Source organism: Chlamydotis macqueenii, chromosome 13 (genome assembly GCF_036417535.1).
Source record: "Chlamydotis macqueenii isolate bChlMac1 chromosome 13, bChlMac1.mat, whole genome shotgun sequence".
NCBI lineage: Eukaryota > Metazoa > Chordata > Aves > Otidiformes > Otididae > Chlamydotis > Chlamydotis macqueenii.
In genome coordinates, this window is record NC_141568.1 from 9721489 (window position 1) to 9842107 (window position 120619).

The 120619-nt window shown below is 40.0% G+C and overlaps 5 protein-coding genes across 6 annotated transcripts; 4 read left to right on the top strand and 1 right to left on the bottom strand.

The window, feature by feature from the left end:
• The first annotated feature begins 2559 nt into the window (after positions 1 to 2559).
• On the top strand, positions 2560 to 66029 carry BEAN1 (brain expressed associated with NEDD4 1). 2 transcript variants are annotated; one of them, XM_086758449.1, is made up of 6 exons: positions 2560 to 2792; positions 3792 to 3866; positions 15912 to 16046; positions 45608 to 45817; positions 48600 to 48741; positions 62437 to 66029. In XM_086758449.1, exons 1-6 carry the CDS (start codon positions 2762 to 2764, stop codon positions 62783 to 62785), a joined length of 942 nt encoding a protein of 313 aa, XP_086614575.1. In that variant the 5' UTR covers positions 2560 to 2761; the 3' UTR covers positions 62786 to 66029. The 2 variants fall into 2 exon arrangements, with proteins under 2 accessions (XP_086614575.1, XP_086614576.1); XM_086758450.1 differs by lacking the exon at positions 3792 to 3866.
• Positions 66030 to 69779: 3750 nt separating this feature from the next.
• Positions 69780 to 79647, top strand: LOC104476320 (uncharacterized). Its single transcript, XM_086758043.1, has 3 exons — positions 69780 to 70144; positions 72291 to 78299; positions 78348 to 79647. The coding sequence occupies exons 1-2, from the start codon at positions 69833 to 69835 to the stop codon at positions 73794 to 73796; spliced, it is 1818 nt and encodes a 605-aa protein (XP_086614169.1). The 5' UTR covers positions 69780 to 69832; the 3' UTR covers positions 73797 to 78299; positions 78348 to 79647.
• Positions 79648 to 79914: 267 nt separating this feature from the next.
• TK2 (thymidine kinase 2) lies at positions 79915 to 94058 on the bottom strand. Its single transcript, XM_086758047.1, has 10 exons — positions 93865 to 94058; positions 93126 to 93163; positions 92167 to 92241; positions 90714 to 90767; positions 89021 to 89110; positions 87423 to 87496; positions 84231 to 84319; positions 83867 to 83946; positions 82547 to 82627; positions 79915 to 82149 (listed from the first exon to the last, which is right to left on the bottom strand). The coding sequence occupies exons 1-10, from the start codon at positions 94007 to 94009 to the stop codon at positions 82051 to 82053; spliced, it is 825 nt and encodes a 274-aa protein (XP_086614173.1). The 5' UTR covers positions 94010 to 94058; the 3' UTR covers positions 79915 to 82050.
• On the top strand, positions 94059 to 96973 carry LOC147599089 (chemokine-like factor). The gene is made up of 4 exons (XM_086758046.1): positions 94059 to 94245; positions 94349 to 94507; positions 95109 to 95204; positions 96837 to 96973. Exons 1-4 carry the CDS (start codon positions 94177 to 94179, stop codon positions 96939 to 96941), a joined length of 429 nt encoding a protein of 142 aa, XP_086614172.1. The 5' UTR covers positions 94059 to 94176; the 3' UTR covers positions 96942 to 96973.
• Positions 96974 to 98150: 1177 nt separating this feature from the next.
• On the top strand, positions 98151 to 113337 carry CMTM3 (CKLF like MARVEL transmembrane domain containing 3). Its single transcript, XM_086758044.1, has 5 exons — positions 98151 to 98335; positions 106325 to 106480; positions 108321 to 108416; positions 109706 to 109823; positions 111531 to 113337. The coding sequence occupies exons 1-5, from the start codon at positions 98222 to 98224 to the stop codon at positions 111557 to 111559; spliced, it is 513 nt and encodes a 170-aa protein (XP_086614170.1). The 5' UTR covers positions 98151 to 98221; the 3' UTR covers positions 111560 to 113337.
• Positions 113338 to 120619: the final 7282 nt, after the last annotated feature.

Here is a 120619-nt window from a genome sequence, read left to right on the forward strand (position 1 = left end):
ATAAGGAATGCCATTCTGAACCTTACCGAGATGTACCTGAGCTCCCTATTTCTAAAGGCTGGGAAAAAACTTTCTCAAGAAAGTGACAGAATTCAGACAGCACCCACAGGCCATAAACCACCAGAGACAGATCCTGCTTGGTCCTAGTTGTTTTGTGATATTATGAGAAAGACAAGCTAGTCCCATGTAAATAGACACAAGTAGTAGAAACTCTGAATATTTTTTATCTCTGTTCCAGCTCTCCAGTCCATACAGTCCATAAGCAATCTCCTATGTAATAAATCATTTATTTATGGATTTTTTAAAATACAAATTTATTTGTATACAAACAGAAAAGCAGATACAGCAAAAAGAAACAAATAACAATGCAAACTATCCATAATATTACCCTGACACAACAAATCACTGCTGCAGTACTGGACTAAGTATGCAAATGAGTCTGGCCTGAAATCCGCAACACATCCAGGTTTCACTCAGATGCACAACCAAACGAGAAAATAACCTCTAAAAACTAAAAAACACACAGGATAAAAGGGTAAAAGACTGCTTCATTTCCATACACACGGAAATCAGTGGGGTGAGCAAAAGCTACATCATTTTAAGTAGATTCAAAGTGAGCATGCTGAGTACCCATAAGCACTGAGGAAGTTACTGTTAATTATGACGATGTTTCTGCAGGTTTTGATGGATCATATGTTATACATCGTGTTGTCTGACCCAGAAACAAATGTCCTCTGTCTCAAAAGTAGCTGCAGTTCCTTCTGGAGATAAAGGACAAGATTGTCACAGAAAGGGGTCTAAAGCCAAGTTGAGATAGGGATTTTTTTCAGAATTACCAGACATTAAGCAATTCCCCTGAATTCAAAGTCCGTTACTAAGGCCTCCATATTTTCCACAGTTTGTCAGCTTATGTAATAATCTAAGTGCAGATTTTTCAGTCAAACATAAGACTCCAAGTCTGTTGGAATTAAAGTTAATACTGATACTATGGTTAAATGTAAGGCACCGTTTGGGAAAGATGCCATCACCAGAATTTGCAGAAGCACTAAACGTTAGAAATTGATGAAACTTAAAGTGGAGAAAATATTTTAATATCCATACGTACAGCATTACATGCGTACATGACTCTTCACATGAGGACAAGGGAGGACATATCCAGAAAAACAACACACAAAAAATTAGCTTTTCTGGTGCGTATATAGATTCATACCTTCACGCTGTAACTAAACAACAAAGAGCTCTAAAATGAAGCCACACAGTTTCCGTTTATTGAAACAATAGAAAAGGGGTCTTTCAAGGAGTCAAATATTCTGATAGGTTGAAGAAATTAATCACAAGATAACTTTTGCAGCAGCATTTTGAGGGATTTTAGGGAAGGGATGTGTTAATTATGAACCAAGGTACTATAGTTTTAGCAAAAGGTACAGGTATCCCTGAGTTGTAATGAAACATACTTGTAAATTTCCAGTAAACCTTCATTTCAACTGCCTTAAACTCGCTTAATGCTTGCCTGGATTGGAAAAGAAAAGGAAAAAAGAAAAAGGTGATCAATGAGAGTAGGAAACTTTTTACAGAAAGACTAAAGAGTTCACAAGCTTTACATCCACCCCAAACTTCATTACAACTCTGAATCCATCACTACTGAACCAAAGAGAAATTAAACGGCCTAGATACTGACGGTAAAGTCGTCCCAATGTGAGAGAACTTGCTCTCCGGAGTACAAAGCCACCTGGGGACAGGGCAGCGAGGAAGGCTGCCTACATACTCCTGAAACATCCATTCCCACTTCCCTCACCCACCAGCAGCACCAGTGGGACCACCCTGCAAGCGCCTGCAAGGCTAACACATGCAACAGAGAAAGTGCCAATATAACCTGGCTTCTAAAAAAATCCAAACTGTTGACAGGACATACTAAAAAAAACCCCTTATTTCTTGCATTCTTTACCTAAGCAGCTAACGACATGCTTTTCTCAGTGGTAAACAACCAATTACGAAAGCTCGTATGCTTCAGTACCCGCTGCTACCCTATTTTCTCTGTCCCTGCACCGGGACATTTATCATTCACAACGAGAATCGTTTCCAAGATCCCTGGTAACGAGCAGGTCTTACTGCTGTAGAGTGGTTTTAGCTCTTACTTGGACTACATTCTTCCCCTGGCCCCCATCCAGCCACAGCGAATTATTTCCTCTGCTCAGATAATCCCGTCCCTCCCCTGGGTTCACCCCCAGGCCATCCGCTCCCTTTTAGCCCAAGCGCTGGGCCAGACCCGGCTTTCGAGAGCCGTTATCCGCCTGCAGCTCCTTACCCGGGCAGCAAATCCCCGCAGCGGCCCTGACGCTTTCCCTTCCCGCTCCCCAGGGACCGCGGAGGTGGGGGGAGGACGCGGAGCCGGGGTTACCCCAGGCCCCGAGGGCTCAGACCCCCCCATACGTGCAGCCCCGAGCACCCCACGGACGTCCCGCCCCACCCACGGCCTGCGCCCACCCCGCGGGCCCCGCTCCCCCCAGGCCGAGCCGCCCCAGCTCCCTCCCTCCCCGCCGCGGCGGCTGCAGGCAGGGGAGGGGAGGGGGAGCTGCGGCCGGCCCCTGCGGGGCGGAGGTCACCCGCCTCCCCCCGCCCTCCGCCCGCGGGTGCCGGCTCCGTCCAGCAGCCGCCGCCGCCCCGGCCCCGCGCGCAGGAGGAGGCGGCGAGGCGCGTCCCCCGGCGGCGGCTGCGCCCGCCCCGCCGCCCGCCAGCCGCCGGAGAGCCGCGGCGGGGGCGCATGGAGACAACGGCCGCCGCGCGGTGCTGGGGTAAGGCGCGCGGCGGCGGCGGCGGCAGCCCGCCCCTGCCGCGGGGGGCCCGGCGGGGCGGGGGGCGGCCCGCAGCCGAGCGGGACCGTGCTTCAGGGGCGGCCCGGGCGGGCGGGCGGCGGCGTGGTCCGGCGGGGGAAGGGCTTCCGCGGAAACTTTGTGTCGCTCGGGAACACCCTCCCGAAAAAGCATCCCCCAGCACCGGGCCGTGCCCCCCCTCCCCGCGCGGTGCTGAGCGGGGTGCGGCGCTGGTGGCGAGGGGGGACACCCGCCGAGGTAGGGCGGCCACCGAGGGGCGGCTGGAAGCGACCGGGAACAGCGCGCTGCGCCGGGGCGTAAACACAGCCGGGGCCACGCCGTGTTCGCGCCGACGGGGGCCGGGCGCTCCCGAGCTGTGCCTCTGCTGCAGCAGCCGAGCCCGGCGCCTAAGCCATCCACACATTTTGTGATTTAGGACACGTCTTACTCGGGTGCATTTTGGTGCCTGCAACTATAAATCTTTGAAGTGCAAGTTATAAATATTAAAGCTTAAATGCATAGGGGGAGTGTGTGTATCAAATTTTAGAATAAATTTATTCCAGCCCCGTTTGACACACACACGCCTAATGTATTCAAGATGCACTTAAACAAATTAGGAAACAGTGATTTTGTTCGACAATGGCAGGTGCCTGTTTCAGTGACTGGTGAATGACTTAACAACAATAATTACCGTATTTATGTAACACGTTGTTGTTTATACATGGGGTTTTGAACCTGAGAGGCATTACAGTCACAGATAGTATCATTTCCTGAACTGGAGTGATCCCTGAAGTCTGAAGCAATGACTTGTTTGGCCCGTTCAAGCGACATCTGTGCGTACAGTCAGAGTCTGAAACATGTAATCCTGCCCCAGAAAGAGTGGGTGCACGTTAACAACACAGCGGGTCTTAGCTGACATCTGGTTGTAAAACAAAAACAAACTGCTATTAAGGACCTTTTTATCCATTTTTCCCTCCTTAGTTCTTTTCTTCCATCTTCCTCTCATCTCTGGAAGCTCTATCCGTATTGGAATAGGCAGCAATTATTCCAATCTCTGTAAGTAGTCTTTTTTTTTTTTTTAACCTGCATTAATGGCATGCCTTGCAGTCATGTAGGAATATTATATTTAAAGTCATCTAGCAGATAAACATCAATCCATTAAAAAGCAAATATCTTCCTGACTACGAAACCAACCAACAGAAATGGACTTAACCTTGTGATCTTTATACTGACAAAACTCAAAGAAATGAGTGAGAGAATTGTCTTGAAACAGAGAACCATAAAATTCAGTGTCAGGTACAAGTACTTCAATATTTCCATTTAAGAAAAATAAAATAAAATAAAATAAAATCCTCCTTTTCAGTGTTTTCCCCCACAACAACAAATTAGCACATAGCTGCTAAAACTGATTTACAAACTGATTGATTTACAAATTGATTTACAACTGATTTACTGACATCAGTTAAAATTTATATCATTTTGGCACTCACTAGTGAAACAAATGTGGCTTAAAATTACTTCCAATCATTGAAATAAAACAATTCCTGACATTGTACTTCCTTCTACTCTCCTTTTTATGACTGACTTTTGTAGTTATTAAATTAAGGCTTTTTGCAAAGGAAATATAAAATTGTAGGAGTCAGTTCTGCCCACGTCACTGGTCCTGTTCTGGCAGAAAACCACACCTATGCAGGGAGGCAGAGGAGCATTTCCAATCTCTTAGACGAAAGAATGCATACTGATAAAAATATGTGCGCAACAATTAAAACAACCACAATACCTCTTAGAGCAATTGCTGCAGCTCAAGAAAAGCCATGCTGAAATGTTGTAACTACATTATTCCTTTGGTAACAACGTTCAAGCTAAGATGCCCACCATGGGTGAGAAATCATGATTAAACCTGAAGTTTAAAGAAAGAACAGGCAAGAAGTTATGTTCTTTACTTTGGAACATACATAAAGGAACAACAAAGTCAGGCAGCTACTATCATTCACAGAGCAGAAATACTATCAAGCTTAATGTTTGCTGCCACAACCTACCAACTTGGAGAAATTATTCATAGTGACAAGACCAGTGTCTGTCAACATCAACACTTAGTTATTTGTAGATCTAACCCTAAGATAACTTTGGCAACTAGGAGCACGGTTTGGTTGGTAACGCTGCAGACAGTGCAAAAACAAGTAAATGCAAACTGCTGTCTTTCAGATTGCCTGGTAATCCCTTAAAATCCTAAAAAAAAAAAAAAAAAAAAAAAAACAACACGTTAAGGTTGGGATCAAGAGCAAGTGCAAAATTAGTAGCTGCTGATTAAAATTGTTCACCCTCTTGCTACCTAACAGAAGACCAATGGGCATCACCCAAGTCAGGAAATGCGTAATAACAATACAGAAATGACAGGAAAGCGTACACGCTTACATCAGTATAGCTACGTGTCGCCTTTACTCATTTATTAGTGAACTGCCCGTAGACTTGGCAAAAAAAGACTTGATGTGCTTATGTTGTTACAGGTTAATATTGCAAAAATATTGTTTATAGATTATTTTTGCACAGAACTGTTGGGTTTACATTATGCACAAATGACATTTCATAGCACTTCATTGTATGTATGTTTGTATGTAGCCAATATATGTCTAGTTTGGGGATTTGTATCAGAGTAACATAATTTCTTATCCATTCTCCGCTTTCATGTTCCTTGACCCTTAAGCTCAGATTTTTCCCTGCCGTTGCCCCTCCCAGAGAGACCACTTCTTCATGGCAAGACAACTTTGTATTGCATTAACTTTAGTGCAGTTTTATAATAGAACTGTTGCAGCAAACAGTTCAGAGTAGTCCAAGTATTGCCCCAATTTCCAAATGGGTGCCTACGTCTCCTCAAAATTAAGTGTTCTTAAGACAGTATTTTTGTTTCACTTTGGCCTTAACTGAGTACAGTTCAGCCAGGCCCGATGTTCTGGCCTTCTACACAAGGGCTATCGTGTTTAATTACTGTAATGCCTAGACTGTTAAATGTTTTACTGACAATAACAGATAATATTAACACAATACCAGATCAGCACAGCAAAAAAAAAAAAAAAAAAAAAAAAAAAGCTAAACCAACGAACTCAACTGTGGCTTGTATTACGCTTTTATATTGAACATGGAAAGAGACTGGTGTTATCCCAGGCTGTTACCGTGTACTACAGAAAGGAGACCACATAATGGATTCTTCAGCTACACAGAATTCATGTATGCCAGGTACTAGGACCTGTTTATTCTCCCATCCCAACACTGAATTTCCTAAGGAAGTGCAAAGGTCCAGGCCCAGGATTGCAGCTTTTCTCATACAGAGTCAGCTGCGCCTCAGAAATACTGCAGCTTGTACGGGACAAAGGGGTGAAGCCACACAAGCCAAGTCCAGGCAAGTTAATACTCAAGAATGGACCTGTGTGACTTCAACCACAGAGTACTAACACGGGTGACAGTTCCAGTATTTAATGGAACTTTCTGATCGGAAATAAAATTTGCTGGTAGTTTTGTTACTTTAGATGTTTATTTCCGAGAGAAACATTGCATTTTCTTTGGAAAGTGTTCTTAGCTTTTGTTCAGGTATGTCTGGTTGGTTGGTTTTTAAAGTAAAACGTCAAAATTATCTCTAGAAAATATTGATGACAGCGAGTAGAAATCACTGTTAGTCCGCAGTCATGAACCTCAGTCAGTGTTTGTAATACTTAAATGAAGGGGGCCCAAAACTGTCAGAGAAGTCAAAAGGCAGACAACCGGTTCTACCCAAACTGCCTTCCCTTCCTGCATGCCGCTGCCTCCTCCACCTCCTCCCCAGCAGTTCTGAATTTCATCTCTGAAGAAATGGATTTTAAGCACAGGTGAAAGCAAACAAATCAACTGATTTTTCAGTCAGTTATCCAAATTGCCAATATATACCAGTTATTATGAAATGATTGTTATTTTACAACTATCAAGTGATTATATAGTTATGTATTTAAACATTAATAAATCTTTATTATAACCATATCGAGCTATGTCTCTGCTGTTACATCTAAGAGCACAAGGAATGTCCAGATGTGCAAAACGGTCACTTGAATGCATGAGTCAGGAAAAACAAAACTATAAGATATGCAGACAGCATTTTAAAATCCAGCATTAAGACTCTGTTTTATAACCTTTATAGGTGTGACAAACTTGTTCTTACTAAACAGAATGCTCTCACAAAATCAGGAAGGAACAAAAGCATTCATACTGTGGCACGCTCCTCTTCTGCATGAAAACCCACCTAAGCCAGGCACAGGGACATACTTGCTACAAAGGAAAAGTGCAGGAAATAGCGATCCTAAAACCAGGAGGCCTTGGAGTGGGCACTTTGGAAGCTGTCCCTCAGCATTTGGCTCACACAGCTTAACAGCACAGCTGGCTGCCAGCTGTGTTGTCATTGACTACAGCACTGCTGCCTGTGCTTTGAGACCCCACAACAATGCTGGAAGGTTGAACAAACTTCTGCTCATAAGCAAGGAAACCTTGCTGTACACAGCAAGAATAAAATGCCCTCTCCACTGCTGCAGACTAGGGAGTCTGTAGCTCTTGTCCTTGATGGCAAATCCTGTCTTTTTCACAGAATGGCCAACAAACTCAGCCAGTTTAGCACAGTTGTCTAGAGACTCAATGAACATAACTTCACACTCATATGCACAGGTGGAGCCTGGTGCCTCAGTTCAAACAGGTGAAGAAACTGAGTGATTTTGGGTCTGTGCAAGTATCTTACGGTGGTTCTGTTGGCTGCACCAGTTTTGACACATACAGAAAGACAAAAGATTGCTCCAAGCCTCTGCGTGACAGCTTTGCTGTGAGCTGGTGTCCTGGAGTACATTATGCAGAAAGTTTAGGAGACAGATTGATAGATCTGCACCAAGATTTCTGCATCCCACAGCAGTTTATTCCCTTGCGCTTGCCGGATGCCTTGAGAAGTGTCAGTGATCAAAGCACCAAAATCTACCACCCATTACCAGTCTCTCTCTTCTCTAACAGGATGCCAGAAACCACGTATGTCTGTGATGCCAAGGCAGTGAGGGAAACACATGCTGTAGTTGCCCCCTCTTCTCTAAGTGCACAGCAAAGTTTAATCCCCAGAATAATCTGCTCTTTATTTTTCTTCACTGATTTTTTTTCCTTAAAGCACCCATCTGAAGGCACTCATCTCTCCCTACAGTTTTCCAGATTGCACTTCAGTCTTTAATGACTCCAACTGTGCAGAAGAGAAGGATATTAAAAAACTTCCAGAATCACACCTCAGAATTCTTTGTTCCTCTCCCCTAATAAGTCATATCCTGCTCAGTATCTTTCTGCCATCAATTTATTTTATGATGGCTTGAAATCATCTCAGTTACATCAAAAATGATTTTTTCACCTTTTCATTTATTAGACTGGAATCTGCACTAGGAAGGTATCAATTTCTCTCCAAGACTGGCAGTTTCTCATCCTCATTTATGAGGATGTAGGCTGACAACTCCAAATCCTTCATTTCCACTGTAACTACTGACTTAATGCTTTATTTTCAGCAGCTTCTCCCAACTCATACCTGCCATTCCTCTTTTTTTTTTTTTTTTTAGTGGAGAGAATAATAGATTAGAACTCATTCCTATGCAGCTACTATGCAAAACCATAAGTTAGAGTCCAATTCTAGTCCTTATAAAATAAATAAAAACAATGTTTTAGGTTTGGAGGGGATCTCATCAAACTGGTACAAGCAGCAGTACTGCGAAACCTCTCAAAGAGCAGGGGGGAGACATGTTTTAGAGGCGCTGCGCGCTATTAACTCTTGCAGTCTGACATTACATTATTATATAGTGATGGTGTTTGAGGTATATGTTCAAGCACCTAAAAATGCAGTAGAAGCCCAGATGCCTTTATGCAGAGCATCTTTCAAGGAGAGATGGACACCTAATTTATTACAAGCTTTTGTAAAGCCTACTTAAAGTTTCTGTCTTCAGATGCTTTGAAAATTTGGCCTCAAACTCCAAGCTGGTAGAAGCAAACAATTCTGTTGGCTTTGACAGCATTTATGCAAACAGTGATTTTAGCTCCAAGACTTAATACATATCTTGCTAGAACTTCCTGAAATCCTTCAGTCTGTTTTTTAAAAATAATGATCTTAAATTACATTGAGAGACCTACAGTCTTCAAGGACCTAAGTGAACATAATTCACTGAAGGACAATTCCAGCCAAAGCCACTTGATCACTGGCTGTTCTTAATGCAAACACAGTGCTTCTATGATACTTTGTTTCTTTGGCCTCTTTAATTCTAAGTTTCTTATCTTTTAATTGCTGTTTTTAGTTGCAAGCATGTTAATCCTTTTACTTCTGTCATTAAAATGAGGATTTTCCTTTCAGCAATTGTGAAATACACGCTGTTTTAATTTTCTCTTTTAACTTTCGAATCCCTTCTATTGACCATTAATCTTTTTTAGTTTCATGGTTTAAGAGAAGCAGCTCTGTAAGCACCTGATCTTTACAGGTTTTCAGCATCCTAGCTTTATTTCAAATTAACTGCAAAATTATTACAAGACTACTTCTACCAGTACCATGGACACTTGTAAGACCCAACTACGTCTGAAGCTTGATCACGCTAGGTCCTGCACAAAATAATTAGCCTTGTCCTTCCAGATTGCAGGTGTCTAGATAACACAAAAGGTGTGAAGAGAAAAAATAGTTGGCATAAAAATTAATTGCTTTAGATTACATAGCAATTTAACGAGAAATCAAGGCTCTCCTGGCTCCTGGATGAGCCATTACTCGGCACTGACTCTTGCTAAGAAAATACTGCAACTAGCTATTTTCTCTTGTAGCATCTTTTTTCCATCTTTATCCAATCCCATATATATCTTGGGGTTGAAGCAACAGACTTATTTGCAAGACAATTTCCAGAACATTTATTCTACTTTTACTTTTTCATATGATTATTTTATGTAGCTGAATTAATTGTCCACAGACAACTTGTCCATCAGGCTCAGATCTGATAGAGAGAAGTTACACTTAACCTCAACTTTCAGTTCCCACTGACAGAAAAGTAGGACAGAAAAGTAACTACAGCTGGCCGTAATGTTTTTCTAGTTAGATCACAAATACAGTTAGGTCTCCCTTCCACTGTGGAACCCAAAAGATACACAGAAATGACATATTTTGCATCAGAAATTTGAACACTTCAGTCAGTAGAACAGCTTTCTGAGTCACTCGAAATCATTTAATAGGCTGCTTCCAATTTTTAAACATTGAGAACAGGCCCCAGCTTACAGAATGGCTTCAGATCAGGGATTTCTACAGCAACAACTCAGGATCTTAAAAAGACGAGCTTTACAAAAGAGATCCCAGGCCCTCTGAGGGAGAGAGTAATACAGGACATGGCAGAGCACCCAGCAGATTGTGAGCTATTCAGTCCCATTTGGAAGACTAGTTCTGACTAGGACAACCTCATATTGAATTTTGCTTCTAATCCACACTTAACCATCTCCTCTTATTAGCAAAGTTCGACATTTTGGGCTAAATGCTCCCCAATTTATGACTATTTACAAGTTAGACTACTGTGGTACACAATGGCGATTTTCACTCTCCAGACACACACAGTATGCAAGTCATTGGCCCAAACAACTGGCAAGAAGTACAAGACTTTATTTAAAAGGTAGGTCATAGAAAGCCCAGTGCAGAACAGAAGAGACTAGGGTTTTCAGAAATTTGTAAACCATGTTTCCTTGTTGTCACCTTAATGTTTACCCTAAAACTTGCCTCTAAAGGTGCAGTGATTAGGCAGCCTATTGTGCGATCCTCAGTCCCTGTTCAGCAAACAAATGTAAAAACTCTGCAGACCCCAACACACAATAAAAGCTCTGAGTGACAAATTAGCACTCCTGGTTGATTGCAGATGCCATGTTGAGAAGTAGCCCAACAATATCTAGTCATTTGCTATTGTAATTATAACTCTGCCTTAAAGACACACTGGGAGAGGAACATGAATCCAAAGCGATTTCATTTCTGTTTTGGCCTAGAACTTGGTGCTAGAGAAAGAACACACACATGCAAGGAGAAGCAACAAAGAGCAGCTGTTTGGGATGACTTTTATGCATCCTTTGAAGCATATGTTAAACTATGCTAATAATCACGCTCCTCACACTAAACACATTTGTGGAATCAGATGTTCCTTTAGAAAGAATATGGGACATTCAATAACAGATTGAAAAAGCGGTTACAACGTATTCATGCTATTGTGCGCTGAGGTACACGCTGCATCGTATGTTTCTTGGCATCAGTCCCAATCAGAATCTGTCCTAATGTACAGGGAGGGCACAGAATCAGAATACCACCACCAAAGAGTTTATATATACACAGACACTTTTAGAAAATACTTGGCTTTCAGAACAGCACAGTCCTAAATGGAAACATGAGTGGAAACTGTACTTCTGCAGCTTGATACTATTGGCCAACCTGGAAGAAGTCTAAATACGTGATAGAAGTCTAAAATAAAATAATTAGAAAACCCCCCCTCTATGTTCAGAGCTACATTTCTGTGATTCTGAATAATAATAATAATAATTATTATTATTATTATTATTATTATTATTTCTACTGAATGAAGCAAGCCATAAATTGGAAATCTTCCCAAAGGTGCAGACATACTTCAGGAGTGCTGGAGCATCTACAGAGGTAGAAATAACTTTTTCCCAGATTTTCAAACATGTTAAACTAAGATTCCCAAATACAGCGAAGGACAGTATGGTAAAATGCAAGGCTAAAGATAGTACCGAGGTACCTTAATAGTATAGAAATGACATCTTGTGTCTGCCCTCTGATTTAAGGTTATTGTAAATTTCTTTAGGTGCCATCAATGCAAAAATACTAAGGAACTGAGGGGCACAAGTAGTCACCAGAGAGATAAATTATCTCTCTTATATTTTGTTTTGCAGCGGTTTCTCTGTCACGCTGATCTAATTCATATAAGCACAGCAGAGCATTAAGCATCAAACTAACATGTGCCATGCGTTGTTTATTCTCTCATCCTCTCGCCAAGCTCAAGAGCTCTTAAATCATTTCTCTGTCACTGGAGGATCCTTCTTCACCACAACTGCCTTCCTGCAGTTGGCTACAAAGATTTCAAAGCCAGGCTGCAGGCAAGAATGAGGACTATGATTTTTACAAAGTGCAAAGGGTTACCATTGCAGACAGTAGTTCCTGCTGGCGGATGATCGGGGCATTATCAGACTCTGGTTGATGCGAGAAGTGCGTACCCACTTTAACAGATATATAATTCAATGGTCACTTGAATAAAAAAAAAAAATACGGTATTACTAAGATAGGAAGATAAAAATTTGGATAATGTACAACAGCTGTACACTTTTATGTGTATTTTAATGGTGCAGGTTCATTTTCAACTTAGAATCAGAGAATCACAAAATAGTGGATTGATTTTATGCATCACAGTTATATAATATTGTACCTTAAATTTGATATGATCATTTTTATGCTCTTAAATTACTAATTTTCACTTCATAAATTCATTCAAATGCGTGCTGATTTAGAATACAAACCTTGAAATCCATCAGCACACCACTGCATGGCACACTCTGGTTGGGAACATGTGGGCTTAGAACTGAAAGTGTTTCTCTTGTTAGCTCCCTGTCATCTGTAGTAAAAATTGTTTTCAAATTAATTTTACCTCAGGGTAAAACATACTTTAAAGACAAAATACTTTGTGATAGCCTCTGCTGAGATAGAAACATCATCTTGGAAAGTAATGCATTTTCTCACAAATGAAACTATCTGTTTCAAAAGAATTTTCATTGCATATAACTTAAACATTGTTATTTGTTCAGTCACTGCCGCACTGAATGTGATGCCAACCTCTGTCTCTGCCTGCTGCAGGACTATAGACCTGTGCCTCAGTTTCTTCCTCAAAAAAAAGCATTTACATATTTTTAGTCTTCATGGTTTTTTTCAGGTATTTTGCAACTCCCCTTCAGAATAGATGGAAGATTTGTATCATCTAGATTCACAAAAGACATAAATTTATCTCACTATATCTGGGAAATACAGCTTTATGGGATAGGTTTGCACACCCAATTTTTTTTAACCATCATTATCCCCTGCTGCTTTTCAGTCAAAAAAAACCTGGATCTGCCGATAGAATTTTTTAGAGCTTACAATCTTAATGGTGCTCTCTGAAGATAATAAAACATCGCAGTGATTTTCTAGCATTTTTGTAAAGACCGCATCCCAAAGTGACTTTCAGAGTTCAACAACTAGCAGAAACAGAAAGCATATTATTACTTTCTGGATGAGAGAGAGAGAAGAAGCATTTATCTTTAAATGACTTGCAAAGTACAGCCAGTAAAGCGGTGAAAAGTTAATCAGGAACTTTATGTTGCAGGAACTGTAGAAAATTTTCTTACATCCAAAAAGTTGTGAAATCATAGCCAGTGATAGAAGAGAATTGTGTTAAACCACGGGAAGGGTGCAAGTTCAAATAGGTTTAAAATAATTAGGGCAATTCCAAGCTATATTATGAACTAAACAGACTTTATGGAAAATATAAATCTGTGAGATGCATACCAGGATCAATTACTCTAATGAATTTGCTAATACATTATTTGTCCCTTTTGCACCATTTTCGTGCAGGTAAATTCCTTTTTGATACTTGCAATGACTGTGTAACCAGCCTAAAGTTAACAAAAGTTGTTCCCATTTACACAATGACTATGTGGGGTACCACAAAGTAATTACTGTTTAGCTGCTGCTTCTATAATATTTTAAGTCTTAAAAAAAAAACCACAAAAAACACAAAAAACCCAAACCAAACAAAACAACAGGAATCCTCACAACTTTAGTTTCTGTGAATTCTATGCCATTTTACCCCCAAATTGTCTGAGCTGCCTACCAGAAATACAGTAGCCATTTGGGAAATGTACTGCAAGATGTTCTGAAAGTACAAAACAGTGCAATCTGATGACTGGCGTCTAGATTGCAGAACTGCCAGGTACAAGCGTACAATCTCAGATTTACTGTAACAGCATGTTGTCAACTCTGGTGATATTGATAAATGCATATGGGGGTACTGACATCTTCTGCTGGAGCAGCTGTGTGGAGAATTGGAAATCATGAACAATTACTCCAAAGTGCATGATTTTGCAGCTACAAAGGATGACAAAAAGGCTCTGAATTAAAATATTGGAGATCAAGCCAAAACATGACGTAGCAGAACTGCCTGTGTTCTGCTGGGTACCGACTTGCACACCAGCCCCTCGGTGCCTTTACTTCAGGAGCTGGAGTTTTTCAGGGTGGACTTTAACTTTTATTTGCCTGTATTTGTAATGTTTTAGATTGCTCACATAAAGCAACCTGAATACAGCTATAGTACTCTAATAAAATTTACAGCTGATTTCTGAAGAGTCTTTCTGCACAAAGGTCTTCCTTGCCAAACTGCAAAACTTTTTTATGCTGTCATTAATGAACAATTTTCTGTCTATTTTACTTCGCTTTCTCATTACTGGAAGGCTCTACAAAACTATGCAACTAAATAATGACAGTGTATCCACTTGCACACTCAGATGCACTTGTCAGAAAATAGTTTCCTTTTATCTACCATCAAAACAGGACCACTTTCAATAGCACTACTGGTGAAATGTAGAAAAAAAAAATAAAAGTAATACCTTCTTTGAATAATGTAGGAGGTCCCCCCCCCTCTTTTCCCAGATAATTTTCTGACTGCCTTATCTCCATGATTTTGTTTGTTCCTTATAGTATGTTAATAGATTTTTAACTTTACAGACTGAAATACATTTACATAACAAGTTATTTTTTCAATTATTTGCTCAGTGTGTTTTAGATGGTATGGCTGGTCACTAGTATTCCATGGGATATTTTGTATTGTGCAGTTAATTTGTCAAAAAAAAAAAAAAAAAAAAAAAAAAGACATACTCTTTCTTGCATAGAGATTCCCCAACTCCTTTTTAAATTTTCTATCAGGCAGCTGCTGTTTGACTGTTTATGGACATCAAACAAAATAGCTATTTGGAGTAGCTCGTGAAAGCTAAACCCTGGTAGCTTGCTGGCATTGCATTTGCAGTGGCCACTCTCTCCCCAGGCACACCCTCAGAACTTTTGCACTAGGAAGGGGTGATCCTGTTCAGAGATGACAGGTGATGAAACCCCCACCAGCACTCCCATTTCGTGTGCAAATAGATTTTGCACAGGTGAGTATTAGCATGGCCTGAAACTCTGCTTTTCTTAAGTTACAGGACTTTGGCTGGTATCACCTCTCCTTTGAGAGCAGGAAACGTGTGTTCATGTATGTGTGTATGCATAAAGATGAAAGGAACCATAGTACACTATCAAAGGACAGGATAAAGTCACTCTTTTCCCCCTCTCCAAGCAGAGATGAGTGATTCATTTTTCTACTCAGCCACCAAGAATCAACAGCAGTCCTGAGAAGTGGCTTCAGTCCTTCAGCTGAGGAGCCAGTCAAAGATTCAGCTTCATGCACAGAGCTGCAGACTCTACTATACAGGATTTAACAGCTCTGGAAACCAAACCTGAGTTTGTGTGACCATAAATTTATCCAAAGGTTTATTAAGATTATTCAAAACATCATTTTCCACTCTATTAGACTGAGTTCCTACCCTAACTGGCAAACTGGAAAGAGATTGTGAGAGAGTTATACTTAGAGCCTAGAAGCCCAGTCCTTCATCGGATCTCCTTTTTCCTCTCGTTCATCCATTTTGTGTGTTAAACTGGGGCAAAGATGGATTGTTTTCTTTTGGATGTTACAGCATTTAAGTCAGTCAGAAGGCTAGGGTGCCTCAGAGACATCACACTCTTGTGATTTCTTTGGTGTGCTTCACCTAGACCTCATCTGTCTCAAACGCTATTTAAATAATCAGCAACAACAGCATAGCCAATGTTTGTTTGAATCTGAGACCCTTTTCACATCTGACACAAATAGGAGAGAGTGTTTTCATCTGCCCAGAGCTTTCAAAAGCAGGAAGACAGACTGTCAGTAGACATGTGGCTTTGTTACAGGAAGGAGTTGCTTGTTACACGAAGTCATCTATTGTTTCTCCTCCCTTCAGATGAACAGAGCATTCTGCCATGTAAGAAAGAAGAACTACAGTGTGGTGACGGACTCTGCCTCTTAAACTGGCTGCGCTGTCACTATAAGAAGGACTGCGGCAGAGACTACATGTCCATCAAGCTAACGTGCTCCAGTGAGTTACCCTTCACTTTCCTAAATCATGACACCATGTCCTGTGAATGTGAATCCATTTTATCACCAAATCGCTGCTTGTAGCAATATACTGTTCTAAACGTTAGATGTGATCTGGTTTTGCTCTTGCAAGGATATGGATATTTAGAGGTTTATTTATTCATATGTCTAAATCATTTATACTGCATGCTGATTTCAAGTAGAATAGTAGACAAATATCAGCAGTAGTGGGAATGGAAGATTTGGTCAAGCTCAAAATGCATTAAGCTAATGTATTGTGAAGGCTGCTGCTCTGAAATCCAGTTGAGGAAGAAAAGAAAAAAATAAAAATCCTAAGAAAGGCAGTGGTCATTGCCAGAATCAATTAGACACTGGCAGCTGTACAGAGAGTGACTGCTGGCCAGGCATTCTGCATTTGGAAATATTAATGTGAATAAATAAACAAACTGCCAGCTGATTAAAATAATACTTGTGCAGGGGAGAGGTAAGAACTACTGCCAAGTGAGAGATACCCAGTGTATTTAAAGGAGTCATAGGGTAACATTTGTAAACAGCGCAGATAGTTTTAGCCATTTGTTTTAGAACCAGATTTGCTGCAAGTTGAAAGATGAGTTGGAGGATTTCTGATGAACTGAAGTGTGTTATAATATCAGCTTGCTGTTTACTAACAAACTTGGTGACTTAACCATCTCAGCCTTTTCTATTCCTACTTTTTGCTCGTTATGCTTACTTGTTTAATTTCAAGCTACAGTTTTAACTCTGAAACTTTCCTTTTAACGTACCCATTTTGTAACTAGCAACCTCTAAGAGGGGAAATTACTTTTAGACCTCTATTCTACACGGTACAGGTAGGACAGATCACATACTGCTGTCACTAATTACTTGCCAGAAATATGTGCAGTCTTAGGATCTTTAGTTAACACAGTGTTGTACACAGAAGAACATAGCCACAGTTTTCCAAACCACCAAGTTACAATAGGGAGAGCACACTGACAGCTTCTGGCAATACACTTCAGATGGAAGTAAACCAAAAATGGAGTTTCAGGAGGGAGCCTGGTACACTGCATCCCCTCATGGGCATTCATATGCATGGAGGCAAGATAGAGCTAATCCAAAGTAAAACTCAAACACGCATAGTGCAGACAGCAGGCCCTCGACACCAACTGGTTAGTCTACAGGTCCTGCTTGTCACAACCTGCTACCCTGGCTTTACGTTGGAGTTCAAGCACTCGTACAGCACAAGCACTCTGCAGAACTGAGAGCCAGGATTCAGCTCAGATCCATGGAGCACAAAAGATTATGGGTCTAAAACTGAGAATTCAGAAAGGCTACAGTTAACATGCATGGGATGACACAAGACCTGAATTTAGGCAAGACCTCAGGTTCTTAGGCTCTTAATTCCTAATGTAATCAGCAGAGATTAGAGCTAGACATGTGGTTTGTTTTCTTCTCGGAGAAAACATACTGATTGTGGTTGTGGAAGATTTAAAGGAAACACATCATTTTGATGATCTTGCATGCTGCCTGGATCACATGAAAACCTTTCAGCAATTTAGATTGCGCATCAGTGTGCATTATTTTCTACTCTTCTATAAAGGTGTGCATAAAGTAAGTAGTGAGTGGCAACAAACTCTTTTAAATATATGTAAATATGTATTTTTTTCCTAAATGCAAAGCTGTCAATTCAGTGCTAATAAGAAAAAACTACGACAGCTGACAAAATAGAGTCAAACAGTCCCAGGGTTCTGCCGAACACATTACTGTAGTGAAGAGCTCAAAACCACAAAACGAAAGATCATTTTCAATGGTTACAGAAGCGCACACAGATCAGAAAGTGCCTAGAGGAAAAATTCATTATTTTTCAATGGAAAGACTTATTTGCTGTTCACAGATGAACCTGAGAGCAGAGTGTCATCTAGCAAGGCACTAACATCTGTCACTGCATATATATTTCAGAGACAGAAATGTTTCAGATGAGACGGGTGCCAAAACACCTCTATCGTGTTGGATTTGCTGAATAACAGCAAGACCAGTTAGAAGATCAGCACCAACAGAAAATCTACACAGAACCACTACGCAGTTAGGTCTGGTGTACCATTTCCTTCAGTGCCATACTGTGGGGAACAGCACTGCTGCCTGGTAAGAAAGGACAAGGCAGTGTCAGAGCTGGATGGGATTCAAAAGCTGACAGATAGATTTCCATGTGCAGTTAGCATTCGCACTGGGAAGTCATGTCTGAACGTGTGGCTAAATGAACACACGGAAAAAGTACTTGTGCATGGAAAAAAAAAGATCCCTTTGTGACTAATCTATAGGTAACATTGTAGAATATGTATATAAGGAGCGTGTATATATATAAATATATATGTATCATCTTTATTCTTTTTCTCTCTATATATGTGCAAGATAGAGGCACTCCACTTGAATTATTCATTGTTCTTATTTCTAACTTTCTGCTTTTGTAATACTAACATCTTAGCATTTAGCACATAGGTTAGAAAAATACTTTTGTTTACTCGGTGTAAACATACATTTTAGATTCTCCTGACAGGATCCAAGAACCTGTGATGCCCACTGAAGGCAATAGTCATTTAAAGTACAATACCCTTGAGCCGTAATGCATGAATTAAAATATCAGGCTTTTACATATTACTTACCTTTATTCCTTCTCATCTTAAATTTGTTACATTTACTTCACAGTTAATGGCATCTCCATTCAGAAATTTAATTTTCTTTTTATTTTGGCCAAGAAAAACTTGATCTACTTCATATGAAACTCATACATAATAAAAACAAGAAGGATATGTTGTTCCCTATTGCGTATTTTTCTGTTAAAGCACTAATAATAGACAAACATCTTTAAAGCTTGTCTCAGTCATATAACCTATCCATTAGTTACTTTGTGTGTCCTTAGACAATTTGTCGTGGTGTTTAAGGAAACTGATTAAAAATGCAAATAGGTCTGTCACATAAGAATGTTGTTTTCTTATTTTGATGTTTTGAAAGACATGGGCATTGTCACCTTTTTTTTAATTGAAAAGGATTATACATACATATATATATGTATAAATAGTAGAAATTTACTTTCATATGATTATTTCAAACAACCTAAGAGCCTTTTGATAAGTGGCATTAAGTCATTTAAACTTGTTTTTTAACAACAGCCAAGTCTAGCATGTTATACAGCTACTGCTATCAAACTATCACTAGCAAATATATATGGCCATCATCTCTCCACATGTGTTTAGGGGCCACATCTGCATTCCCCCATATTCCTGCACACAAATGCCCAGTGCAAATTTTGACCTTCTACTAAATTTCTGTTTCTTCAAGAACAAAAGCTGACCTAACATTTTCTGAGTCAGAATTGCTCAAGAAGGGGTCCCCTGAAGCAATAAAATTTGAAGAGTAGAAATATAACCATTAATGGGACGTAGAGTTGAAATCTAGAAAACAGCAGCCCAAAGAGCATAAAGCTTTTCAGATCCCAATGTCAAGCTGCTGGTAGTCAGCAGTGTCATCAGTAGTCTGTGTATTTACAAATGCACATTACCAGCATGCAACAGAGCCTATTATTAACTGCAGTTATGATGAATTAACTGGAAAAGAGGAGGAAAAAGACAGCTGTTGTCTGGGCTTTTTTTAAACTCAAACAAAAGGTATCGTCCAAATTTCTGCCATGCAATATGGTATTCCTTGACTAAAAATACCTCCGTGGATGCTAAGCAGATGTTTTGCAATGAGTTTCCATTGGGGTGGAAGTTTATAATTCTCATCATAAATGATAATGTAAAACTAGTCTATAGACAGGTTAAAACTTCCATTTTTATCATATTACAAATGAATAATTTCAGCATAAAAAAAAAAGAACAGAATAAAGCCATATTCCACCTTGCACGTTGTCTGTGAAAACAGCCCTTGTCAAAGTTATTCTTAGTTACGGAAACTGAACATCAGTATATACTGGAATTTAAATCCCTTTCTATTGCTTAAATTAAGTTGTTGGAGTAGTGTTTTTATCATCGATGATCTTATGCTTACAGCCTGAAATTATGCAGAGGGCAGCGAAAAGCTTAAGCAGCACTTAGCATTAAATCTTATTAATATTTGAGAAGATCTTCCATGGTGTATATTTCTTCGTCTAGCACTTGTATCCCACAGCTGTAGACCAGCTCTTTTCTCCAGATCAAGCTCTGTCAGTTAAAGATGGTGCCACCACAGCTGCACACCCCCATCCACTAACTAGATGGAGTGCTTAAAAGGAGTGCCGAAGACAACATCAGTGAGGAAGGATAGCTTTATATTTAAATAGAGGGGTTGAACCAGCTCCTCAGATTTTGCCAGCAGATTATTAGGAAGTTTTCTGTGAGCCTCAAGAATTATGGGGAGAGTCAACCCTAGCAAAAGGAGAAAAACTGTCATAGAGAAGACGGTAGTATCTTCACAAGCATCTGTTCTGGTTGAAGTTTGTTGAAAGCTTGACCCTGAGAAAGCAGGCATAAAATCACTTCCTGAGCCTAAAAATTCCTGAGTAGAGGAGGTCCACATGTTATACTGTATATAGAGGGAAGTGTCCATAAATGCTGTTCAGATCACAATCCCTGCTTCTAAGGAAAGGATTGAACATACAAGCATATTGCAACAGGACAGCAAATGAACCCTCTGAGTACTGCTCACAAGACTGTTTTCCATATAATTAGCAAAGCACTTTTGTGATAGGATCAATTAATTACATTGCCAAGCAGCTGGTGGTACTGTCAGATAGGGTGCAGATATCTGTTTCTTAACTTCATTATATGGAAAGTTTATCAACGTCAAAAAAGACTTTCAATGGTGATAACGTGCTTTACTGTGTTATTCTGTTTTGTTCTTTCTATTTTAATTTTGTTCCACTTGCCCCACCTCTGGCTTGTTAGAAACCCAAGACACCTCTTAGTAAAGCTGAAACAGCAGTAACAGTACTGTTTCTATATGACAACTAGTGGTTACGCAGCATGTCTTTTGGAACCATGTTGAAAAATCTATACAATAATTTTATTTTCAAACATACATCAACATGCATCAACCTGGAAAAAAAGAACCTTTTCAGGTGCTTATGAAAAGCAGTACAGTTCACTCCCCAGTAAATACCTACAGTCAGGACTTTGGTAGTTAGTTGTTTCTATTCACAGGGAAGTCTGTCATCACCTTTGAGACCACTGAATTTTTGGTGGACTACAGCTATACAGGGATTTCCAGAGAAGCTGATCACATACAACCTCATTTGGCAAAGCTAGAATAAAACAGCAATGCAGGCTCAGCTATCAACTAACACAACAGAACCGTCACCCAGAAGAACCAGGATAAAATATAGCCACTAAAATAAAAGGAAGGGATGTCTTTCCCATTGCCCCAAGAAAATTATCCCATCAATCTGATAATTGATCAATCATTCCTATCAACACCAGAGTTCTTAAAAATGCATCAGAGAAGCGTGGTGGTTTTTTGCTTTGGACAGGACTAGATCCTCTCTGATGGTACTTAGATTTAAAACAGCAGCTCTGGTGTGAGTATTCCAGCCTTTAAACAGACACACAGCTTCAGATTACAGAACCCAAAAGCATGGAAGGTTGTGCTTTCTGCAGGTTTAAAAACAAAAAGCTTTTCCACAGTATATCCATTAGAAGTTTATTCATCCAACAGTTTTCTTTTTTTTTGGTCTGAAAAAGCCTTTTTTCTTTAAACAGAGAAATAAATGGCCGAGTTCCTCAGTCTGTTACACACGCTCACTATGCATGCACATTGACTCCAGGCGATTTTGGATTTGTCAGTAGCTAAGGGGAATGTGTGAGATCTGCTTCTTGAAACATTGGCAGTATATCAACCACGGAAGCAGACTGATGACAGAGTGAAAGGGAAATGACTTTCAAATCACCTCCTGCCCACTGTGTCATTAATGCCTAACCTAATATTCTGGATTCATGTACTTAAGCATTGGGAGGGAATAAAATTTGAACCTTTTCTTCTAGCACTTACAAAGTCAGATACAACAGTGTCTATACATGGGGGCTCCCTTTACCAGTAACCACCACCATGTGGTCTCAGTACTCATTTAGAATACGAGATTGCTTTGTATCAGCTATGCAGGTAAGCAGGATCTCAGAAATGGCAAAGGAAAAAGAGATGCTAAGAAAAGAGTTCAGAAATAAATACCCAGGAAAGAGGAAAAACAAAACTGACAGCTCTTTCACAAGCCTATTACACCAGTTCTGCTATGATGTAACTCACCGAAACCTCATGGCCCACTGCTGTAAGACAAGAATGAGGCCGTGGTATTTTGAGGATATCCACCACTATCATGGCCAATCCAGTCACACTGGAACTCTGAACATTATTATTTGTCTAGTTATGAGCAAATGGCAGAGACATTCAACGTCAACGTTTCCTATTTGAGACACTGAGAAAGATTCCAGAGGGCTTACACACAGAATGGTAGTTATAAAGGAAAGACAGGCTGTACTATTTTACACATCCTTTCAGACCTAGGCATGTACATGTACAGGAAAAGCTTTGCAGCTAGCCAGGGTAAGGTTAATTTTCAGGAAGAGGAATCAGGAAAATCTTGGGTCCTCAAAAATCAACATCCACAGTATCTACTGATAGTTAAGAGCAGGCTTTCCAGTGAGGCTATATTCCGGGAGAGAATTCCATCATACGTTTAGCATATTGCCACATGAGGGAAAAGGTCTGTGCTATTCACACAAACCATAGTCTAATTCTGGCAAGAACAGCCTCAACAGGTCGTGGATCAAACAAGAATAATTCAGGATAAGTTATTCTGAGAGGAGGGAATCTTTGTTCTTTTTGCAGCACCTCACACATCCAGCTTCCTAACCATAGCTTCTAGGCATTATGGTAATATGAGTAAAGAACAACAGTACCAGCCGGTGTGTTGAGCCATGGCTCCGATATTCCTAAAAGGCTGTTTATAGCATCACAGTAATCAACAGCTTGATGACCTACATATGTATTCATAGAGATGATTCTTACACAACCAACAGTATATGCTTACCAACAGGTGATGTGTGCATACGCGTATATAAACACAGCTCTGCAAAAGAGGTGCCTTAACATAGAAACAGGAATTAATTTCATATTGCAGCATTACAAGTCCCCACAATTCAGTTAATTTTTACCCTGCATAGTTATCTTGGCTTTCAGAGACAAAATAGTTACTTCCTTAGCTTACTCGGGGAGCTTAATTTTAGCATTTAACAAGCAAAACACTGACATAGAAGTATTTCATTTAATGTGCAGCTACTATGGAATTCAGCCTAATGGGAAAGAACATGAACTATTTAAAGTTTATTTCAAGTATGAATATATTTGCCTATTCTTTCCTGTATCAGTCAACCAGAATCACCACATGAAAAAATGTATTTTTGCATCTTTCTTCCTCTCTCTTTCTCCCCCTCTTTCTTGTGCTCTCTTTTCTTAACTTGACTGACAGTGATTTTTCACTGTTAAATCCTCTTAAATCAGAAGCAGAACCACTGCTAAGTCTTAACAAAAGCATTGTACTGCATGTACTCAAGGGAAGCTGCCCTGAGAAGCAATGCATGGATTTGTTCCAGTTGAGAAAACAAGCTAATATTTCCTTTGCCGTAAGAGGAAATCAAATGTATAATCTTTGCTCAAGGGTTAACCATTCATTTTCAGAAAATACACTCAGAAAAATAGTGTTGACCTGTAGCACTTAAGATGTACTTGCCTTCACCTACTCTTTTCCCAGTCCCCTAGCCAACCATTTAGCATAAAGCTCACATGCGTACAAAGATTTCAGCTATTGTTTAGTGTCTCAAATTACCTATGTGCTTTCTTTTCAAGGCTGTATTGTCTATCTAGAGACTTTCCTGAAACCATGAGAAAGCAGTATTAAAGGCTAAAATTCTGTTTCAGATTAAACATACATTTGCATGGGAACCAAAGAATTTGCCTCACTGAAGCCAATGATAACGATAACCTGTGCAATCATTGCTCCCACTTCCAAGTGTTACATGACCGGAGTGTTTTGTACCAAATAAATTGTCTTTTAGGTCACTTGATACTTCTTTTTATTATTAAAGTAATTAAACACTGAACAAAAACTTAAAAGAACTCTGTCATGAAGACTTTACTTAAGGCTCCTACTAACAAGACAGAGGTTTATGTTTGTTCCAAAGCTGCATCTATACACATAATCTCACAGATTGCCTTTCCATTAAGTACTACAGGCCATTTGGATTGATAATCTCAATCACTGTCTGTGCAGCTTTATATAAAGTCACGCAGGTAATCCTGCCTATGGAAGGTTGTCGTTAGATAATCCTGCCTAGAGTCAGCCAGGACAGTTACCATAATCTTGTTGTGAGACTGTTAAGGAAAGTACATTTGAATACTATCCAGACTTTGATTTTGGAAAATCAAAAGTTCTTGTCAGAAAAGCAGATTCCAAGGGAGGAATGGTACTGTTATTTAAACAACTATTACATGAACATAACAGCTCTTGAGATAATAGAGTGACAATAGTCACTGAAAATACTAAGTTTTAAGCTAATGAATGCATTCTTTTGCTTCTGTTCATTCCAAGTTAAATCCATTAGATGTCCTTTTAAAGGTATGCCAACTGCAGAAAAGGAATTTGTCATTTCACAATCTCCTTGCAAATTTGTATCCAGGCTTCTCCTAGTCCTTGCAGACAGTTTCAGGGAAGGTATACAGATCCCCTGAGAACAGGTTTGCATACTCTAGATTGTCACTGGAGTGGGACAGGTACTCAGGAAGGTGATTTCACAGAGGTTCAACCGGCCCTGTAGAGGCATCCAGTCTCTTCTTACTGCCCAAAGGGGAGACCTAGAGAGCACTGATTCCTAAAACAGGCTCCAAAAGTGACATTCCAAAAGTAGGTGAATACTCGCTCTTAACCTTTGCTATACTGTTATGCACCACTGAAATAGACAGGAAAACCTACTGAAGGAAACACAAGTGGAAGGCACGTTGGAGACCTGTCTTACAGGAAAGAAGTTTGAACTCAGGAGACCCGGTCTATCCTGTGTCTGCCAGTTTCTTCCTGAGAAGTCATTTCATCTTCCTTTAACTTCACTTCTTCACCTAGCAAATACGCATAACTATACCTGTCAGCTTTGAAAATTGCTGTATTATAGGCACCCTAATACTCTTACAAAGCAACAGAATCATACTCCTTATATTCAGGAATATCTTTATAATACAAGAGAAAGGGAGGGGGGAATGGAAAAAAAAAATCTGCATCTAATTTGGGGGCACCTTAGTAAGTCAGTTCTTATAATCTTGCTGACTAATTCAGGCTTTTTAAGACATCAGATTGTTTGTTGTAATGACTGTTTAACCCATCTTTATAAAGCAACTAATTTCCAAATTCACTGCTGCTTGTTAGACTTATTTCTTCTTTGCCTGCTTAGTCACAAGAAGATGCTTTGGCCTTCAGTTAGCTTTCAGTTCTTTGGAACATCATGAAATTTATTTGTTCTATTAGGAGAATTTAGATTGCTGTGGAAATTACTAGCTACTCTTTTCCTGTTACAATAATATGCAGCCAAAATGCTGTTGCTGAATTTGTTTATAAATTTCATGTACTACCTTAGACTGGATTATCAAAACTAGTGACAATATCCTCTTTTATTTATCCTTTCTAAGGATTAATTTGAAAGAATGCTTCTTCCAGTGCTGTTACATCTATTCAGCGTATTTTTCTCTTTTATTTGCTGACATCAACTTTTATTTAATGCATATTGCACTGCCTCCTGAGGGTCAGTATGTTAAATCTTGCCTGACATAAAAATCCTACTCACATACTACCAACTTTTGTAAGCAGAAATGAACAATGGACATAATTGAAATAGCCCTCAAGTAACTGTTAATTAGAGCAGAACTTTTATCTGTATTATGCATCTTTAATTTGACAACTTATCTTTTCATAAGCACATAGCTGAAAAGAATGGAAAGTTTAGAAAATAACAACTAAGCACAGAATTCTGGCATACAGGAAACAAAAAAGGCAAGCCTGCGTGGCTCTGGCACCCTTTGTCTCCAAGCTAGAAAAATTAGCAAAGGCTAATGGAAATCAGTAGCCTTATGATTATGATCAGGTACTATCAAGTGAAGATGCCAGTGCAGGCTCTTCCTGAAATGGGATAGTCATTCTGACGATGACACCCTTGCCCCCTGAACTTAGAAAATGCTCAGTTCTGCTAAATATAGTTATTTTCAAGGTAGAGATAATAATACCAAATTACTTGATGGGATACAAAGACTGACTAGTTCAGTTTCATAGTGAGAAACGATCAGTATTATTGTTATATTTTAAAATATATTAAAATATTTCTTTGTATGGTTGAATTTTTTTCAGGAGGAGAAGCTAAGGTTTAAAAGGGGAATTTCTATCAAGACAGCCTGCCAAAGGCTGCTCCATAAACACACACACACAAGGAACTAATCTAGTTCAGGAGTTATCAGGATATGCCTTTCCCTTCATCTGTAATATGAAGTCTATGAATTTCAGAAAAAGCTATTTTAAAACATTTCAGTAATTTTTATAACACTTCTATAATACAAACTTTCAAAACAACAAGACAAGAAAGAGCCCATCAGCTAGGCAAATACTGTTCCCGCAAATGGGTAAAACAGTGAGAGTTTTTGAACATGCATCTCAGTGCTCCCTAAATTTTGTATTGAGAAAATCAAGAATGCATTTACAGTGCGTAAACTGTGCACAGAGGCCTCAATTGAGGAAAGCGCTAACTACTTTGTCCACAGTCTGTGTAAGTAACTAGCAGAATCCAGCTTTTTGGCACATTAGTTTTACAAAACATGAGTTCGTGGGAAACACTATCTGCAGTAGAATAGAAAATAACATGAAAAATACAGAGCAAATAGAAAACAGTCAGCTGGGCCAAGGGGCATAAAGCCTCCTTGAAATCCTAAATTCAAATATGCCTGAAGTCATGGCTGAAATAATTTGGTTGGTTTCATCTGAGTGCCTAACAGAAGAGGCTTGTTCATATCATTACACTGCAAGAGAAGTGTTTATAGCTGCGAGGCTTTGTTCCAGAGAGAAAAGTGGCAAATAAATGCATACCATATCTAAACAAATAAGCAGCGTAGGAAAAAAAAAAAGTGTCATGGTAGACAACAAAATATTTTCCTGATTTATCTTACTAAGCATCATTAGAGACTCTCATAAACAATAGTAATTCACAGCACTAGTAAATGCTGTTTATAAATGAATGAAACCCTGATGACATCCTTCTCTGAGAAGTAGTCCCCTCAATCCTCTGCATGGGAGAGCCAGCGAAATGCACAAAACAATGATATATAAAAGCAAGACTAAAGAGTTCTGGACCTAACCTCAATGATGCTTCTGTCCTAAAGCGCTAATAAGTTCTTCACCACCTTTGCAACACTGCACTTGCCATAACAGTTGCATGGGAAAAAAAAAAGATTCTTTGCTGCAAGTTAATCATCCTTTCATAACAAACTTTAGCGCAGTTACAGGGCTAGCCTTTATTTTCCATGGATTCAGTTGTCTGACAGCAGGAGTGCTGGATTAATTTGAAGTTGAATTACATACCTGTTTGGTGTTCACAGGTGAGCCCTGCTACCACAGTGCTGCTCTCCTGAGTTGTGTCCATGTAGTTGTTCGTGCATCTGCTCTAGAAACAAGGCCTGAGGACCAATCCTGTGTCTCCTCTAGGACCAAGGTCAGGGTGCTGATTCTGCTTCCAGAATAAAGTTGTTTTGGGGAAGGTTTTTATTCACAAAGCGTGCTTCGCACCATGGCCGTAAAAAGTTGCAGTGGCTTAACGCGGGAAACGGTGCTCTACCAGATGGGGGACGGGAATGGTTAAGGCTGGCGTTGCTTTCTGTCTGCCTCCGCTAGTGAAACCACAAGTCTCCTACTAAACACAGAAACAGGCATTCTGGGGATTCTCCCAGGAAAGAGAAATGTCAGAGCTGACACAATGTTTGCAGTAATAAGCCGTGTTGGCAAAATTCTTGTAGATGTCACCAAAATGTAAATGAATCCACTGACTCAGGGAAGCAATCTCCACAAGGAAGAGACACAGAACTTATTTGCATTTAGCAGGGGATTACAAATATCATTGTTCTCTCTCCTCCTCTCAGGCTGAAACTGTTGGCTCGGTGTCAGCAGTGCAGAGATGCATTTCTCTTTTTTGAAACTAGTTTAATACCGAGATAATAAAGTGTGTATCCCAGTGCTTGTCAGCTAGCTCTTTTTCACACATACTTTGCTGCAGAAATCCTGGTTCTTAATACTAGGAATACAGCATATGGTACAGTACACCAGAAACATGTAGAAGTACATAATTGGTACAGAAACAAAGAGGTCAGTCTATGGAAATACATGACAGATTCATCACTTCAGTAAGATACAGTGAGGTCAGTCCACAAGCTTTGTTGAGCTCCAAACTTTTTTTTGCCCCGACTATTACACTGGAGATAGTAAAGTACTACAGAAACCTCATTCTGGAAATACTCCGTGGAACATGAGTGAACAAGAAGGACAGAAAGTTTACCTGATGATGAAACTGCATGAATGAGTCAGATATACTGTAACATCTTTATTTTTGTTTTCTGGGAAAAGGAAACATTAAGATAAAAAAATATATACAAAGACAGTACAGGAATGTCACTTACATTTCCCACTTTTTAAAGAATATAAAGCAAAATATGAAAAATCTAACAGACGTTAAGTGCCATACTTTCACCATAAAAAATAAATAGCACAGTAATCCCCACTGCTGAAGAGATGAAAGCATTAAAGGGAAAAAAAAAAACAAAAAACAAAAAACAAACCCACATGTTTCCATAGCAAGTCTATTTTTCCTATTTTCTGTCTTCACATAACCCATGTAATATTCATTAGAAGTAATTGCTCAGCTTATGGAAACAGTGTGCTGGTAATTCATCCCTCTTCCACAGGTCATAGAAAGCACAGGAAAAATACGCAGAATTAGAACGTGACTTAACACAAAGCATAAGATACAGATCATGTGCCACAGAACGTGTCAGTTGGGTTGAATTTAAATCACAAGCCAATTCAAGGAAGAGCACAGTTAAGGTATTGCCCTTTTGGTTGTTGACTTATGAAACACGTTCAGTTAAAGCACCACTCTGCTCAAACGCATTGGTGTGTCAATTCACAGCCTCAGCGCAGCTTCTGTCCTCCAAAAACCGCAACACAGTTTGAACACTGCCAGCCCTCTCAGTAGACACACAATAAAATTTTCTTCTGACAAAATTGGATCATACTTGTACTAATGGAGTTCAGCATGGGATTTCATAACTGAACAAGCCAAAAAAAAAAAAAAGGGGTCACTGTCTGTATATGCTAAAAATGTGCACATTTATCATTTGGTGCTTGAGAAATCGACTTGTCTTATGATTTGGTGTTGGGTAACATGCTACTCTTTAGCACCAATACTACTCCTTCCCTTTGAAAAGGGAGCAAGCATTGAGATTTTGGATGCCAAGCTCCTGATACATCATCTTTTCTACTGGGACAGAAAAAATTACATTGGCTATATAGGCAGTAGATTTCCAGTCATGCAGCTGTCCATTGCACTGCAAAGTCCAACAAGCACCACAGCCTCCCCGCTGTGTAGGACACTATTTTATCCTAACAGGGAGCTAACACAATGCAAATAAGTCCACAGGTTTTCCTTCTGTAACCCACCAAAAGCCATGTGACCTGTTTTATAGGGAACCACCACAATGCCCTGCCACATGTTAGAAAAATAGAATCACAGAATTGTTTAGGTTGGAAAAGACCTTTAAGAACATCAAGTCCAATCGTTAACCTAGCACTGCCAAGTCCACCACTAAACCATGTCCCTAAGCACCACATCTACACGTCTTTTGAATACCTCCAGGGACAGTGACTCAAACACTTCCCCGGGCAGCCTGTTCCAATGCTTGACAACCCTTTTGGTGAAGAAATTTTTCCTAACATTCAATCTAAATCTCCCCTGGTGCAACTACAACCTCCTTTCAGGTAGCTGTAAAGAGTGATAAGGTCTCCCCTCAGCCTCCTTTTCTCCAGACTAAATGACGCCAGTTCCCTCAGCTGCTCCTCCCAGGACTTGTGCTCCAGACCCTTCACCAGCTTTGCTGCTCTTCTCTGGACACACTCCAGCACCTCATTGTCTTTCTTGCAGTGAGGGGCCCAAAACTGGTTCAAGCATCCTTCTTCCACATTTATTCTTGTAATTCAATACCAATAATGAGGATTAATTATACTGTCTTACAGGAACATATTAATTACAATTAAAAATTGTTACTTCAAGACGAGGCAAAACCTTGAAGTTAGATTTCTCTGCTTAAAATTGCTTTTAGCCTTAAATAAACTGCTAAGATCAAAAACAATATGCCAAAACTCCAATGGAGAAAAATAAAAGCTTAATTGAAAAAATACAACCATAACAAAAACCCTGTATTTCAAATCTAATCCAGTAAGCTTGCAAATAATGATTATAGTTATACTCCTAACTTGTTGATGCTGGCATGGATGAATAATTAATCTGATCTCATATCACAGTCATTATACATGTACATTAAACCTGCTCACGTAAAACTGGTATGAATGCAGTTTTGAAAAACGGAGTGTTCCCTCAGCACATCTTACTGACATCATGCTCATCTGGAATCCTCCCTTCATGAAGTCTCTGCTTCTTTGTAATTTTATGTTTGGGAATAATTGAGAGATGAGCAGATAACAGAGCCTGTGCACAAGGTAATTTGACTGGACACTGTATTAATTCCTCCTTTAATGATTCAGGAATTGGCGGTGAAAAAGACTTGTTTGGATAGAGGAGTAGTAGTGTAAAATAAATTACAGGGTACTCGTGCTCATCAGTGACATCTACCTCATAGTCAGTGAGAGAGTAAAAAAATAAATCTTATGCTAAATTAGTCAGAGGAAATAGGACCATCATTCATACAGTCAGTAAGCATCTTGACAAATACTGCAAATTAATGCATTATACATTGTTCATTACTTTTTATCTGTCATAGTAATTTTGTAAGGTTGGTATGTACATGTTTTTCTTCACAGAGTTTTTGGGTAATCAAACACTGATAAAAGGCAACATGAGGAATAAACATACACGTTATTAAACTATCTCTAATCTTGCTTCAGAGGCAGGGTTTGTCTCCAAGTAACACAGGAGATGAACAGGAGCAGTGACTTTCCTTTCAGAACCAAAAAGCTCACCAAACAGTCTTAGCACTTCTTGAATCAACAAGCTTGCCCACACCTTCACAAGCACTCGGTGCTTGCAAGCTCAGGTATATTGTTAGCAATGAGGCCATCTGTTTTTATCATCAACCCTGTCTTCCTTGGCCCAACCCTAAAATCCGGTATTTTAGGAAACTATGCAGCAGCTGCTAGTTAGAAAAATCTATGATCTCATCCCCAGAAGGACTTAACAAGATAGTATTAACAAGTGAGACAATAAATATGAGTACATCAATTATTTTAATAATCCAGACAGCATGATATTTCTTGTGTCATATGCTGTCAGCACAAGGGAGATCAGGGACAGGATCTGAAGTGAATGACTCCGCACTGCGTGTTATTCAGTAACGGCCTTTAGAGCAAATTGTAGTAGGACAACATGCACAGGCTGAACAGTATAAAGCTGTAAGTGTAGCTCCATAAAACATAGTGGTTTTACTTGTTAACATTTCTAGCACATTTCTCCAATTAATACCAATGCAGAAGTTACCTAGAAGGCAGCAGGGGTTCAAACAGGATTTTATTTTTGTATAATGTTCATTTCTTTCTTGGTAAAGAATTACAGTCTGTCCCTTTATCTCTAGTAGCTTAAAAAACACCCACACACACACACACACAAATAAACCAACTAAAAAACCTATACACAAGCAAACAAGACCTAACCCACAACCAAAAAAAACCCACACAAACCACCAAACCTAAAAGCCACAGCTAACTTTAAACCACATTCCCTCGCTAATTTACAGTGGAAGGCAGGACCTCTCCCTTCTCCAAGTCATGAACAACATATCAGTGTCGCACAGTCCCCAGACATCCCCACCACTCTTAAGACACCTCAAAAGGTACCTTGTGATGCACAAGACAAGAATGAGGAGTTAAAGGAACTATTTGATACATGCAGAGACTTCAAACCTTTCCTATTTAATGTTTCCTATTTAAAGCTTTCCTCAAGCTTCAGGACAGTGGCACTTCAGATTTTAAATAAGAAACAAAAAAAAAAACCACAATTAAAAATAAGTATCCACTTTCCATTGCCATTCTAACTGGGCATTTTGCCAGTACAATTATACTTGGGATATGCTGTGAAATCCATGGTTTTATGAATTCTGAGAAATAGCAGTTCACCTGCTACTCCAAGGTAACGTAATATTTCAAAATTGCTTTTAGCTAAGAGGGTAATTCTGAGTTTACATCTTGTCTCTACAGCAGATCAAAAACTTCCTGTTAGCTTTTTAATAGTATGAGGCTCATCCCAGCTCTCTACATATTTCACTTTCCAGTTACAATAACTATCAGGAGTTCATGTTTACATGAAGGCACAAGAGCTTTAAAGAGAAAACAACCACCTTTTGTAAGCTTACTCTTCTTCAATTTCAGCAAATTAATCAGTCATTGCATTGCCCTTGCTTTAAGCAATTGAAGTTCAAGGCTTCCATATTGTCTTCGCATTCACTTGGTTCACTCATTCAGCCAACATCCACAGAGACTGGTGATCTGAAGCCTCAGATTTCAGCCATGTCTCACTGGACTTTGGACAGGTAACCTGTGGACATCACTGGGGTAAAAGTGTGAATTCCAGCCCTGGGGTTACTTGCTCCCCTCCAAGAGCCACAGCACCTTTTCACAGGAAAGGACCAAGATTTTACTGCTCTTCAAAGCTCCATGACTCTACTGTTGTTGGATGGGATTCTCCTCAAATCTTTAATTGCAAGGTGATTATGAAGACAGTGTCAAGCTCAGACAACACATATCCCATTGCTTTTTGCTAGGATTTGATGTTTCTTTAGTAACCCTGGAGCACCATTTTTCCCCTTTCCCCCTTAATTTCAGTGCTACATCACTTTCATTAATAAGCCGTTTTCAGAATAGCATTTGCTCTTCTCCAGCTTACACATTGTATTTCTACTGTGTCATATAAAATAGCTCCTTTCATGCTGTCAGTTTCTTCACACACACAAAAAAATCATTATCTACTAATGCAAAGAATATAAAATTTCAACTTGCTTTTAATCTTTTAATATCTTTTAACCTGACTGTTTACACGTAAGAAACAAGATATTAATATACTCACTCCAGAACTGAGGTAGCAGTGTATCCAGCTCTCTCATGCAAGTATTAGTCCATGTAAGAGCAGGTGCATACAATTTATTTATCTAATTTTAGCATTCTCCTTGAGATGCTGATAAAAATCTTCAAATGTGAAATTTTACATCACCCTCTGAGTTCTTCTGTATTGCAAGACTGTAGTGTAATATACACCTTTTTGGTAGGGAAGAAGTACATTCAGTTAATTTGAACAGAGGCACCTTAACTGGCCACACCAGGTGAATCCTCATGGCCTCACAATGAACCTGACAATGTATCTCTTCTCTGCCAGCACGGAGTTAAGTGAATAATTAAGGCAGATAAGAGGAAACTGAAGAAGGGGTTCCTTTTCTTTTGTGATCCTTTTTTAATTTGTTAATCAGCAATTGTGAAAGTTGTTGCTGTTAGCAAGTGTGTAGGTGAAAATCCCTTTGCAGGCATGTGTGATCAGGATAACCAGGGACAGAAATAATTTCCTTTTCTATTACAAAGTTGTTTATATCTTTCTCCATAAGTTTGCCCACACACTTGAAAGGGGATAGAAGAGGATTTTCTGTCAGACTAGATACTAGCTTCTCCACCAAGAATCCTATAGTATTTTTCAAAAATTCTTTTTTTTCCTCCAGTGGGTAAATGGGAGCAATTTAACAGACACATTTCCACTATGAATATTAATAGAAGTAAGAGGTAGGATGGCTTGCATACAGGCATACTAAGAGTTAACAGCAGGGCTCAGGAAACAAGCAAGGGTCAATCTGTGCTGCAGTAATGGGTTAATAGTCAAAGAAACATCATTCTGCCTCATCTGAGATAGCAAATTGTGCCTGAGATGAAATCACAGTTATCTGATAAATGGCAAGAACGAGTCCATGACCTTTAACATTAGACTAAACATACAAAGCACATCTCTGTGATGCGAACACCGCTAATGTGAGAAGGTGGAAGCTGGATGGTATTTCTCTCCCAGTTGTTCCAGGTGGTATCCCTAAAAGAGCTTTCATTTACATAGTCTTATTAGAACCACCCCTGCAGGACACATTTATTTTCTGGGACTGAACCATCTTCTGGCTCCTTTTGTTCAAAAGGCCACAAAAACTAGCTAGCTTTAAAAACAGTCAGTATTCCAGGTTAAGACATTGTCAGGGGTGCTCTGTGGGCATCACAGAGGTTCTAACCTACATGCAACACCGTTAGTTAAAAAAGGGATTCATAAAACCTTTGTAATTCAAAATTTAATCAGCTTTCTTGAAACATATAATTATTTAAATGCAATCTAATCTAAGAAACAGTGTGCTCACAGAAAAAGGCAAAGTTCTTGTTCTTGTCTTACTCTGCATCTTTCTATTACTATTCTTACTGAATCTCATTTGGTAGCAATGTAGAACAATGCACACTGCAATTTCTGTTTCCTTTAGAAATATATTCTTTTTTAAAAAAAATCCTCTTTGAAAATAATAAATAGCTTAGTTTTAAGAACAGGGAGGAATACCCACAGACTAGACTTCTAATTGCCCAGAGAGAAAATGGTGCAGCATACACAGATTCTTCTCTGGGCATCTGTAAATATCAGTCCTTCTTAGCATACGCCTTCTGTTTGGGGAATAACCCAGGACCTCTTCCGACGTCCCAGCAGATAGAAAAGCGTAGCTACCTCTTCTCTAGCAGTGATCAATGTTTACCCTATGCTGAAACTAGCCTTGAAGTGGAAACTACAGTTTATATTTAAAGTACACACATATACACGCTGCAGTTTGTATAGAAAGATGAATAAATATACTCTCCTAAAGGCCACACTTGTTTTGGGCAGGGTTGTTTGTTTTTCATATTATTTATAAGAAGGAACTATATGGAACCTATACAACAAGCTGTCTACACAAGGCAGCAGAATGTTACGCTGCTCCAGGAGACAGACTACTGCCTGTCAGCTGGGGGGAGGTGACTTTTTCCAGCCCTTCAGTGGTGCCAGTCTTCTCTCCTCTTTAAGCCTGACTCAGCTCTGCCAGCCAAAGATAAATATGGGAGAGGGCAGAATACATTATGGGTACCAAGCAGCTCCTAGACATTGCACAGCATATATCTGGAATGGTGTTTGGCTGCATGGAAACTCCTGAACGCCTGATTTACCAATCCTTTAATCAAACAGGTCTTCTATAGTAAGCAATAGGGATTTTAAAGAAAGGGATTTTTTCCCCCCCAGTTTCTCAAGTAGTAACGTTTGAGTAATTTAATTTCTATAGGTCTTTCAGTGTCCTTGAATTTTGGTGGCTCCTTTAGCAACAAAGAGACTATGTGATTGAAACTCTCCCAAGAATCAATATCTGTTTTGCTATTATTGACATTCCTGCAGCTGTCTAAGCAGAAGTTCTAGCCCTATTCAGACAAAAATCTGAGGGAATGAAATTGGTTCTTAACGATATGAGAAAACTCCTTGATTTATGCAAGCAGATACTGCTGTAGCTTTTACAGATACAAATGATAACGTAAGTCATACTATAGGCTTTGTGTACTCTGTGACATCAACACCATAATTCATGTGGAAGAGGATAACAACACCGCAAAACCATTTTAATTATCTTTTAAAAACATCAAGTCACCTTGGAAGAAAGACTGAGATATCACATATTATGTCACCTCTTAAAGAAAGTTCTTTGGATTCCAGCATTTGTTAACAGGTTTCTGTCTTAGCACCCAGTTCCTTACATAAGGAGCTAGATCAGTATTTCAGTTGTCACTATTTTCTAAGTAGTGAATGTCAATCATTCATCTACATATTTCTTTTTAGTAGATTACTACTGTTGAAGACTGGAGATGAGGATGGAAAAAGAAATAGGATTATTTTGATAGGAAAAGTCCTAAACAAGAAGCAGCACATAGCCCCAAGCACACTAGAAGTAGTGTTCGAGGTATATATAAGGTGGATACGATTCCTGAAGCTCCGGTCGTAGTTCAGTCTCAGAACTTTGTTGCAGGTACCATCATTATTAGCTCTTTTCCGGAGTTTCAAATCATGTGAGCAAGTTCATGATTGCTGAAAGATGTTGGTTAGTACAACCAATCAATGCAACAAAAGGAAAATACAAAACTTCATAATTTAAAAAGTCTCATGAATTTGAGCCAATTTAGTAATAATCAGAAGGGGATAGCTGATTTAAAGATTCATAAATGCATGTAGCAGGCAACAGAACACAAATTAACTGCTCACCAGTTGGTAGTGTTAGAGCTAGCAAGAATATAATCACTGCCTTCTCATTTTCTGTGTGGAGATAGAAAGTAAAGTTTGTAAAGAATGGAACTTTTCTGTGGAAAGTTTTGCCTTTTGGAGGTTTTTTTTTTCCCCAGATATAGATTAAGTTTCCTGTCTGCGCTACATCTTCCATGAGCTGTCATCTGCCCTATAACTACCTCTTTCGGTCACATTACATATAGTTCAGACAGAACTCTTCCTAAAGAGAAGACATGAGACATCCAGATCACAGTTCAAACAGACAGACTTGCTGAGGTAAAATATAGAGTTATTTGCCAATTACAATTTTTCAAACCTTTCTCTCTCTCAGAGTAAAAAGAAAAAATATTTTATTGCTACATTTTTTTTTCCAAATTCTATAGATGCTTATGTGCCAAAATACTGGAGTTTCTCACAATAAAAAAAAAATTACCGCTTTTTTCCTGGACAAGTCACTACCAAACTAAGTTGGATCTGAGCTTATGAAGGTAACTTTACTTTAATGGGTAAAACAGGATTCTCATCATACTTATTTCCAAGCCCTAATATAGAGTTTCTGAAAAAAGTAATAGGTTTGGGTCTTGCTTATAAAATTGTATTAGTTCAAAGTTGTTTGTATATGAGAAAATAGGGGAAGAAATATATTGTCCATCACAAAGTGGGCTGTTATATCTCCAGAGTGATTTGTTTCACTGCAGTGGTATTTATCATGTTGATAAAATAGACCATGGATCTGAAAATTGGAAGATTTTTCCTGTTAATTTGAAACAGCACCTATACATGCTGCTGTGACATCAACATAATACCCTAAAGCTGCAGCATCTGAAAAGATTTATTTTCTGAGCCCTTATGCAGCCGCATTCTCTTTTTTCTGACATTCTCAATTTGCAGGCTGCTGGTGATCCAATCTTACTCATTCTGGCTCTATAATAAGGATGTCAATGCAAGAAGAGAAAAGTCATTATCTGATAGCCAGCAGACATGATAAAAAGGCAGAGTTAGATATCTCAGAGGAAAGGCCACCCTTTCTGCCTTGGATGAGCTTCTCAAGGTCATGGGCGCCTTTTGTACCAGTAAGCACGCTCCAAATTCACTTTAAGCTGAGTGCATCAGATAAAACTGAAATGTCCCTACCACACAGTCTCATGTTCTGAATACAGTTTTGATTTTTTTCTATTAATAACTGAAAAGTTTTAATTATGATTAGAACATATATATATATATATATATGCAGCGAAAAAGATCAAAGAGGCAATGTGAGCTACAGAGAGACAGTCTAAATTTATGAGTCCTCCCTGGTTAATGGCATTCATATGGGTTTGGATTATGCTGAAGTATCTCCCACAGTGGCAATAATCAGGCAAGACTAGTTAACCATTTGTATAGAAAGATTTTTACCCCAAATTTAAAAATAATAATGAATATCATCTGGTTTTGGGAACTGTTTAAATGTCACAGTTGCAGCAACTGACAGCAAGAATTTATTTATTCATTGACTTTGTCAAATAACTACACTAAGTACCATTCCAGAAGATAAGCTACCATCAAGCACAAGTTAATGGGCTCTCATAAGCAGTAAGGGCATAAAATGGTTTGAGCTGCAATATACACGAGCTAAACTAGATCAATCAATCTTTAATCCATCAATACAACACCATACAACGGCCTTTACAAGCCACATTAAGGTAAAAGTTTGAAGCAATCCCTATACAGTTATTAATGAATACCAATTGTAGCTTAAGAGGCAGTTTAATTTTATGTGTGCAAATCAGAAAAGCATACAGAACAGGCGGACAACACGTGACTAACCCCTAGGCTGTAGGTAGCAGAGGCAAGCAGTATAAGAGAATTAAATATGCTCCTGGGCCTCTGAAACTGAAAATTCCTTTCCCCATACTATTTGTATGGCTCTTTTAAAACTGATTTATAGAGAGGACATTTCCCAGATTATTCTAGTCTTCCACTCATTTGCTCGAATTGCTACAAGGTAGTAAGATAAATGCAAAAGGACCAGCAGCCTTGCCTGTTCTTAGCATCATCATCAGTTCCTTTTAAAGACTAAATATTTAACATCCGAAGGCAGCAGTTCTTACCTGCTTCCTGTATCTCTGTAGAATACAGGAATAATCTGATGCACAGTGTTCCCATACCTAAATGAGCGTAACTGGTGAGCTGAGTGGTTTTATTCTTTCGGTGTTTAAAACACACAGGTGTGAGTTTGCGCTGTAGCATGACAGTCTGCACTACTGCACAGCTGCTTTAGAGGGCAAGAACGCAAATGTTCAGTGCATTCAAATGTTAAGGCAGTGCCACCTAATTCATTGCACTTCACACGAGCCATTGCCACAGCCAGACCTACAAAACCCATTCTTCAGTGACCAATTTTCCATCTTCCATACTTCAACAATAGCTACAGCCTCCCTGTGCTTACTCAGTTTTAAGTCTTTCTGGGTTCCTAGTTATTCCTGCCTTAGTAAGCTGCCATCACAGCTGCTGTGGATCTGATGTGATGGAGCGCTCAACAATAGGCATGCCAAAATTAATCTTTCACCAGAGGCACAGAAGGTAGTCTTGTAAGAAGACAAAAAGTAGATTGCAAGAAGCTATTTGAGGAGAACATAACTAGTTTCTTCCCTATCCAAAATGGTCAGAATTGGTAAAAAGCACAGTATTTTCCTCTTTTTTATAATGGGGAGGGAGCATTCAGTTCCAGTTTTATCATTAGGTGGGACTCTTAACCAGCAAGTCAGAAGAAAGCATAGATCCACCAAAAGTGTTGCATGAAAAATGTGCTGATTTGTGCATCATGTCTGACAGAGCTGAGCTGTTCTCATAAGCTTTTCCTTTTATGAAATTACTAATTTTTTTTCAATACTTCCATTACACCAAGGGTTAAAGGTTAAAAAAAATCAAAACTTGTTAAATTGCCATTCCATTTAAAACTGGCAGGTTGTTTGCATAAAAATAACAGGTTGAACAAAGTATGAAAGTAAATCAAAGACAGGCCAGATTTCAATCTGGATAACTAACCTAGGTCCCATAAGCAGATGACATCCTGGCATTCATCTAGCATAAGTGGGAGGTTCCAGCCTTCCTCAGGATACAGATGGAATAGCTTTGAATCCAATGGAGACTTATACAAAACAAAACAAAACAAAATTTAGCTCCTATGGGGCCTTTGCATTGAATAACTTCAATAATATCCCTCTCCCCTTTGCTACAGTGATGCCCTGTAGCCATTGCCTGTGATCCAAACCTTTTTCAGCTTCTTTTTGTAACGCACCTACCTTACTCATTTTGTGAACTCCTCCCTGGGAGCTACAGAAATAAGTAGCGTGATAGCGGCCTGATAGCAGCTGCAGCCAGAGGCTTATTTCACAGTACAGCAAGTGCAGGATCCAGTTGTTCACTCTTGGCCAGACTCAATCATCTTTGAACAGGAACTGTTCATAAAGGCTGAATCAACAGAATCTTCATATTCCACTAGTTTAAGCTAATCTGCGTGCCTCACTCGGACATCTCAACTCCTTCTTGCCATCTGTCAGTCTCCTCCCCTTGATAAAGACACTGCATATTCCAACACTGTCCCAACCAGGAATTAAAAAAATAAGGATATCAGAAACATATTTTAAATTGCTTCAGTGTTTGAGACACTTTGTTGTGATCATTTAAAAAACAAAGTGTACTATGCACTATCCTATACTGAGCTTTCTCCTGTTTATTTCCAGTCATGTACACTTTGTTAATATAGCGTATTTAAAGGTAATAGGAGGTGGGAGATCATCAGCCCCAAACAACTTGTATTAACCCAGGGCGTACATGTAATAAAACATTGTTCTGTCAGTGTGCTCCAGCTCTAGTTTAGCAAGTAATCACTAAGTCCATTCTGTCCTCAGGCAAGGCTTACCTGAGGCTGGCAGGGATGTAGAGGTGTATGATTCTGCACGCAAAATTCTTCATGAGCTATTCATGCACATTTCAGTCTGGGAAACAAAACCACTCCATGTCTTATCCTCTCCACCAGTGATAACATGAATTATCATCTCTACTAAGTTGATAAATTTTAAACCAGGGGAAGAGATTTGGCTATTTTAGTAAGATCCAGCCTTAAAATCATCTCTTATTCTTAAAGGGAACAAAGAAAACCCTATCAATTACAGAAACCACTGCAGCTTCACTAGAGCTGATGTGCCGTCAGGGGAAAAAAAAAAAAGACAACATAAAAAAACCTCACAACTATTCAGTATAGAGAGAAGTTATTTTAATTTATGTGTAGTGCTTCCCATCTGTCTCATCTGGGATACAAACAGGTAAAAGCCAATGAAGAAGAGAGAAGCCACTTCTAATAAAGGGCTATATCTTGGGTGAACCAAGCTCCCATGACACGTCTGCATACCAAGACATTTCACATTTCTGACAGGATCTGACCCAACTGAAACGTCAACATTCCTTACTGCCAAGTTAGAAAGGAATAAGAAGTATCTCTCCAAAGACAGGCTAATGAGGAGAAATAGGACAACTTACACCAAAAAAAGTCAAGTTGTACTACACCTCCTTCAGTTACATGAAGTTACTTTACAAGTTGGTCTGTTCAGATGTAGGAGCACTGCTTAAATAATATAATGTGATATTTAAGGGATTTTGTAGATGAATAATTTATTGTCTAACAGCAAATGGATGGTGTAGGCAATTTTCCACTAGTACTCTCATTCTAAATTGAGGGTTCGCTCAGCCACATGTGCCCCTTGCATTGTATTCACAGCTGCAACAGCCAGCATGTTCCGTTTGTGCCATGTCTGCTTAGTTACACAGCTGCCATCACAGGATAAAAGCAACGGTTTGTGCATGCAATATAATTCATATTTAGAGGATTAGATATAAAGTATTCATATTCAGGCATGTATTGTTTACAGTTTGCAGTTTCACGGAAAAAAATACACCTCAAAGAAAAAACATTAGCACTCTGCTACTGCTGTTATATTTATGGGCTTTACGTAAATTTTGAGACACTTCTATTCTGCATGAAAAATATAGCATTTTTATATACAGAAATGTACAGTTTATCAAAAGAAGATGTATTTTGATAAGTGGAGAAAAATTTATAAGACGTTCCTTAGCCAAAATAATGTAAAAATCTTTTGCCCCAAAAAAATTCAAACCCAAAGAATTTACATCAACATAACATCTCATTCTGTAGTCCTTAGTCACTTGAGCAATTCCCCATAGTAGTAAGTCAGTCTGTAAAGTCTAGAGGACTACACTCACAGTGTCAAATTGAAAATAATACCATGAGAAGTTGATCAACTGCATATTGTTTTAGGAGCTAGGCTAACAGAAGTTATTCATTCCTTCTAATAACAGCAATATTGCAATATGTCTTGTCTTTATCAGAGACTAGGTTCAATTAGATTAAGAGCATAAAAAGAGAAAGATTAATGATGGTGAGAAACAAGAGATAAAATAGACAAGATCTGGAACAGCTAAGGAAGCCCTGAGAACGTGCTAGATAAATGGGCTGTCTTGAAATTAAAAAAGAACACCTCAAGTACAAGTGGAGAGCATAAGAGAGAGTACTTTCTATTTGAAGTCACTGCTAATCTGTTAAATTCCTATAGAGCAAAATAGGACCAAATATTAGTGCTGTGGCACCACAGGAATCTCCAAAATAGTCAATGTGTTAAGATACCAGCTGGCTTCCATAGCTAAACAATAAACACACACATACAAAAAATAAATTATCTAGTCTACTCTTCTTTAGACAGTCCTTTCCTGTTAAGAGTATCATTTAGAAGTTGTCCAAGTTTCAGAAGATCTGAAAGAACTCACTGTGGCCTCTTTCCCACTGACCTTGACAGGAAGTTTATCACCGACTCCAGTTTCAGTACTACTTGACTTCAATTTGAAGACCACAAGCCTGATAGTGCATGGAGCAACCTCACACCCCAGGCTCATGTTCTCATCATGATGGCAATAAAGCTGATTCTTCCCTTTTATCTTTGCAAGTCAGCCAAAATTACAAATAAATTATCCACCAGTACTTTCAGTTCAGGTGTCAATTCGCTACAATTGTGATCTAAATTAACTGGCACTGCTGTGATATTTCCATCTTTCAAAGTCAGAATTTGCTAAAATCTGAACAAATAAGGCTATGGAAAGCTAGAGTCCAACACTTGTTGGACACATCACCAACAGAGATAGTTCAAAAAACCTGTACAAAAAAGAAACAATTAAAATTCTGTGAACCTTGAGAAAGTTTAGTTCTAGTGCAGTGGTTTTAAGATCAGCAGAACCTACCCCTCAAAACATATATCCCATATCCAAAAAGTCTTTGCACTAAGAGTATTAAGTAGGACAGTTTTCCATACCCTTTCAATTTAATGCTACAGAGTCAGTTTAATTTTCAAAAAATTCAGTTTTCTCTTTTGGCATAAAAACGCTTTGTAAAAGCTCATCACATTTCTTGGCCGTCTATCTTAATTGCTTATAAAGATTCTCAGCCAACAGTCAAGTGCTTCTAAAAAATTAACAAAAACCCTACTACATGCTAATTCCCAAGGTTTTTTTAAATTTCTAGTCAGTTCTCTCAATGTCAAGTGTTAGCCAATGATAATATAGATTGGCTTGAAGCCATCATCTTTTTTTTTAAGCTTATTGTGACGGCAAGACACTAGGTGGTAATACCCCACGGGGAAAGAGTGGGGAAAACATCGCTGAAAACTATCTGCTAATATCTATCCATGTAAAAAGCACTTGCACTTCCAAAAGCACATACTCACTTTACAGAACATTCAAAAGAGCAAAATTTTGTTAGCTTTAGTTTCTGTAGGAAACAAATTCTTATCTGTTCAGCTGGCATCTAGCCAGATATAAAAATATATGTCCATGCCATATCGGAAAGCTAGTCTTGGTATATATGTATCTCCAGTAACTGCTTGCATCAATAGAATTCTGGTTTACTCGGTACATAGTCTGATCCCAAGCAGCTAATGGGATATTTCTTTTTAACTGGGGGGGGAGAGCAGGGTTGTTTCTTCGGTTTTTAATAAGCTGTGGAAGAAGGATAGGAAAATGGGTGCTTATTGTAACTTGTTTTCAAGGCCTAGGCCCAAATTTGGTTACCTTTACAGCATGCCCAAACTTTTGTCAACAAATAGACATACAGAGCCTTTTACTTAAGTAGGGATTCCGTCTGCTGAAATCCCAAATCCTTTATCCCATCCTTTCTAACATTTAACCTCCCCTCCATTAACAGTACAATATCCCATGAACACATCTCTGGGCAATTGATTCACATGTAATCATATGTCACCGGTAGATTCTCTAGAGGAAACTTACCATTTAACTTTTGCTACTCTCTCTTTAGCTTGTCTCAGAAGGATATCTGACTTGGGAATAAATTACTGGAGTTATTCTGACTTTTCATTGTTTGGGATATCCTTGCATTTTCCATTTCTCTCCCTTAAGCAGATTTATTGTTGAATTTAAATAATATTTCTAGAGAGTTTTATTATTTTTTCAACACAGAGGAAAGTAGTTACAGTTTTTGCCACATACAATGTGAGTGGATTTCAACTGAGAAATGAAGATGGGGTGCAAGTAGAGTACTAACATTGCTGTGTAGAACTGCTTGCCTGGAACAAAGGCGCACAAGCCAGAGAGCTCAGCTCAGTCCGCTGTCCCCTGGAGAAGCACAGGGTGGCACCTACTGCACCACAACAGTTCCAGACTGTGCTGAGGTGACGTCTGCCTGCCCACACAGCTCCTGCCTTACACAGCATCAGGCTGAACTAGGGAGGATGAAATGAGAATGACTGTACCAAACCTAACCTCTCCGCAAGGCACGCGGCCAGTTCAGACACTGGCAAAGCCTGGACTAAAGCACAGGTTTGGCACCATCCTTGGCTTACTGTTTAAACATATGGGCGAGCCCAAAGGGCAATAAATTAAGTTTATTTACTTTCAGGTTTTTAATGAGTAAATTTTAAGTGCTCATTGTGATGGTTTTCTATTTCAACAATTTATTAGATGTTAAGGCCAACAGGACTGCCATATTGCCTGAGCTTCTGCCTACTAAAAAGCCATGTCTTTGATGAACATCCAATGCCTCACTGAGAATCCCACTCTGAATGAGTCTCTTCCGCTCTCTGCTCCAAATCAGTTTCTCGGGATACTGACTCATCTCACAACTAAAGCATGCCCTATGCTACAAAAGCATGCTACTCTGTTTCATAGAAACATAGAATCATAGAATGGTTAGGGTTCAAAGGAACCTCCAAAGGTCATCTAGTCCAACCCCCTGCAAGGAGCAGGGACATCCCTGACTAGATCAGGTTGCTCAGAGCCTCATCCAGCCTGGCCTTGAATGTTTCCAGGGATGGGGCACCCACCACCTTTCTGGGCAACCTGTTCCAGTGTTCTATAACTCGCATCGTAAAAAATTTTTTCCTAATTTCCAATCTAAATCTACCCCCCTCTATTTTAAAACCATTACCCCTCTTGTCCAAAAACTTCCCCTGCAAAACCTTGGAGTCTTTTCACACTTAGTAACAAGGCAAGATTCCTCTGTTCCCTTGGAGCGCAAATGTTTCAGTTTTCACATTGTCCTTGTGCACTGAAGTTATTTCAGCATCAATCAATTCACGATACAAAGAATCTTTCCAGGAATAAGTAATCAAAATTACCATTACACATCATTGACTCCAGCAGGATATTTCCAATAACAGGGTAAGGCTGCTGAGTGACTGCCCCAGAGTCAGTTACTAACAGCTCCAGAAATCAGTCTAATAAAGGGGTTTTCCATAAAAACATTAATTCGTACAATGGATCTGTCTCTGGCTGTCTCTTAGGGCTTTGAAAGCCCTTAGTTTTGGCATCTGTATAACTACACTTTGTAAATGTATCTTTTCACAACTGACATGTTCATTCTCTCTCTGCTGTACAGAAGTTCACTTGAACCAGAGCAGCCCAACCAGCGAATTCCCCAGCTATGGTGAAAATGGAAATGACACCAGTTTACTTGTTTCACCCCTTCTGGTGGCTGGAGTAGTGATCGGACTTGTGCTGTTCCTGTCCTGTGTTACAATCATTGTTGGCAGTCTGCGAAAGGATGGACGGTTAAGACACCCACATCTGAGAAGAGATGCTGTTTATGGTAAGATAGCTAGTTATAGCAAGACAGTGCTTAATTTTATTAATATCTGGTGCTAAGGGCAACAAAAAGCATCTGGCCACTGTGCAAGCAGTAAAAAAAAATTAAAATCATTTAAAAATAGAATGAGGAGATCACAGGCAGCTTTGTAGTTTAATAGCATCTTTGTGCTGACACTGAATTCACATAGTAAAAGCTCCATAGTTAATGGTTAACATAAACAAGGCAAATGCCAACAGCTTTTCTTAAACAGCTTATTCCCTTGATCACAGAATCATAGAATGGTTTGGGTTGGAAGGGACCTTTAAAGGCCATCCAGTCCAAGCCCCCAGCAAGGAACAGGGACATCTCCAACCAGATCAGGTTGCTCAGAGCCCCGTCCAACCTGGCCTTCAGTGTTTGCAGAGATGGGGCATCCACCACCTCTCTGGGCTATGGTATAAGATTTCTTCTCCATCACTAGACTCCTGGTAGTTTATTTTGATATCCCACTTTGATATAGCATATAATGTAATTTCTATTTGTTGGAAAGCCAGGAATCTTAACTTCTGCAGTGTGCACCAACATACAACGACTGGGCAATTAATTCTTTTCTGACCACAAAAGTTAATAACTGGCTATAAACAGAACAACAGGGCATCAAAATGTCATTACAACTGTCATCATCGTCAAAGAGACTGGCTTGCTATCAAAAGAGCGCCGATTCCTATCCCCCTATTCCTCCGACAAAAATCCTCTGTACTTCAAAAAGGATTCAGGAATATGAAGGAGTTAATTGTAGAATTATATTTTTGGCCAATCTTGGGTTTGCTGACCAGAAGTTAAGAGCCACTTTGTCAAGGAAATTACAGAATCTGATTATTTCTACGTTTAAGGAAAAAACAGTTACAAAAAGCGACTTTAAGTCTTCAGCTAGTAAAAATTCAAGTGATAAATGGATTAATGAATTGAGCAGAGCATCAACAATTTTTGTCATCCGTGGTTAGGCTCCTCTATCTGCAGCTTGTCATGAGAGTATGTATGGTTCTTTGCATATCGTTGAGGTTTTTTCTTTATACAGAAAAGCTAATAATAGTGAGCCACATAAAAATGCATTGGCTCAAATCAAGTATCCACTGAAGTCAACTGGACTTCATTTAATTATCTGGACCAGGAATTTTCACATCTAAAAGAAATTCATTTCCTAGGATCAGTTTGTCTACCTGGAGCCAGGAATAATTATTTTGGGCTTTTCCAGAAGCAGTTATCCAGATAATTGAACAACATCTACATTTTGGGAATAAATTTTAGACTCCAAAAGAAGGGAAACGCAAACTCCCATAGTAACACACAGAAGGAAGAAGATGGGGAAGGGGGAGGAAAAAAGACCACCACACACCAACAACCTAATGTCTACTATTATTGTAACATGTATTTTTTCCTACTTTTCAGCAGCTAAACTTGGGATTAAGTAGTTAAACTTAAACTGAAGTTACTGTTCTACCCATGAACAGCAATATTTTGGCATGAGAAAATCCTGACCATTAAGATTCAATCACTACATTTAAATCTACTACTGTGTTAGTTTCAGCTGCTTTAGAAGTCCTGAAGCCAGGCAAAAACATGAAGTACAATTTTCAAACTACTTGTTAGAAATAATAATGCTAGAAAAATGGAAAGAGAAAAGCATGGTGATATTTTAAGAAAAATTCAAAAGAATAATCTTAAACTCAATTGTGCCAGGCTACCCAAGTGAAAATTTTACATTAGCACACACCATCCTAACACCTCAGCATGCTTCCACTGCCCCGCACGGGAGCGGCGGGAGTCACTGTGCAGTTGGCTTCCTTCACTTACCAAGCCAAAAGAAAGCACAGTGCATGAGAGACTGGATTAGTCCTGGTAAAATCCTCGAATATAAATTGGCAGAGGTGAAAACCGCCAGAAGGAGGAACAGGCAGTTCAAGTCCTGCTCTTTAACCTCTCTTGAGAGAGACAGGACTTTGATGTCACCTTAGAAGCTGGCTCTTCTCTCCGGGTATTATTTTAACGCATCGAGTGAAAAGGAAGGATCACTTTATTTGGAAGACAATTTCGAGGGGCAGAGTGGGGGACAGTGGAGATTGCTGCATTTCCACAACAATTTGGGACATTCTCATGGAAATTTACCCCAGAATATTGACCATTAACTAACTAACCTCAGAGACAGAAAATAGCACTAACTTCTTGATATTTCTGGAGCTATGAAACTCTGGTGTGAATAAAGGCATTAAGAAAGCCCTGGAGCAGGCAGCAGGATGATTTTCTCTAGTATTTTCCAGTTTTCCCCCCTCTTGTGAGTGTTTTTATTGAGAACAGCATTTTCTCAAGACACATACCTACAATCAAACACCTAAGCCTCCTTTTAAAACCCTTCACAGAATTGGCAAGGTTTCAATGTACACGACTCCTGGGAACTTCAGCAATCCTGCTAACATTTGAAGCTGCATGCAGCAGAACTAACACTCCTTTTAAACCTTTGAGGCACGGGAAAAGCTTTAGACACTTGTATCTCATAGGGCAGCACTAAATATATAGTCTCTGTGCCATAGCCTGAAACACCACAGTTCATTTACAGATGACACTAACTTGCTCTGAAAGGAATAGAAGTGTCCCGTGAAACCCAGTTGTTGCAGAATACCAATAATTCCTCTGCCTCAGATAGGTTTTATTTTCTGATTTGTGGCAGTGTTATAAACAATGAGACTGTCTCAGAGAATCCACTATGGAGGAAAAGAGCACCAAGTATTAACTGCTTGTTTTCCAGCTCCAGATGGCTTCTCCTATGGCGGCTCTTTTGGAGAACTGAGATCCACCTGCATGGAGGAGTTTCCCCCAGCTTTTGATTTTGGCTCCTATCTGGATACACTTTCTCAGGTCAACATCATGTATCCCGATTCACCTCCACGGTAAGCACTTTTCTAAGATTCTTAGTGTTAGAGTCCTGCACTTCAAAAGCCTGTTAAAGAAGAAAATAAAACTCGTAGACCTACACCCACTACAAAAATGCAGGTCACACAAACTCTAAATACAGACAGACTTTGTTCAGCCTGAGTGTAAGTTCAAGTTTTCCTTAGCATAATATATGTTTACTAAATAAAGGCGTGTGTACTTTACACATTTACTAATGTTCACATTAAAAAGTATCATATTGATGGCAGACTAAAAAACCACACAAGGTAAATTATTTACCATTATCTTTATTTGAAAGCAATGATTTTAGAAGTGAAAGTTTCACTTTCAGGAAAAATAACATACTTTTTTCAAAAACTTTCAGGTGATATTTATTACTGACCTTGAAACTGTTTAGATCAGAGTAAATAGAAAAAAAATGGAGCGATGGTGGGGGGGGAAGAAGTGCAAGAAGCCTTTCAACCTTTCTGTATTTTTCAGCAAGTCTCACTTCTCAGCTTTCTTAACCCCAGTATTCTATCAGAAAGCAGAACTGAAGAAAACATACCATTCTGACATACCTAGTAATTGTACTTAACTTCCTAATTTAGGATAGGTAGAAAATTGACTGAGCTTGTTCATCTTATATCAGTAATCTGTGAAGGATGATGACTACTATTTTAGGTGTTAACCCAAACCTGCTCTGGAGAGCCACAGCTGCCTGGATTGTAGTAGCATCTTTGGAGAATAACATCCTTCAAATATCAGGCAGTTCTAATTGCCTGACAAGGTAACATCGCCAGAAGAGGCTCTTTCCAAAGACAGTTATTCCAGAAACTATATAGCAGCTCCTTCCACATTTGTATCCCTACATTCACAGGATACAAGAACGGCCATCACAAGTGACAAGAGGTTAACAAACGGAGGAATTCAGTTACTCCCTCCAATGAATCAACAGAAATAATTTTTAAAAGAACATAACTTCAGGCTTTCTGTAGTGCTGTATCTTCCAAACAGCAAATAATGGTTGAATAGCTGTACCCCCTCCTTTTTTTTTTTTTTTTTTTTTTGCTTTTCTTCCTTTTAAGCAGACTCTATTTTGAGTTAAACCAATATACTCGTAACACCAGCCCTTTTCTGACTGCCATATACATATGCAATATAGAGCAAGTCAGTAGTATGAACATACAATATATAGATCTTCGCTTTTTCTATTCTATGCATGTTGTACAAACAACCCTTTCTGTGTTACAAAGTCATACTATAAAATAAATGGACTTTCAGAGATGGTGTAAATATTTTAGCAGAAAGCTCACATACGAAAAATTATTCAGAGCCTGGCATCTAAATTTGTAGAATTTCACATAAACTCACTTTAAATTTTAGACTGGTTTGTGGACCCACACCCATGAGTCTACTAATAAAAGCCAGGCAGCTGACACCCAAGAAACAGCTTGAGTGCGCAGCTGGCCAGATTTCTGAGAACACGTTCAGACTCCTGTCAACAAGCTCTGAGAACACATTTCTTTAGCAGACAGGTCTCCTAAGATTGTACCAAAGGCTGCTTCCATTTCCCGTTTGAAATGGGCCCAAAGAAGGATTTTCCGTTTGGAAGGAGATTCACGAGGGATACAGGATAGCACTAATGATCGCTGCTTTCCTGTAAATTCTCCAGCTACTTCTGTGATAAGCCTGGCACAAGTTAACTATCTTGTGTCCTGCCTTGTTCTAAGAAACTCTTCTGGGACATCAATACTAGGGTCAGAAAGACAAAAAGGTGTCCACACTGCCTCCTCAAGATTCCCTTCTCGGCCGAGTGGACTGCGTCCCTGAGGGGCCCAAGATGCGACTGCATACGCAAGGAAACACTGCTCATCCCATTCACTGCAGCTCTGCATCACAAGTCAAAAGTAAAGATTATTGTTAATAGTTTTGCTGTTTTCTCACTGCTACCGTACTCAAATATTTTAGAAAAAATAGCTTTGGCAAATCATCAAAACGTTACCAAGTTTTACATCTTAGCAACACAACTTGGAGAAAACTTCGGGAAAAGTAGAGCTTAGCAGATGGCTGAAAGCAAAGCTACGTTAAGAGACATTTAAACTTACTATTAATACATTATATAGTCCATTGTAACTTTCTGTTCAGAAAAGCATCGGTTGAGAAGCATTGTGTGAATATATTACATTATGTTAGTGCCTGAAAAAAATCTGTATAACTACCTTTACACTCTCCTCCATGGCAAAACACCAAAGTGTATTTTTCTAATTAGTAGAGCACGGAGATTATTTGGACTGACGGGTACTAACAGCGGCAAAACTGTCAGACGTGCCCTTGAAGCATAAACAAGACATGCTTGACCTTGTGCATTTAAAATATTAACTCATAGGGATCAATCTCATTACATATGATAATGTTTTGAAGGGTAGGTTTACTGAAGTGTAGCACTGGCTAAATTATGCATTTCCTCCTTCTAATTCGTGCAGTCCATGATGTATTTTAAAGCTAAACTAGCACAGCCAAAGGCTAATAACACAACTATAGCATAAGCAGAACAGAAATGAATAGCAATGAGGGAAAAACTGCATTGGCAAATAACTCTCAACACATATTTGAAGTGAAAGGATTCAGTGAGTGAAAACTAGCGTCCTGCTGCCACAAGCAGACACCAAGGCATTAGCTTCATTCCACCGCATTGCTCTAATACAGCCTGCAAGAGGCAACAGCATTGCATCACTGCATGCTAGGAGCTGTGGAGCTGAGGATTCTTGAACATGCCATTTTTGCTAAAACCATACTTTCTGAAATTATTTCAGTAGAAAGCGTAACACATGTTTGGCCAAGGGCGTGATTATAATCAGTCTATGATGTTTTCATTAGATTTTCCAGTCAGGCTTTAAGACGTTAAATGAGTGGAAAAGGAATTTTAGGGGAAGGCTGATGAAACAGAGTCAGAGTTTAGAGTTCCCATTTCTATGGCTGAGGGACAGCTAACTGTTCAGGACTGCCCACTCTCAACTCTCCAAAATACTATTTATATAAAATATTGATTAGGAAATTAATTTATTAAAAATGCCTTGGGATGTTAATAACTTAATTGCTTTGATACCTAAATAACAGATTTCACTTGAGGCTCAACTTCATTATCACCACAAACACCTCCACTAACCACTTTCTTCCATTTGATTTTACGTTAGAGTTAGAGGAATACCATGCACTGAGTTTTGTCATTAGCCTGCCATAGTTGCAGGGTGGTGACAGAGAAGCTGTTTGGACAATTTATCTTGACAGCCCAAAATGCAGAGTGCTCCTCTCCATAAACATCCCTTTAGGATAATTAATTACTTTCTAATGAATCTCAGATCTGTGTTAGCATCTGTCAGATTGATTTTACATGACATGTAGAAGAGAGAAACAAAATACAGTGGGTATGAACTGAGCATTTTCAAGATAGTAGGGATTTGTATTTTAGAGCCTATTTCTAACATGTGCATATACTTGTAGCAGTGGAAGTTAAATTAATGTTTCATAGTCTGTGTTACCAGAGATGGAAAAGTACTTGTTTCTAAGAAATTCCACTCATCTGAGAAAGATGATCTAGCAGCAATTCTAAACCACAGAATTCTTCTCCTCTCAAATTAGGAAACTTGAACAAATTCAACCAGGACAAAATGTAAGAACAATCTCACTGCCACAACTTAACTATTATCATTGTAACTATGACTTTGAAAGAAATACTGGAAAGCCTGTAAATCCAGTATTTGTCAGTTTGTTCACTATTCACTGTGCTGGTATGACTAAAATAATCTAATTGAATTTTTAGTATGTTTAAAATTTTAAGAAGAACCAAAGGAAAAAAAGAAATCTAGTATTATTTGGAATTATAGGGTAGGCAGCAGACCTTTAATAAAGAAAGGCTTCTGGAGTTTGATGAAGATGGCTGTAATTGTCATTTTGCATATCCCAAACGCATGCTGTTTATACTGTGTGGATAATACCTTTATAGATAGAAATCACAAGTTCACACTCATGTTCACTGTGCCCAGAGTTCATTGTAACATACGTACTTATAGTGAGATTTCCTAATTATCTTTTTTATATATATGTAATAAGCAAGCTGTTTAAAAATAATTTGAGCTTACATGTTTTAAATGGCTTTAAGTACAGTAGCAATCAACGACTAAGGAAATTAAAAATGATTGCATTTTCTTGATGAGCGTCTCTAAAATCCTAACAATGAGAAGAACCGAGGTTGCCTGCAGGAAAGGAATTTTATCTCCTTTTCACCTTTTGACCAGGGGAAATGCATTTCACCCTACTCGACTAAGTGCTTTTTCACTCCTTAGTGATTGGATATTAATAGTATGTACAGAGCCTTAGGCAACCAAGGTTATCGCTTTTTTCATCTGTGACTCATGACTGTCTAATACAGAACATCATTGAGGAATGACTCCTGAGCGAGATGGAGAGATTTAGCTTCAGGAATAGTTTTAATGGAAGTGTCTGTATTTCACATTGAAGTGTGTCCTGCAGGGCACACTATGATAAGAAGCTGTAGTCACCCATTATCCTAGTTATTCACATCAGAACACACCGGGGTTTTTTCCTTGTTTGTTTTAAGTGTGCTCACTCTACCTCATCTGGTCATCTAGCCTATCCTATAGGATCAATTCTAGAGAAAATTGTCTTGTTTGAGCTTGATAAATTCCAGTACTTTTAATACTCATGTTCAGCCTGCATTGTTTAAATGGGCAAATCCATTTAAAAATTAAAGCAGCAAAAGGAAATGCTCCTGTCCTAAAAGACAGACCCTAATTTCTCTCTAAATATGAAAATTAAAAAACCAAACAAACAAAAAACCCCCCACTTACTTAAGGTACTTTCTTTTCTAAGACATTGTTTTCCATCGCCCACTTCTGAGGAAGCAAGTTAGCCACATCAGAGGGAAAAAGGCTTGAACCATCTTCCTAGATTTTCTTGAAAGACAGAATTAGGATTGCAGGAAACTAACATAAAAACTTGCTAGGTTGTGCTATATTCCTTTGCCAAGGACACTTTTCCTGCAAGCATGCAAGCTAAGTAGCCTTTGGCACATTAGAGTGACAGCTGGCAAAGCATTATATGGACATTTGTTGTTCAGATCTCACTTCGATACCCTCACTGAGATTTTCAGTCAGTAAAAAATACCATTTGAAATATGACAGTATTAAATCCACTGGAAATCATGACATGAGAGGAAACTCTCAATTCTTTCAACTTCAAATTCTGAGCAACTAGACCCTCAAAAACCCCTCCTTTCACCTCCTAGTGCTATTCCTAATTAATATTAGATATAGAAGCAAGTTCGTTGCTTTTTGCTTAGTTCCTTTCTGATGTGAAGGGATTTTTACATGACACCCATATGTCACAGCCCATCTAGTGACAGGGAGATTTTGCCTTTGTGCCTGACATTAAGCCAGACCTTGAGAGGTCAGAGTCTGCAAGTGAGATCCCAACAAGTGTATCAGCCTGCGTGTTGTGAGGCTATGGCACAAAGTTCTCTTAGCTTTCTGACATCAAAAGTATCTGCTGGGACACTGGATTGTCTGACCAGCCTTCCTCTACACCTGTCCCAGTTTCACGCTAGAAGTGCAAAGTATTGCAAAACAAAAACCAAAACAAATCAGAAAAAAACAACCAACCAACAAACCCACACAGCCCACCAAACCTGCAGCAGTGGAAGCAGAATTTAAAAAAACAGGTGAAAGAGACACAGCAAGCATTTCTAACTGGAAATGTATTGTGCCAGACAGAACAATCACAACTTAAAGCTGTTAAGTCATTGATAACAGTACTGAGAAAAAGGAATATTTTTCTCTCATTTCCCAGTAGTTAGATTTTCTGTTGCATACTGCAGCTAGTATTTCCTTCACTTGCTCAGAATTCATTCCTAGAATAATTAAAAGTAAAGCCTATTCTAGAAATATGATCCTAAAACATGCCACATGGCAAACTTCCTCAAATATTAGCAGGTTCTAAGCATTCCTGCTGACACTCCTGTTCATGGAGTAACTCCATGGCTTGAGATGCTGCAGGAGATTATTTTGAAATAAATTTTTCTTAACTGATAATTAGTACTCAACTAGTACCCATAGCTTCAGTGTCTTTTTCTATAAAACGGTTACAGAAATCCAGAGACTAAATACTGCTTATGATCAAGGAGTTGTTATTATATACAGGATTCATGCCAGGCTCAAACATATCATATAAAATCTTCATCGCAGAATGACTTCTTTTTTTAATTTAAAACACTTATTTGAATTTTTTAAAGCTGTACAATGATGTTGAAACTGTATTATATCAGTTTCAAATGCTATCTGGTATATGTTCTCATGAAAACACTGTTTACATTTAATTTCATTTTTTATCTGGAATATTTATTCAAAGAGTCACAATTTGCTCAATGTTATCTTGACACATAGTGCAGAATAAAGATCCAGACTTCCAGTGCTTATTAACACAAATATTCCTATTGTAGTTGCAGCTAACAGGAAATTCCAGAATCATAGAATCATAGAATGGTTAGAGTTGGAAGGGACCTTCAAAGGTCATCCAGTCCAACCCCCCTGCAAGGAGCAGGGACATCCCCGACTAGATCAGGTTGCTCAGAGCCTCATCCAGCCTGGCCTTGAACGTTTCCATAGAAATAACTATGAACAGAAAAAAATGCAGAAAAAAAATAATTCCAGGTTTCCTGTCTCTTCAAGGGTTAAGTTACTTAAGCCTTAGATGTTTCCTTGAACAATCTCTTGGTTTACATGTTTTACTATTTAGAAACATTAAAATAGAAAATAACAGTGTTACTTGTTCATGGTTACCTACTCCATGGGCAGGCAGGCACCTCGGATGTGCATTTACCACACCTCTGGGAGCTTAAAAGTCAATTAAGTTAGGAGATCAGCATCGCTCCACAGCTAATAAAAAGAGATAAGTGCTTCCAGAGTACCTTAAGAGGAGTCTCCCCTTGTTTAAATAGCTGCATTTCAAACATAGGTGACAAAACATTCCCAGAAAATACTCCAGTTATGTTTATGGAGCATTGGATCATTCCTGCAGGGCCCTGGCTTGGCTGTTATCTCTAGGCGTTACATGTTTGTCACTCACCCCCTCACCCACTCTAATTTGGGATCATAGTAAAAAATTCTCATGTAATATTACCCAGGCCCAGAAACAGATGAACGTTTATTTCATACGAACGCAATAACTAGGAGGACTGAAATTGCACAGGAGGAGGTGCACTTAACTACATCTGCTTATTCTTGCACTATTCTCCTAATTACTAGGCCCCAGCAGTTCAGTGTGTTTCTTTGTTAATAAACAAAGATGTTTTGGCTCTTCATTCTAAGTCACTGCTCAAGAATTACACTAAGTGAATGACTGAGACAATCAGTAACACAGAATGGATTGCTATTATATGAAAATATTAAACTAATACTTAATAAATCACTGACAAAGCATGCAAAAAGAAAAGTCAAAATATAGTTACTAAATGCACTTAGTATCTCAAATGGAAACTGTCAGTATCAAAAATAAATCTAGAAAAATATCCTGTCTCATGAAATATGTCACTATAAGAGCAGCTCTGTCAAGAATGATACATTTCCTCATGGTAGTTACACACCACCAAAGAATATATGTATTCTAAGAAAAAAACACCTCAAAGGAAACACTGACAGATTTCCAAGCTGCTGTCCTACAAAGCCAGCTGTTAGTAGATTGCACGATCACAGGTAGCATCATTATGGTCTACTACTTACATGGTCATCAAACACTTTTTTTTTTTCTTTTTCTTTGATCCTCCTTTTAGAGAGTTGCAGTATATTTGTTCTAATTTCAGCTTTTCTTTATTAGGTAACAACATCATACAAACATCCTTTGTGTTGTTTTCATCACAGCCTAAACCTGTCAGCAACATGTATTTTCCAGATTTAGTGATTCTGTTTACCCTTATTAAAAGAAGACAGTAGGTCATCAGCAAAATGAAAACAATGCAACAGGAGCAGTTTTAGTAGAGTCAAACTACAACAAATAAGCAAAGTAAACGCAAAGACATATATTTCACAAAGAATAATTTTTCACTTCCCAGATTTGCCTTTTTTTCACTAGCTATTGTTTTAATCTTTAAAAATTCTGTAAGTAGAACCTTCTTCTTTCCCAAGAGAGTAGGTCATAATTTATGAATGACAGCTAGTTAAATAAGCTTTTTTGGGTTTCCTTAGCAACAAACTTATCCCAATACTTACTGCTATGAGACCTGACAAATTCATGAAGTTACTTCCCCCCACAACATTCTGACTCAACAAGATCAGCTTGAAGAGCTGCTATATTTTTAAAGCAACATTCTTCTCTTTGCAGATCGCATTTACATGTGGTAAGACAATGTTATCAGGCATCAGCCCTCCTTGCCCTTCCTAGTATAATCATCCTTTAAAAACTCAGTAGCATAGTCTACAATGACAATTAAGTTATTCTGACAAGAAACAAGGCGAAAAAAAAAAAATTGTAGACAACAGTAGATTTCATGGTTAGTAACCCTTTCCTTCTCATGACTGCCTGTAAGATATACTGAACCTTAAGATAATATAATTAAAAAAAAAAGAATTAAAAGTTAATTCATCACAAGTACTGTAACCAAGGATTCTTTTCATGTCTGAAAAATAGATGCATGGTATTTATGAGATGCAGTGTTATGAGTTCCTGTGATCCATTATTAAGTTACAGTAACATAATACTTTTAAAAAGCATTTGCTTTCTTGTCTAAAAGGATTTTTCTGTGACTGCTGTACTGAACTTTATGCATCAGCTACTTTTTACATGTACAATAACTTCACAGAACTGAATCTCTCAGAGAAGACATAACTGTCATTGTATTTTTTGCAAGAGACTAGCAAGTGTTTTTGGTTTTCCACTTAAGTCATGCATGATCCACGCTCTTGCATTTTCAGTTGCAAAACTTGTGTGTGTGTATATATGCATATACCCTTAGCAGTTACTGAGGTTGTATATATGCATATTCCCTTAGCAGCTACTGAGGTTGCACTTGGATCATATGGCTAAGAAGTTCTGCCTGCGAGCTGTAATGTAAGACTTACCCCACTTCCTCCATCTCTTATACTTCTGCTTCCCTTCTGTTGCATTTATGCCCATCTGACTACACTGTGAGCTTCCAACTTAGGTCGCTAGATCAGTAGAAATCCAGACCAGAAAACACAACACACATACAAAAATAATTAAAAAAAAAAATTAAAAAAATACAACCAGACCAAACCAACAAAACTCGCCAAAAAAACACACACATAAACCACTCACACAACCTTTTTGCCTGTTTAGCTCCAGATTGGGGATCATGGTTGGGAGGGAGTAGTGCAAGGAAAACACTGGGAGTATGCAACAGGGCAGGGGACACATCTTTTCAATGGCATGGACATCAGCTCATGTTGAAACCACAACTTTACACATCACTGAGCTTTACAGCTGCCACCTTCTCAGATGAAATCAACAGCATTAGTTACCATGCTTAAGTGACTTGCATGTAACAGTATGATTTTAACATTAGGAATCATCATTACTGATTGTTATAGATGCACTGGTTCTTTTTAGCGATAGCCATCATTACATAGTACCTCTGGGCCCCTCTGGTATCAAGATCTCCATATTAGCTGATGAGAAAGCGGCTCCTTCATTCAATGCCAGTCCGCACTGTTTGCAAGTAAAAAGAACCCAACCTAAAAGGTATGTCACAGATGCAGACCTCAGCCTGCAGGACAACTCAGCAGTACCACTTAGTTCGTGATACACACCTCACTGCGGTAAAATACAAGAGTCTATTTGCCTTTTCTCCTCAAACATGAAGCTTTATTTTAAGACAACAGTAAGGATTTAGTCCAGTATCACTCATATCAATACACAGTAATCAACTGCAAGAAATTATTGCTATTACAATTTTTTATAACTAATCCTTTAAATCTTTTGAGGAATGATTTTCCAACCACCAACATACATGGACAGTGGGTGCCTGTCAAACTGTGTATTACTTCTTATAATACTTGCTTTAAATCCTCTAATAAAAGAAGATTCAACCTGATCTAGTCAGGGATGTCCCTGCTCCTTGCAGGGGGGTTGGACTAGATGACCTTTGAAGGTCCCTTCCAACCCTAACCATTCTATGATTCTATGAAGATCTGGTAAATACTAGATGCAGAAGTTTACATATTATGGTCTCTTTGAATGAGAGACTGTCCTTTCCTGTCTGCAGAATAAAATTCATGCTTGTAGTGTAGATAATTTATTAGTTATACTACAAGAATACCTCCATAACAGCACTCTGAAAGCACAACCAAATTACTGTGGCTGTTAAACAGAGACGGGGGAACAAACAAACAAAACCTCCCCCAAAAAAAACACAAGAAAACTCTTACAAGCTAAGGGGGAGAAAAAAAACCACAAAGTTGAAGTTGTTTGTACATCTCCTTTCTCTCCTCAACAGAAAATGCCAGGAACCTCATCTGTAGCCTCCACTAGGCAAGTGTTAGTATTACAAGCAAAGATACCATGCTCAGAGGAGAGTATGGGAAACAGAGTATCACAATCATAAATTGCTAATGAAATACAAGGTTTTGTTGTTTGGTTGTTTGGGTTTGTTTTTTTTTTAAAAAAAAAACTATTTAAATGATTTGTAGTTGCCTTTTTGGCCATCCCTATATGTAGGTACAGCTGTGAAGGTGTCAAGAAGTTACTTAATTGAAAATATGGCATGTGTTCCTTACTGCCCTATTCAATTTGTAAAATGTGAACTTAATTGCCAAAAATGAGAAGGGGAACATTACTTTCATTGGAATTTGGAGAAAGAGAGAGGTTTTTTTTTTTTAATCCATCATATATACGAAGAAAAAGTGCCCTAACACTAATATATTGATATTTGGAACTAAATGCCAGTGAACACTAAAATGCCAGGTCTTGAATACCATAATTTGCTATCCATTTGTCATGATGCTTAAAAGTCTCCTTCACAAAAGATCATTTTGCTCTTTATCCCACTGAGCATTTTAGTTTTATAGAGCTGAGTTATGGTCCATAAAAGACATTAAATTAAATCCAAGAGAAAGATATGCAGATGATCATGTAACAACATTAAGTGGAAGGTTCATACTATGCTCATTTCTCCTTTAGGTCTGTGGCAGATTTCCCTTGTGCTAGGCCCAGGCCCAGAATCAGGAGGCAGAGAAGCTTCTTCCCTTTTCTGTCTCAGCAAAAGGATTCAAAAATTTCCACCTTGAAACTCACATTACTGGGGGCCTTTCAAAGCTGAAACTCTTCTACTATGACAGCAGGACCCCGTAGGTGCTCTTCATCAGCCTGATTAAGTCAGTCAAAATCTGTGGAAAGATTTTAAATAAATTCACCGGCCTTTGGGTCAGCAAAGTGTAAATTAAATCAAGATATAGCTCATTGTAAGTAATCCTGCAAAGAGCAGCTCTTCCTTTACTCTTGCTGAGTTCATGAAGAGTTGAGCTGGGGCCATCAGGTCCTCGATCTCTGACTGAGGTCAAAGATGTTTTAAAAGAGTATCAGGTATGCTTGAAAGCTTCAGTGGGCTTAGTAGAGGCTGAACTGAAATATTTTTCACATGCTATACAAAAACAATTTGACCTCCTACGTTCTGGGACTTGTTTCTGAAGCAGCGCTATTCAGGGTCTTCAGAACAGAGTTATGTTTTTAGATATCATTCTGATGGGGAGATTTAAACTCTCTAGTCTGAATTTAAAACCATTACCCTAATGAATATAAAAATAAGATTAAAGGGAAGTAAAAATAAAAACATCTGTGATGTTACTTAGTAACGTAATACTAAGATTTCACTTTCTTACCTTTCTCTTCTCCAAAAACCACTTCCATCACACAGACTAGGAACAATACCATCAAAATCAACAGGAGTGCTCTGAGGGAAAGGTATGAATGAGTGCAGCAGAATCAAATATTTTTCTAAGGCAGTGCCTCCATGGTTGACTGCAGAATATCTGAGCTCACTCCAACCAACGCAAGCTGCCCTGCTGCAAGCCACTTATAACCACAAGTAAGGTTTATTAGGTTGGGTTTAGCCTGGCAATAATGCAATTACAGGGGGCAGAATGACTGCCTGCAGCCTACTGGGAAGACATATGCTAAATATCCTAAGTTTCAGGAAATATCCTAGATCTTAATAGCTCTGCAGTTAATGTGGTTGAGGAAATGGATTCTTAATTTGTCTGGCTCCAGCAGAATTGTTTTTCAGGTTATCTGAGTAGGCAAAGGTTTTTTTTTTTTACAGGAAACATTCCCTCTGTCAGAACTGGACTTAAAATGATCCTGAAACAGTTAAACAGGGCAGCCACAAACAAAGCAGGTCCAACATTTAAGATCATGATGTTATGACTTTTGCCTGTAGCCAGTAAGCCAGGAAAACAGGACCTTCCTTCAGACCACTAGACCTGGGCTGGTTTGATAGCAAAAGTGGAGTCAGCTTTAGTTTGTGGACAAACAAGCTAGGATAGGCAGATAAGAGACCAGATTCACTAGTTCTGGTTCAGCCCTCCTTGGGGCCACAGTGCAATCTCTGCAGAGCCCTTAGGCTCAGAGGGCTGAGCAGTGCCAGTGCAGCACAATAAGAACACATGAAGTCTGCTCATGACAACTCTGTCCGTTCCCAGCCCCATCCCGCAATACAGAACACAGGAAGACACGAGCACACAGACACGCTGATCTATCCAGGCTTGTTATTTACCCATCATGGGCCTCCCTAGGCTGTGCAGTCCAAGCTCCAGTCTCAGGTGGCCGTCTGCATTCACAGTGGAACAGCAAGCATTGAGTATGGTAGTGGAATGAGGAGGTAATAGTTTCCCTGGCTCTAGCTAGGGAACTCCAAAGCCTGGAGAGACTGGAACTGGCTCTTCAGGGAAATCCCACAAATAAGTTCATCTTGCATTCTTCATTTTCGAGAGGAACATGACAGGGAGTCCGTCAAGTCTCAGAATGACCAGCATGAGTCTGTCAAGATTATTCATCACAGTTCTGCACCTCAGCAAGAAATCCTGCTGCCCCTGCCAGCACAGACCTGCAACCCAGACAACCCATCACATGTAACTAGCTGAGCACCAGAGACCCGAGAGTCAGGAGGACAGCATTTGATGTGATAACTGTACTTTAGACTCCATCTAAAGCTATCTATGCTTTATTTCATAACTAAAATGGCAATGCCACTTCCTTTTCCCTAGTCATTTTCTAACTTAGCTACTTACAAGCACTTGAGAGCATGAATGAACCCCCGCTGTGTTGCAGTTACGGTGACTGGAGCAGCATGCACAGCTTTGTGCGAGTGTTATGCCTCCTGCTCCTGCGTAACTGGCTGTGAGTAGCTGGGCTTATCCCCAGGTCTCTCAGCTGAACGATGCTGCCACAGGAGGACGAGGTCTGAACTTTCACCAAGACATCTGGGATTATCTTTACGTATTTGGAGATGTGCTTTTAAGTATTATGCTTTCGAGTGTCTCACATGGCAGGGTAAGCAAGGATGTGGGCTGAGGAACAAAACACCAGATGATCCTTTTCTTCTCAATTTACCTGCCCCTGTTATGCTGAAAATAATGTACTGTGGCATTTTTCACAGGAATCTAATGAAACATTTTTTTTTTTTTCAGCTACGATGAATGCGTGGGGCCAGGAGCAACACAAATATATATTCCCACAGATGATCCCCCCCCATATTCTCTGACGGACCCTTGTCAAAGAAATGAAATATCTATAAACATTAGCCTGGAAGAGGAAGCAGCATCTGTGACTACAGGACAGGCTGCAAATTATGCAGTGAGACTGCAGGACTTGCAGCAGCCCATTTCATCCATCTCTCTGTCATCTCTCACTCTGGAGGCTGCTCCCCTGTACGAGACGGTGGTGTGTGAACAGAATATCCCCATCCCACTTGTTCCTATGGAAGTACTGAAAAATTCTTCCACTGACTATCAGACCTTTCTGAACCAAATCATGTGAATAAAAGTGGCTCTTTCCTTCAATTGTTCTGAAGAACTCAGATCAACAAAAAACATTTCAATGGAAGAATAAAACCTCTGAAAGTTTAACCTATTTTATATCTTTAAACAGGGATGCAATGGGATTTTATTTTTTACAGTGAATTTTGAAAGTTTACCTAAACTTCCCTCTTTGTGCTTCAAAGTATTCCATGACATCACAGCATAAAAGAGCAGCAGTGACAAGCAGTGCATCTGACCTTTTTGAAGCATTTCAAAACACATTGAGATCAGCCACTCTTAATGTAGATACATGTTATCCAGTCAACCCTACTTGTTGATTTTATGATACTTCGCATGGTTTAGAGCAGAAAGAAAAAGAAGAGTATTTTGTTGTCTTTGTAGGTGTCACTAGTACATTTCATTCAGTGTGTTGGCAACAAAGCATTTTTAAATAATTCTTTGTGTAAACATGTATTTAGACAGAGACAGAACACTGCCTGCAAAACACGACTATCAGTACCTTAGAGGACCAAAAGAAAAAGGAGGAAATTTTGATAGTCACATTTTTCCTTTGGAAAGCCTGGCCAGTACTAGGCTTTCCAGACCATTGCAAAGCCTACTGTAAGTCTTCCTCAAAAGAAACCAGCGGCAAGTGACAGAGAGGTGGCAATGGATCCCCAAACACCAATTGGCTCTACATACGGAAGCTGTACTACAGCTGTGTGTAGGCCTGGGAGCTGCATGCCCTCACGGGGACTTGATACAGGCAAGGGAAGAGCAGTGTCTGGAATCCCAGAAGATGCTTCAGGCCAAGTCCCATGCATGCTTGCATTTTCAGGCACTAATTGGTCTCCTTCTTCTGTAAGGAACCTGTAGCGTTACAAAGGACCTTGACCTCTAGTAATTGTGTTAGTGTGATGTAAATAATAGATGCTGGACTTGGCATGCACAGTAAGAACGAACCTCACTTTGTGCAGAAACTTCTTTTATTAGGTATGATCCTTTTCACTGAAATTTTGCTACCCACAAATCTAGTCTTTGTTCATAGAACTGGACTTCTCATACATTTCATACGATAAATGCATCCAAGCTGGAGATGCATGCTAGCAGGAACAGTGGAGGTAAACTGCATATGTGAGAGTTTATTCTTACATGGTACACGAGCACTCTATATCCACATAAGGACTAAACTACATCTTCAACCAGTACTAGTTAAAAGAGTTATCAGAGGCTCATGCCCACTAAATCTCTTAGAGGTATTTAAAAAAAAAAAAAAAATTTTTTTTTTACACTGATAAAATGGACTTCAGTTTACTACCCCCACTGAAGGATATGTAAAAATGAGTACAGTAAATATATAATCTTGTTTAAAAGGAAGCATCATCCAAATTATTAAAATTGCACTTAGATTTTCTGTAAATACTAAATAATTTTCAACTGTAATCATCATTCAACACTCCAAAGATTGACACAATTATAATTAATACTTAGATGGGAAGTAATTATATGGTTCTTACTGCTGTATAAATTATACCATTACTGAGTCATATGCACATGATGAGATAAGGTAAGTATGCATTTTTTGCTAAGTAGATGAGAGTAAATATGTATTTTGCTAAAATAATGGAATTCTTTTGCAGTTCAGCAAGATTTTCAGTATTCTCAGTATACTATACCCAAAACAACGAAAATTCACAATTTTGCATTGCAAAACTGCTGGCAGGCATTGCCAGAACGTAGAGTATATTTCACATTTGTGTTTTTAACAGACAGGACTTTTCCTCTATATAAAGTACTAGTGGAAACAGTTTTGTGGTATGCAAAGTATCCTGCAATAAGAGAAGCAAAACTCTACACCACCTGTTAAGGGCCAGAAATGAAAGCCAACATAGAGACATACCAGTCAGTTTTACTGGCAGGAAAATTAAAAGTGAAGGAAAGCACAGAGGTTTATTTATGCAGAATAGGACACGCTTTCATAGCTGTGTCTTCCTGCAGCTCTTGGAGACCTGCCGAGAACAGGGTAAGGCACTGGGACCAGATCCTGCTTACTTCAGGGTGCTATTGGGGGGGTGGAGGGGGAAATCTAATAAACCAATATTAGAAGGTAAATGTTTTTTGTTTTGTTTTCCCCTGAAAGTGAGTCTCTCTTACCTGTAACACGGCAAACCTGAAGGTTCTTCTGAAGATCAGCACAGGGGGCTTTTCACATCTGGCAGGCAAGCCTCTAGTCTGTTACAGATGCCTACTGCCCTGCTTGGCTTTTAATCTGTCAGAGATTTCATTACCTTCCACTGACTTTGTATCTGTGGTTTACAAAAGAAACTAATTTTAAGTAGACCTCTGATGAAAATGGGAGATTTGTATTTCACCTCATGACAGAAAGCATTACTAAGATTATAGAAAACTAATCAAAGTCTTTTTTCATTTGATAACAGTTACGCATCCTTAGCGTTGCTATCTGGATTGTATGTAGCAGCACTACATATACAAATGCAAACAGCTGTCTACGCCCTCTTCTGGTATATAACGCTTTATAAAGTCAAGTCATCTACTTATCACGCTACGCAATGTTCACAATGAGGGACTCATCCACCAAGATAATCCCGGCTTCTTTATCACACGGATATGGAAGCCAATCAAAACTTCCATACTGTAGCACTTTTCTAAGCTACCATTAAATGCATAGGTTATGTCATTCATTCTAAACAAATATCTTTAAAAAAAAAAAAAAAACTGAATTAGAAGTGGAGTATGCTACCTTCAGTGATACCTTACCACGATCACTTGCAAGAGTAGCTTAGAATTTTCTACTCTTGTTAATCTTTTTAGCTAGGTGATATCCAACAAACTTGTAGCTCTAGAGCTGCTCTAACAGCTTCTGCTGCTGCTAGTGGAACAGTGTTGAGATTTCTTGTAACGATGTAATAAGAACATGTTTTCAATTCTTGGAGGATATTTAAGATCCCAGATAAATCTCAGCAAAGTTGACAGAATGTCTTCTGATGCTCCTCTTAAGAAATTCATATCCTCCTATCAGATTTTATCCTAAACTCTCTCATAATTTTAATGCCAGTCCTAAAACAGGCTTAACACCGGCCTTTCGTTTATTACATGATTAATAGCAGAAAGAAAATTGTTTGGACATGCTGTTTCTTGCTATGTGATAACAATACTGTATTTCTATAGTCATCTCTTTTGCTTTGATTTTTAATATACTATCTTTACACAAAAATTTTAGTAAAGAACATACATGTATTCAATATAGCTTCTGTGCTTTTTATTGCATTGGTATCACTTTGGGACTACCCACAGCCTTTAGCCTCCTGTCCATCAGGCAGCTTAGCAACACTGCACTTCAGCCACTTACATTTGGATATTACATTTGTCAGAGATCACAGGAATAAGCAGCCATCGGAGCAGTCGGGTCTTTCCTGCTCAGGGGGACAACTCGGTGTGTGCCCAGCCAGGATCAGCCCAGCTCAGGAAGAGCAGGAAGGGAAGAGTCTGCAATCATGCTGCAGTGAAAATTGTTACCCTTGAAATACTCTCAGGCATTTCAAGAAACATCAGAAACCCTCACAAACACATTCAAAGCTACCTCTGAAAATTACTAAGATCAGGAGACTGGAAAGTTGCAACATACTGCTAACGAAAAAGAGGAAAAGCCAGGAACTAAGCCAATCTTCCTAGAAATATTCAAACAGATTTTTTTTTTTTTTTTAGCACAGCAAGGTGAGTAACAGTGTGTTTCCTGAACGGAAACCACATCAAACTGATCTAATTGGTCACAGAACAGTCTGACAAATCATTCCCCACCTTACTAAAGAAATACTCTATGTAAAATTATAACCACAGACTTCTGTAAATTAAAATCATAATCATCATAAAGAGCTCTATGTTAGTTTGAAAGGATGTGTCAGAATCACCAATGTCCTAATGAAAATACTGAGCGTTGCTGGATTTCAGAGCTTTGAGAGAGAATGAACCTTTTAAAATCAGCAAATTACATTAAACTAAGATAGGCAGGAGTATGGAGGAGAGCAGGAGTGGAATTTGAAGAGACAAGGAAACAGCCTGGAAAGAACCAGATGCAATTCAGTGAACACAAATACAGTTCCTGCACTTGAGAAATACAGGCTCACATTCACAAATACACAGAGCACAGAGCGATCTGTTAGACTGGAGGAGAATGTCTGAGAGTTAGACTGAGACGAATAATGAGCCAATAATGTCATACTACTAGGAAAAAAAGAAGAAAAATCAACAACAGCACCCTGTGAAACAGTCAAAATAGCTTTCTACTCACTATTGCTCTGTTAGGAAACAGAGTCCCGGCTCTACAAGTCAAGGAGGCTGACAAACCTGACTGCCTAGAGAAAAGGAACAAGAAAGTTAAAAGGCCTGGTTATTATTTTTATTGGTTTTGCATGACAGAGAATACAAGCTGTTCTCCGTTCCCATACACAAGTGAGATACTAGAATTTAGCAGAAAATGGAGAATTACTATTTTATAAATTGTAGAGAAAGAAAGACTCCATGGAATCTTTAAAAATCAAACTGACTTAGAAGTGGAGTATGCTACCTTCAGTGATACCTTACCACAACCGCTTGCAAGAGTAGCTTAGAATTTTCTACTCTTGTTAATCTTAACTAGGTGATATCCAACATCTATCAATATTGTTTCAATAACTCTCCTCTGCCTAAATCAGCACAATGGAGGGAAAAAAAAAAAAACAAAACAAAACCCCAAACACAGTCAGGTATACAGCCTGATGCAATTCACCAGCTATTGGCACTGTGTCTTTTGAACCCAAAGGAAACAGCAACAGTTTGCATGCACAGCTGGAAGTGGCGATTCCTTCCTACTGAATTCCTCTGCTCTCCTAGGACTAATGACCAGGGTTTTGCCTTGCTGTAGTCTTTAAAATATATATATTGTTGATTTTTTTTTAATTTAAATTCAAGTGACAATGAAGCAGTGAAAGAACCCTGTACAAATTAAGATTATTTTGCTCCTAGTAGGATTTTATATTTCTGCAAGAGACTGAAATCAGTAATAAACACATACATACAGAAAAGAGCAAAACTTCTTTGTAAAACATTTCAAAATCTCACTGAAGAAGGAGGAGCAAGATGGGAGACCACATAGCTCTGAGAACTAAAATTGGACTTTCAGGCACCTGGGTCTGAACTCTGCCCCATTGGCAGTGATGGGATTGCTACCCCACACACACGCCATGGAAGTGGTTAAGCCTCCCTTTTACAGAACAGGCTTTTTAAGTATTAGGACCTTCAAAACACAGAAAATAAACCCCATCCCTGGAGGCTGTACTAGAAAACTAATTCAGATAATAGCAACACAGCGATAGCTAGACAGATGAGACAACTCTGTATTTACTGTATTATGCATATATGCTTTATTGAAAAATGAAACACTCAAAAGAAACAACACCAAAGCAGGATTCCCTGTATCATTCCACTAAAATACTCCAGGCTTTAACAAATGCAACTATTCTACATGTTAACAAGAACTGCAAAGTTTAAAGAATCAAATCCCTCCTGCCCCATAGGAATGGGTATGCAGAAACACAAAATCAAACCCTCTCATTTGGGTCACTAAAGTTTTGTATATGGAAAAAAAAAGAGCCGAGGCGCCTGCACAGCCAAGCTTGTCTGTGTATGTGTGCACATATGGTAGGGGAGGAAACTCAGACCTGGCAGCAGATGGCCAGATGGCCTCATTTTAACATGTGGCGGCAGTACGGGGACTTGTCCCCCCTTCCCTCTTGGCTAGATCAGCAATTTTTACACAGCAATTATCCATACACAAATTCTACAGAAGTATCTCCTAATGACTTTCACTTGGAATGACGATCAAAAGCATATGTTTTTGGAAAGCACTCTTGCCTGGTAAGTCAGAGAGAAAACCAGTTTGTTTGCTACACCACACAGCCACTTCCCGCAAGAAAGGAACAGGATCGTGGTCCAGTAAGCTTGATATTTCCCTTAATCAGGAGAAGCCATACATTCCCAGCGGTTAACAGCGAGACAGATATTAATTTTAAAATCTATCACATAACAAAGACAATTATAATAACATAAGCTATTAAAAAACCATCAAGTCAAATTCACACTTGCAGCAAGTCAAGTCAGTGAGAACACCACTGAAGACACCAGCCCAGGCGGTCTACAACAAAACATTAAAGCAACAGGAGGCCAACACCAGCACCAATTTATGAAATCACACTGGTGCACAACATCGTAGTGGCCACAGGAAGTGACTCTAAAATTCAGATTCCAAAAATCAAGATTAGCAAAGTCACCTGGATCAAAGTCAGGTTTGTTTTCCAAGCTGCTGGACCCACCCTCCATTTCAAAACCATCCCAGAAAACTCTTCAGCCACCACAGCGGGAAACACAAGCCTCTTTCAGCTGGCCCTTACTCAAACCCAGTTCAGGAATTCAGAAGCAATATACAATTAAAAAAATAACAGAACAGGCTCAAGGAGCACGCTGCGTCACAGATGGCCTCATTTAACTCCACAGTACAGTCACCATCAGGGCAGCGTCCACCCCCACACCAGCCCCTGAGCACAGGGCCTCGCCCTCCCAGGCCCAGGAGAGCAGCCAGGGCCGCGGCGGAGGAAAGGGGCAGGAGGGGGCTCGGTAGCACCGCGCTGCCAGGGCCGCGGCGCGGGACACGGGGGCTCTCACCTCACGGCGCACGCGGAACCCGAGCCCCCACCTCACGCGCGGACGCGGGAACCTTCGCCTCGCCACCGCCACCCTCACGCGACGCCGCCACGCGCCCGTCCCGCGGCGGCGGCGGCGACGACCCGGGCGCAGCGCCCCGCGCGGCGGTCCCGCTCCCTGCGCCCTCCCGCCTTTCGCTTTCAGTTCGCCGGGGCGCCCCCCGCCCCCCATCTCCGCCCCGTGACTGACACGGCGAGACGCCACTGACCGCCCGCCGCGCCGGCGCACTGGCCAATGGCGGGCCGAGCGGCGCCGCGGCCGGGCGGGGGCAGCGCCTGCGGGCGGGCGGCCCGGCCGGTTTCGCGCCGCCATGAAGGAGCTGGCGGCGGCGGGCGAGGAGGAGGTGTTGCGGGACTACCTGGCCTACTACGCGGCCCGAGGGGCGGAGGGGCAGCTGGCGGCGTGCGACGAGGTCTCCCTGAAGGCGAGGGCGCGACGGCTGCTGGGCCCGCGGCGGCGCGGCGCCCTGGACGTGTGCAACGTGGCGGAGCGGTGCCGGCAGGCCCGCGGCGAGCGGGGCGGCAGCGTCCTCCGCGACCTGCGCAAGGCGCTGGAGGTGCTGGAGCTGCTCTGCATCAACCTGCTCCTCTCCCCGTGGCGGAAGGAGATCAGGTCATTGAAGGTAGGGGAGTTCCGCGGGGCTCGGGCGGGGGGCGCAGGCAGCCCCCGGGAGGGTTTGTCCGGCCCTCCGAGGGCTCTTCCTCGGGCCTGCGGCGCGGGAGCGAGTAGCAGCGCTCAGGAGCCCACCCTGCAGGGTTAGGGGTGCCCTGAGCGGTACGCGGGTGCTGCGAGGTGCGCGTTGGCCTTCGCAGGCCTGGTCCTCGCCGAGGCCGGGCCGTGAGGGGCCTTCCCAGGAGTGCTGAGCAGGTCAGGGATTGGGAAAGAGGGACCTTTGGTTACCGTGAGACGGTAAGAGAAGTAAAAACGGCACAGTGAAAGGTTAGACTCTCATTATTCTGAGTTCTAATTTGTCTATAAGAAGGAGATGCTTTTTAGCATTGATTATCACTTTTTCTAGCAGTTTGATGCCGAAGACCAGGTCGGCCAGTGTGTCTCTGGGCCAGTGATTTTACCACCTGTCCTAGCTCTGGTGCCTGCAGCTGGTGAAGTGGGTAGGAAAACCCCCTTGGAAAGAGGAAATGCGTTGCTTTTTGCAGCAAGGTGGTCAAGGTTACCCCACTTTCCTAGCACACTGAATGCATCCCATTGCCCAGAAGAAACAGCAATCAACACATAAAAAATCTACTTGTTTTTAAATAAAATCCCTGAGCACCCAAAATGCAAACTTATTTCTCTTCCTACTGAGGAAAAGCCATTTCTTTCCTTCTTCCTACCCTTAGGTCTCATCTATGGATTCTCAAACAGCTATTCTCCTCATTCACCTCCCTAAAACAGGGCAAAGCATACGATATTCAGGTCTACAGTTAGTGGGTTCAGCTTTTCATAGCACAAGAATCCTAGGCATCGTTAAAATAAAATTTTGAAGACCACTGTGGGTAATCTAAAGTGCAAGACAGCCTGCTGAAGGCCTGAAATAATTCTACTGCAAGGTACAAGTTGGAGAACAACAATTATGTTGTGTACATACAGCTCTGATAACAAGTTACTAGTCGTATGCAGAATACGACTTCACATATTTCCTGCCTCTTGCCCGCTCTGATGTCACCTCCCCCCCCTCAAGGTGCCTGCTTCTTACTTCCCTTCTAGAAGGAGCAGAAGCCAAGGAGTGAAAGGCACTGTTGACAACATTATCTGAGAATGGACTGAGGCTCAGTGCTGTGTTCTACTGTGGCCTTTTAGGGGTCAGTTTTGTTCTCCCCCAAGCTCGTGTTTGTGAGACTAATGCTTGAGTCTCAGCCTTAAGTAGTAGGTAAGTCAGTCTCAAGCTGGGCAGCCTGAGAATAAGCTGCCTCGATTCTGAAAGTCTTGACTTTGCATTCCTACCTCCATTCTGTTCTGACTTGCCTGGACTTTGTCATGTTTAGGTCAACATAGTCTCCCCTATCACTGCATTTCAGATAAAATCAAAAGCCACTTCCAGTTTACAGACTAGGCCTCATGCCTGGGTTAGCTCCAAAACCGAGGAAATGTTAAATGATTTTTTTAACTTGTTAGACAGCAGCAGCATTTTATTCAAGTCATGTTTTGCAGACAGTTTATGCAAAGGGAGCGTGTTTTGGCAATATTTCTGCTAGCGTAATCTCCCTTCAAAAAAGTGCTTTCAAAGAAATGGCAACTTAATTCAGGGATAGCATAGTTACAGCAGGAATCTGAACCACAGAAAAAGAAAATGTTACAGTCTTGTCACCAGTTAAGAAATAAAATTAACAGTGAGTGCATCATGTCTGTTTCTTTAGGAAACTATTAGACCTCAGTGATTTATTCTATGAATCTTTGTTTCTTTAAAAACACTTCTGTTCTTCAGTAGAGCACATAAGACTTATTGCTGAGTTTCTCTAGTTTGACTAAAAGGATTTTCTTACTCTCTTCCTTTTTGAATATTGATGCTCTTAGCCAGTATCTCAGCAGAACTTCATTGAAATTAATGTGCTATATTAAAGCTATAATGCTTGAGAGGCTGACAAAAAAAATGCTGTTAGAAAAGCCTTGCTCACTTCAATTCAAAATACAAACCTAGGATCATAGGATTTTTTAAAGATTTAAATAATTTCTGAAGTAGTTTTTTTATTTTTAGGAAGTCTTTCACACTTCCCTGCACCCCACCCCCATAGTGTTCATCCATTTTTCAATGTTGCATTCTGTTTCAGACATTCACCGGTAATTTTGTCTACTATATTCAATCTGTGCTCCCAGATGACATTGTAAAAACAGTACTGGAGAAAATAGGTTACATTGCAACAACAGCAACAGAGTTTTCACTTGTCAAAAAGAGAAACAATGAGGAAACAAAGCAGACTGCATTTGAAATATTCCTGGCAAGAATTGAGTGTGAAACCATCCTCGAAATGACAAATGAAGAAAAACATGGCAATTTGGAGAAGACCCTACAGAAGAGAACACAAATGCACCAGCATCATGGAGATAAGGACAAAGAGGATCAGACACTCGACAGTGAAGACACTGAAAATCTAGAAAATAAAGAAAACAGTGAGACATCTTTGTGCCTTGCTACTCAACAGAAGTCTTCCACTAATAGTGATATACCCTTTGAAGCTTCTGGGAATCTGAAGATCAAAGATGATGTGCCTCAGTTAGCAGTTACTCAATCCACTGACAGGCTTCAGGAGCACCAAAGGCAAGTCATTAACACCACACATTTTCCGGGCAAATGTTCAGACAGCGAGGACTTCTTAATCAAATATAGTGACATTGTCATAAGACAAACACCTATTTTCAGTGAGAATCTTTCTCCAGAAGCTTTTGAAAAAAAGCCAAGAGCCAGTCTAAGTGAAGAATGTGTTTTGGCAGTCACTGCAGAGTCAACCGCAAATGAGATGAGGACTGTGCCACTCTCACCAGGAGCAAGCGGTCCGCCAGCCTTTGCAATATTTGCTGACAGCTCTTGTGACAGCAAAAACACTTCAGAGTACAAAGCTCAAGAAGTCCCTGAAGAATCAATTGAAGCAGAAATTAATGATGCCATAAACTGTGTAGACCCAGACCCTACAGATGAACCTAATGAGCTGAAGTCTCTGCCGTACAAGGACACTGCATCTGTCCAAAACTGCAGTGACCCTAGGGAACAGGAAGTTTGTGAGCTGTCTTTAACCTTCAAAAAGCTACAAATCAAGGACACTCAGGAAGTCCTTACATATCCTGTAGAGGAAACTGGCCAACCTGAGTCAGTATCATATGCAAGTACAAGTGACAGGCATGTAAGAGAATTTATTCATTCCAAAATAAAACATACATATCTGACTAATGCTCAGATGCAGAACAGAGCAGTTGCACATATTGAGCCATCTTTAGATCTCTGCTGTACTACTGGGAATATGGAAGATTCCACTACTGCTTCTGATAGCCAGAGACTATTAATGGATACTCCTAATGCACATACAGCTTCTGAGTGCTTCAGACATCTCAGAGAGCCCCCTAACCTCACCTACATTCCACCACAAAGTATTGATGTTCGGTCTTCACACATAAGAAGGATCAGTGCACAGGGCAGAAGGAACCTCCTGCAGCCTGAATGTGACTCTTCCGAATCCAGGGAGGTAAAGCTGGAGAACTATAACTCAAACATAAATGAAATCCAGGAGCCTTATGTGATTATTGACAAAAATGACCAAGGAATGTTATGCCATCACACGTGATTCTACCAGTGCTTTATTTGTAACCTGCCTCAGTTTCTTCCTTTCACTTGTGGCCTTGATCATCTTTTCAAGGAGTTTATTAGCTTTGTCAAAACAGCTGTGGAGGGATCACCACAGCTTCTGGACAGTAAAAAAGGGAAGTAGTTGAGCAAATTTTTAATGGCCCCTTCTCATCTGGAACCTTTGGCACTGAAGCCCGAATGGTCACCTTTCTAAAGCATAGGCAACTTCCATAAATTTAAATCCATTTAATTCATTAGCCAGATTCCTTCTGGCTTTACTTAATGCCAGACAGGTTTCTTCAGTTAAGCATACTTTCACTTTTTTCCTTTGCTTTACAGAGTTATTCCAGGAGTATTCTTCCAGTATACCATGCTATACAAGGTAAATATTTCTAAACTGGAAGATTCAGTTTTATAGCTTTACAAATGCTATACTGGAGTGTACTTCCATTAACTCATTACATTCCTATGAAGCTCTGCTCTGACCTAATCTTGCTCCCATGTTCAGTTGAAAGTAAGCTTAGAAAGTTTGATAACATTAATTTAGGTTTAAAGAAGAAAACAGCCCTGTGAACACTTTTATTTTTGCATTATGAGTAACAGTTTAGCTCTTATAGAGGCAATAACCTGTATTACAGGTTTTATACCTGTCTCCACTCTGTTAGCAAAATTTTTTGTTGCTACCACCACAAGTTTCAAGAGAAGCACTGAGCATCATAATCGCTCACTGCTGCCATTTCCCTTGCCCCTGTTCCTGTCACTTAACTCTGCACCAGCTCTGGAGTTCACTCGACTTTCCTGTAAGCCAGTTCATCTCACTGAAACGAAGAGAAAAAAAAAACCACCATTTTTTGCCATTTTAGTGTCAGGGAAAAAAAATTGGATCAGAGAAAGGGTCTCAGTGAGCATTAGAGACAGGATAAGGAATATCCTGTAGGTGGGAGTGCTGTTTGAAAACTATTGTGGTGAGAAGGAAAGGGAGCAGGATGGTTAGATCAGCTGTAAGCTGGAGTCTCAGCATTGAGAACCTGTCATACACAACATATCTAGTTAAAATTAGAGACGCACACAGTCACTAGTACCATATTTCAGTGCAACCGTCACTGCTTCTTTATACACGTTACCTAGAAAGACAGTTTACTTTAATACTGCTTCAATTAACTTTTCCAGTAGCACTTCAATGCTAAGAATGTTTTCTTGTTTCATGTATAGTTAAAATAGCTGAAGTTAATTTAGTATAAATTGTTTATAACTGAATTTGAGAGATTAAAGTCTAAGAGGACCACATGGTTTACACTAGAAAAACCTCAGGAGCTAAAATGTAAAGCTCTGCATTTTGAACAACTAATTCTCAAAGTCCTGTCATCACCTGATTCCAGCAGTGTAGGAGGAATAAAACTTTGACCAAGCTAATATCAAGTGACAGGCCTGCCTTCAGCTTTGGGAGGGTGGGTGAGAAAGAGATGCTCTGAACATGTATTCACAAATGAATACTTCTGTACTGGGTCTGGCTAGGATTGAGATAACATTCTTAATAGCAGCCCCTAGGGTGGTGTGTTTGGGACTTACAGCTAAAATTGTTGATAATATACCAGTGTTTTGGCTTGTGGAGCAGTACTTGAACAGTGTCAGAGCTGTCACTTTTTCTAACTGTATCCCCACCCAGTGAGTAACTGGGAGAGGACAGAGCTGAGGCAGCTGACCTGAACTGGCCAAAGGGGTATACCATACCATGTAACATCATGCTTGGCCGTAAAACTGAGGTACTAGAAGAAGGTGATGGTGTTTTTTTATCTACCAAGGTGGCCATTGCTCAGAGACTGGCTGTTCATTGATCTGCTTGTGGGAGGTTGTAGGTTACTGCCATCGCATCACTTTGCTTTTTCACCTCCTTCTTTCCTTCACTTAAACCTCTATCCTGACCAAAAAGCTCTCTGAATTTTGCTCTTCCTATTCTCCCCTGTCCTGCTGGGGAAGAGGAGAGCAAGCAGCTGTGTAGGTGCTTAGCTGCTGGCTGGGTCAACTCACCACAACCTCATTGCTCTTCTTTCAAGTATCTGTCTGTTCTTCCTAACCTAATTTTGGTTTTTATAAGCTGTATTTTCCCCCTGTGGGGGTTATTAAAATTGTGTGGTTTAAGTCTCATATTGTGTCAATTACTCAGGAACTCTAATCGAGAACTGCAAAAACCCACTCATCACAAATGAAGATGGCTCCTAAGTATTTGAAACACTAGCACAGGTTGCCCAAAGAGGTGGTGGATGCCCCCTCCCTGGAAACATTCAAGGCCGGGCTGGACGCGGCTCTGAGCAACCTGACCTGGTTGGAGATGTCCCTGCTGTTTGCAGGGGGTTGGACTAGATGGCCTTTAAAGGTCCCTTCCAGCGCAAACCATTCTATTTAGATAACCGCCAATACTACAGGATTCGTATATTTAATATCCCATTTGTATCTTTTCTGTAGCTATATGAGGAAAAGTATTTAACAGCAACTTACACATGAAAAACCAATACGAGACTAAAGACTGCCACTTGAAAAGACACCATCTTGGGCATCTAACTCCATTAATGCCGTACTGCTGGCCTTCATTAAACTTGTCCAGTTACCATCTACTCTGAGAAACAGTCTTAAGTCTTTATTAAGCTTCCCCTCATGGGCCTGTGCACAATTACTTTCATCTTTATGGTACCTGGCATACAGGAGACATAAATCTTCACTCTGCCCCTATTTGAGCCAAGTTTTGGACCAGCATCCTCCATGTCCAGGAGCTTACAAACAACCTCACATGGGGAAAACAGAAGAGAGTCTTTCAGAAGTGAGGAAGCATAGTCTTAACTTGCTAACAGTGCACCACAGACCACAGTTCCACCAAGTCACAGGAACACTGGTGGAGGTAATAACTATTATAATTAATATTTTTTTCTGAACAATGCCCACGGAACAGTTAAAGTGCACAAAATTTCTTAAATATGAAATGGCCGTGTTCTGACAATCTATTTTGTGTTAACGTTTGAGTACCTGGATGAAGAATCTCAGATTGGCAGACTGGCCAGGACTGGTAAGTGTTCTGTCTGCCTCTGTAGGGAGAGCTACAATGCACTTAACATCTTCTGGATATTTTCATGAGTTTCTTATTGCTGCAAGAACACCTTTAACTTCTCTTCCTCTGCAAATGGTAGGGTTTTGAGGTCTTGTGCTAGAAACTACTTCTATATTTGCAAATTTCTGGGGTCTCAAGAGACAATTGCTTTACAGTTAAAGATGCTTCTGAAGAGACTAAATTTGAAAACCAGATGAAAGAAGTGTCTTATGTAATAGGTAGAAGTGGGTTTAAAATCCTAGTTGTAAATACAGTCAGACCTGAGAAGAGGAACAGACAAAAGGGACTCTAAGATTTCTGACCCCAACTGCTAGTACCTTTTTGTCGCTGTGGCTAGTTGCCACTGCAACCACTCAAGCCAGCAAGAGGGCTGCCTGCACCCCTTTCTAAACGAAGGTGATTTGTGTTTGTAAAATGTGTGCCTATCCTCTGGTGAGCTGTCAACTTTAATTGTGCTACAGCTGGTCCTGATTGTCTGTGAGTTGAATGGGGATTTACTGACTGATTGGATGTCTTTCCATCATAGAGACACAAGGCCAATTTTGTGCCCAAATTTATATGCTACACACAACCACTTTGAATGGCTCAGTTCTCCTAAGCCTTGGATTAGAGAAATTCTCTTTTGATCAGTGCAGACACAGAGCTTAGGCAGCAGACCTGGTAGCTGGGTGATACTGACTCACACAACCTCTCCCCACTGAGTGTCTTACAATAGTTGTTTTCCTCCCTTAAAATTTATATCACACATATGCCCTTGCTCTGTCTGGAGTTAAGGTTCTCAAGAAGCATAGTTTGGTTTTAGAACAAACTGTTGTTTCTAAAGCCAAGAATTAAAACCAAATTTCAGTGTTAAGACAAAAAAAAAAAAAAAAAAAAAAAACACCACCACAAAAACCGAAAACCAACCCCTCAAAAAACCAAAACCACACAACTAGAAAGCATGCAGACACTAAATGGAAAAAAAAATACAGTTTGCTTCAGAATCATAAGTGATGATCTTAAAAAACAACAATTCCCCGAGACAAAGCATACCTGAGAGGGACTGGCAAGGGCTTGTAAAGCACTGATGAAGACACATGTCTCTACAGCCATCTCACCACAAAATCTGAAACACTGATGCATTTTTTACCTTACTTATACCTAAACAGTGGGAGAAGAACTACCAGTAACCCACCACCACAGCTAAAAGGTCCCACTCATTGTAAATTAACTGTCACAGCTCTCTGAGTGAGATAGCCAGTTAAATCTCACAAGGCTCTTTTTCACAGCATTGAGTTCTAAAAAAACTGAAATTAGGATTGGGATGGAATACAGTAACATCTGCAGAGCAGCATATTCACAGTGGAAGTCCTAACAGCTCAATACTTTTTCTGGGGGATGCATGGGATGAATGTATCACTTGTTACCAGGCAGAGGGCTCTAGAGTAGAGTAGAGGATTCAACTCAAAGCCTTCTGCCATACAAGTAAGTAAAATCAAGTGGTATGTATGCTATACACAGGTAACAAACAGAGCTCCTCTATTCTGTCACTCTCCTTACTGAACCTGTGTATGTGTTCAGACAGGGATTAGTCTTGTAGGTGTCTTTACACAACACTCAGCAAAATGGTGCCCTGATCCTAGTACAGCACAATTATCGTATGCCAGCCTCTTAAAAAAAGTTAAATGATCAATTAAAAAATTCATCAGGACTAGACAGAAGGCTACATTTCTCTTATATAGGAATCAATCTACCAGCTGCTAGTTTTTGTTCTGAAACTAAACAACTAAACTCATTTTCAGAAAACAGCTTGCAATTTTCTGTCAACCTCCCCAAATGCTGAGGGGGGAAAATACACCACAATTCTCACTTGACTTAATCCTGCTTTAAAAATGCACAATGTTTACTTAAACCTCCATACACTACAGGAAGGACTGGATTCTCCAAGTCCTAAAACAGGACAGTAACTTTCTAGGAGAGCCATTATTCAGGAGAGGGACAGACACCTTCAGGTCTGAATCTTTTCATAGCAACTGATGGCAGAATACCCAGCACTTCCTACAGTCTCTGTAGGAGGAAGTGCATTGAAGAGAGATGCTGGATTTTTTCCTGATGTAGGCAGTCATTTTGTATGCTAATCAGACTGGTGAAAACAATTTTCAAGGTTTAAGACCTACAGTTTTGGACAGTCACCTCCGAAATTTTTAATCAAACAACAAAGACCTCCTAAAACATGCTTCCCATGCTAGAAGAAGTACACAAAAGGCCAGGCTAAGAGAATGCAATGTTAAATGTTTTAATTTTGCCAGTCTCTCTAACTTACGTCAAATCAATTCCTGTGCTGCTCCCAGATATTACTGATGTGCTAAGACACCTTGACTAGGACAAAGTAAACACCAAAGTCTGGAGAAGACATCTCTCTGTGCAGACTAGTATATAATAAAGAAGAGGCAATACAGAAGGAGATACCACTTTTCACACATAGTGCAGTTTAGATGTGGAACTCATTGTGACAGAAGTAATTAAATCCAGAATAGCCAAAATATGCAAAAACAGTTATGTATGGGTTCAGGCTACAAGTACAGGCCACATCCAACTTGTGGACCAAATGTTAAAAGCCAAGACAAGTGGCCTTTTGTTTATATGATCCATTCCACGGGTACTGAAGTTCAGTCTGCCTACAGAAACAGAGTACTTTCTATGGTATTTTGCAACTTGCTACCCAATCACTGCTTCTTAGACAGTCACAAAAGAAAAAAAAAAAACCAAACATATCAGACTAATGCTGATTGCCCTTTTTTCCCCTCCCCTCATCAGCTGAGAGATTTCAGGAACCAACAGCAAATAAATTCCAGGCTTAAAACCAGCTATTTATGATTACTACAGTATTTTTATCTACACATCTATAGCTGACTGCAAACATTTTACATTTATGACAAGGACCTGTTTGGTTTTGTTCCCAGTTTTCATTAAATACCCCAACCATCCTGTATATGAAAATCTATACATGAAAATTAATAGATAGCAAAACATAAAATAAACATGTTCTCTGTAGCCATTGCATCTGTAATTTTTAATAAATAAGTTATAGAAATTACTCCTTTATATGCCATTATAATTATGAACACCAATAACCCGCATCCAAACTACTGTTCTGATACAATGAAGGAGAAAAAAAATCTGACCAAAAAGCATAAATTGCCTTCAAAACCTGAAAAATAACAGTGAGATTCTTTGTACTGTTAAGATTCTCTGTACAAAACAATTATGTGCTATTTCTGGACTGTGTACAAAATTACATCCTGGCTTCTACAGCCCATAATGAAATTAGAATTAAAAACAAACTGAAGACATCTGAACTTCAAGTTTATAGAATTATTTCCAAAGAAATAGTGCTTTTGGTCTCTTACAGAAGAAAAAATTCTGAAAGGTCAACAGAAGGTTTCAAGAATGCCTGTCCCCCTACAAATAAGTTTCAATAAGTAAGATAATTACTTACCACACAAAATCTTATTTTTAACCTAGAATTCTAAAGATTTACCACAGAAAAACAGAATGGCAATACTGGGTTCACAAGCTCTAGTACACTAATTTAGTACTTCACTAGGAAATGCTCAGTGCATTGATCATTATTAAGTTGTACTGATTTGGAAAAAAAAAAAAAAAAAAAAACCTCACCAGATGGAAGCAACAGAAGAGAACTGCATTTCCTGGCTTGGAAAACAGTGCAGTCACTTCAATCCAACAATTTTTAGGCATACTACAAAACCAGCTGCCACAAAACTACAAAATAAAAGCAGTGAAGTGATCTCCAAAAGTAACACCATCAGATTTTTTTTTAAATCAGGTGGAACATGGAAGAGCCAAGTAACTGAAAATTTATATCCTCCAACAAGTTACAAACAAATGTCTGTAATGAGTCATCAAAGTACTACATGAGTCTTGGACATTAGCCATTTTTAGGAGCATTCACTACAAAGCTAAGACAGATGCTCAACCATATTAATAAAAGTGTGTTTTAAAGCACTGTTAACCTTGCTTGCTCCAATTAAATCAACCAAAAATATTACGGAAAAAAAAAATTATATACTCTACTTCAGGAATCATTCCCCTCATATTAAACAGAAAAAGTAATGTGAAAACAGTCAGAACTGCTGCATTAAAAGGATTATCTTGAAGACAACACTCAGAGGGTAAAGCCGAAATTAAGGGCGACTCAACACTTCAGCTAACAAGTGCAAGAATGAAACCTCTGCCATTTTTTTTCTGCTCTCCAAGTACCTGTAAGTCACAATAAACTAATCAAGATCTAAACCCAAAGAACCATCTGTATTTTTCTTTATTAAAAAAAAAAATGTACAATCGAAGAATCCAAAATACTTAAGAACTCAATTAATTCTAGAGGTTTTTATAACCATTTGAAAGGAACAACAAATACCCTTCAGTGCACCTGTATTTTCAGTAGTCCTCAACTCAGCCATAGCAGGACCAGGGATTTCATGAGCACTAGAGAGAAATAAGCCCTTTTAAAAACCAAGCTTAAAAAAACCCCTCTGAGCCATTCTGCAGTCACGTACACTGTTTTTTTTGCCACTGAATTCAGTGGGACTATACTAGTGCATAGTTATCTTCAGAAGTATGGCTGTATTGTGATTTCATGTAAAGCAGAAGAAACTTGCTGAATTCAATGAAATTGCACTAGTGCAGGTAGGATTAGAGTAAGACCCCCCTATTTCAACATGGTAAGGCCTATTTAACAAAGCGACTTTAACTTGATGCACTTAATTTGCTTCCTCTAATAATAAAAAAAGGACATTCCACCTCTTGTATGGAACTATTTCTTTCAAATTACAAAAATGAGGTTGTCTTTAGGAAAAAAAAAAAGAAACTTAGGTTACTTATAGGAAACAGCAGTGAAGTAGGAAATGGGAGAAAGAGCTGTATTTTAGCTGAATAGAACTGAGACAGTAAAGCTGATGGAGAACCTAAAAACATGAAAGGGAATTGGCTCATGTTCTGTTTATGACTTGTATCTCAACATTTCATAGCAGTAAGACCACAACATTCTACAGAGCATAATTGAAAAGCAAAAGCTGTTATATTTAGAAATATTTAAAATACCCCAAATCAGACTTCATGAACACGTTTTTTTAAATACAACAACTGCAGTTTTTTATAAATGGTGTTGCATGTTATATGGGTTTAGTATTTGGTCCCGGTTTTCTTCATACTTTTCTATCATTTTCTGCATGTCATGGTCAGCTCCAATAACCTTGAAAAGAAGAACATGACCATTAGAAATAATTGACACCGTAAAACATGGTTGGTTTTGAGTAAAATAAAACAGGACTGCCACTGAAGCCAAACCAATATGCTCCAGAGATCTGTCCAATTAGCCTTCTGTTCAGAATCCAGCATTCATTGAAAAGCCACGTCTGATCCCCCACACAATCACAGTGAACAGACCCTCACACTCCACCAGAGAGATGGAAGACCAGACTTTTATGCTATGCAGTATGGATAGCTGTAAACATTTTTCTGAGGTTTTCCTTCTCCAAAGGTTATTAGAAAAGCCGATTTATTTACTTGTACCACTAAATAACACTCTTAGTATTTGAAGAGTACCATCCTCCATATGCTTAATTGGTCATAACTAAAATAATACTCACAAGCACTGGGCAGGAAACTTTAAACAGTGTATGTTTAATGAGCCAGTCTTCATAGAGCTGATGAATAGCTTCTAAATATTCCTAGAAAAGAGGCATTCAAATAAATATGGCCAGGGATTAAACACATATTGCAATTTTTATACGTCTGGTAAGTAGTTAAGAACTACATTAGATATTTCCACTAACAAAAATAAAAAGCATCAGAGGGTTTCTGAGAAAAATTAATTCCCAGTATAGGGTTTTACTCCATTAAGAACCTCAAAGACACAGAGCTTACAGGAGCACGGGCCTCTCCGCTCCTTTTAAGATCAAGAACCATGTTTCCCTCCCATAGGTACAATGTGGCTCAAGATTTTACAGAGAAAAATACAACAAAGAGAAGTAAGGACAAAAAGGGCAAGACTATAAATGTGTATTGAAGGCACTTTCTCTGTCAATACATTTTCCTAAAATTGACAGTTCCCTGTCTCCAAACTCTGACTCAATTTCCTCTGAAAGCATTTCTGCCTGTCATCAACTGTTAGGTATTTTTCAAGGAGACTACTTAACATTTTTCATTCATAACTGCTCCTCTACCCTGCTCAGTAGAACTGCGAAGTAAAGCGATGTCTCTTCATATCCATCATAGTGAGGATTTATTCTCTAAGGCAAAATTTCATGTAGCCCAAAATTTAGCTCTTTGCATGTATTTTCAACTGACAATTGCTTCTACTGAACTACCAAACACTAGAGACACCTTTGTAGTATTGCTGGTTAGGCTTTCTTTAGGAGAAAAGTTGTTTAATGAAGGGCCATTCTGTAAACTGTGACACAGAATGTGATCACTCAATTATGACAGATTATTTTTAAGTAGATTGCCACACTAACAATTTCCAAGGAGTTGCTTGTTTTCAGACACAAACAACAGTCACTTTTCATGCATAAACATCGTGGTAATAGCAGACAACAGAAAGTGCCTGCATAAATCTTCAGCACCTGCATGCACGGGTATTTGTGCTTCAACTGGGTACTTTTAGGCTGTTTAATGACACAAAAGCAATTCCTTTTTACACCTTCGAGAAGATTAACAGTTGATGAATGCTCAACCTAAACAGTCAGCTATAGTACAGTGATTACTAAACACAACATTTGGGAAAGTCAGTGTGCATGACAGATCATTTTTATAAAATAAATCAAAATTAAATACTGAAGTTTTAGTTTGCAATGGAAACAGCTGCACCACATTTTGGCAATACACTCTGGATATTATTTTAGTATTTAAATTGTAATCATTATGTTTTTAAGCTCATTGTAACCGCATATAGTGAAGGAACTCCTTACCAGAGGAATGATCTTTTCCTCTTCTCTGCATCTTCTCTTTAACCTCTCATAACAAACTTCAGGAGAAGTCTGCAGATAAACTGCCATAACAGAAATTATAATACTTAAGTTCAAGAATCAGCTTTAAAAGCAAAGAAGAAACTTAATTCACAGACTATAGAAGGAAAGAATCCTGACTTGGGTACTACCACTGAACCTCCCCTTTGGCGTTACTGTTAATCAATCCATGAACCATCCGTGACATTGCAGCCACTATCATATTAAATAATGTGATTATTTATGACCCAAGAAACAAGAATTCTTTTTTCTCCTAGTAAGGAAACCCACCCACAAACATGCCCTCCAGATCCCATCAAAATTTTACCTATCAAATCAACCGAAACATCAGTGTTGTTCTGGATCCAGTCAAACCATTCCGTTAGGACAACATAATCCACCTCTGGCATTTTTCCACTGAATAAACATAAAAGTCATCACTCACTGAACAGCATGCACAGATCAATTCTAAATTCATATTTTTTTCAGCTGACTAAAGTTACTCCAAATGTACTCCAGCATATGTGAAATGAAGACAAGACCAATATTATGCCCACTCACATTCAAGGCCTCATAAAGCTTTGTTTATACAAGAGAAAGACTAAATATTTTTCTTTTTTTTTAAAAACTACTTACTAACACAAAGTTTCTATTATTAACAAATTACAAATATTAATTATTTTTCCCTCTAAAGTTAAGAAAAATATTACCATGTTGACATTTATACAATAAAAAAAATTAGTGTCAATGCTACTTATTGGTCAAGTTCTTTGTATCAGGATCATTTCAAATATATCTGAACTACTGCACGGCATGTCACCAGAAAGACTTGACTTCCTAAGCGGCACTGTCAATTTATTATAGAAGCCATAAAGAACAGTGAAAAAACAGTGACACCATGTAAATGAAATTTACTCCCACTGTAGCAAATATTTGTGGAAAGAGTACTGAAATATTCAACATGCTTAATTTGAACTTGTATTCAGAAAGCATAGACAATATTGGAGACAGCCGTCCCAAAGTTATCTCAGTAAGAATAATAAAACATCAAACAACTTGCATACAAGGAGTCTACAGAGGACTATTAAGAATCACTTATTATGTTTTTACTAATTTCAGAATTTTCACTTATTACCTAAACAGTCAAATATTACTAGTTTTACATTATTCTGTCTTCAAAACTGGTGATAGTAACACATACTGCACACTCTTTCCTAAATGCCTCTGCAATAGAAATATAAAAAAAGAGATGGGGTTGAGAGGCTTCTGTCCTCTCCAGCGAATGATTAAGGCCATTGCAACATTTTAAATAGTACTGAAGAAAAAGATTCCACAGATTTCTCAACCACTCTCCTCAGAGCATGCTTTGATTACTGGTAAAACTGAATAAAGATAATCCAGAAAAATTTTTCCACTTAGGTATGCAAGAAAGCAAAACCAGTATTCATACTACCTCCCTTCTTTATCTGCCATCCAGCTGAATATCGTGCCTCCCAAAAGACCAAGCAATGGGATAACACAATTTACTGCTATTATTCTAATGTATCTGTCATTATATGTGCTGTAAAAGGCACTAAAGGGTGTTTTCATCTCCAAGGTTTGCTGACATTTGACTCCTACCAAGTAAAGATAAAGATTAATGGAACGAGCTTTATATCATAAATAACTATGAATTCCAATAGGAATTGCTGCTGCTTACCCTGTAACATATCATGCATACTCACGTGCACATATTTAAAATTCTTCTACAGTCTTACACCTAACATGAGCGTGTCTTTCAGTGCTAAACTCAGATGTGCAATCGCAGTAAGATCTTGGACACTCATGGGTTATCTGCGCATGCCGGAGAAGCTCACAGCAATTGCTCAGAATTTAAGCATTCCATCATCGTCGTAAATCTTACTCTATTTCTCTCTCTCTGGGAAAAAGCCTGCAAAGCCAAAACACAAATACTGAGTGACACTGGATCAAAGAAGAGCTGGTATTCCCAATATTCCCACAGCTCTTCATCTATTGCTTAAATTAATTGTTCTCCCAAAGGAGAACTGTAAGTTACTGGGTATATGCAGAAATTATCATAAATGCAGACCCTGTTCTTACACTCTTTTCAAGTACTTTTGACCACCACTGGAGACAGGATATGAGGGAGGACAGATTTTTTATTTTTTTTTTATGTGACTCAAAATGGCTATTTTCATGTAGCCCCAATTTTTCCTGGTTTTGTTGATAATACTTTTACACACCCTTATATCATATTTTGGTTTGCTATTGGTAGCATCAGCTGGCTTCTAGCTCGCTCTAACAAAACAAAGCAAATACCTTCTGTCCAACATTAAAAAGTGGTGAAGCCATGAAACATCTTAGATGCCCTTAAAAATGTTACCACAAAATTAATACATAGAGTTGACACAAGCAGACTTAGCCTTATAGCAACAAAGTTCTTAGTCTTTGGGACAAAAGCACTTTGTCAACAATGAAAAAAAAAAAAAAAAAGCAGTAATTAAAATCGAGAAAGACATTTCAGTACATTTCCACTGCAGACAGACTAGGATAAATAATGTCTCTTTCTGTTTGCCTCACATCTTACTGTGTCTCTCAATTTTCAAAGCAGTTCCAGACTAGAAGCTTATGTAACATGGGTGCCATCTTGTGGCACGCAGCCATTCTCCTTGCAGACAGGGGCATGAAACTGGTTTTGTCCCTTAAGATCACTGAAAAATCCATTAAAACAATCTGTTACGTACACTTTTCCATGTAAGGTCAGCATTCAAAACAAAACAAATTGGTGCTGATTACTGCACTGCTTCACTTAGTATGGGATGGATGAGTTATACATCGGGCAGGTAATAAATGCTTTTTCTATCTCAGGCCACAATCTTACTCCCCAGAAGAAAATAACCCAGGTTAGGCCCAATTACTCTGCCTCTGGCCCAAGCACACCTCGGGGTTGGGACCTTATTCAGAAAATGACATTTAGAGACAAACAGCTCTTTTTCTTTCTTTACTCACTAGCCTACCAAGGTTTTCAGGCTATTTTGATCCTATGAATCCTGATTCTGAGCAATAGCATGTGAGGGCTGGAACGCTTGTTACTCGAGTTCCTGCTTGCAAGAAATGCCAGTCCTGGATGCTAGGTTGGATAACGCTATCATTCCCTCCATCCTACAGTGTTATTCTTTATGTTCTCGTGGTTTTTTATATGTTTGGTCTGTGTTTGAGTTAAGCAAGACTTTTGTATTCAGCTGGAGAGCAGATAACTTCAATAAATGGTGTTCTAAATAGTAAGACATTCTAAATAAACAAAAGCACTTCTGAAAAATGCTCTCATCTGGCCCATGTCCTACAGGTTTTATTCTACCAGGGCATCACGTCCCGTACAAAACACACTGCCACTCCAACACAGAGCTGACAGATTTCCCAGACCACTTAGATGCAAATTGCCAAAGAAAGCATTATTCAATTCTTTTTATTTTTAATCTAATTAAACCAAGAAAGTAAAGTAGAAAACCATATACTATACCTTCGATACAAATTTTCTACAAAAATGTATTTTGCACTGTGAATTGATCGCTCCATCATTCTTACAGGGGAAATCTACAAAATAAAACTTGACAGTCACTGACTAGTTTACATTTTTCAGCATGTGTTAGTTTTCAAGCTCATTTTGCACATCATGTCCTTTACATGATGACATATATAACATTTTCAGTTCTTCCACATCTTGTGATTAAAAGAAATTACTGGGAGAGTGGGAACCACAAAAAAAAACCCCAAGTATTCTTAATCTTACTTGTGGCCACTGCATTATTAAACACCTACATATCTCATTTGTTATCCATACACAAGTTTCAAAGGTAACTGCAGAAGCTTTCAGCTCAGCAGCTGAAGTTAACTAGGAGGACAAAAAAGGAGCAATCCACTTAGGATTTGCAGAGCAACAGGAACTATTGCTACCTGAACTGCTGCCACCTTCAAGCATGTTACTGCGTCAACAGCACAGGCCTAACTTCAGAAAACAGAACTTTTTAAAGAAATAATTACAACTGACAAAGTACTGGCCTTAGCCGGTCTTGCATGTGTTCAAACAGCACTTCATTTTGGAGACAAGAGATTCTCTGACTCTCTCTGGCCCCTGCCTCTGGAACAAGGCAACTCTGGCAGAGCTTTTACCACCCAGGTATTCTGCACATTAATGGCCACGTAAGCAACAATTGCTCCAGCAAGGCTCAAATGGCAAATGACGGCCAAAGCTCAGACTGAAATGCAGAGCAATCCGCAGGAATTTCTGAATGAGCTTTTTCTGCAACAGACAGAGATTTCTATAATCTCGGAAAAACAGCTCTTCCAAAAAGCTAAAGATTATATATATGCGGTATCACTATCATATGTGGTACTTCTGAAAGTTTGCCCTGACACAAACTCAGAAAATATAATGCAAGAACAATCATTAAGATGTAAGTGTGCCACCTAAGAGCATATCTTGTAATCAGGGAATGGAAGATGTCGCACAGAATATAATGAAAGGTGTTACAAGGTAAGAGAAATGAACAGATCTTGATAAAAAGGTAAGTGTGTGTGAACAGATACAGAAAAAGAAAAAGTTACAAGAAGAAAAGGATGCAAACCATCTGAAAAAAAAAAAAGCAATAGAAAATTCTAGTGGAAGTATTTTGGGTAAACGGAAGGAGCAGTGGCTAAATTTGTGCTAGATAGCATGGAGCAGTAGAATGATTACTAACACTGTCTTTAAGATTACTTAATGTTTGCCAAAGATTTGAAATAGCTAAATTTATATAGACACCAATTACAGACAAGTCACTGATGTGTGATGATGAAGAGATTTGTGCAAGTATAGCTCATAAGGGTGGCGCAAAAAAAAAAGTATTATTAGTGTGGGGAAGTAAAAGTTCTGAGCAGGTAGGAGGCAGATGTTTTGCACCTGGAGCACATGTTGAGCATATCAACAATGTCTTTGTGCCATAAAAAATCATACTTACTGCAGGAACAAAGAAAGAATGCAAACAGCATCTTAACTTTTGGATACAAAGTTAAAAATATTTATTACTCATAACCACATCTAATTATTTCTTAAATTAAAAGAAAAATATGCTTATTTACCATTGGTCTGGTATGCTGCTCCAGCATTGTAAGCTGTATGTAGGTTTGCAACGTTATCCCCCATCTTGACGCATCTTGGTACATTAAGCTCTGGAGTTACAGATGGCAGTGAGACAGACAGACATTTTTGTAAGGTCAAACAGAAAAAAAAGTGAAGTTTAGTGTTTCACAAGCTTTTGCACTACAAGAGAATTGATAAAAGAAGTGCACTAAAACAGCTGACATCAGGTTTAACAAAAATTAAGCGATCATTTGCTCTCCACAATGCAGATTTAAGAATTACAGTCCTGGTCGTTAAAGACACTAAGTGGGGCACTTGGAACACTCGCTGAAGTCAGCAGGAATTTGTCACTCGGCACCTGGAACAGTCAGGACCAAGGCACAGCTCCTTTGAGACAGTGAAAATATGTTCAGTAATTAAAAAAATGTATCTGCCTCTCTATTTTTGTGCACTGACAGGCTCTCAGTATACCCAGTCCCTCCAGAAATGCATGTATGGTTCCAGTAAGTATGGTCTGGGCCTAAGATGTATATAGGTTTGCAACGTTATCCCCTATGTTGACGCATCTTAGGACATTAAGCCCTGGAGTTACAGACGGCAGTGAGACAGACAACTGTTCTTCCCAAAGGATCCTCAAAGCAGTTCTCAGATCCTCCACTCTTTCCAATTGCTGCAATTCCACGCGCACATACACTTACAAGCAAAGCAAGGATCTGACTCAAAATAAGACATCATTCAGTGCCTATTTGCTGAGGTGACGAGCTTTAAGTCAGCAGCATGACGTCAGTCCACAGATCTGACCTCTTTCTTTTCTCCTTGTCCAAGATCAGAACGAGAAAGTATTCTGAAGTGCACGGATTGCTGTGATGATGCACAACACAGCCAAGCATGCCCCATCCCTTTATTAATAACAGGAAAGGAAAGCATCAGCAACTCCTAGTAGGGAGAATTTACTTTCCCAGAGGAACAATGCTAGCAGTAATTGCACCAAATACACGTTTGGGCATGTGTGTTTTGGGGTGTATCCACATCGCTGTGTTGACAGCAAATTCCACATGAGCTTGAGCATAGATACCCATCTCAGCCAGCAATTACATTTTTGCAAAGGAGATGATCACACAAGCGGGGAAGACTGACATCAGAAACCACTCCAACCATCTCAGCAAAAGCCTATCTGCAGATGCAGTCAGAGCCCTGCCTGCTGTCCCTGAGCACAACTGTGACTAGGGGCATACTTGCAGGGAACAGTTCCAAGGAACAATGACTACCCAAAACACAACAGAAGCTCTCAACACCTCACAGGACTGAGTTTTCCTTATCTTCAGCAAACAATATTAACCGACCAGATCCACCTCTCACTTTCTGAGTGATGTTCTTCCTTCTTTGAAATAGGCGTAAGTAGATTTAGATACAACTGTCACACCGGAGACTTACCTTTCTGTGAATTTCTTCAGCTCACACCCAATAAAAGACCCAGTCCTTGCCACAACCACATTCTATATGCAATGTTTCTACTATACGCATGTCATAATCACAGCAAAAGACCTTTTGCATCATGCAAGCTTTATTTTTTGCTATATGAGATTATAACCACACCTTTTGTAACAGTTTTGCTGATTGGTAAAAAGTCCTCCTGTATGTCTTTCTAAAAGAACAGTAATTGTAATTGCAGAATTAATTTCTGACACTTACCAGGATATTATGACCACGAACATTCCTCCACTTAGTCACTGGTTCTGTCAAAACCTTGTTAAAAAGAATTACTCCATGTTAAACATGTTTTAGATTCAAAATACTGAATTTGACCCTACAAGTCTACAACTATTTTTAATGAATACTCAGTAAGTCAGAGTATTCAGAACTTGTACTGGAAAGCTCATCTCTCTTCAAAAAACAGCACTGAATCCTGTAATACAAAAGGTAGTAACTAACACTGTTAAAAAATAAAGAAATACCATTATACAACATCTTTTTAGCATTTCTAAACAGTCAAAATAAAACACTGGATTGACAACCTAACGAGCCTGGATATAATTTCACTTTTTTGAGTCAAAAATCAGTATGATGTACGGGAAGGAATAGCTTTACTGAGTACTAATTTTAGTGACCTGCTCATTACCTCACAAATTATTTTCTCAGAGAGTAACACTTGTCAGCAAAGGAAAAGAGTATCAGAATGCTATCATATTACTTTTCATTTCATTTTTGTGACCTAACACACAAGAAGTATTCAAAACTTTTACGGAATTAATCAGAAAAGCTTCTACCTTGAATAGGTAAAATCACGGGAGACTCTCATCTGGTTCAAACAGGGTCTAAAACTGCAACTGTAGAACCAGGTCTCTGGCCTGGAAAGTTAACTAGCTTTTTAAAAATGTTGCACCCTATTAAAATTAAAGCTTGCTATCCTTTGGGTGAATAGTTATTTATTCCGTAAGGATCATTCCTGTTAAATTAAAAAATAATATCTGGCAACTCAGCATTTTTATGAGGAATCCTACAACTTAGCAAATGGGTTCCAGGTCCACTGAGAAAAGTATTAATATCTGATGTAGACAAAAGCAATCGCTCACTGAGGTTTGATCTCAATTTTGTTTAAAATACGGTAAACCCTGCCCTTCCCCTCATCTTGTTCTAAAAAATATGAAATCAAAACCATACTAGTCTAAAAAAATCCCCAGAAAAAAATTCTAACAAATTTTTTCAAAAAGCCATCCATTTACTGGGATCTCAGTTACAGACATCAGTATTTTTACAGCACTACTACTTTGTCTTTACTTTCCTTATTACAGGATCCTTATAAGATTTAAGTGACAGGAAATAGCAAACAAGCATGCCCAAGCATGCCCAACCAACATGGGTTGTTGTTACGTTACAGAGGTCCAGTCTCTAATCCATAGGTTTTATTGATATTTTAGCATCCAGTACTGTATTACGTATGCTCTGTATTTCTCTTCTACAGTTTGACTGTAAATAGTTGAGGGCAGGAGGCTAAATATGTACACCCAGTAAGCACACTGGCTCACAATCTGCTGCTCCTTTCTCATTAGCCTAAGAAAGAACAACACTTCTAACTTATTTTGTCTAATTTTGTCAAGACAAGCAATTGCTTAATGAAGTAAATAAAGAAATGTACATCAAGTACCTCAATGCTGGTAGTTTGTGCAAAATAATCCAAGCATGTTGTTTTTCCACTTGCAATGTTCCCTTCGATACATATCTGATGAAAAATAGTATCAAATTTAAAAACCGTGCTAGCGTATAGTAGAAAATGGCACATGTAAAAATATGCTCTTCCCATATCAAACATACTATTTTCTTAAAATGGAAACAGATTATTTTATACGAAGGCACTGAGGATCAGTTTGGCTGTTGTGACTCCTCACAGACCACCACTTTTTCTCTCCCTGACATACATATACCAACCGCCTCCTCACCAGGCAATGGGCAGCCTTCTTTCTGGGCGCCCCTGCAGCCAGCTGCCTGCCCATGCTGCCACATCCCACCCCTTCTCACGGCCCCCAGGAGTTTCAGAGAGTCACTGCTGGGCTGCTGCTCCTCCTCCCGCACACACACCACACTGCCTGCCACAACTCACCCTCACAGACTTCGCCTTAACTTTCAACTTAAAATAAATGCCAACTGAAGTCATAATTTCAGTATCCGTTAAAGAGATTGCTTAAAACTTAAGATGCCTTACATTTTTATTTTCAGAAACCTGCCCGATTAAAATAATCTAAGAGAAATTTGTTTCAGCTGAATTAAAATAATCTATAACTTACAGTAATTAGGTTCCAAATACAAAAAAAACCACATAGGCAGGATTGTGTGGGGCAACTGCAAGGCTACACAGGCAACACTGACCCCAAACTGACACTTGTCCCTTCACAATACCATGCGTTTGCACAACTCCCTCACAACTTTATTGCAATTTAGAGAACCAGGTAAGCACAGGTTTGCACTGAGTAAGCCCCAGTAACGGGCCCACCACCCGGACACCACTCAGTAACACGGCCACATCCAATGGCTGCCAACACACATCGACTCGGAGCATAACAGGTTGCACATTTTACATAGTTTTGTGAACAAAATGCAAGTACTTACAACTGTCTTTCTATCATCTTCTTTTATCAGATGTTTATCTAGAATGGAAATAAACAGGAGTTACAACCAAGAAGGAGGTCTTCATAACTTACAGTTGAGACTCTTAATGTGAGCCCCTCCATGAAGTTTTTAGGTTCTCTACTGCTTAATAAAAATATTTGCTAAATTCCCAACCTTTAAGGGTTTAGGTAATCATTGGGCCTTGTAACAGACACAGTGTGCCATACACTGACACAGTTTTAGCTTAAGTTCTCCATTGCCTTTCACATGACAAAGAGTCAAATGGCCAGTGTCTACACTTCCGCAGATTTTTGTTACACTTACTGCTTGTCAGTTAGTTTCTATCAGGTGAAGAAACGAATTTTGGAAAGGCCAGTCATGGTGCAATGCCCACTGACTTTCCAGGCCTAGGTACAGAGTTGGGTACAAGCCGTTTAGATGCCTTACATCTCAAATCTGCCTCTATAAAACTGCTGCAAGCAGTGCTAGGATTACTACACCCTTAACGAAACAACAAAAAAATGCAGTTTCGGTACCCCAGCACTGCCAGTGCGTGGCCACAGAGATGATCAGGGCCACCACGCTCAAGAAACGGGAAGCAGCGGGTCCGCTCGGTCCGGGGAGAAGAGGGCGAGGGGGGTCCTGCTGCTGCCCCGCTGCGGTGGCTCCTCGCGCCTCCCTCCGCCGCCCTCGCACCTCCCTCTCCGGCGGGTTCCCCCCCGCCGCCCCACACACTCACAGCCGCCAGCGCCGCTCGGGCCGGGCCGGGAGCGCAGGGCCAGGCCGCCTCCCGCGGGACCCGCCGCCGCTCCGCTCGCGCCCCGTCGGCACCAGGCCCCGCGCAGCGCCGCGGGCCGCGCCCAGGCCGCGCCCAACCGCCACATGGCCCATCCCCACCGCCGCCGCCAGCACCAACACCAGCACCGCAACTGGCACCGGCACGGGCCGCCCTGCTTCCGGCCGCTGCGCCATTACTTCCGCCGCCGGGGCGGCAGCGCCTGGCCCAGCCCACCCCAGCGCAGCGCAGCGGAGGCGGCCGAGTCCCGCTGCCATGGCGATAGTGTCGGTGGACTGCGCCTTCGTCCGCTCCCTCCGGGGCGCCGTGAAGATCGCCCGCACGGTAGGGCCTCAGGGGAGCGGGGCGGGGCGGGCTCCCTCCGAGGTCCCTCCGCTCCCCGGTCGGGCGCAGTCCTCACCCCCGCCAACCCCATCTGTCCCGGCAGGTGCTGGCGTTTGCAATGTTCCTCTGCTTCGTGATCTCCAGCGCCCACGGGGCCTGCACGGCGGTGGCCGGCATGGAGGTGGTCATCACCACGCTGTTCTTCCTGCTGTACCTGCTAAAGCTGGACAAGAAGCTGAGCTGGCTGTTGTGGCCCTTGGCGGTGAGTGGTGGCTGGCCCTTAGGATGAAGTCACCCATTTTGTGACTGCCTGTTCCGAGGGGGTGTTGTCAGTTCGTTCCGTTCCTGTTTCTATAAAGTTAAAGCAAAAAACAGTGTTTCACTGTTGTTGAACCAAGCTTTCCTATCAGAGATAACACCATGTTCTTCTGCATCGGCTTCTAAATAGCTGCCTTACCCCCGTCAGCAGCCCCTCCTGTAGCGAGCATCACTTGCTTAACTTTCTGTTACCGTACTGTGCCTCTTTCCCATCACAAATTAAATACACGCTTTCACTTAAATATTAATGAGTTCCCCTCTCACCGCCCTTTATAAAATTTGTTTGCTGCTGCAGTCTGTCGGGCACAGCCAAGTTGCATAAATTTGACTGCCAAAAAAAAAAAAAAAAAAAAAGTAAAATGAGGAAGTTTTATCACAGATCACACCACTGGGTGTCACTACCGCTCTTACGTGGATATTAGAGTAATGCCATTTGCACGGTAAACCAGCAATTTTTAATGATTCGTACAACACTGGGAGGTATTCACATTCTTCTTCGGGTGTGTACTTCAGAATAATTATTTTGCTTCCACTGACTGTTTCAGGATATTTTCAACTCGGTGATTGCAGCATTGTTCCTCCTCGTTGTGTGCCTGTTTGCATTAATAATCAGGACTAACAATGGGACACTGGCTGGAGGAGTAAGTAGGAACATTATTAACGAATTTAAGTTCTTAAAGCAGACACTGTTTGAATCTCTTGGTATACTTACATTGGGGTAAGACCATTAAAATAGCTGTCATGGAAGAACATACCCAGCAGTGGCAAACAAAAGCAAATACACATTCTTTGTATCTCACTGAAAAAAAAAAATCCTCAAATCACTAGTAACTTAAAGATATTGGTAGACTTGGGAATTGCTACAGAGAAGTACTAATGCTGAAAACTCCTGGAGTTTAACTAATTTGAGTAACCTGCATTTGCCTTGATAGCTTGAAATCCTAGGTGGGGGAATCTGTAGCTCTTTTAGGACTGTCCAGTTTGGTTACGATATTTAAGAAGAAATGCCTACGATTCTGCTAAATAGAGATGTAATTTTTTAGCAGACATGCTGGTACTTCCCTCCTGATGCATATATTATTTTTTTCTGACACGAACTGAGAAATTACAGCAGTTGAAGAGGCTTTTTCATATTATGAATATAAAGATTTTTGTGTACTTAAAATCAAACCAGTTTAGTACTTTAAGCAACTGGTATTTTTCATTAAAAATAAAACAATATAACTAACATTAATAAACAATAAGGAGGGGAAAACTCAGTTAGGAAAATATTTCCAACTCCGGAAATACAAGATAAGCTAAAACTTGACAACCAAAAGAAACACAGAACTTGCCACAGCAGTTTTTCAAGATCAGCTTAAGAGCCAGAGAGGTGCAAAGCTGTTGTCTTGGCTGGTGCAAAAAGAAGACTTTCTGATACAGTGTCTGGCTATGCTAGAATATAATTTATATTTTCAGTTGTGAAATTAATAAAAATTAAAGTTAAGTTGGAAGCAGGAGACTAAGCAAGCAGCTTGGAAAACAAGTTTGGGCAGAACATATGACATCTTCAGTGTTGGGAGAAGCAGAATTGCCCCCAGGCCTGTACTTCTGGGGCACAAACTGCCTTGAACTGTGCTCTCCTGAAGAGCTTGCCTTAGCATTACTCCCACTGATCAGATAATTCCATTTTAAAACATTCTTGCATCAAAAAAAACTGCATGCATGTGCGGTCAGCCTGAAGGGCAAGAGCTGAGCAAGTTAACTTAGCGGCCATTTTGCAAACACATTTTTCCAGTTGTCTGCCTGAAGTTTTGTATTTTTCAAATACTTATGTACGTTTTCTTCAGTTTGGAATGTGTTCCTGGTTCAGAACTTCAGAGGAGAGGAACACTATTTTTTTTCCTGCTAGGCTTATTTTCTACAAATGTTGACTTTTATCCAGGCCAACACCATTTATTAGGCAGTCCTTAGAGAGACAGAAAGGTTTTCATTTAGGATAAAAGCATTGTCTGGCATAAAGCAGCAGTAGCTTAGCTTTCAGGGAGAACACATCTCCGAGGCTTCAACAAACATCAAACAAAGCCAGGGTGTAGACTGCTGTGTAAAGGCTGATGGGATTTAAATATGGATGTTACTTAACCTACCAGCTATCTCAAATCACACATATATTTACAAGGCCAGAACCAAGTTAGGAAGATGTGTTTAGTGCTGCTTTGAGAAACGTCAAATGAGTCACTACAGTTAAAGACAGAGATTCAATGAGGAAACTATCACTGTTGTTATTTTGATAGGTGTTTGGCCTTGTATTGCTTGTTCTCTGTGTTGTCGACGCAGTTCCTCTTTTCCGGAAGATCAGCTTTGGTGAACCAAGCGTAAGGAGAACTCCTGCAAAATGAGATTACCATTTTAGTAAAATAATGGTTTTTTCCACTGATGACTGTTTTACTGTTCTCTTTTAAAGAATTTGTATTTTCCTGTGTTCACCTTTGACATTCCCATGCATTGATGCACATTTTTGCAATTATTGTTCATAAGTTTTCTTACATTTACAGAAGTAGTTTTGATGTTGCAATTTCACCAGTATAAGCTTCAAAGAAAATTGTCCCGTTTTTCTAAACTTAATAACAGTTTTACCTGTATGAAAATTAATGTTATGACTGTCTTCTTTCTGTAATAAAAAAAAAAAATACAAACAGGCTTAAGTGTATTATCTAACATTATTAAGTGTACTTAAAGTGAAAATATCATGTACCCGTCATCATCTTTAGGAACAGATGTTTTTTCACCCATACTTGTGTTCCTCATGCCATAGCTCAGCCTCCTGGCTATGACTGTCTCGTGCCGTGTGAATGCTTTATCGCTGAGGCATTTTGATCCCTGAATTTTCATTTTGATGTTCAGAATAGCGCTGAAAATAACCACCAAATTTGCACCAAAATTGCCTCCCCAGGGTAACGCAATCACGGCTGTCCTGCAGTGCAATGAAGAGTCGGTAAATTGGTATTGCGAGCCCCATGAAATAGTGAGGTGTCTGTGGAGTGCAGACAGTGTGGTTCCGTGCCCTGTGCATCGCTCAGGTTGTCAGGCACCCCCGCGATGGCGGGCGGTGTGAAGGCTGACAGAGCGCGATGGGCGAAAGTGAACAAATGCCGGGCACGTACAGTGAAACGGGAGTTTGTGTCGCGACTCTCGTCCAGGCACTGCGGTGCGCGCAGGCCCGGGGAGCCCGCCCGGGTGGGCCCTCGCTGCAGCCGGTACAGCAAGCAGCAGCGGGAGCCGCGCTGGGGGCGGACGAGCACGCCCGCGCGCGCACCCAGCCCCCCGGGTGGCGAGGGCGGGAGCAGCCGCTGCTCCTCGGCCCCGCTGGGCGCCGGAGCCGGTTTCCCGCCGCTGGCTTCCCGCCGCCGGCTCGTGCCCGCGGCCGCGCTGCCCCTGTAGGATCCCGTCCCGCAACCCGCGACTGCTGCGGGGCAGCCGGCGGGGCCGCCCCGAGCGCTCGGCCGCCACCCCCCAGATTTGGGGATGCTGAAACTTTTTTTCACGTTTCCGCAATGTCACGATTTCCGCTTCCCTCCTTCAAAAAAAAAAAAAAAAAAAAGAAAGAAAGAAAGAAACACACCACCCCCGAGCCGCCCGCGCTCAGAGCAGCTCGCGGCCGCCGGCGCTGCTCGCAGCCATGGAGGAGCCCGAGGCCGCGGGGGCCGCCGCGCCGCCGCCCGGGCTGCGCTCGCTGCTGCCTCCCCGGGAGCTGCTCCGCTCCCGCAAAGGGCAGCTCCTCCTCGCCGAGGCGGTAAGGGCGGGGGGCGGCGGGGCTCGCACGGATTAGGCGGGCGGGGGAGGAACTGCCGGGGCCGGACCGCAGACCCCTGGGCTGGGGACAGAGCGCCTGGTGAGGCGGGGGGCTCCGGGCCCGTCTCCCCGAAACGTGCCGGTTACCGCCGGAGACGGGGGCGGTGCGCATGGGAGCGGGCTCACCCCGTTTGTAAGCTGAGCCGCAGCCCTCAGTGTCGTTCGCCTGAGCACAGCGGGAGGGGAGTGGAGGGAGAGCACAGCTGGGGGGAACCTCACGGCCCCTTTAGTTGATTGTGCTCGGGCAGAGCACGTTAGGAAACCAAACTACTTCCCACGTTAAGCTTCCAGTGCCTTAAGAGTGTTCCCCTTTAGCAGGAACCTCTTTTGAGTTAAAAATGGCTTTGATTTTGTTTAACCTCTTTGCAGTGTGAATCCAGTGACCACTACTGACCAGATTTGCATTATCTCCCCGTGCCACGGGGGAGGCTTGGTTTACATGAGGGCTTGGATGTCACAAAAGACCTTACTCATTAATTTAGGATGTGTGGCACTACATCGATCATCACTTTGGTCCTGAGCACTCGGAAAGCTGTTTGTACCTGACTGCAGCAAGGGACACGCTTGCTCACTGCTACAGAGCCAGTTAGCTTTGTGTGAAAGTACCAAACAGTAATCATTAGAAACAAGCTTAGTCTGGTGCTGGAAACACTGCTCCCCCAGAAATACTCTGTGGTTTTTCCTTTAGGTCCGAGTTGTGAGATTGGGGCTGGTGGTAATTACGAGGCCTTTCAGTTTTGGTGTAACACTTTCCAGTGTTTTACTTGTAAAGGCTGAAAGCCTGACAGCTAAAACACAGTACCCCCCTGGCAGGGAAAGGGAAAACTTACTCCCATGGGCGGGGGTGTTTGACAATCAAAAGTTAAATCTTGATATGAAGTTAGTTGATTGAAATTAGAGTTTCAACATCATCTATGCTAGAAATAATGAGACATTTAAACACTAAGTTCTCTGTAATATTAGCTGGAATTTTGACTGCGGGTAGTCAAATACCAGGACAGTCCAAACCAGTAGTCAGGTTCGTGGAGCGCTGTGTAGATGTGTAAGGTGTCTCTGGCTATCCACTGCACTAGCTCAGAGATGAAAACAAAGAAATTCAAGCAAAAGAAAGGGAAAGAAGGGGCAGAAGGAGGCAGCTCTGTCAAGAGCTTGCCCAGCGGGTGTGTGAGGCTGTGGGTGCCCGGGGAACAGCCAGGAGATGCGAGGCTGCCTGACAGGAAAAATCATTGATTCAGGAGATGACTATGACTTCTGCGGTGCGGAACATGGGCCTTGGGCTGGGTAGCAGCAGGCCACAGGTTGTATCAGCTCCACCAAAAATGCTGTAAAAAGTCGAGGTACCCCCCATCATTCATACAGCATCTGTAGTTTTCAAAACCATACATTTAGAACATACCAAAGCCCAACTAACTTTGCTCCTTTGGCATGTCTTTTTGTCACATACAACAACATATACTCAATTTTGCTATACAAGCTTACAGCCAGTAAACTATGACTTTCAGAGAGCCTGGCTTTTTAATCTCTGAATGGTGACGTATTTGAGGAATATTGTTTTGGTCACGGGATCAGACTCACCCTTTTGTTGTCATAGAGAAGCACTGATTATGCCTCCTTGGAGTAACAAAAACTGCTCTGTCTTGAAAAAACAGGAATTTATCCTTCGTAAGGCCACTCAGGACTTCCTGAGGGTTTGGCTGGCTGAAAGCAGCTCCAAAATCCCATCTGCTGAAGTTGCAGTGAAGCTGTCTGTGTGCTCCTTGCAGGCCAGCCCACGCGCTTAGGATGTTTCCTGGCAGAGGGGAGGCAGCAGTAGTTTTTCTCCAGTTGTCTCAGCTTTGCCAGAAGGAATCCTTGAAGGCAACACAGGCCCCAGCATAAATCCAGCCTGTATACAATTAGAGAAATGCAGTGCCAAATAATTGAAGATGAGTCCAAGTTAAATCTATCCTATTTTAAATCTGTGTTTCATCTTTAGCTTTGTATTTCTTGTCTTGAATGTTTGATTTTTCCTCTTCGACACAGTACTAATGTGGGGTGGGGTTGGGTTCTGCATAAATATATGTAAATAATATTCATAGGATACAGATTTTGAGTAGTGTCTTTTGTTCAGAAACAAAATGGGGTTCTCATTGCATATATATCTGACACATTATTACTTGGCAGCTTGGCAAGTCACAAGAAAAGTGCCTTATTTCTCTGTCTATAAAGTCATGCAAATACTGGCATCTCTGCAGGTAGTCCAGAGGTTCTCTGATCAACTGCAGGAAATGCCAAGTCAGTTTTTTCAACAATTTCAGCGAACCACCATACAATAAAAAATATATTACCTCCAAAGTGAAGAACAGCAAAAACTTGCAGACATATCTTGACTGGCGTAGATGGTTATACTTCTCCTTTTCGGTCTGTGGCAGAAAGGGAACAGGAGTTGGCTTCAGCAAATTCCCTCAGCCCAGTGACCGTGCTGGTTGTGTACTTGGTGGAAGTAACTTCACTAAAATGCCAGTATAAGTGGCTGGCAAATGATTGGTTCAGCTGTCATAAATGATAGCAGACCAACTCAGACTGTAAATTAAGACAACTTCCCCACTCACCCCAGTCCGTTCCCTTCCCTCACACTGCTGGGGGCCTGGGAGTGCTGGTGCCCACAGCGCGTCCCAGGGTGGCCCAGGGAAGGGGGTTCAGGCAGCTGTGCCGGGAGCGTGGGAGCTCAGCACTACCAAATTGAAGGAAACTGTCCTAGTCACTTTTTTAAAATAACGTTTATACCTATTTTTCACATGAAGCAAGCATGGATCTTTATGATGTTCAGGTGTCATTTTCATGTCGGCATGTAAACGGCTCTGTGGGCTATCAGGTCTGGGCATTCTGGTGCTTCCTCTAGAACAAGTTAGGCTAATGAAGCTGATTACTGCTAGAAGCTTGATTATAATCTCAAATTTTATATGGAGAAGGAAGTTACCCCTCTGCTCCTTTTCCTTTTGATCTTCCTGCCTTATTAATTTTTTTATTCCACCTGGGATAGCTACACAGTCACAAAGAAGCAGTAACATCAAGTACTTGTATAAGCTTGGCTGTCTCTCCTGATCCTGTTTATTCTGTCTTGCTCCTACACTTTCTCATCAACATTCTTTATCTGCCAGGTTAATTTTTTCTCTTTCTTTTTTTCTTTCTATTTTCTCCCCATACCATCATGTCTTCTGTATATTATAGCACTCTCTTAAGCTACTCATTTTTCTGGAATACTCAAGTTGCTATCTTGAAGGTCAACATCTCATCCATGCTCTTTTTGCCCCTTAAGAGATGCATTTTTCAGCCCCCTCTGTCCTGTGTTGGAACCATTTAACAGCCACTCTCATACCTGCCACCAGAGCTTGTCCAGACAATCCACATTTATGCATCCTGCTGCTCACCCCGGGTATTTCAGTCAAGCTTTTGTGTTTGTCCTGGTGACTATTTTAATTGGTGTCCCCTTAGTCCCCTGAAGCCAGTATGCAGTAGCACTATGTATTTTTTTAATAATATTTAATATGAATATGTAAGGTTGTCCTGTATAAGGTTGTGTCACCTTTGTGGTGATACAAAGGATGTAGAAATCATTGTGCCTGTTTTTCTCCTCTTTTCCTGTCTGTCTTCTGTCTTTTCAGTCTTCTCTGAACTGACCTTCATACCTGAAACTTCCAGCTGCTCTGTGTACAGCCTCCTTCAAAGACAAGCCCTGTGCCTTCCTCTGGGTCTGCAGCCAGCAGGTGACCCTTGCAGCTGTTTCTGGGGGAATCAAGAACTTCACCTCAATGACAGATAATGATGGAGAAGAAGTAACTGCATAGCAGGGACTACTAAGTGATACACTTTCTCTCTCTGCCAATAAACAACAACAAAATGGACTCTTGTCCAAAAGAGATCACTGCTAGCCACTTTTAAACCTGTTTAAGCAAACCTGTTATTTTCTGTGGAGGGGAGACAAGCAGCAGGCATTTAACAGCGCGGAGCAGCAAGCGGTGGGCACCAGGGTGTGTGTAGTAGCGCACAATGATGTCAGCTGCTTCCTGGCCTCTGCATCGTCCCCAACGGGCTGCAGCGGGTCTGTCTCCCTGCACAGAGGAGACACACGCCTTCATGCTCTGCCATGACCTCAGCACTCCAGCAGTCCTCCCTCCCTTAAGGAGCACACTGCTTTCTAACCACTGTAACTAATTATTTTTATACCTTAAATTGCAAGCTGGTTATATGATGAAGTACAACTTCACAACACCTGGCCAGTTTAAGAAGCCCAGCAATACAATATTAAGTATAATGACATGGAAGAAAATTTCTTTTCAAAACACAATACCAAAAAAGTCCCTTTAAAAAAGAAAAGTACATTCCTATTCCCACAAAAAAAAAAAAGGTGCTTAATGAAGAATCAGGCCTCCTTTTTGCCAGGATTTTTTATAATCTTACCGCTGCCAGAAAGATCCTGCTCTGGTTTTTGCTGCACTAGAGCTTCCTGCATCTAAATATTCCTCCACAGTGAAGCTGGCAACAATCACACTAAACTTTCCTAAACTTTCAGCAGCAGTGCAGGAACTACTCAGACTCCTAGCTGCTATCAATGCCGAGGATGCAATCCCAAAGGAAAAAAGAACCCCCCTGTGTAAATACAAATGGACAGAATTGACAAAGCACTTTTTTTTTTTTTCTCCCAGAAGCAGCGATGCTTTCTGAGCCTGAAAGTGCTAGAAAAGACCTGGCAACTGCATTGAGACTCATAAACTTCCTCTCTAGCTGCTTTTTTTTTTTTTTCAGTGTAGACACAGAGCTGTTAAAAAAATGACAAGATCCCACTGCTTGGCCTTTCTTCTGAAACCACTTTTAAACATGCAGCTTCACGAAAAAAAGGTGCAAAACCAGTGTGGTGTGCAGTGCATGATTTGACAGTCTTTAGAGGTCAGGCTATATTCTGAAGGTTGCTTTTGAGTTTGTCATTTTTAGAGCAACTTTCAGTTCACCACATGTTTGTCTCAAAGACTAAGTCTGGAAAAGTTAGTAGATTTTAAAATGGACAACTAATATTTCCCCAGATGCCAGTTTCTCCAGATCAGACCGATTGAGAAAGCTGAAATGCTCAGACTGATCCTTTTGTCTCTTCAGCAACTTACCTCGCATCCGAGCAGGAATCCCACCAGCACACCAGAGCAGGAGTCCCTTGGCGTGCTGTTGCCACAAAACAAGTTTCTGTTTGCACCCTGAGCCATGTCACGGCAGGGTCTTGGGCACTGCACTGCATTTCAGACCACATCGACCTGCGCAGGGCCATCAGGGTGAGGGAAAGACAGCAGGAACCCTAAGTTACACAAATTACCATAAGGCTGATCTTAGGAGAACACAAAGGCTCTTTATTTCACCTAACAGTTAACTCTTCTGACAGAAAAACTTTTTCCTCTGTATAAAGGCAGACAGAGCACAGGAGTTACGATATCAAACAGAATTGAGATCAAAGTGATCTCTACTGTGCATCATCAACTTACATATCTGAAATTTGCCTCTCTGCTTCCCCTCGCTGCTTAAGTGTGATGTATTATTTAACAGTGCATTTAATTCTTTCATAAGAGATTTATCAAGTTTAGTCCAGGTCTAATGTTCTGCTACTGAAAGGGGGTTGGTTGGTGGGACCTATCCTGAACATGGCTCCTCCCTGCTGCCTTTCATCCCTGCATACTTCTGTCTTTAAGTCTCAGCTATCACACACTTTCCTTTAGCCACAAAAAGGAAGATTATTTTTTTTAAACACCAGAATAAGTAAGAAAAATGTCCTAGCTACATGCTGATTTCTTTTTAAACCAAGTAAACGTGAAACAGTGTCTTGTCTGAATTATGTTCCATAAATGCGAGTGAAGCAGATTCACAAAGTTAAAGTCCAGTCCTTTCTGGTTTTAGTTCATGGGAGTGGGAGGAGAATAGGTGGTGTGATAGGCAGGACAAAGAAGTCCTCACTCCTCTCAGCAGTTTTCAAGTTCTGTTATAGCCACTTCTCTTCAAAGAGTTTGTATCCCTTTTCATTCATAGAAATAAAATACCACATTAAGACTAAGATACATTGAATGAATTCTCTCCACTATGTGAAACCTCTAGAAAAACCTGCTATGAAGCTATGTAAGCAATAAGCAAATGATAATAGGATAAATAACAACAAATAGGGTAAATACTAACAGGTAACAGGCCTCAATGAAGAAGTGAACTCCATATATTATACCAGATCAGTCTCTAACAGCCCAATGAAACAAGAACAATGCATAGGCGTTTTAAGATAAATATAGTATCTTACTAAAAATGTCACATCCTCTCAGACTTCACCACCCAGTCCTAATGGATCAAAACAATATACTCCAGTTATTAGCATCCTGGTCAAGAACTGACTGCTTTCCCCCAAAAACCAGGCTTAGAATAAAGGCTTGTTAAGTTATTTAATAAATTATTTCAACAGCATTGAACTGCTCCGTTACCTTCTAAATGGGCTCTTTTGATACATATATTTGAGGGTTGACTGAGCTCTCACAGGAGCAGCTATTAATTAATAATTAATTAGAGGAGTCTCATATTTCAAGTATAATAATGATTTTTTTTTTGAGGTGCAGGCAGTTCCTGGGAACACATGGCAGCAGCAAGCAAAGAAATCCATAGATCTGAAATGTAATGAGGCAGATGCATTGATTGTCACAGGCCAAACATTTATGCTTTTCAAGAAGCCAGATCTGCCTTCAGACGTGCCATCTGGTGGAAAATAATTAATCTATTTTCAGTATTATATCAGTGAGAATGTCAGTGTCTCGATTTAGAAGTTACAAAAAAAAAATATCCTTGTAATCTAATACTCAAACAGTACCTACTGCTGTGTTGACCAAAATCATCTCTGAGCATTGCTAAGGGAGAGATTTGCTTCCAAGAGGAAATAGAGCAGCTCTGGTGCGAACTAGCACATAATACACTTGCAGAAAGTGTTTTATTCAGTATGCTAGCTACTTTTTTATTTTATGCTAACTTGAAGAAAACAGCAATGAGTTACCACACGAGGCAGTAGAGCAGTAGGGCTGGAGCCCCTTCCTGGAGGTGGCCAACTCCCAGTACATCATTTGAAAATGTTATTGTTTCTCCACAGTTGCCTCACGTCCCACTTTCACATACACATACAGTAGCTGAAAGTCCAGCACTTTGCTACTGTCTGGTTTAGGTAAAAATGCCTTTTCTTTAGCTATTTTCCCATTGTGAAACTTTCTATTTTGAGCCATAAACTCTATTCTAAAGGTTTTTAATTGAACAGGAAAACAAATGCCATTTTTATTATTTTGTAGAGTTAGGAAAAATCATGGAGATAACTCCCATAGATTTGGTTTATCTGTCATATTCCTCTCTAAAACAGCTGTCTACACTGGAAAACTAGAACCAGAGACTTCCAGAAATCACAGAATAATTAATTCTTAGTTCTTTTCTATCCGTCAACAGCAGACTTTTTTCTTTGAACTCTAAGAAGATTATAAATGCTGAGTTACTTTGAGCTATCTGAGCAATGATTTGGATTTCAAAGGAGACCTGGCACAGCTGAAAGCTTAAAGCTATGTTTGCTTGGCAATGCCTCACTCTATTTTCAGAATTATGTTGTCAGAACTGCTTACAATCTCGAGCAAATTACTGACTCAGAAAGGTGCAAATCCACCGAGCTCTCTGGAAAGTCAATTTCACACCCTTTGAAATGAACACCATTACTTCAGATTTATTCCATGCTAAACAAAAAAAATTCATTTGGCTCAAAAAAAAAAAAAAAAGTAGGAAACAAGATGTGCCATCACCAGTAACACTGACAGAAATGTGCAGGGAGAATAACATTTCAAAGCTGCTCAGCTGCCTGAGGCTCTGCTACTCCATGCGAATAACGAGTGTTTTCCCTTTACTCTAGGTGCTGTCATTTATCATCTTTATCTGCTACATTGCATCTCTAGCTGCCTCTTTCATGATGGCACCGCTCCTAGAGTTTCTGCTGGCACTGTTTCTTTTTTTTGCCTATGCCTCCAAACTTAATGAGAAGTTTAAAGGGGTCTACTGGCCTTTGGCGGTAAGTGAAATGTGCAATATAAAACCACATATTTAATTGTACAGTATAACATGAGTAAAAGGAACTATACAGGAGTTTAGGTTGACAGTTAATAACTTCACCTCCTTATTAGAAACTTGTCCATACTGCCTTTCATTCAAAAGGTCCCAAAGCACTCTTTAAACTATGCTATACTGCATAGTACAGCTTTCTTGGTGCCGACACAAAACATTGTTTTATTAAAGCACAGAATTTATGCCCGATTCCAGGCAAACGGCTTAGGCCTGGATCTTCAGAAACAGGCAAGATCACCCTAACTCTGACTGCTGGTGAGGTCTCCCTAATATTGCCACCCTTACAAATGGGGAAACTGAGGCATGCTATATAGTCATGCACATACTTTACTAAAATGTTTTTAAATTCTCAGGTAAGTGCTGTTTTGATGCAGAGTCATACTCACATGCAAACAAATTGACGACTACTTCTGTTACAGAGGGAAAGCCCCACAGTTTGTGCCACAGATGCTCATTCACACAGAGGAAGCCACAGCCTCTTCCTGGGGAGTTTCCAGGTTCGGTGTGGCAGGTGATTACTGCACACTGGCCACTGGATGGCTCTGTTGCTTCAGACATCCATTGTCAAGGGAGCATTTGCCTAGCAGTACACATACTTCAAAAAAAAAAAGCTAATCCCATCGATCTGGAGTCTCTTTTGGTACAGTCCAGCAGTAATTCGTCATAGTGAGATTTGAGTTAAAGCTTTCAATGTATAAAAATAACATTAGCAAGGCCATTGGTGGATAAAACAATAGCGGTGACTTTGACTGACAATGTGCATGGTTTTCAGATGGTAATCTCAGATCCATCATTTTCCTGTTTTCTACGTGCATCTGATGCCAGAACTAAGACCAAAAAGCACTTGTATATTTATTATGGCCATTACCATAATATACTCCAGCCGCAGAATGTAGATAACTGACCTTGTCCTGACTTCAGAAGAGTCAAGTTTCTTGTAGGATTTGTGTTTTGAGACAGTATCTTATTCATCCATCTGTTCCGAACAGGCAGAAGACCTAATTGTGAACAGAGGTCAAGATACCATTATCCCAGCTCACATGATTTACACATGCCCTGGGAATCACAGCTCTTTATTTACTATACAGTTCAGGCACACTGTTGCTCTAGCACATCATTGCCTGTTTTACAGGGCACGGCCCCTGCCCTGCAGAGCTGGTCTCTGCCACAGATGCATGTGTGTCAATGACAGCAACGGCTACATTCACTTCAGGCTAGCTGTTGGAGTTACAGGTGTACATACTAAGCAGAAATCATAGTTTTGAACACTAGAAGTGTTTAGTTCCTAAATGGGGAATTCCTACAGACAGGCCTACTTCTATAGAGAAACAAGCATGTGCCTGTTCCCCTCAGGAACTGGTATGCTCCTCTGGAGCCTTTGGTACCACAGCAGTTCTGCTTAAAGATGAGACTTTTCAAGGCATTTCAAATTATTCTTCCATTAGCCCTTGCTGCGCTGCAAGTTAAATGTCACAGAAAGATAGCCCTTGTCAGCCTGAACAAAGGTCTGCCTGCCCTGCGCATGTTAAAAGTAGGATTTATACCAACATCTGTAAGAGCAGAAGCTTATGCCAAGATTCTGGTCATCTCACATTTAAAAATATTTCCCAGATGAACAATTCATCTGCTATAAAATACCAGGCTGTAGTGAACAGTCCAGCATCAGGCAAGTCCACTGACGCAACAACAAAGGTTTTTAACGGTCATTTCTGAAATAATTTTTAGAGGAGTTTGTATGTTGGAATTACATGACTAATCTGAGAATGCAACGTTGCTTTTTTTTACAGGATTTCTTGCGGTGCGTCACTGCTGCCATTATTTACTTTGCCATTTCAATTGCTGCTGTCTCAAAATATAATGACGGAGCATCTAAAGCAGCAGGAGTAAGTAGATGTGAGCTTTCTACTCAGGTATTTTGGTGAACTGCGTATGGACATACTTTAGAAACAATTCAACTTTGACCCCATTGCAAGTAGTAGACGTTTCTTCAGTTAACTAATGGAGAATTAATTTGCCTAAAGCAAGGAAGAAATGGTCAGTTATTTAGAAAAAACGGTTTTGAATCAAAGAATAGGTTTTTCATCCTAACAGTGCTGCTTAGTGTTAACTTTACTACTTAGGGAAGGCACCTATTCTGCTTTTTAATTTCACTAGCTGCACAGGGAAAATAAACTCCTCTGTTCCTGCAAAGAACATCAAGATCCTCAAATGGAGAGAGTAATAACAGTAGAAGAGAAATCAAATCTGTAACTACTAGGGACAGCCTAAATTAAGTAATTTCAACCTGCTGCCTCTACTGCTTAATTTTACTTGGATGAGTTGAAACAAGAGCAGTGTCATTTTACCTTCCAGTGTATTGACTGCCCAGGAAAGAGCCTTCATCAGCAGCATTTTGTGTTCAGAAATAAGATACATCCTGTCCATCTGCAACTTGACTCTAAGCCTCAATAATGTATGCAACATAAATAAAATTTGCATAATAATTTTAAAAGATAGGGAAGAACAATACCTAGTAGTAGTAGTTAGCCAGCAACCCTTACCAAACCATCATGAGTCATACACAATTTCAAAACAAAGATCTTGTTTTAATCTTTGCCACTTAGTTTAGACATGGAGCAGTGCAACATAGCATTTACCCTAGCTTCTCAGACTGAAAACCAGCCTATTCTTGCCACGCTGCTGCTGCTTTGACACTAAATAGGTAGCTCCAGAATAATTTTGTCTCAAACTAGTTCACTCTGCAATAGAGATGTTTCCTTTCAAACCAGAAAAAAAAAAAAAATTCCAGAGAAATCACAATGATTTCTTGGTGGCAAAGAGATGCCCTGGATGGTGGAGTGCAGGTTATGTTCTCCTGTAGCTCCCAGCGTAGGGCAATGCTGATGCTTAGAACATGCTCACAGCCAGAGAATGATGTAGCCTGGGAAGGGCGAAGGACGCATCTGATAGAGCAACTGCAAGTATCTCTACTCAGGCTCCCAAATTAGCTGCAATTTAGTTGATGCCAATAGGTCACAAGACATTTCCCTTCCCTATCTTTTTAGAAAAGCACAGGCCAAAAAAGTCAAGCTCAAGTTTTCTTTAAGAGTTTTTCTTGTGTCAGTTAGGCTTGTTTTGCTTTGTCACTGATGGACGTGAACTGTAGTTAAAGAGTAGTATTTTGCCGTTTTAGGTGTTTGGATTTATAGCCACAATAGTGTACGCCATTGATTTCTACATAACCTTCAACGACCTGGTTACTTTTCTCAAGCAAGGCAGTTCTGATTCCCCTGAAGAGCGCAAGTCAGAAGGTAGGTAAATTCCCCGTTCTGGTTATACAAGCGTGTAACATGAGATTTTCTTCTCCATTTCACCCTTCACAGGAGAGCAAGAGTACTCACTTAGTAATAACAGTTTATTCTTGTCTACCTTTGTTTTGTATGCCACAACTATGCTGAATTATGAAGCGACTTAGTCTTAAAATACAACAACTGGAATTTCAGTGATTTATAAAGATAACTAGCATGTCAGGAATGTGAAATTTCTCAGAGTTTTGCACCATCCAACTTTGAAAGGCCCCAAATCCAATTACAGAAATTATGGTGCAGCACAGATTTTTTTTCCTCTCATCAAGATGTCTTACCTTAAAAATAAACATCTACCTTTTTTTTTTCTCCCAATAACTTATTAATTATTAACATCCATTAGACCACAGTCTTTTATGTCCAATAGCACTTTTCTCTGTTATCTCTTTGTCATGATTACTCAGGGTCAAGCTTTGACCATCTGTGGGCAAATGGCCTTGAAATCCAAGGGCCACACAGCATAAAATTAACAAGACTGTTGTCAAATTTCATTCTAATACAGGAGGTACAGTCTACCTCAAATCGTACATATCTACTTAGACAAAGATAAAAAGAGGGACCTGCTGTTGGTAGTTTAAATCCATTTCAAGTCAAGTAAGGACACTGGTAGCTATTTTGCAGTACCCAGGAGCCCAAATCAGGCATCATACCCCTGTGATACTACTCATTGCACCCACAGCAATGAAAGATCACTCCACGCTTCGAAACAAACAAACAAGTCCCAGAACCCCCAAAAACACCCCACACAAAACCAAGACCCACAAAAGCCCTCAAAAACAAACACTGAAGACAGGCGTACAGAGTCCTAGAAGGTAAATAGTAATGCTAACAGTCTTTTCTAGGTACTTTAGTAGACTGTTAAATGTTTTGCAAGCTTTAGGCCAGAATAAGAGACAAAGAAAAGAAGAATTAAAGGAACAGATCATAGGAAACAGACTGACCAAAAACTGTTTATGCCCACAAACTGAACTGACCTCAAGATCAGGTGGCAAGGGTACAAAATTAGGCTAAAGATTAGATCTCATTTCCTTGGAAATGGAGAGAGAAATATATAAACTTACAAATATGCTGTCACGCAGCTTTGTGTCGGTGATTTGACCATGCAAGAAGGGCCCTGCAGCACTGTTCTCCCAGCACCAAACTCATGTTCATGCTGGGGCTCTCAACTGCCGAGGCCAGAAATCCCTTGATTCCTTGCAAGCTGAGTCTCAAGCCTGGGCTAGATGTACCTCTGTAAGCCTACTGGGATGTCTTAATGTCTTGAAGCTTCTGGTTTTCAGATACATTTAACTGGCAGTGCGTAACCGTGACCCGCAGCAAACAGCAGTATTCCAGTACAGGAAGCACGTCTTCAGCAGACTTCCTCTTGGTGGCCATGCTAACAATAGTATCTCTGCAGCTTCTTTCCTTTCAACTGTAATCTACGTTGTAGTGGTCTAAGTGCCTCTCAGCAGCATTTCTCCAGTCCTTTGAAACACCATTTAAAGCTCCATCACGTCAGAACTGTCGCTTTACAAGCCTCTTCCGAAACATGCCACATCCTTTGAAGCAGATACCTGCCAAAGAGCAGCATATCTCTCCCAGCCAGAGCTAAAGCTGACATGGAGATTTCCCGTTTTCATTTTCACTATTGTTCCTTGTTTTAAATTTCAGATGAGGACTCGGATTCTGACTCAGACTGAAGAACCAAACACCAACCAACTGTGAAGGGAAGATGATCAAGCACTTTGCTCTTTGCTGAACACGCTGCCAATTGAAACATCTCCCTTATTTCAGCCTCAGTATCCTCTTTCCACCTCCCTGTTTATGGAATCACCAAAGCACAGACAGGGCAGTGATGTGGAAAAGGAGACTATTCCCAATGCCATTAGACACTTCTTCAGAACTATGGATTTTACAGTAGTTCAACCTGCCAGACATCTGTATCCAAATAACACATCTCAGTTCTCTGTTGCCCCTCCTTACTCAGCACTACAATGTACTGAGTAAATGGGAACATCGTATTTTAAACATATAACCAGAGCTTTTCATGTGCTTTCTTAATTCCAAATCTTTAACACTTAATAGCTTTTGTACTTCTTGCTGTGCCAAAGAAGAGAGGCTCAGAATGCCTCTACTTTATTTGTATTTTTCTTGATTAACTAACAGTATTTCTTTATCTGAAGACTGAATGTTCCACTGTCTCAAGCACTGAAGGCATAGATTATAGTTAATATGTTGGCTTCAATACGTTTGTATTTACTGCCTATCTGCAACAAGAAAAAGTGACAACTGGAATTCTGCAGCAAGAACAACCCTCAAAGTATAATTCTGCTGCAGGGTAGCTGGCTCGTCAGACATTCACAGTATCACTTTTTTAAGCTGTTTGGATGGGGTCACATCTCATCTTCTACAATTTCATCACAGATAACGGAGTAGAACAGATGAGGCATCGTCTTAACTGGTCCCTTCCTGCCATTTGCGTGGAAGCCCTTGTACGTGTTTGCACGCACAGGTAAGGAAGGCTTGCCAAATACCATCCAACAGCATCTGCCTATCAAAGCCCGCAAACATTTGTGTGCAAGATGTCACTGTCTGATCTCGTACTCTGCGTTGCAAACACTGGTCCTCCCATGAGAAGTAGCGCTGGACTTAGTCAGCTGGGTTTGCAAAACAGATGACTGTTTCTGTAAAACTCAGGATAGCTGGGCCCCAGCAGGGCAATACATCCTTTCCACTGTGAAAAGGCCAAAAACCCAACCTCTAAACTAAAGAACGCCTGCAACATGTTTCAGTTTGTTTGGGTTTTTTTCCCCCTGGAAAAACATGATTTATCTTGTAGTCTAGTATTCTGGGGAAAAGCCGCCTGAATGTACAAGAAAGTGTTTCCACAGGCTGCACAACCTACCTTGAAATATTTGTATCCACCTATAAATACATAATGCTTGGAAAAAGCATGTTTCAAAGAAAACTGCATACATTTTTTAAAAATTAATATAGTACCAGAACAGGTGGCCTTAACAGAAAGTAATTAAGATGAGAGCAGATGGTACTAACAGAGTAAATTAAAAATCAGGATAAAACAATAAAGGCAGATTTCCTTTGGAACAAAATTACTGCTTGTGCTCCAATTCCCTGCTAGCAGCTGGCTGCTGACAGGCAGAAACACGGTACCTACAAGTGCGCAAGTGCTTGGGGAGGTGCTGGCCAGATTCGGAGCTAACAGGCAGCTCCTACATCTCCTGTTTCCAAGACCACTGAACAAAAGCAAAACAAATGGTTGCTGACAAATAATCTTTGCTTTATGAGAAGGAGCTCTTTGGACCTTTTCTGGTATGAAATTCTATGTTTCTTTCTTTTCTATTGTCATATTTTACTGGCATGCACTGTGATGTCAGGGGACCTGGGCTCATTTTTATATTCAATAGTTTTGTATTTCTCTTTAATTAAAAAATGTACTGCATGTCACAGCTGGAAACTAGTACATGGTTAACATTTAGAAACCATGCTGGATTAAACCTCTTTTCATAGAAATGCTGGGTGCCTTTACTGGTTTTGCTGCCTTGCCTCTGACCAGCGAGACTAACGGTGATTCAAGGAACTCCATCAGGAAGGACACTGTGTGCTGGGGAGGCAACAATAGCACAAAGCCAGCACTGGAGACCAATCACTCATGCTTACACGTCTTGCAAAGAGAAACTTCATCTTCAGCGCATAAGCATGAAAGAATTTAACCCAGAATTAGTTTTAGCATATTTAGTAGACATCAGAGATACAGTGCTCTTACTTGGTAAGTAATAACATTGTGAACAACAGTCCCCTTCGGGTTTGCCCTTCACAGACATGTTACAACCTGAAATCTGCTAAGGTTTTCTAGTAACTTTTTCATATTGGAACGCTCATAAAAATTATCAGAACAGGCAAACAAAATTGCTCATTAAGTGCTTCAGAACTACCGTAGCAGACAGGCAATGAATTGCCTTGTCCACCAAATTTCATTATTAGCATTCAAGTATTTGATGATTTCATTTATTTCTCAGCAGTGTGCTCCCAGGGTCAAGCACTTGTGTTAAGATTCCAGCCTTCTATTTAAAAAGATCTGTTTCCCTGACTGAAGTAAAGTACACTTCTATATTTTATGAGTATCATTTCAAAAAAGATAATTCAATTTAAAATAATTACTTTAATGCCAATTCTGATTTGGTGGGGGTGGAAGGGGGCAAGGCTTACTCAGTCTTTTGTTCATCTCCTGCCAGCAATATTGCACTAAGCTCAGAGTCCAGTGTAGGGGAGAGGAAAAGTCTGTCTGTTTCTTTAGCTTGTTTTTTTTGTTTGCTTGTTTTACCTCAAATGATAAGATCAAAATAGTGGGAGCACTGGTTTCTCTGCAGTTTGAGATTCGTGACACAAGCATGATGTTACACCTGCAGCATGCAGGCCTTACTGAAGTTCTTATTTCGGTGTACCAGCAGGGTCAGAATCAAACATATCTTCTCCATCACAATACATTCTTGTTCCAAACAGGAGCCTTTTCCAAAACCCATACAGGCTAATATGCCTTCATTACAACTAGAGGATAGCTATTCCCATTTTTAATTCCTGTGCTTGTTAAACAGCACTCGGCAGTAGACAAACCTGGGGAGCGATGAGAGTTTCCAATACCAAGTGTGGAACAACAATATCAACACTGTGAATCAAGGCCATTAACAGGAAGGAAAAATGATCAGCTGGCATCACAGATTGACTTCATACAGCTCTCACAGTTTGAAGATCTCTCTCCCTCCTTCTGCTATCAAAAGGCTTGTATACTTACCTGTGGAAAATCTGTTCAGTCTTCTGTGATGATCATGCGATCATCTACAGGTGATGCCAAGGAATTCAAGAGACCTTTCCAAGCAGCCTTTCTAGATTCTCACTGAAATAGGAGGCTCAACTGTCCTTTTAACAGTTTGTCCATTACTCCACTTAATTTTGCTTTTCACCAGATATTGTTCAAAGTTCTGTAAGTCTTAAATTTCCAACTGACAAAGTAATTTCCAAGATGCTAAGTGAAAAGTGGTGTATCTCACCCTATGTGGTATTTGAGAAGACTGCTTCCGCCAGCCTAGTGTGTTGTAAAGCAGAAGACAATTTAATGCTCTGCATAACAAGCAGATGTTTTTCATTCACTGTGCTTCTGGTAACTCATCTTTGTGCAAATTTCTAAGCCTGAATTCTATAGCTGCATCTTCCCCTGCTAGGAGACCAGCAGCCTGTATCATTAAGCAAGTATATACTTGTAACCAAACACTAACCGTGCATGTTTCTGACCCCTGTATTTCTAAAATGCATAAATACACGAGAAAACACAGAGTGCTACTAGGCTGAGCTGAACCTCGGAGCAGGCAGCTTGTAACCAACCTTGTAAGAGATTAAAAATAATAAAGTGAAGTGGCTGCATTCTAAAGATCAGGGCACAAACCGTCCCCAAAGAGCACATCATGCAAGATACATATCACCTTGTATTTTTACATATGGATGAAGCAGCTCCACCTAGCCATCCTTTAATACTTTTCTAAGCATGGAGAGAGAAGGAGAGAGAGAATACATCAAGGAAGCAGAAGTAGTTTAGATATGGACTGAGAATGTGAATCTTGTTACAAGATACTTGAGACACCATTTTGCATAGAGTATTGGTTTAAAATGCAGGATGAAGACACCATCTCTTGATTTTCCTCAGAGTAAACAGGGCTGCATGAAGAAACCCTCACTGCCACACAGGTTCCTCGTTTACTGAAAGAATTCACAGTACTCTGAATGTTTTGTAAAACTTCTATGTCAGAAGGTAAAACAATGCTACACAGAAAGTGTAAGCATTATTTTTAAAAAAGTTTTTTAAAAATCCATTCTTCAGTCTATTTCCTTGTAAAAGAAAACAGTGATTCCAATGTTAATTTTGGCCAAGTAATGCCTGTGCTTTTATTTTAGGTATTTGCAATGCTGTCCATCACATTTTGCTAGCCTGGTCCATTGAATAAGAACTCAATTATAGCCTTCCCAGGAGACTGAAAGAAGATTCTGTATTTAAAACTTAGAATAAACTTTTTTTTTTTTTTTAATTCAACAGCTAACAAAGCTTTTCTTGACCAAGGAACACCATGGATAATGCCATATTGCTGCTGATGTTAAGTCCAGCACTTTGATTCTTTGTTTTCTTAGGGAGCATCAATTTCACTGCGGCCTGATCTCTAAGCAGGTCCAATGGATGCAACACCACAACAGATTTGAATTTACCACTGCTGACAACCCCACACATGCAAAATGAACTGGCCCATCCTCTAGCAGAAAGCGGTACACGCACATGACTCTCCTTAGTGAATCCTTCTGTAGAAGCTCAATCGTACCACCACCTTTGTCCACCTCCCCACGTGCATGTTATCCCTAAGCAGTGTTTTAAGAGCATCATTCATATTCCCAAATCTGTCCACAACACCCACTCAAGCATCCGTGCGTTTACTCAGTTCTTACCTTTATCAATTCAGTGCTGTCACCTCGTGCCTAAAGCACCTGGATACCAGAACTACCAATTGCATCAAAGTAGGACTTGCATAGAATCATAGAATGGTTAGGGTTGGAAGGGACCTTCAAAGGTCATCTAGTCCAACCCCCCTGCAAGGAGCAGGGACATCCCCAACTAGATCAGGTTGCTCAGAGCCTCATCCAACCTGGCTTTGAACGTTTCCAGGGATGGGGCCTCCACCACCTTTCTGGGCAACCTGTGCCAGTGTTCTACAACTCTCATTGTAAAAAAATTTTTCCTAGTATCTAATCTAAATCTACTTCCCTCTATTTTAAAACCATTACCCCTCATCCTATCAGCCCATGTGGTGGCAGAGCATTACCCACTCACTCTGGCATTTCAGCTCCAAAACTCCTTTTCAGTCCAGAATGTGATGCTGCAAACCACAAGACAGAGCATTTCAGCCCATTACAGCGTACCAGATGGAGAAACCTCCACAACAGCAATCCCACCACAACCACTTCAGCAATAAAGCAGTTCCATGTGCTTTCTGTTACATACAACCTCTCATCAAGGACTGCTTATATGTGGTTTTTCAGTAACTCCTACACCTATGAGGTTTGTCTTGTCAGAGACATAGTCACAAAAAACCAACTCAGACAGGGTTGGTTCGTTTGATGTTTAACGCCTATGCCATTGTCTTGCACAGGAAGTGCATTTAGCGATGACACTTGCTGGATTATCATCCACAACACTTGGGATACTGAGCTTGTATGTTGCCTTTACAGATGAAGACAATGTTTTAGTACTTTAATATGTCCATTTATTAAACAGAAGTCCTTCACAAACGATTTCGTACTATATTGATCAAGATAAGTGTTAGAAAACTACCATTTTCCCTACATACAAAAATACAGACTTTTACCACTATGAAGACATGATCAGAAGAGTACTGTGAAAATCCATAGAACTCAAATCTTCAAATACCAGAAAGAAAAAAAGACAGAAAGACAAGTAATTTTAAAAAATTTACAAAAAGTATTGTGCCCATATACAAAAGACTGGAAAAGCAAAATGACATTTAAAACTGATAAATACACCATTTAAATTATGCTATAACAGTATGGATTTTAAAAACAAGACTGCTTTCTGTATTGCAAGGATATTACAATTCTTCAGCTTGTGTTTTTTGTTTAGCATAAAAACTAACAGAAAAGAAGCGTACAACATATTGAAAAATCATTACTGGTGTAAAAACAAGTTGGACGTTACGTTTTCTTGTAGAGTTACCTTGCCTTTGGAACTGGTCAGGCATTAACAGCACAACTTTCACATACAGAGCTGGAAGATGCTACACTTACACGTGTAAGTACCAGCTGTCGATACTGAGGGACAGCGATCGCAGCTGGTAGGAACCGCTACGGAAAGCATCCATGTCATCAGCTGGCGTCGTGTCAGTTTGAGAACTTCAAGAATACTTACCAAAATAGTGTGAAATTGCTTCAAGGCTGTAAATTGTCTTTATATGAACATTTGCTAACTTCTGATATTCTTCAAACCCTGGATCAGGATTGGTGATCAACAGGTACCTGATCTGCAGTCCCCTAAGTCAATGGGGAATTCTGCCTGAGTAAGGACAACAGAGTCAGGTTCTGCATTCACACAGAGTATGCTTGTAAGATTTTTCCCTGGCAAAACATTACAATTTTTCTTACTTCAAAAGCAAAATACCAAAGGTATTACACAGCAGATTTGTGCTCATGTGATAAAAGGAAAATTGCATCTGCTTTGCTCAGCCCAAGATGGAATTCTAACCCACTATTTCAGCAAATACTTCTGAGCTGTTCACAATTACCAATCTGTCAGTATAGGATAAAGTCTTTCAGTCAGGCCTGAACACTCCTTCCTCGGACACAATAAATCATAAATTATGAGCTAGAATCAGAATTTTAGATCACGCTTGCTATGTTTTTCTAGAGGACCCAGAATCAACACTGAGGATACAGATATCCGACGCTGACCATCTCTTTACTCAAGCCTCGAGGAAAGAAATTTGGAGTACCTTCTAGCTCACCACAGCAATCTGCTTTATCTCCATCTTTCAGGTAGCAGCTGAAGGCAGAGCAGAGCAAAGGCGATACAATCTTTTGATTTGCCATGATATCAGATTTACTGCTTAGTGCTCAAAGGGAAAGCAATGACTACAGTAGCCATAAAACTGGTATTAGTGGAAACAGAGCGCAATGAAGCCAGAGACGCGTTAGTGACTCACATTACAAAACTAGTGTTTACCGGCTTAATAAATGTACATCTCTATTTTCGTGAATGACAGGTGTTTATACCACACATGGAAGGCACACTAGGTGAAGCAGTTTTTCATTATTTGTTTACAATTCTGTGAAAAGACATACAAAGTGTCAACTTTGAAATCAAAATCGAGCATTATAATGAGAAATAAATACATATTTACTATTTTATCGTGGGTTCCTGAACCCTTACAAACTTCAACATATACAAATAGTTTCAAACTGACACTAACACAGAAGTAGTAAGTCTAGACAGATATAATGATTAGCTAAGTCATCTGTTACATTATGTCATAAATGTTGTGTCTTAGGTATAGAAAACATTTTAAAATGCAATAAATTGGCCACAATATATAAATCAAAATATTTTCTTACTCCAGAACTATGATGTACATATTAAAACTGGATGAACTGTAGTGCTAAGATACTCTCTCCCTCCACAAAATCCAACAAGTACAGACTGGTAAACATTCAAGATTAAAGTATAAACAGTAGAAAAATGAAGGTAGCAATTGGTGTAATAAAAGGGTGCTAGCCAGAACCACTTTAACCTGTAGACATCAGGATAAATGTAACATTACTAAAAATATTTAGACAATACTACTTTTGGGATTCAAAGGTTACCAAAAGTGATAAATCAGCCTAGTTAAGAGAGGATATTTTCTTTCAAAGACACGAAGGTTTTTATTAAATGTCTATTGAGACATTTGTCCAAAGCAAAACAAATACAATACCCTGAACTTTCCCGTATTCTAGACAACAGTTAGTGACAGTCAGAAGAGGCAGACAGTCAGATTTCCTTCTGTTACTCACATCCAGATGTTATTAAAACAGCTGAAGGGACCAGCCCCAATCAAAACATAAGAAAACCCAGATACTCCATTAATACAATCTGGCTATCGCTTTTTAAAATGCTCCTCTGTCCTCATTCTGCATTCACGAAGATAGTTTCCATATCCTTCCATCTATGCTAACTGGCTTTTTTAAATTTTACCCATGAAGTCCATGGTATACAGATAAAACCTTCATAGTAAACACAAAGCTCTCTGTTATAAATATGTCAATCAAGGTAACTATGTAAACTGTATATAAAATTAAATATCTTCTGTTTGCCAAGTATAATTTAAAAAGGAATATCTGTGGCTAGTCATAAAAAAATATTTATTAACCCATAGAGATCAAAAGGCAATTTGACTAACTCATCCACCCAGCACAACCAAAGGAGTTGCACTGGGATTCTGGACAGGTAACTTTATCTAATCACTTTTTCATGATAAATACACAACTTTCATTTCTGGGCATAGATAAGAACACTTTTGAAAGCTGCATATCCCAAAAGACATCAGATTGTGTTGTATACTCTAAATTAAAGCCTATCAGAAATCACAGTGTAAGCAGATTTTTTTAAAGATTATTTTTTGAATACAAATGGTTAAACTATAGACAGATTTTAAAAGGCAACGCAAAAATAAGACCAAAACAACAAAGGAACCCTTTCAGGCTGGAGAGCACCGCTCTGACACTGTCAAACAAATCTATCCAGGTGGCCAAGCGGCTAACAGGGAAAACAGTACACCAGGAAAAACGCTAAAGTGGCAGAGATTTCCTTAATATTTCTATAAATTCATTTTTACCAACTCCCTCTGTTAAAATAAAGAAAGGAACATGGCATAATTTGTACAAAGCATTTTCAAACATTCTGCCGATTTTTGTACTTATTTCAGCTTCATTTGAAAATTATTACTTTTGCTGCCATTAAAATTCATCCACCTGACATCTCTATCTGCACAGTCTTTTTGAGCTTTGCTGGCCCTCCAAACAATCTATTATTTTATGCTATAAACAACAAGAACTAAGTACCCAATTTTCAGAAATGCTACATGACTGCTTTACTCATTTCCATGGGACTGAGCAGAAATTACTCTGAAACTATCCTTTCTCTAGACACAGAGCCCTTC

Coding starts and splice junctions, on each gene's coding strand:
- BEAN1 (XM_086758449.1), top strand. CDS start 2,762: ATGGAGACAACGGCCGCCGCGCGGTGCTGGG. Junction 3,867..15,911: donor CAGCAATTATTCCAATCTCT/GTAAGTAGTCTT, acceptor TCCTCCCTTCAG/ATGAACAGAGCATTCTGCCA. Junction 45,818..48,599: donor GAGAAGAGATGCTGTTTATG/GTAAGATAGCTA, acceptor CTTGTTTTCCAG/CTCCAGATGGCTTCTCCTAT.
- LOC104476320 (XM_086758043.1), top strand. CDS start 69,833: ATGAAGGAGCTGGCGGCGGCGGGCGAGGAGGAGGTGTTGCGGGACTAC. Junction 70,145..72,290: donor AGGAGATCAGGTCATTGAAG/GTAGGGGAGTTC, acceptor ATTCTGTTTCAG/ACATTCACCGGTAATTTTGT.
- TK2 (XM_086758047.1), bottom strand. CDS start 94,009: ATGTGGCGGTTGGGCGCGGCCTGGGCGCGGCCCGCGGCGCTGCGCGGG. Junction 92,242..93,125: donor AAGATGATAGAAAGACAGTT/GTAAGTACTTGC, acceptor ATTTTTCATCAG/ATATGTATCGAAGGGAACAT. Junction 84,320..87,422: donor GTAGAAAATTTGTATCGAAG/GTATAGTATATG, acceptor ATGTTTATTCAG/TGGAAAAATGCCAGAGGTGG.
- LOC147599089 (XM_086758046.1), top strand. CDS start 94,177: ATGGCGATAGTGTCGGTGGACTGCGCCTTCGTCCGCTCCCTCCGGGGC. Junction 94,246..94,348: donor CCGTGAAGATCGCCCGCACG/GTAGGGCCTCAG, acceptor CTGTCCCGGCAG/GTGCTGGCGTTTGCAATGTT. Junction 94,508..95,108: donor GGCTGTTGTGGCCCTTGGCG/GTGAGTGGTGGC, acceptor TGACTGTTTCAG/GATATTTTCAACTCGGTGAT.
- CMTM3 (XM_086758044.1), top strand. CDS start 98,222: ATGGAGGAGCCCGAGGCCGCGGGGGCCGCCGCGCCGCCGCCCGGGCTG. Junction 98,336..106,324: donor AGCTCCTCCTCGCCGAGGCG/GTAAGGGCGGGG, acceptor CCTTTACTCTAG/GTGCTGTCATTTATCATCTT. Junction 108,417..109,705: donor GAGCATCTAAAGCAGCAGGA/GTAAGTAGATGT, acceptor TTGCCGTTTTAG/GTGTTTGGATTTATAGCCAC.